Genomic DNA, 125,357 nt, shown 5'->3' on the forward strand with positions numbered 1-125,357 from the left:
AGGTGCTGGATGGGGTCTGGAGGTGCTGGATGGGGTCTGGAGGTGCTGGCTGGGGTCTGGAGGTGCTGGTTGGGGTCTGGAGGTGCTGGATGGGGTCTGGAGGTGCTGGATGGGGTCTGGAGGTGCTGGATGGGGTCTGGAGGTGCTGGATGGGGTCTGGAGGTGCTGGATGGGGTCTGGAGGTGCTGGATGGGGTCTGGAGGTGCTGGATGGGGTCTGGAGGTGCTGGATGGGGTGGGAGGTGCTGGATGGGGTCTGGAGATGCTGGATGGGGTCTGGAGGTGCTGGATGGGGTGGGAGGTGCTGGATGGGGTCTGGAGGTGCTGGATGGGGTCTGGAGGTGCTGGATGGGGTCTGGAGGTGCTGGATGGGGTCTGGAGGTGCTGGATGGGGTCTGGAGGTGCTGGATGGGGTGGGAGGTGCTGGATGGGGTCTGGAGGTGCTGGATGGGGTCTGGAGGTGCTGGATGGGGTCTGGAGGTGCTGGATGGGGTCTGGAGGTGCTGGATGGGGTCTGGAGGTGCTGGATGGGGTCTGGAGGTGCTGGATGGGGTCTGGAGGTGCAGGATAGGGTCCGGAGGTGCAGGATGGGGTGGGAATGACCACAATGCCCCCAGGATTACTCCTGGGGGAGAAGGGGGGCCCAGCACCCTTCCGAGCACCAACAGGGACCCCCAGCACCCAAAGGGCTCACCCAGGGGCAGACCCAGCACCCTTCTGAGCACCCATGAGGACCCCCAGCACCCAAAGGGCTCACCCAGGGGCAGACCCAGCACCCTTCCGAGCACCCATGGGGACCCCCAGCACCCAAAGGGCTCACCCAGGGGCAGACCCAGCACCCTTCCGAGCACCCACGGGGACCCCCAGCACCCAAAGGGCTCACCCAGGGGCAGACCCAGCACCCTTCCGAGCACCCACGGGGACCCCCAGCACCCAAAGGGCTCACCCAGGGGCAGACCCAGCACCCTTCCGAGCACCCATGGGGACCCCCAGCACCCAAAGGGCTCCCTTTCCCCCTCGCTGCCCTCCGGAAGCGCTGAGGACCGGGCAGGATGGGAGCGCGGGACTGGCTGGATGCCAGCAGGAGCCATGGAGGGGAGCGGATCCGTGCCTCGGGAACACCGGGAATGCCGGGATGGGCTCCCTGGGTGCCGGGGCGGGGGGGAGCACCCACCTTGAAGTCGGTGTTGTTGACGTGCTCGAAGACCAGGGCGGGCGTCCGGGACTGCGGGGATGGGGCCAGGCATGGGGGGAAGGAAAGAGAGGGGGTGAGATCCAACCCGCCCCAAAGGAACGGGGAGGCAGCAGCCGCACCCATAGAATCCATAGGGAAACCCGGGGGGAGAGGAGGTGGGAGATGGGAGAAGGGAGGAGGGGAAAGGGAGGAGGGGAAAGGGAGGAGGGAGGAGGGAAAAGGGAAAAGGGAGAAGGGAGAAGGGAGAAGGGAGGAGGGAGAAGGGAGAAGGGAGAAGGGAGAAGGGAAAAGGGAGGAGGGAAAAGGGAGAAGGGAGGGAGAAGAGGAGGGAAGGGAGAAGGGAGAAGGGAGAAAAGGGAGGGAAGGGAAAAGGGAGAAGGGAAAAGGGAGAAGGGAGGAGGGAGAAGGGAGAAGGGAAAAGGGAGAAGGGAAAAGGGAGAAGGGAGAAGGGAAAAGGGGAAGGGAAAAGGGAGAAGGGAAAAGGGAGAAGGGAAAAGGGAGAAGGGAAAAGGGAGGAGGGAGAAGGGAGGAGGGAGAAGGGAAAAGGGAGAAGGGAAAAGGGAGAAGGGAAAAGGGAGAAGGGAAAAGGGAGAAGGGAAAAGGGGGAGAAGGGAAAAGGGAGAAGGGAAAAGGGAGAAGGGAAAAGGGGAGAAGGGAGAAGGGAAAAGGGAGAAGGGAAAAGGGAGAATGGAAAAGGAGGGAGAAGGGAGAAGGGAGAAGGGAAAAGGGAGAAGGGAAAAGGAGAAGGGGAAAAGGGAGAAGGGAAAAGGGAGAGGGAGGGAAAAGGGAGAAGGGAGAAGGGAGAAAAGGGAGAAGGGAGAAGGGGAGAAGGGAGAAGGGAAAAGGGAGAAGGGAGAAGGGAAAAGGAGAGAGGAGGGAGAAGGAGAAGGGAAAAGGGAAAAGGGAGAAGGGAGAATGGAAAAGGGGAAGGGAGAAGGGAGAAGGGGAACGGAGATGGGAAAAGGGAGAAGGGAGAAGGGAGAAGGGGAACAGAGAAGGGAAAAGGGAGAAGGGAAAAGGGAAAAGGGAGAAGGGAGGAGGGAGAAGGGAAAAGGGAGGGAGAAGGGAAAAGGGAGAAGGGAAAAGGGAGAAGGGAAAAGGGAGAAGGGAAAAGGAGAAGGGAAAAGGGAGAAGGAAAAGGGAGAAGGGAAAAGGAAAAGTGAAAAGGGAGAAGGGAAAAGGGAGAAGGGAAAGGGGAGAAGGGAAAAGGGAAAAGGGAGAAGGGAAAAGGGAGAAGGGAGAAGGGAGAAGGAAAAAGGGAGAAGGGAAAAGGGAAAAGGGAGAAGGGAGAAGGGAGAAGGGATAAGGGAAAAGGGAAAAGGGAGAAGGGAAAAGGGAGAAGGGAAAAGGGAGAAGGGAAAAGGGGAAGGGAGAAAAGGGAGGAGGGAAAAGGGAGAACGGAAAAGGGGAGAAGGGAAAAGGGAGAAGGGAGAAGGGAGAAGGGAGAAGGGAGAAGGGAAAAGGGAGAAGGGAAAAGGGAGAAGGGAAAAGGGAGAAGGGAAAAGGGAGAAGGGAAAAGGGAGAAGGGAAAAGGGAGAAGGGAGAAGGGAAAAGGGAGAAGGGAAAAGGGAGAAGGGAAAAGGGAGAAGGGAGAAGGGAGAAGGGAGAAGGGAGAAGGGAAAAGGGAGAAGGGAGAAGGGAGAAGGGAGAAGGGAGAAGGGAGAAGGGAAAAGGGAGAAGGGAAAAGGGAGAAGGGAGAAGGGAGAAGGGAGAAGGGAGGAGGGAGAAGGGAGAAGGGAAAAGGGAGAAGGGAAAAGGGAAAATGGAAAAGGGAAAAGGGAGAAGGAAGAAGGGAGAAGGGAAAAGGGAGAAGGGCAAGGACCCATCCGGGCTCTGGAGCCACTGGGATGGGGCTGGGCTGAGGCAGGGAGGGGGGGGAAGGAACTCTCTGGCCAGGAATGCTCTGGGCTTGGCTTTCATGGAAGCAGGGAATGGTTTGGGATGAAGGGACCTGAACCCTCCTCCCCTTGGACCCTGTGGAGCAGGAGCCCTTCCCCTCAGCTGGGTGCTCCAAGCCCCCATGTCCAACCGGGCATGGGGCACCCCTGTCCGAGCCGTTCCCAAACCCCAACCCTCCGGATGGGGAAGAACTTCCCAAGATCCCACCCAACCCCTCCCTCATCCCCTTGGAGCCGTTCCTGTTCCTCCCCATCCCAACGCAGCCATTCATGGTCCTGGGCTCCCATTCCCAGCCTCTGGAGCAATCCCAGTGCTCCCAGGGGAGGGGGATTTCAGCTCCCAGATGGATGCCGAGCGGGGCAGGGAGCGGCCTGAGCCTCTTCCCAAGGATCCCAAGGGATTCCGGAGCCGTACCACGGGGTCCTTGACGATGTCCAAGAGGTTGATGATGTTGGGGCCGCCGCGGAGGTTCTCCAGGATCTTGATCTCCCGTTTGATCTTCTTCTTCTTGACGGGCTGAGGAGACACAAGGGGAGAGCTGGGAGAGAGGGAATGCTCTGCTCCGCATCCCTAGGGAATAACGCAGGGATGAGGAGGCTGGGAGATGGGGGCAGCCGGGAGGAGATCCAGGAGAGAGGCTGCAGGGAGCCTGGAGAGGGGCTTGGGATGAGGGATGGGAGCAGGAACGGCTCCAAAGGGATCTTGGGATGAGGGATGTGGGGATGGGAGCAGCAGGAACGGCTCCAAAGGGATCTTGGGATGAGGGATGAGGGGATGGGAGCAGGAACGGCTCCAAAGGGATCTTGGGATGAGGGATGTGGGGATGGGAGCAGGAACGGCTGCAAAGGGATCTTGGGATGAGGGATGAGGGGATGGGAACAGGAACGGCTCCAAAGGGATCTTGGGATGAGGGATGAGGGGATGGGAGCAGGAACGGCTCCAAAGGGATCTTGGGATGAGGGATGCGGGGATGGGAGCAGGAACGGCTCCAAAGGGATCTTGGGATGAGGGATGAGGGGATGGGAGCAGGAACGGCTCCAAAGGGATCTTGGGATGAGGGATGCGGGGATGGGAGCAGGAACGGCTCCAAAGGGATCTTGGGATGAGGGATGCGGGGATGGGAGCAGGAACGGCTCCAAAGGGATCTTGGGATGAGGGATGCGGGGATGGGAGCAGGAACGGCTCCAAAGGGATCTTGGGATGAGGGATGCGGGGATGGGAGCAGCAGGAACGGCTCCAAAGGGATCTTGGGATGAGGGATGCGGGGATGGGAGCAGCAGGAACGGCTCCAAAGGGATCTTGGGATGAGGGATGAGGGGATGGGAGCAGGAACGGCTCCAAAGGGATCTTGGGATGAGGGATGTGGGGATGGGAGCAGGAACGGCTGCAAAGGGATCTTGGGATGAGGGATGTGGGGATGGGAACAGGAACGGCTCCAAAGGGATCTTGGGATGAGGGATGCAGGGATGGGAGCAGGAAGAACAGCTCCAAAGGGATCTTGGGATCAGGGATGTGGGGATGGGAGCTGGAACGGCTCCAAAGGGATCTTGGGATGAGGGATGTGGGGATGGGAGCAGCAGGAACGGCTCCAAAGGGATCTTGGGATGAGGGATGTGGGGATGGGAGCAGCAGGAACGGCTCCAAAGGGATCTTGGGATGAGGGATGTGGGGATGGGAACAGGAACGGCTCCAAAGGGATCTTGGGATGAGGGATGCGGGGATGGGAGCAGCAGGAATGGCTCCAAAGGGATCTTGGGATGAGGGATGAGGGGATGGGAGCAGGAACGGCTCCAAAGGGATCTTGGGATGAGGGATGCGGGGATGGGAGCAGGAACGGCTCCAAAGGGATCTTGGGATGAGGGATGCGGGGATGGGAGCAGGAACGGCTCCAAAGGGATCTTGGGATGAGGGATGTGGGGATGGGAGCAGGAACGGCTCCAAAGGGATCTTGGGATGAGGGATGCAGGGATGGGAGCAGGAATGGCTCCAAAGGGATCTTGGGATGAGGGATGCGGGGATGGGAGCAGGAACGGCTCCAAAGGGATCTTGGGATGAGGGATGCAGGGATGGGAGCAGCAGGAACGGCTCCAAAGGGATCTTGGGATGAGGGATGCAGGGATGGGAGCAGGAACGGCTCCAATGGGATCCTGGGATGAAGCTCCTAGGGCACTGCTGGGGCTGCCCAGGGATGCCCCATCCCAAGGCTGGGCTGGAGCCATTCCAGGACAATCCCATCCAGTTTTGGGGTTCCCATTCCCAGTTTAGGGGGTTCTGGGTCCCACTTTTGTGGTTCCTGGTCCAAGTTTTGGGGCTCCCATTCCCAGTTTTCAGGCCCCCAATCCCAGGTTTAGGATTCCCATTCCCAGGTTTGGGTTTCCCATTCCCAGTTTTGTGGTTCCCATTCCCAGTTCCGGTTTCCCATTCCCAATTTTGGGGTTCCCATTCCCAGTTCTGGGGTTTCCATTCCCAGTTCTGGTTTCCCATTCCCAGTTCCAGGTTTCCCATTCCCAGTTCTGGATTTCCCATTCCCAGTTTTGTGGTTCCCATTCCCATTCCTGGTTTCCTGTTCCCATTCCCAGTTCCCATTCCCATTCCCGGTTTCCCATTCCCAGTTCCCACTCCCATTCCCGGTTTCCCACTCCCATTCCCAGTTCCGGTTTCCCATTCCCATTCCCGGTTTCCCATTCCTGGTTTCCCACTCCCATTTCCAGGTTCCCATTCCCAGGTTCCCACTCCCATTCCCGGTTTCCCATTCCCAGTTCCAACTCCCATTCCCAGTTTCCCATTCCCGGTTCCCATTCCCGGTTCCCCATTCCTGGTTCCCACTCCCGGTTTCCCATTCCCATTCCCGGTTTCCCATTCCCGGTTTCCCATTCCCATTCCCGGTTTCCCATTCCCAGTTCCCACTCCCATTCCCGGTTTCCCATTCCCGGTTCCCATTCCCGGTTCCCCATTCCTGGTTTCCCATTCCCAGTTCCCATTCCCGGTTCCCATTCCCGGTTCCCATTCCCGGTTTCCCGTTCCCGGTTCCCATTCCCGGTTCCCATTCCCAGTTCCCATTCCCGGTTTCCCATTCCCGGTTCCCATTCCCGGTTCCCCATTCCCAGTTCCCATTCCCGGTTCCCATTCCCGGTTCCCATTCCCGGTTTCCCGTTCCCGGTTCCCATTCCCGGTTCCCATTCCCAGTTCCCATTCCCAGTTCCCATTCCCGGTTCCCATTCCCGGTTCCCCATTCCCAGTTCCTATTCCCGGTTTCCCATTCCCAGTTCCCATTCCCGGTTCCCATTCCCGGTTTCCCATTCCTGGTTTCCCATTCCCGGTTCCCATTCCCGGTTCCCATTCCCGGTTCCCACTCCCGGTTCCCATTCCCGGTTCCCATTCCCGGTTCCCATTCCCAGTTCCTATTCCCGGTTTCCCATTCCCAGTTCCCATTCCCGGTTCCCATTCCCGGTTCCCATTCCCGGTTCCCATTCCCGGTTTGGGGAATGCCGCTCCCACCTTGAGGATCTTCACCACCACCTTCTCGTTGCTCGTGATGTTGATGGCCTCAAAGACCTCGCTGTACTTGCCCCGGCCCAGCTTCCGCACCAGCTGGAAGTCATCCTGGTTCCTGCGGGATAAGGGCCGGCAGCTCCCGATATCCCAAAGATCCCAATCCCAAAGATCCCGATCCCAGAGATCCCGACATCCCCAAGATCCTGATCCCACAGATCCCAATCCCAGAGATCCCGATCCCAAAGATCCTGATCCCACAGATCCCGATCCCAGAGATCCCGATCCCAGAGGTCCCGACATCCCCAAGATCCTGATCCCACAGATCCCAATCCCAGAGATCCCGAAGATCCTGATCCCAGAGATCCCGATCCCAAAGCTCCCGATCCCAGAGATCCCGATGATCCTGATCCCACAGATCCCGATTCCAGAGATCCCAAAGATCCCAATCCCAGAGATCCTGATCCCAGAGATCCCGATCCCAAAGATCCCGATCCCAGAGATCCCGATCCCAAAGATCCCGATCCCAAAGGTCCCAATTCTGAAGACCCTGATCCCAGAGATCCCGATCCCAGAGATCCTGATCCCAGAGATCCCGATCCCAGAGATCCCGAAGATCCTGATCCCACAGATCCCGATCCCAGAGATCCCAAAGATCCCAATCCCAGAGATCCTGATCCCAGAGATCCTGATCCCAAAGCTCCCAATCCCAAAGATCCCAATCCCAGAGATCCTCATCCCAAAGATCCTGATCCCAGAGATCCCGATCCCAGAGATCCCGATCCCAAAGGTCCCAATTCTGAAGACCCTGATCCCAGAGATCCCGATCCCAGAGATCCCGATCCCAAAGATCCTGATCCCACAGATCCCGATCCCAAAGGTCCCGATTCTGAAGACCCTGATCCCAGAGATCCCGATCCCAGAGCTCCCGACATCCCCAAGATCCCGATCCTCAAGATCCCAATCCCGAAGATCCCGATCCCAGAGATCCCGATCCCAGAGATCCCGATCCCAAAGATCCCAATTCCAAAGCTCCTGATCTCAAAGATCCTGATTCCAAAGATCCCGATCCCAAAGATCCTGATCCCAGAGAACCCGATCTCAAAGATCGTGATCCCAAACATCCTGATCCCAAAGACTCTGATCTCAAAGCTCCTGAGATCCCAATGCTCCTGATCCCAAAGATCCTGATCCCAAAGATCCCAATCCCAAAGATCTGGACCCCAAAGATCCCGATCCCAAATATCTCGATCCCAAATCTCCTGATCCCGAAGATCCTGATCCTGAAGATCCCAATCCTGAAGATCCCAATCCCGGAGATCCCGATCCTGAAGATCCTGATCCCAAAGCTCCCGATCCCGAAGATCCCGATCCCAAAGATCTCGATCCCAAAGATCCCGATCCCAAAGATCTCGATCCCAAAGATCTTGATCCCAAAGATCTCGATCCCAAAGATCCCAATCCAGAAGATCCCGATCCTGAAGATCCCGATCCCAGAGATCCCGATCCCAAAGATCCCATCCCAAATATCCCAATCCCAAATATCCTGATTCCAAAGATCCCGATCTCAAAGATCCCAACCCCAGAGATCCCAATCCCAAAGATCCCGGTCCCAAAGCTCCTGATCCCAAAGATCCTGATCCCAAAGATCCGATCCCAAAGATCCTGATCCCAAAGATCCCGATTCCAAAGATCCTAATCCCAAAGATCCCGATCCCAGAGATCCTGATCCCAAAGATCCAACCCCAGAGATCCCGATCCCAAACATCCCAATCTCAAAGATCCCAATCACAAAGATCTGGATCCCAGAGATCCTGATCCCAAAGATCCCGATCCCAAAGATCCTCATTCCAAAGATCCCGATCCCAAATATCCTGATCCCAAAGATCTCGATCCCAAAGATCTTAACCCTAGAGATCCCAATAACAAACATCCCAATCTGAAAGATCCTGATCCCAGAGATCCCAATCCCAAAGATCCTGATTCCAAAGATCCCAATCCCAAAGATCCTGATCCCAAAGATCCCGATCCCAGAGATCCCGATCCCAAAGATCCTGATCACAAAGATCCTGATCCTGGGATCTTGGGAATGGGATGGGATTTTGGGAATGAGATGGGAATTTGGGAATGGGATGGGATCCTGGAAATGGGATGGGATCTTGGGAATGGGATGGGAACTTGGGAATGGGATGGGAACTTAGTAATGAGATGTTATCTTGGGAATGAGATGGGATCTTGGGAACGGGATAGGATCTTGGGGATGGGATCTTGGGAATGGGATGGGAACTTGGAAACAGGATGGGATCTTGGGAACGGATGGGATCTTGGGGATGGGATCTTGGAACAGGATGGGATCTTGGGAAAGGGATGGGATCTTGGGGATGGGATCTTGTGAACAGGATGGGATCTTGGGATGGGACTTGGGGGAGATCTTGGGAACGGGATGGGATCTTGGGGATGGGATCTTGGGAAAGGGATGGGATCTTGGGGATGGGATCTTGGGAATGGGATGGGAACTTGGGAATGGGATGGGAACTTGGGAAAGGGATGGGAACTTGGGAACGGGATGGGATCTTGGGGATGGGATCTTGGGAATGGGATGGGAACTTGGAAACAGGATGGGATCTTGGGAACGGATGGGATCTTGGGGATGGGATCTTGTGAACAGGATGGGATCTTGGGAAAGGGATGGGATCTTGGGGATGGGATCTTGTGAACAGGATGGGATCTTGGGAAAGGGATGGGATCTTGGGGATGAGATCTTGAGAACGGGATGGGATCTTGGGGATGGGATCTTGGGAAAGGGATGGGATCTTGGGGATGGGATCTTGGGAACAGGATGGGATCTTGGGGATGGGACCTTGGGAACAGGATGGGATCTTGGGGATGGGATCTTGGGAACAGGATGGGATCTTGGGGATGGGATCTTGGGAATGGGATCTTGGGGATGGGATCTTGGGAACAGGATGGGATCTTGGGAATGGAATCTCGGGAAGTTCCTCCCCCTGAGGCTGCCGGGCCACTGGAAGTGTCCAAGGATGCCGGAGGGGACTGGGAGCCGCCGGCTCCATCGGGAAGCATCCAAGGGCTGGAAGCGGAGCAGCTTCCGGGGCCATCCCAAGCCACCCCATTGCACGCTTCCCAGGTGACATTCCCGAGCGACCCAAGGCTGCAGCTCCTTGGGAATCATCCCCCCACTTCTCCCATTGGAGCATCCCGAGGGATGGGCTGGGATCCCTCACCCCCACTCCACGACGTGGGCTTCGTAGTCCCAGTACTCGCGGGGCCGCTGCGTGTTGACGTCGGCATAGACCCGGGCCCGGCTCGGAACGGGCCCTGCCATGATCCCGTGGGAATGGCGAGCTCATCCTGCAACACAGACAGGAGCTGGGATCACACCTGGAACGGGAACGGGGATACAGGAGCTGGGATCACACCTGGAACAGGGATACAGGAGGGGGATCACACCTGGAACAGGGATACAGGAGGGGGATCAGGGCTGGAACAGGGATACAGGAGGGGGATCACACCTGGAACAGGGATACAGGAGGGGGATCACACCTGGAACAGGGATACAGGAGGGGGATCACACCTGGAACAGGGATACAGGAGGGGGATCACACCTGGAACAGGGATACAGGAGGGGGATCACACCTGGAACAGGGATACAGGAGGGGGATCACACCTGGAACAGGGAACAGGAGGGGGATCACACTGGAACAGGGATACAGGAGGGGGATCACACCTGGAACAGGGATACAGGAGGGGGATCACACCTGGAACAGGGAGGGGGATCACACCTGGAACAGGGATACAGGAGGGGGATCAGACCTGGAACAGGGATACAGGAGGGGGATCACACCTGGAACAGGGATACAGGAGGGGGATCACACCTGGAACAGGGATACAGGAGGGGGATCACACCTGGAACAGGGATACAGGAGGGGGATCACACCTGGAACAGGGATACAGGAGGGGGATCACACCTGGAACAGGGATACAGGAGGGGGATCAGGGCTGGAACAGGGATACAGGAGGGGGATCACACCTGGAACAGGGATACAGGAGGGGGATCACACCTGGAACAGGGATACAGGAGGGGGATCACACCTGGAACAGGGATACAGGAGGGGGATCACACCTGGAACAGGGATACAGGAGGGGGATCACACCTGGAACAGGGATACAGGAGGGGGATCACACCTGGAACAGGGATACAGGAGGGGGATCACACCTGGAACAGGGATACAGGAGGGGGATCACACCTGGAACAGGGATACAGGAGGGGGATCACACCTGGAACAGGGATACAGGAGGGGGATCACACCTGGAACAGGGATACAGGAGGGGGATCACACCTGGAACAGGGATACAGGAGGGGGATCACACCTGGAACAGGGATACAGGAGGGGGATCACACCTGGAACAGGGATACAGGAGGGGGATCACACCTGGAACAGGAGGGGGATCACACCTGGAACAGGGATACAGGAGGGGGATCACACCTGGAACAGGGATACAGGAGGGGGATCACACCTGGAACAGGGATACAGGAGGGGGATCACACCTGGAACAGGGATACAGGAGGGGGATCACACCTGGAACAGGGATACAGGAGGGGGATCACACCTGGAACAGGGATACAGGAGGGGGATCACACCTGGAACAGGGATACAGGAGGGGGATCACACCTGGAACAGGGATACAGGAGGGGGACCTGGGGGATCACACCTGGAACAGGGATACAGGAGGGGGATCACACCTGGAACAGGGATACAGGAGGGGGATCACACCTGGAACAGGGATACAGGAGGGGGATCACACCTGGAACAGGGATACAGGAGGGGGATCACACCTGGAACAGGGATACAGGAGGGGGATCACACCTGGAACAGGGATACAGGAGGGGGATCACACCTGGAACAGGGATACAGGAGGGGGATCACACTGGAACTGGAACAGGGATGGAACAGGGGAGGGGGATCACACCTGGAACAGGGATACAGGAGGGGGATCACACCTGGAACAGGGATACAGGAGGGGGATCACACCTGGAACAGGGATACAGGAGGGGGATCAGCGCTGGAACAGGGATACAGGAGGGGGATCACACCTGGAACAGGGATACAGGAGGGGGATCACACCTGGAACAGGGATACAGGAGGGGGATCACACTGGAACAGGGAACAGGAGGGGGATATCACATCCCCATCCCCAGAGGGGGATCACCCTGGAACAGGGACCTGGAACAGGGATACAGGAGGGGGATCAGGGCTGGAACAGGGATACAGGAGCGGGGATCACATCTGGAACAGGGATACAGGAGGGGGGATCACACCTGGAACAGGGATACAGGAGGGGGATCACACAGGAACAGGGAGGGGGATCACACCTGGAACAGGGATCCCATCCCAGCTCCATCCCATCCCATTCCAGATCCATCCCATCCCATTCCAGCCCCATCCCTTCCTATTCCAGCCCCATCCCATCCTATCCCATCCCATTCCCATCCCATCCCACCCCACCCCATTCCAGCTCCATCCCATCCATCCCATCCCATTCCATTCGAGCCCCATCCCATCCTATCCCATCCCATTGCCATCCAATCCCGTCCCACCCCATCCCATTCCAGCTCCATCCCATCCTATCCCATCCCATTCTAGTGCCATCCCATCCTATCCCATCTGTCGTGGTTTAAACTGAACCCAGGACACCATCCCAGCTCCATCCCATCCCATTCCAGCTCTATCCCATCCTATCTCATCCTATCCCATCCTATCTCATCCTATCCCATCCCATTCCAGCCCCATCCCATCCCATCCCATTCCCATCCCATCCCATCCCATCCCATCCTATCCCATCCCATCCCATTCCAGCCCCATCCCATCCCATCCCATCCTATCCCATCCCATCCCATCCCATTCCCATCCCAGCTCCATCCCCCCCCCATCCCATTCCCCCCCCGGTTCTCGCTGCCCTCATCCAGCTCCGGCTCCCCCCTTCACCCCGGGACCCCCCAACACCCCCCCCCAGCCCCCCAGGATCGGGCCCACTCCCATGGGGTGTGGCAGGGGCCGGGAGACCCCGTACCGGGGCTGGGGGGGTCCCCACAGCCCCTCAGGGCCCCGCGGTGGGGCCCGGACCGCGGCCCCCCCCCGCACCCCATAGATTCCACTCCCCCCCCCCAGCGCGGCCCCACACCCCCACCCCAGCCCCCCCCCCCCCCCCCCCCGCCCCTCACCGTGGCCCCGGTCGGGGCCGGCTCCGGTCCGGGGCCGCTTCCCCTCAGCGCGGCCAAGATGGCGGCGGCGGCGGCCGCGAGCGGGCCCGGATCCCGCCGGGCCGGCAGGGGGCGCCAGGAGACAGCGCGCTGACGTCATCACGCCGGGGTCATGACCCGGAGCTCAGCAGTGAGCGCGGTACTGGTTATACTGGGATGGGTCACTGGTACCTTACTGGTTATACTGGGATGGGTCACTGGTACCTTACTGGTTATACTGGGATGGGTCATTGGTGCTTACTGGTTATACTGGGATGGGTCATTGATACCTTACTGGTTATACTGGGATGGGTCATTGGTGCCTTACTGGTTATACTGGGATGGGTCATTGGTACCTTACTGGTTATACTGGGATGGGTCATTGGTGCCTTACTGGTTATACTGGGATGGGTCACTGGTACCTTACTGGTTATACTGGGATGGGTCACTGGTACCTTACTGGTTATACTGGGATGGGTCACTGGTACCTTACTGGTTATACTGGGATGGGTCACTGGTGCTTACTGGTTATACTGGGATGGGTCATTGGTACCTTACTGGTTATACTGGGATGGGTCATTGGTGCTTACTGGTTATACTGGGATGGGTCATTGGTCCTTACTGGTTATACTGGGATGGGTCACTGGTGCTTACTGGTTATACTGGGATGGGTCACTGGTACCTTACTGGTTATACTGGGATGGGTCATTGGTACCTTACTGGTTATACTGGGATGGGTCACTGGTGCCTTACTGGTTATACTGGGATGGGTCACTGGTACCTTACTGGTTATACTGGGATGGGTCATTGGTACCTTACTGGTTATACTGGGATGGGTCATTGGTACCTTACTGGTTATACTGGGATGGGTCACTGGTGCTTACTGGTTATACTGGGATGGGTCACTGGTCCTTACTGGTTATACTGGGATGGGTCACTGGTGCTTACTGGTTATACTGGGATGGGTCACTGGTGCTTACTGGTTATACTGGGATGGGTCATTGGTACCTTACTGGTTATACTGGGATGGGTCATTGGTACCTTACTGGTTATACTGGGATGGGTCACTGGTACCTTACTGGTTATACTGGGATGGGTCACTGGTGCCTTACTGGTTATACTGGGATGGGTCACTGGTACCTTACTGGTTATACTGGGATGGGTCACTGGTGCTTACTGGTTATACTGGGATGGGTCACTGGTGCTTACTGGTTATACTGGGATGGGTCATTGATACCTTACTGGTTATACTGGGATGGGTCATTGATACCTTACTGGTTATACTGGGATGGGTCATTGGTACCTTACTGGTTATACTGGGATGGGTCACTGGTGCCTTACTGGTTATACTGGGATGGGTCATTGATACCTTACTGGTTATACTGGGATGGGTCATTGGTACCTTACTGGTTATACTGGGATGGGTCACTGGTACCTTACTGGTTATACTGGGATGGGTCACTGGTGCCTTACTGGTTATACTGGGATGGGTCACTGGTACCTTACTGGTTATACTGGGATGGGTCACTGGTACCTTACTGGTTATACTGGGATGGGTCACTGGTGCTTACTGGTTATACTGGGATGGGTCACTGGTGCTTACTGGTTATACTGGGATGGGTCATTGATACCTTACTGGTTATACTGGGATGGGTCATTGGTCCTTACTGGTTATACTGGGATGGGTCACTGGTGCTTACTGGTTATACTGGGATGGGTCACTGGTGCCTTACTGGTTATACTGGGATGGGTCATTGGTGCTTACTGGTTATACTGGGATGGGTCATTGGTACCTTACCGGTTATACTGGGATGGGTCACTGGTGCTTACTGGTTATACTGGGATGGGTCATTGATACCTTACTGGTTATACTGGGATGGGTCATTGGTCCTTACTGGTTATACTGGGATGGGTCACTGGTACCTTACTGGTTATACTGGGATGGGTCACTGGTACCTTACTGGTTATACTGGGATGGGTCACTGGTACCTTACTGGTTATACTGGGATGGGTCACTGGTACCTTACTGGTTATACTGGGATGGGTCACTGGTACCTTACTGGTTATACTGGGATGGGTCATTGGTGCTTACTGGTTATACTGGGATGGGTCACTGGTGCTTACTGGTTATACTGGGATGGGTCACTGGTGCTTACTGGTTATACTGGGATGGGTCACTGGTACCTTACTGGTTATACTGGGATGGGTCACTGGTGCTTACTGGTTATACTGGGATGGGTCATTGGTACCTTACTGGTTATACTGGGATGGGTCACTGGTACCTTACTGGTTATACTGGGATGGGTCATTGGTACCTTACTGGTTATACTGGGATGGGTCATTGGTACCTTACTGGTTATACTGGGATGGGTCATTGGTACCTTACTGGTTATACTGGGATGGGTCACTGGTCCTTACTGGTTATACTGGGATGGGTCACTGGTACCTTACTGGTTATACTGGGATGGGTCACTGGTACCTTACTGGTTATACTGGGATGGGTCACTGGTACCTTACTGGTTATACTGGGATGGGTCACTGGTGCTTACTGGTTATACTGGGATGGGTCATTGATACCTTACTGGTTATACTGGGATGGGTCACTGGTGCTTACTGGTTATACTGGGATGGGTCATTGATACCTTACTGGTTATACTGGGATGGGTCACTGGTACCTTACTGGTTATACTGGGATGGGTCATTGATACCTTACTGGTTATACTGGGATGGGTCACTGGTCCTTACTGGTTATACTGGGATTGGTCAGGATCGATCCCTCCGCTCCCGGTGCGGAGCCGCAGCGCCGGGGCCGGTGCCAGCCCCGTTCCCGGTCCCGGATTGGCTGCCCCGCCCCCCGCCCCCCCCCATCCTCCGGCTCCTCCCCCCCCCCCTTCCCCCCCCCCCCCCCCCCCCCAAGGGTTTTAACGGCCCCGGGAGGCCCCGGCCCCAACCCCGCAGCCGCCAGCACCGGAACCGCAGCATGGGGGGGGGCCGGGGGTGAGCCCGCACCAGGGACAGCGGGGACGAAGGGACGGGGAACGGGAGCGGCGGGACCATTGGGACACCGGGACACCGGGACACAGGAACGGGAGCAGCGGGATGGGGAACGGGAGCGGCGGGATGGGGAACGGGAGCGGCGGGACACAGGAACGGGAGCTGCGGGATGGGGAACGGGAGCGGCGGGACCATTGGGACACCGGGACACAGGAACGGGAGCGGCGGGATGGGGAACGGGAGCGGCGGATGGGGAACGGGAGCGGCGGGATGGGGAACGGGAGCGGCGGATGGGGAACGGGAGCAGCGGGATGGGGAACGGGAGCAGCGGGATGGGGAACGGGAGCGGCGGATGGGGAACGGGAGCAGCGGGATGGGGAACGGGAGCAGCGGATGGGGAACGGGAGCGGCGGGATGGGGAACGGGAGCGGCGGGACACAGAAACGGGAGCAGCGGATGGGGAACGGCAGCAGCGGATGGGGAACGGGAGCGGCGGGACACAGAAACGGGAGCAGCGGATGGGGAACGGGAGCAGCGGATGGGGAACGGGAGCAGCGGATGGGGAACGGGAGCGGCGGGATGGGGAACGGGAGCAGCGGATGGGGAACGGGAGCAGCGGGACACAGGAACGGGAGCAGCGGATGGGGAACGGGAGCGGCGGGATGGGGAACGGGAGCAGCGGGACACAGGAACGGGAGCGGCGGATGGGGAACGGGAGCAGCGGATGGGGAACGGGAGCGGCGGGATGGGGAACGGGAGCAGCGGGACACAGGAACGGGAGCAGCGGGACCATTGGGACACCGGGATGCGGGGATGGGGACCGGGAGCACCGGGATGCGGGGACACCGGGATACAGGACCGGGAGCACCGGGATGCGGGGACACCGGGATGCGGGGACACCGGGATGCGGGGACACCGGGATACAGGAACGGGAGCCCCGGGACACGGGGATGGGGGAACGGCGACACCGGGGACAACGGGGACACGGGGGACAACGGGGATAGAGGGACACAGGAACGGGAGCCCCGGGACACCGGGATGCGGGGAAGGGGAACGGGGACACCGGGACACAGGGAACACCGGGATGCGGAGATGCAGGGACACAGGAACGGGGACAACGGGGGACAACGGGGATAGAGGGACACGGGGACACAGGAACGGGAGCACCGGGATGCGGGGGACAGGGACAGAGGGGTGCGGGCTGCATGGACACCGGGACACGGGGATGTGGGGACACAGGAACGGGAGCACCGGGATGCGGGGAACGGGGGCACCGGGATCGGGAGCCCCGGGATGCGGGGATGGGGACAGCGGGATCGGGAGCACCGGGATGCGGGGATGGGGACACCGGGATCGGGAACACCGGGATGCGGGGATGGGGACACCGGGATCGGGAACACCGGGATGCGGGGATGGGGACACCGGGATCGGGAGCCCCGGGATGCGGGGATGGGGACACCGGGATGCGGGGATGGGGACAGCGGGATCGGGAACACCGGGATGCGGGGATGGGGACACCGGGATGCGGGGATGGGGACAGCGGGATCGGGAACACCGGGATGCGGGGATGGGGACACCGGGATCGGTAGCACCGGGATGCGGGGATGGGGACACCGGGATCGGGAGCCCCGGGATGCGGGGATGGGGACAGCGGGACCGGGAGCCCCGGGATACGGGGATGAGTGGGGGGGGGGGGAAGGGGGGGGGGGGAAATTTGGGGGTCCCTTGGGGTGGGGGGGGGAAGCTCAGGGTCCCCCCCGTGTCCTCCGCAGGGCCCCGGCGCTGGCCATGGGCGTCCTCCTGCTCCTGGCTGCGGTGATGGGAGAGGGTAAGGGGGGGGGGGGGGCACCCATGGGTGCTGCGGCCCCAAGGCTGCGGGGGGGGGGGGGGGGGGGGGGTCGGGACCCCATCACCCCCTCCGTGGGTCTCCCCCTCCCCACAGAGCCCTCGAGCACCCTGGGAGCGGCGCTGTCGGCAGAGGGGCAGAGCCCAGGTATGGGGGGGGGGGGAGCTGCTATGGGGTGGGGGCAGAGGGGGGGTGCTGTGGGGCTCATGTGTGACCCCAACCCCCCCCCCAACCCCTTCTCTTCCAGAGCCCGTGAGCCCGGCCAAGATGGAAGCTTCCGGAGAGAGTGAGCAGCGGGATGTGGGGTGTGGGGTGTGGGGTGTGGGATGTGGGGTGTGGGATATGGGGTGTGGGATGTGGGGTGTGGGATGTGGGGTGTGGGGTATGCGCTGTGGGTGTGGGATGTGGGGTGTGGGGTGTGGGGTGTGGGGTGTGGGATATGGGATATGGGGTGTGGGATATGGGGTATGGGGTGTGGGGTGTGGGGTGTGGGATGTGGGATATGGGGTGTGGGGTGTGGGATGTGGGGTGTGGGGTATGGGGTGTGTGGGTGTGGGATGTGGGATGTGGGGGTGTGGGGTGTGGGGTGTGGGGTGTGGGGTGTGGGGTGTGGGATGTGGGGTATGGGGTGTATGGGGTGTGGGGTACAGGGTATGGGTTATGGGGTGTGGGGGGTGTGGGGTGGGTGTGGGGTGTAGGGGTGGGTGTGGGGTGGGGTGTGGGGTGGGTGTGGGTGTGGGATGTGGGGTGTGGGTGTGGGGTGTGGGGTGTGGGGTGTGGGGTGTGGGATGTGGGGTGTGGGGTGTGGGATGTGGGGTGTGGGGTGTGGGGTGTGGGATGTGGGATGCGGGATGCGGGATGCAGGATGCAGGATGTGGGATGAAGGATGAGGGATGCAGGACCGGGATGCAGGATGCTGGAGCGAGATGCAGGAGCAGGATGTGGTATTTGGAATGCGGGATGCAGAAGTGGGATGTGGGATGCAGGATACAGGATGCAGAAGTGGGATGTGGGATGGAGAAGTGGGATGTGGGATGCAGAAGTGGGATGTGGGACGCAGGATACAGGATGCAGAAGTGGGATGTGGGATGCAGGAGCTGGATGTGGGATGCAGGATGCAGGATGCTGGAGCAAGATACAGGAGCGGGATGTGGATATGGAATGCAGGATGCAGAAGTGGGATGCAGGATATGGGATGCAGGAGGGGGATGGGGAAGCATCCGGGGGGTGCTGGGTGGATGGGACCCAGCTTTGGGGGGGACATTGGGGTTTTGGCCCCTCCTGACCCCCCCGGTGTTGCCCCCCCCAGGTGATCTGACCACCTCGGCCCAGCGCCTGGGCACAGGTAGGGGTGGATGGGGTGGGATGGGATGGATGCAATGGGATGGATGCAATGGGATGGATGGGATGGGATGGATGGGATGGATGGGATGGGATGGGATGGATGCGATGGGGATGGGATGGGGATGGATGGGATGGGATGGATGGGATGGGATGGATGCAATGGGATGGATGGGATGGATGGGATGGGATGGGATGGATGCGATGGGGATGGGATGGGATGGGATGGGATGATGGATGCAATGGGATGGATGGGATGGATGGGATGGGATGGGATGGATGCGATGGGGATGGGATGGATGGGATGGGATGGGATGGGATGGGATGGGATGGGATGGGATGGATGGGATGGATGGGATGGGATGGATGGGATGGGATGGGATGGGATGGGATGGGATGGGATGGATGGGATGGATGGGATGGGATGGATGGGATGGGATGGATGGGATGGGATGGGATGGGATGGATGGGATGGATGGGATGGGATGGATGCGATGGGGATGGGATGGGATGGGATGGGATGGGATGGATGGGATGGGGATGGATGGGATGGGATGGATGGGATGGATGCGATGGGGATGGGATGGGATGGATGGGATGGGATGGATGGGATGGGATGGGATGGGATGGATGGGATGGATGCGATGGGATGGATGGGATGGGATGGATGGGATGGATGGGATGGGATGGATGGGATGGGATGGGATGGATGCAATGGGATGGAATGGGATGGATGGGGATGGGATGGGTGGGATGGGATGGATGGGATGCAGGCCCCCCCTGCACTGCACATAGGCCCACGCAGTGCCCGCAGTGCCCCATGGCCTGCACTGGGGTCCCCATCCCCGCATTCCCCCCCCCAGGAGTCACCTCCCTGCGCCTCGAGGACCCCCAGCGCTCGTCCTCCGCCCATTCCGGAGCTCGGGAATCCCACGGCAGCGACTCCTCCAGCCTGGACGCCCTCAACAGCGGCCCCTTCGTCGTGGACACCCTCGCCGGGGGGGGCCGCGGAGGTGGGTGCTGGGGTCCCCATTGGGTGCTGGGGTCCCCATTGGGTGCTGGGGTCCCCATTGGGTGCTGGTGCATGAACTGGGGTCCCCATTGGGTGCTGGGGTCCCCATTGGGTGCTGGTGCATGATCTGGGGGTCCCCATTGGGTGCTGGGGTCCCCATTGGGTGCTGGGGTCCCCATTGGGTGCTGGTGCATGAACTGGGGTCCCCATTGGGTGCTGGGGTCCCCATTGGGTGCTGGTGCATGATCTGGGGGTCCCCATTGGGTGCTGGGGTCCCCATTGGGTGCTGGGGTCCCCATTGGGTGCTGGTGCATGAACTGGGGTCCCCATTGGGTGCTGGGGTCCCCATTGGGTGCTGGTGCATGACCTGGGGGTCCCCATTGGGTGCTGGGGTCCCCATTGGGTGCTGGTGCATGAACTGGGGGTCCCCATTGGGTGCTGGGGTCCCCATTGGCACCCATTGGGTGCTGGGGTCCCCATTGGGTGCTGGTGCATGACCTGGGGGTCCCCCTTGGGTGCTGCATCCCCATTGGGTACTGGGGTCCCCACTGGCACCCATTGGGTACTGGGGTCTCCATTGGCACCCATTGGGTGCTGGTGCATGACCTGGGGGTCCCCATTGGGTGCTGGGGTCCCCATTGGCACCCATTGGGTGCTGGTGCATGACCTGCGGGTCCCCATTGGGTGCTGGGGTCCCCACTGGCACCCACTGGGTGCTGCATCCCCATTGGGTACTGGGGTCCCCACTGGCACCCATTGGGTGCTGCGTCCCCATTGTCACCCATTGGGTATTGGGGTCTCCATTGGCACCCATTGGGTGCTGGTGCATGACCTGGGGGTCCCCCTTGGGTGCTGCATCCCCATTGGGTACTGGGGTCCCCACTGGCACCCATTGGGTACTGGGGTCTCCATTGGCACCCATTGGGTGCTGGTGCATGACCTGGGGGTACCCATTGGGTGCTGGGGTCCCCATTGGCACCCATTGGGTGCTGGTGCATGAACTGGGGGTCCCCATTGGGTGCTGGGGTCCCCATTGGCACCCATTGGGTGCTGGTGCATGACCTGGGGGTCCCCATTGGGTGCTGGGGTCCCCATTGGGTGCTGGTGCATGACCTGGGGGTCCCCCTTGGGTGCTGCATCCCCATTGGGTACTGGGGTCCCCACTGGCACCCATTGGGTACTGGGGTCTCCATTGGCACCCATTGGGTGCTGGTGCATGACCTGGGGGTCCCCATTGGGTGCTGGGGTCCCCACTGGCACCCACTGGGTGCTGCATCCCCATTGGGTACTGGGGTCCCCACTGGCACCCATTGGGTGCTGCGTCCCCATTGTCACCCATTGGGTATTGGGGTCTCCATTGGCACCCATTGGGTGCTGCGTCCCTGTTGTCACCCATTGGGTACTGGGGTCTCCATTGGTACCCATTGGGTGCTGCATCCCCATTGGGTACTGCATCCCCATTGGCACCCATTGGGTACTGGGGTCTCCATTGGCACCCACTGGGTGCTGGGGTCCCCATTGGGTGCTGCATCCCCATTGGGTACTGGGGTCTCCATTGGCACCCATTAGGTACTGGGGTCCCCATAGTCACCCATTGGGTACTGGGGTCCCCATTGGCACCCATTGGGTGCTGGGTAACTACCGACAGCCATTGGGTGCTGCGTCCCCATTGTCACCCATTGGGTACTGGGGTCTCCATTGGCACCCATTGGGTACTGGGGTCTCCATTGGCACCCATTGGGTACTGGGGTCTCCATTGGGGTCCCCACTGGCACCCATTGGGTGCTGACCCCCATCTCTCGCCCTCCTGCAGGTCCCATCATGGATGTTCCAGCCCAATCCAATGAATCAGAGGAGGGTGAGGCCCCCCCCCCGGCACCCAGCACCCCCAAACTGGGGCTTGGGACCATCCTGAGCACCCCTGGGGGTGCCCCATTGTTGGGGGTACCCCATTACTTGGGGCTGCAGCATCATTGGGGGTGCCCCATTGCTGGGGGTGCAGCATCAGTGGGGTGCCCCATTGTTGGGGGTACCCCATTACTTGGGGCTGCAGCATCATTGGGGGTGCCCCATTGCTGGGGGTGCAGCATCATTGGGGGTGCAGCATCATTGGGGGTGCCCCATTGTTGGGGGTACCCCATTACTTGGGGCTGCAGCATCATTGGGGGTGCCCCATTGCTGGGGGTGCAGCATCATTGGGGGTGCCCCATTGCTGGGGGTGCAGCATCAGTGGGGGTGCCCCATTGGCCAGAGGTGCCCTATGAATTAGGGGTGCCCCATTACTTGGGGTGCAGCAGTAGCTGGGGGTATCCTATTGCCCCACAAGTGTGGGGTGCCCCATTGTTTGCAGGTGCCCCATTAGCTGCGGGTGCCGCATTACTTGGGGGTGCCCCATAAGTGGAGGGTGTCCAGGGTTGGGGGGGGGGCACCCCCAGTTCTTGCCCCCAGCCCCTCTTTGCCCCCCAGGACTGGAGCACGACGTGGACTCGGAGGAGGCGCTGACGTCCCAAGGTGGGAGCAGGGGGACACTGGGGGGGGGACATTGGGGGTGACATTGGGGTGACACAGATGGGGTGACATTGGGGTGACAAGGAAAGGGTAACACAGGGAGGTGACACGGGGGGGGGACATTGGGGGGTGACATTGGGGTGACACGGGGGGTGACATTGGGGTGACACAGATGGGGTGACATTGGGGGGTGACATTGGGGTGACACAGATGGGTGACACAGATGGGTGACACAGGGGGGTGACATTGGGGGGTGACACAGATGGGGTGACATGGGGATGGTGACACAGGGGGGTGACTTTGGGGGTGACACAGATGGGTGACACAGGGGGGTGACATTGGGGGTGACACAGGGGGGTGACACAGGGGGGTGACATTGGGGTGACACAGATGGGGTGACATGGGGATGGTGACACAGGGGGGTGACTTTGGGGGTGACACAGATCAGTGACAGGGGGGTGACATTGGGGTGACATTGGGGTGACACAGGGGGTGACACAGATGGGTGACACGGGGGGGTGACACAGATGGGGTGACATTGGGGGTGACATTGGGGTGACATTGGGGGTGACACAGATGGGGTGACATTGGGGTGACACAGATGGGGTGACATTGGGGAGTGACATTGGGGTGACATGGGGATGGTGACACAGGGGGGTGACTTTGGGGGTGACACGGGGGTGACAGAGGGGGGTGACATTGGGGTGACAAGGAAGGGGTAACACAGATGGGTGACACGGGGGGGGACATTGGGGTGACATGGGGATGGTGACACGGGGGTGACTTTGGGGGTGACACAGATGGGTGACGGGGGGGTGACATTGGGGTGACACAGATGGGGTGACACAGGGGGGTGACATTGGGGTGACACAGATGGGGTGACACAGGGGGGTGACATTGGGGGTGACAGGGGATGAGGGTGACATTGGGGGTGACATTGGGGTGACACTGGGGGGGTGACATGGGGAGGGTAACGGAGAGGTGATATTGGGGGTGACAGGGGAGGAGACACGGGGGGGTGACAAGGATGGGGTGACAAAAGGGGGTGACATTGGGGGTGACATTGGGGGGGTGACATTGGGGGTGACACTGGGGGGCTGACCCTGCTCCTCCCTCCCCAGGGCTCTGAGGTATCCGGATGTCTCTGCTGTCACCTCCTCGGCCTCCATCCCCTTCCTGCTGCCCCCCCCACCTTGCTCCCTGCCCCACATCCCCAAGCAGCCCCATAGCGGGGCTCACTTGGGGGGAGGGAGGGGGGCATGGGGGTGGCCGGACCCCCCCGTGTCCCCCTGTGGTTGCGGGTGGAGCATCCCCGAACCCCGTGGTACCCAATAAAGGTCCCTGCAGCAGCTCCTGGTCCCCAGTGGTATCGGGGGGGGGAGGGATGGGGCTGCCCCACAGCACGGGGCTGGGGGGCACCGGCGCGGCTCCATCACCACCACGGTCCCTTCTCATCCCTCCTTTGGCCATGGGGGGCTCCATGGCCTCCCCAGCCCCACTGCTGGGGGGTGCCACCATCCCCATGGCATCTCCCATCCATCGCCATTGCCCCAGCCCTTGGGTACCACAGCCCCACAGATGGGGGCACCGTCCCCATGGCATCTCCCAGCCATCCCCATTGCCCCAGCCCTTGGGTACCACAGCCCCACAGATGGGGGCACCGTCCCCATGGCATCTCCCATCCATCCCCATTGCCCCAGCCCTTGGGTACCACAGCCCCACAGATGGGGGCACCGTCCCCATGGCATCTCCCATCCATCCCCATTGCCCCAGCCCTTGGGTACCACAGCCCCACAGATGGGGGCACAGGCCCAGCCCCATTCCTGTGCATGCCACTGTCCCCATTGCATCTCCCATCCATCCCCATTGCCCCAGCCCTTGGGTACCACAGCCCCACTGATGGGGGCACCGTCCCCATGGCATCTCCCATCCATCCCCATCGCCCCAGCCCTTGGGTACCACAGCCCCACTGATGGGGGCACCGTCCCCATGGCATCTCCCATCCATCCCCATTGCCCCAGCCCTTGGGTACCACAGCCCCACTGATGGGGTCACCGTCCCCATGGCATCTCCCATCCATCCCCATTGCCCCAGCCCTTGGGTACCACAGCCCCACAGATGGGGGCACCGTCCCCATGGCATCTCCCATCCATTGCCATTAACCCATCCCTTGGGTACCACAGCCCCACTGATGGGGGCACCGTCCCCATGGCATCTCCCATCCATCCCCATTGCCCCAGCCCTTGGGTACCACAGCCCCACTGATGGGGGCACCGTCCCCATAGCATCTCCCATCCATCGCCATTAACCCAGCCCTTGGGTACCACAGCCCCACAGATGGGGGCACCGTCCCCATGGCATCTCCCATCCATCCCCATTGCCCCAGCCCTTGGGTACCACAGCCCCACTGCTGGGGGTGCCACCATCCCCATGGCATCTCCCATCCATCCCCATCGCCCCAGCCCTTGGGTACCACAGCCCCACTGATGGGGGCACCGTCCCCATGGCATCTCCCATCCATCCCCATTGCCCCAGCCCTTGGGTACCACAGCCCCACTGATGGGGTCACCGTCCCCATGGCATCTCCCATCCATCCCCATTGCCCCAGCCCTTGGGTACCACAGCCCCACAGATGGGGGCACCGTCCCCATGGCATCTCCCATCCATCCCCATTGCCCCAGCCCTTGGGTACCACAGCCCCACTGATGGGGGCACCGTCCCCATGGCATCTCCCATCCATCCCCATTGCCCCAGCCCTTGGGTACCACAGCCCCACAGATGGAGGCACCGTCCCCATGGCATCTCCCATCCATCCCCATCGCCCCAGCCCTTGGGTACCACCGATGGGGGCCCAGCACCATGATCCCAGCCCCGATCCAGCCCATTCCCATGGATCCCCTTGTTCATGGGATGCAGGAGCCGGGTCCTGCCCCTGTCGCATCCCCACATCCCCGGCCCCCCCCGGAAGCACCGGAGCCGTTCCATGGATGGGGTTGGTTGGAGGCTCCGTGAACCACCCAAGGCCTTTCATGGATCCATGGACTGGATCCCAGCGCCCCCAATGGGGAAGAACTCCCCAAGATCCCCTCAACTCTTCCCTCTTCCTCCTCTCCGGGCTCCCCTCGGGTACCGGAGCCGCTCGCGCCGCCGGACACCGGGAGGATGCCGGAGCTGATCCCGGTCCCTCGATCCCAAGGGAATCCAATCCCGTGCGGGCTGGGGCTGGGCTGTGCAGAGCTCTTTATATCCAGGTACAGGGCGAGGCCGCTCCGGCGCCAGCCCCACAGAGTCCGTGCTCGCGGCGGCACCGCGGCATTCCCGAGGCCGGGAACAGAACCCGAGCGGAGCCTTGGGCTGGGCCAGACGGGATCCAGCGCTGCTCCTTCCGGCCGCCACCCGCATCGCCGGGGGGCAGGAGACGGGAATGGGGGGGACGGGACCCCTTTCCTTAGGGAAAGCTCAGGATCCCTTTCCTTAAGGAAAGCTCAGGATCCCTTAAGGAAAGCTCAGCATCCCTTAGGGAAAGCTCAGGATCCCCTTTCCTTAGGGAAAGCTCAGGATCCCTTAGGGAAAGCTCAGGATCCCTTAAGGAAAGCTCAGGATCCCCTTTCCTTAAGGAAAGCTCAGGATCCCTTAGGGAAAGCTCAGGATCCCTTAAGGAAAGCTCAGGATCCCCATTCCCAAGGGAAAGCTCAGGATCCCCATTCCCAAGGGAAAGCTCAGGATCCCTTTCCTTAAGGAAAGCTCAGGATCCCCTTTCCCAAGGGAAAGCTCAGGATCCCTTAGGGAAAGCTCAGGATCCCTTAAGGAAAGCTCAGGATCCCCTTTCCTTAAGGAAAGCTCAGGATCCCTTAGGGAAAGCTCAGGATCCCTTAAGGAAAGCTCAGGATCCCCTTTCCTTAAGGAAAGCTCAGGATCCCTTAGGGAAAGCTCAGGATCCCTTAAGGAAAGCTCAGGATCCCCTTTCCTTAAGGAAAGCTCAGGATCCCTTAAGGAAAGCTCAGCATCCCTTAGGGAAAGCTCAGGATCCCCTTTCCCAAGGGAAAGCTCAGCATCCCTTAGGGAAAGCTCAGGATCCCTTTCCTTAAGGAAAGCTCAGGATCCCTTAAGGAAAGCTCAGCATCCCTTAGGGAAAGCTCAGGATCCCCTTTCCCAAGGGAAAGCTCAGCATCCCTTAGGGAAAGCTCAGGATCCCTTTCCTTAAGGAAAGCTCAGGATCCCCTTTCCTTAAGGAAAGCTCAGGATCCCTTAGGGAAAGCTCAGGATCCCTTTCCTTAGGGAAAGCTCAGCATCTGCTTTTCCTTAGGGAAAGCTCAGGATCCCTTTCCTTAAGGAAAGCTCAGGATCCCTTAGGGAAAGCTCAGGACCCCCATTCCCAAGGGAAAGCTCAGGATCCCTTAGGGAAAGCTCAGGACCCCCATTCCCAAGGGAAAGCTCCCCCATTCCTCACTCTCCCCCCCCCCAGCAGCCTTCCCCCGGCCGCATCCCGTTCCCCCCCCTTTCCACAGGCGCATCCCATGGGATGCTGCTGTCCGGCCGCCGCTGCGGGGTGTGGAGGGGGGGGAGATGTGCAGGGTCCAAAGCCGGTTCCGAGCCCTTCCCGGTGCCAGGATGAGGCCCCGCAGGCCGGGGCTGTGCAAAGCAAGGCCTGGGATTCCCTTTGGGGCCGAGGCGATTCCCTAGGAGACAGCGGGGTCCTTGGGCTTGGCCTCGGGCCCGGCCAGCAGGGAGAGGGCGGGATCCTCCGGGTACCCCTCGCCATCCGGGCCATAGGGACCCTCGCCCAGCTCGAAGAAGATGGGAAGGTCCCCGGAGCCCACGTCCACGGCGCTGGAATCCACCAGGAAAAGGGGCTGGGCGGTGTAGTGCACGAGCTGCTTCCCTATGGAGAGAGGGGAAGGATGGGATGGAGCATCCCGAAGGACTCCCTTCATCCCACACCAGCATCCTCAGGGGAACCATGGGATGGAGCATCCTGAAGGACTTCCTTCATCCCACACCAGCATCCTCAGGGGAAGGACGGGATGGAGCATCCCGAAGGACTTCCTTCATCCCGCACCAGCATCCTCAGGGGAAGGACGGGATGGAGCATCCCGAAGGACTCCCTTCATCCCGCACCAGCATCCTCAGGGGAAGGACGGGATGGAGCATCCCGAAGGACTCCCTTCATCCCGCACCAGCATCCTCAGGGGGAAGAAGTCCCAGGATCCCATCAATTCTTCCCACCCCATCAACTCTTCCCTCTTCCTCCTCCCATCCCATCGACTCTTCCCTCTTCCTCCTCATCCCATCCCATCAACTCTTCCCTCTTCCTCCTCCCATCCCATCAACTCTTCCCTCTTCCTCATCCCATCCCATCAACTCTTCCCTCTTCCTCATCCCATCCCATCAACTCTTCCCTCTTCCTCCTCCTCCCTTCCCATCAACTCTTCCCTCTTCCTCCTCCCATCCCATCAACTCTTCCCTCTTCCTCATCCCACCCCATCAACTCTTCCCTCTTCCTCCTCCCATCCCATCGACTCTTCCCTCTTCCTCCTCATCCCATCCCATCAACTCTTCCCTCTTCCTCCTCCTCCCTTCCCATCAACTCTTCCCTCTTCCTCCTCCCATCCCATCGACTCTTCCCTCTTCCCCCTCCTCCCTTCCCATCAACTCTTCCCTCTTCCTCCTCCTCCATCCCATCAACTCTTCCCTCTTCCTCCTCATCCCATCCCATCAACTCTTCCCTCTTCCTCCTCCTCCCATCCCATCAACTCTTCCCTCTTCCTCCTCCTCCCATCCCATCAACTCTTCCCTCTTCCTCCTCCTCCCATCCCATCAACTCTTCCCTCTTCCTCCTCCTCCCTTCCCATCAACTCTTCCCTCTTCCTCCTCCTCCCATCCCATCAACTCTTCCCTCTTCCTCCTCCTCCCATCCCATCAACTCTTCCCTCTTCCTCCTCATCCCATCCCATCAACTCTTCCCTCTTCCTCCTCCTCCCATCCCATCAACTCTTCCCTCTTCCTCCTCCTCCCATCCCATCAACTCTTCCCTCTTCCTCCTCCTCCCTCCCATCCTTCCCTCTTCCTCCTCCTCCCATCCCATCAACTCTTCCCTCTTCCTCCTTCATCCCATCAACTCTTCCCCTTCCTCCTCCTCCATCCCATCAACTCTTCCCTCTTCCTCCTCATCCCATCCCATCAACTCTTCCCTCTTCCTCCTCCTCCCATCCCATCAACTCTTCCCTCTTCCTCCTCCTCCCATCCGATATACTCTTCCCTCTTCCTCCTCCTCCCATCCCATCAACTCTTCCCTCTTCCTCCTCCTCCCTTCCCATCAACTCTTCCCTCTTCCTCCTCCTCCCATCCCATCAACTCTTCCCTCTTCCTCCTCATCCCATCCCATCAACTCTCCCCTCTTCCTCCTCCTCCCATCCCATCAACTCTTCCCTCTTCCTCCTCATCCCATCCCATCAACTCTTCCCTCTTCCTCCTCCTCCCATCCCATCAACTCTTCCCTCTTCCTCCTCCTCCCATCCCATCAACTCTTCCCTCTTCCTCCTCCTCCCTTCCCATCAACTCTTCCCTCTTCCTCCTCCTCCCATCCCATCAACTCTTCCCTCTTCCTCCTCATCACATCCCATCAACTCTTCCCTCTTCCTCCTCCTCCCACCCCTCCCTCCCTTGTCCCAGCCCCTCTCCAGGCTCCCTGCAGGACCCTTCAGGCTCTGGAGCTGCTCTCCTCCAGGCTTCATCCTGCTCCATCCCATCATCCCCACCGCAATTCCCACTGGACCCCGGGATGCTGCCGGTACCTGCGTCCGCTGCGCCGGCCTCGCTCTCCGTGGGTTTCTGCTGTTCCTGGGATGAAAGGAGATCCTGGATCTGTGGGGCAAGAGTGGGGATCTCAGCGCCCAGCCATGGACCCCAGGCACGCTCAGCACCCCCAGGTGTGCTCCGAGGAGATGCTGAGGTCCTCAGAGGTTGTGGGGAGCCCCGAGGGATGGGGATGCTCCCGCTCCCGGCGTGCTTCCATGGATCCCCTCAGGGAACCCTGGAATGCCTTGGGATGGAGGGAGCTTAAAGCTGGGGGTGCTCTGAGCCCCTGTGTCCAACCTGGGATGGAGCACCCCAAACCTCTCCCTTCAACCCATGCCAGCGCCCCAGCACCCTCATGGGGAAGAACTCCCCAAGATCCCATCGACTCTTCCCTCTTCTTCCTCCTCCCATCCCATCGACTCTTCCCTCTTCTTCCTCATCCCATCCCATCGACTCTTCCCTCTTCCTCCTCCTTCCATCCCATCAACTCTTCCCTCTTCTTCCTCATCCCATCCCATCAACTCTTCTTCCTCTTCTTCCTCTTCTTCCTCCTCCCATCCCATCCCATCAACTCTTCCCTCTTCTTCCTCATCCCATCCCATCAACTCTTCCCTCTTCTTCCTCATCCCATCCCATCAACTCTTCCCTCTTCTTCCTCATCCCATCCCATCGACTCTTCCCTCTTCTTCCTCCTCCCATCCCATCAACTCTTCCCTCTTCCTCCTCCTCCCATCCCATCGACTCTTCCCTCTTCTTCCTCATCCCATCCCATCAACTCTTCCCTCTTCCTCCTCATCCCATCCCATCGACTCTTCCCTCTTCTTCCTCATCCCATCCCATCAACTCTTCCCTCTTCTTCCTCATCCCATCCCATCGACTCTTCCCTCTTCTTCCTCATCCCATCCCATCAACTCTTCCCTCTTCCTCCTCATCCCATCCCATCAACTCTTCCCTCTTCTTCCTCATCCCATCCCATCGACTCTTCCCTCTTCTTCCTCATCCCATCCCATCGACTCTTCCCTCTTCATCCTCATCCCATCCCATCGACTCTTCCCTCTTCCTCCTCCTCCCATCCCATCAACTCTTCCCTCTTCCTCCTCCTCCCATCCCATCCCTCGTCCCAAGCCCCTCTCCAGGCTCCCTGCAGCCCCCTCCGGCCTCCCCTTCCGCAGCAGAGGGGCAGCCATGGGGCCAGCCCCATCACCCCACAGATCACGGCCTGCTCCGGCTCTTGGGAGGAGCATCCTTGGTCCGGCTGCTGATGCCCAAGGACCCAGCCCTACGGCTTCGGGAAGCCTCCCATCCGCATCCCTGCTCCATCCCATCACCCCCGGAGAACCTAAGCTCATCCACAGGCACCTTCCTGGGAAGTCCATGGAGCTCCCCAGAGCACTCAGCCCCCCCCGGCACGGCAATGAGCTATGGGGCAGCCCCGGTGTCCGTGGGCCGGGCTCCATCCCGCATCTCCTCCCGCGCACCACGGGGGGTGCTGAGCAGCTCAGGACCCCTGTGCTGTCCCCCCCCCCGGTACTCACGCTGGCCAAGCTGCTGTCCAGGTCGGGCAGGTTCATGTCCGTGACCGTCATGGAAGGGCTGAAGAGCTGCCGAGAGGGAAGAGGGCTCAGGGCCGGGAGAGGAAGGAACCGCGGTGGGACAGGGACATGGCCGGCTGGAGCCAGCGTGGGGGGGAAGCAGGGGAGGGAGGACCCAGCCGGAGATCCGGTTGGAGAGGTCCAACCCATCCATTGGAGATCCGGTTGGAGAGGTCCAACCCATCCATTGGAGAGGTCCAAACCATCCATTGGAGATGTCCAACCCATCCATTGGAGATCTGGTTGGAGATGTCCAACCCATCCATTGGAGATCCGGTTGGAGAGATCCAACCCATCCATTGGAGATGTCCAACCCATCCATTGGAGATCCGGTTGGAGAGGTCCAACCCATCCATTGGAGATCCGGTTGGAGAGATCCAACCCATCCATTGGAGATGTCCAACCCATCCATTGGAGAGATCCAACCCATCCATTGGAGATCCGGTTGGAGAGGTCCAACCCATCCATTGGAGATCCGGTTGGAGAGGTCCAACCCATCCATTGGAGATGTCCAACCCATCCATTGGAGATCCGGTTGGAGAGATCCAACCCATCCATTGGAGATCCGGTTGGAGAGGTCCAACCCATCCATTGGAGATCCAGTTGGAGAGGTCCAACCCATCCATTGGAGATCCAGTTGGAGATGTCCAACTGATCCATTGGAGATGTCCAACCCATCCATTGGAGATCTGGTTGGAGAGGTCCAACCCATCCATTGGAGATCCGGTTGGAGAGGTCCAACCCATCCACTGGAGATCTGGTTGGAGAGGTCCAACCACAGTCCAGTTGGAGATCCAGTTGGAGATGTCCAACTGATGCAGTTGGAGATCCAGTTGGAGATGTCCAACCAATCCATTGGAGATCCAGTTGGAGATGTCCAACCCATCCAGTTGGAGATGTCCAACCAATCCATTGGAGATCCAGTTGGAGAGGTCCAACCCATCCACTGGAGATCTGGTTGGAGAGGTCCAACCACAGTCCAGTTGGAGATCCAGTTGGAGATGTCCAACTGATCCATTGGAGATGGCCAACCAATCCATTGGAGATCTGGTTAGAGATGGCCAACCAGTCCAGTTGGAGATCTGGCTGGAGAGGTCCAACCCATCCACTGGAGATATGGTTGGAGAGGTCCAACCACAGTCCAGTTGGAGATCTGATTGGAGATGTCCAACTGATCCATTGGAGATAGCCAATCAATCCATTGGAGATCCAGTTGGAGATGTCCAACTGATCCATTGGATATCCAGTTGGAGATGTCCAACCCATCTGGTTGGTGATGTCCAACCCATGCAGTTGGAGATGTCCAACCCATCCGGTTGGAGATGTCCAACCCATCCATTGGTGATGCCCAACCCATCTGGTTGGAGATTCCAACCCATCCATTGGTGATGCCCAACCCATCTGGTTGGAGATGTCCAACCCATCCATTGGTGATGTCCAACCCATCCATTGGTGATGTCCAACCCATGCAGCTGGTGATGTCCAACCCATCCGGTTGGAGACGTCCAACCCATGCAGCTGGTGATGCCCAACCCATCTGGTTGGAGACGTCCAACCCATCCATTGGTGATGCCCAACCCATGCAGTTGGAGATGCCCAACCCATCCAGCTGGAGATGTCCAACCCATCCATTGGTGATGTCCAACCCATCCAGCTGGAGATGTCCAACCCATCCATTGGTGATGTCCAACCCATCCATTGGTGATGCCCAACCCATGCAGTTGGAGGTTTCCAACTGACCCAACTGGAGGAGCCCCTGGTCCCCGCGGGCCCGGACCGGAGGCGCTCTGGAGCTCCCGTGGGAGCAGGACTCACATCCAACAAGGCGCTCGTGTCCACGCTGAAGCCGTGCGTGCTCAGCATGGTCTGGAGGTTGTCCAGGTTGGAGTCGATGGTGTCCAGGTGGTCGTTGAGCTCATTCCTGGCCACAAGAGAGTGGGGCCGGGGGTCAGGGAGGAGGAGCCTTCCCCCCGGCCCCCAGCCCCAGCCCCAGCCCCTGCAGGCCTCCTCCCTCCCTCCATCTCCTCCGCAGGAGCCTTGGGACCCTTCCGCCCCGGAGCTCCATGGATGAGGAGCCCGAACGGATGAGACCCGGACGGCCTATGGGTTCCTATGGGTTCCTATGGATTCCTTATGGATTCCTTATGGATTCCCTATGGATTCCTATGGGTTCCTATGGGTTCCTATGGTTCCTATGGATTCCTATGGGTTCCTATGGATGGGTTCCTATGGGTTCCTATGGATTCCCCTATGGATTCCCTATGGATTCCTATGGATTCCTATGGGATTCCCTATGGATGGGTTCCTATGGATTCCTATGGGTTCCTATGGGGTGGATCCTATGGATTCCTATGGATTCCTATGGATTATGGGTTCCTATGGGGATTCCTATGGATCCCTATGGGTTCCTATGGATTCCTTATGGATTCCTATGGATTCCCTATGGATTCCTTATGGATCCCTATGGATTCCCTATGGGTTCCTATCGATTCCTATGGATTCCTTATGGATTCCCTATGCATTCCTTATGGATCCCTATGGATTCCCTATGGGTTCCTATGGGTTCCTATGGATCCCTATGGATTCCTTATGGATTCCTATGGGTTCCTATGGATTCCTATGGATCCCTATGGATCCCTATGGGTTCCTATGGATTCCCTATGGATTCCTATGGGTTCCTATGGATCCCTATGGATTCCCTATGGATTCCTATGGGTTCCCTATGGATTCCTATGGATCCCTACGGATTCCCTATGGGTTCCTATGGATTCCCTATGGATCCCTATGGATTCCCTATGGATCCCTATGGATTACCCCAGCTTTGGGTAAGCACCAAACCTCCTCCCCATCACCTCCTGGTTGTGGATCCAGGACAAAGGGAACAAACCCTCACCCCTAAAGCAACTTGGGGGGGGAAGTTCCACAGGGATCCCAGCTGGCCTGGAAAGCTCTTCCCATCGGGATGGGCAACAGGGACACGTTTGTTCCTCAGGAGATGGGGCTTCCGGGAAGGATGGAGAGCACCAAAGCTGCTGCCATGATGTATCCGGGGGGGGGGGGGGATAACGCTTCCCACTGCATCCCAACCTGGCCATGGCCCTGCCTGGATGCAGGCAGCTCCCAAACACGTGGTGGGACACGAGGGAAGAGGCACCGTGGTCCCATGGGAATCACCGCCCACTTGAAGGGCAGGATGAGGCCAGCGGGGAAAGACATCCCATAAACCCTTGTGTGGCCCCGAAGCCAGCAGCTCGGGGGGCTGCTGCTCCCGTTCCCCAACCCAGGAAGAGCGTGGAAAGGCAATGGGAATGTGGTCCCCCCCTCCCCTTCCCGGCCAGCATCACCTCAAGGGATGGGAAGAGCTTCAGGTCCCGTTGGCCACAGCTGCCTTGAGCGGGCCAAGGAGGGAGGGAGCTCTGGATCCGTAGGGATGGGGGTCAGGGAAGGTCCCTGCTGTGCTCCCTTCCCCTTGGGATGCTGACCCCCGCCGTGCTCCCCAATGGAGCGAGGAAGAGGAAGGAGCAGGAGCTGGTCCCAAGCTCGGGGGAAAAGCCAATGGCTCCGGGTCATGGGAGCATGGAATGGGATGGGTTGGGATGCAGTGGGGTGCTGCAGACCCCGAGCAGTGCCAGCAATGGGGCAGCCCCCTGGGGCCCACCATGGGGAAGGAGCTCATCCCGGGCTCGCTCCTCACACCCATGGCCCCAGCCCCACACATGGAGCTAGCAAGGAAACCCTTCAGCTCACAGCCCCCTTGGCTCCTGGCAAGGGCCCCCTGAGGCTCCTCAATGGGGGGGTTTGGGTCCCCCCGCTCAGGTATTCCCATCACAAAGAGCCCCTTTCATCCCCGGAGCCGGCGCTCCTCAAAGGCTGCTGCTCCCATGGGGCACAAAGGAGGCCTTGTGATGGGGTGGGAGGCTCACAAAGAGGCCATGCAAGCCCTCATGGAGGGGGGGTTTGGGGCTCCCCTTCTCTGATGAAGCAGGGAAGCACCGGAGCGTGGTACCCGGTGATGGAGAGCCAGGGAGGCTGGGCTGATGCCAACCTCATGTTTAACCAGGCCAAGGGCAAGGTCCTATAGCTGGGGGGTTGGGGGAGCCATCCCAGGGCCCAGCTCCAGGTTGGGAGCAGAAGAGATCCAGAGCAGCCCAAGGAGGTGCTGGTCCATGAGGAAATGAACAGGAGAAGGGTTCAGTGGGAGCTTGAGCCCAGAAAGCATCCGTATCCTGGGCTGCATCCGAAGGAGAGGGACCAGCAGGGCCAAGGAGGTGATCCTGCCCCTCTGCTCTGCTCGGGGACACCTCACCTGGAGCACTGGATGCAGTGCTGGGGTCCTCAGGACGTGGGGCTGGTGGAACAAGGCCAGAGGAGGCCACGAGGATGCTCAGGGGTGGGAGCAGCTCCTGTATGGAGCCAGGCTGAGAACGTTGGGGCTGTTGAGGTTGGAGAAGAGGAGCTGGGGGAGACCTCAGAGCAGCTTCCAGTGCCTGAAGGGGGCTATAGGGATGCTGGGGAGGGACTCTTCATTAGGGACTGCAGGGACAGGACAAGGGGTAACGGGTTCAAACTGAAACAGGGGAGTTTAGATTGGATCTAAGGAGGAAATTCGTTCCTGTGAGGGTGCTGAGGCACTGGAATGGGTTGCCCAGGGAGGTTGGGAATGCTCCATCCCTGGCAGTGTTCAAGGCCAGGTTGGACAGAGCCTTGGGTGCCATGGTTTAGGGTGAGGTGTCCCTGCCCATGGCACGGGATTGGAACTGGCTGAGCTTCAGGTCCTTTCCAACCCAAACTGTTCCATGGTTCTATGCACTGGGAGCACTTCCCGCCCCCCCCCCCCATGTCCCAGGGAAGCAGGAAACCCCTGGGAATTCCAAGAGAATTCCAGGTCTGGTGTCCCAGGATCCGGGCACGGGGCTCCTGTGGCTCCCACAGGGAGCAAGGGATGCTTGGGGAGCTCCGAGCTCACTGAGGCCTCGTTCCCTAGCAGGGAGCTGGGACCATGGGAGGGGTTCTCCTCCAGCTCCAACCCCTGCCAGGGCAGGGACCCCTTCCCCTGGAGCAGGGTGCTCCGAGCCCCTGGGTCCAACCTCCCAAAGAGCAGTTGGGATCCCAAGCTCCCTCCCATGGGAATGTGGAGGGCAGCTGGGATGGGCAATGCAGAGGCCAGGGAGGGACAGGGCACGCTCGGGGCAGTGATTCCAAGGCACCTCCACCTGAGCCCCATTGAGCTGAGCCGTGGGTCAGAGGAGGGGTTCTGCCCCTCTGCTGTGGGGGGACCCCACTGGGACACTGAGGGCAGCCCTGGAGGATGCTGCGAGGGCTGGAGCAGCTCTGCCCTGGAGCCAGGCTGGGAGCAGAGAAGGGGAGAGCTGAGAGCAGCTCCAGGGCCTGAAGGGGCTGCAGGGAGCCTTGGGACAAGGGAGGCAGGGATGGGAGGAGGAGGAAGAGGGAAGAGTTGATGGGAGCTTGGGGAGTTCTTCCCCATGGCAGGGGTTGAAGGGAGAGGTTTGGGATGCTCCATCCCTGGCAGTGCTCGAGGGCAGCTTGGACACAGGGGCTCGGAGCACCCTGCTCCAGGGGAAGGGGATGGGCTTGGAGCTGGAGGAGCCTCAGCCCTGGGGCCTGGCCTGGTCCATAGCCCCCCCCCGGGCCCCACAGGCACTCACTTGTCGAGGCAGGCGACGCTGAGGCACTTGGGCTGCGGCTGCGTGGGGCTGGCGCTGGCGGCAGCCGCGGCGCTGGGCTCGGGCTCCTGCAGGAAGGAGTCGATGAAGGTGGAGGGGAAGAGCGGGGTCTCCAGGGCAGGAGGCTGCCCGGGGCTGGCCTCCTCTACCTGGGGGCTGCGGCTGGGGCTGGGGGCTCCTCCTTGATCCGCACCACGGGGCTGCTCCTGCAACACAGGGGTAACGGTGAGCAAGGGAAGCCTCATGGAGCTATAGAACATCCCCTAACCCCCCCCAGGAACCAGCTGTGAAGGAGCATCCCTGCTCTGAGCCTGAGCCCATGCAGCATCATCACCAAGGGTGCCAGGACATCGTCAGCACCAAGGGTACCAGGACATCATCACCACCAAGTGTATCAGGACATCATCACCAACAAGGGTACCAGGACATCATCATCACCAAGGGTACCAGGACATCATCACCAACAAGGGTACCAGGACATCATCACCACCAAGTGTATCAGGACATCATCACCAACAAGGGTACCAGGACATCATCATCACCAAGGGTACCAGGACATCATCACCAACAAGGGTACCAGGACATCATCACCAACAAGGGTGCCAGGACATCATCACCACCAAGGGTGGGTACCAGGACATCATCACCACCAAGGGTACCAGGACATCATCACCATCAAGGTATGTACCAGGACATCATCATCACCAAGGGTGGGTACCAGGACATCATCATCACCAAGGGTGCCAGGACATCGTCAGCACCAAGGGTACCAGGACATCATCACCACCAAGTGTATCAGGACATCATCACCAACAAGGGTACCAGGACATCATCATCACCAAGGGTACCAGGACATCATCACCAACAAGGGTACCAGGACATCATCACCAACAAGTGTATCAGGACATCATCACCAACAAGGGTACCAGGACATCATCATCACCAAGGGTACCAGGACATCATCACCAACAAGGGTACCAGGACATCATCACCAACAAGGGTGCCAGGACATCATCACCAACAAGGGTGGGTACCAGGACATCATCATCACCAAGGGTACCAGGACATCATCACCACCAAGGGTACCAGGACATCATCACCATCAAGGTATGTACCAGGACATCATCATCACCAAGGGTGGGTACCAGGACATCATCATCACCAAGGGTGCCAGGACATCGTCAGCACCAAGGGTGCCAGGACATCATCACCACCAAGGGTGCCAGGACATCATCACCACCAAGGGTGCCAGGACATCATCACCACCAAGGGTACCAGGACATCATCACCACCAAGGGTGCCAGGACATCATCACCACCAAGGGTGGGTACCAGGACATCATCACCATCAAGGGTACCAGGACATCATCACCACCAAGGGTGGGTATGAGTGACCACATGGGCTATGTTGGGGTGAGTGTTCCTGGCACGGCAGGCAGTAAATGGCTTCTGTGGGTGATTCAGCCCCACAGGGGAAGGGCCAATGCCAGGAACAAGCCAGAAAGAGGAGGCAAAAAGGAGCTGGGAGACCCCAGGGAGCCTGGAGAGGGGCTTGGGACAAGGGAGGCAGGGATGGGATGAAGGCAATGGCTTTAACCTGACAGAGGGGAGATGGGGATGAGCTCCTGGGGAAGGATCAGAGAACCATGGGATCAGCTGCGTTGGAAAAGCCCTTTAAGCTCACCCAGTCCAACCATTCCCAGCCCTGCCAAGGCCATCGCTGCCCCATGGCACTGAGGGGGTGTGAGCACTCGCAGGGATGGTGCCTGCAGCCCTGCCCCGGGCAGCCTCTTCCAATGCCTGAGCACCCTCTGGGGCAGGAATTGTTCCTCAGCTCCATCTAAACCTGCCCTGGGGCAGCTTGAGGCCGGTTCCTCTTGTCCCATCCCTTGTTCCTTGGGAGCAGAGCCCAGCCCCTCCTGGCTCCATCCTCCTGGCAGGCACTTGGAGGGAGCCATCAGGTCCCCCCTGAGCCTTCTCCACACTAAACCCCCCAGGTCCCATCCCACCCATCCCATCCCATCCCATCCCATCCCATCCCATCCCATCCCATCCCATCCCATCCCATCCCATCCCATCCCATCCCATCCCATCCCATCCCATCCCATCCCATCCCATCCCAACCCATCCCATCCCATCCATCCCATCCCACCCCATCCCATCCCCGCAGCTCCCAAGCGATGCAAGAGGAAGGTACCTGCCGTCGAGGCTGCCGCTGGGGGATGCTGAGGGGCTGGACTGGGCGAGCTCGGTCACGTCGGAGATGATGGGACCGGAGTTGGCTGAAGAATCCGGGGAATAGAGGTTGGAGCCACTGTATGCTGGGGAAGAAGCCTGCAATGACAATCACAGCAGTCCCAGCGTGAAGCACCGGGCACAGACCGGGCACTGCCCCAGGCTGGGAGGTGGAGCAGGAGGAAGCACATCACAACAGCCCCAAACCCCATGGGAGAAGGCATCCAGGGGGCCAAGGGGATTCCAGGTTAAAGGATGCACCCTGGGAAAACAGGGGGGGGAAAGTAGGGAATATCATGGTCCATCCTTGAAGTGAGTGCGGGTCTCCCATTCCCTGCTGTGCTGGATTAAAGGAGCTTTGGGATCGCAGGGAGACCATGGGGCCCTCAGCTCCCTCCTTCTTGAATTCCTAAGGGATAACCCCAAGGGATTGCATCTCATGCACAGCAGGAACACGGGGGATGCTCTGCAGGCTCTGTGCTGCAGGGTGGAACATCCCGCTCTGCTCCTGCCCCACCAGTGGCAGCGGAATTCCTGCCCAGATAAACCAGGGAGCACCGGTGGGAGCCACTCCAGACACAGCTCTGGGTGGTGGCTTTTGGGACACCAATGGCTTCTGCGTGTCCAAGGGTGGATTCGGGAGCACAGAAAGGGGAACCAGGAGGTGGCAGGAGCTGCATGGATGTGATGGCAGGAGCTGTATGGATGTGGTGGCAGGAGCTGCATGGATGTGATGGCAGGAGCTGCATGGATGTGATGGCAGGAGCTGTATGGATGTGAGGGCAGGAGCTGTATGGATGTGGTGGCAGGAGCTGTATGGATGTGATGGCAGGAGCTGGAGGGATGTGATGGCAGGAGCTGTATGGATGTGATGGCAGGAGCTGTATGGATGTGATGGCAGGAGCTGGCAGGAGCTGCATGGATGTGATGGCAGGAGCTGTATGGATGTGATGGCAGGAGCTGGAGGGATGTGATGGCAGGAGCTGTATGGATGTGGTGGCAGGAGCTGCATGGATGTGATGGCAGGAGCTGTATGGATGTGATGGCAGGAGCTCAGGGATGTGATGGCATCAGGGATGTGATGGCAGGAGCTGCATGGATGTGATGGCAGGAGCTCATGGATGTGATGGCAGGAGCTGCATGGATGTGATGGCAGGAGCTGCATGGATGTGATGGCAGGAGCTGCATGGATGTGAGGGCAGGAGCTGCATGGATGTGTGGGCAGCTGCTTTGATGTGTTGTCACGGATGTGATGGCAGGAGCTGCATGGATGTGATGGCAGGAGCTGTATGGATGTGATGGCAGGAGCTGTATGGATGTGAGGGCAGGAGCTGTATGGATGTGAGGGCAGGAGCTGTATGGATGTGAGGGCAGGAGCTGTATGGATGTGAGGGCAGGAGCTGTATGGATGTGAGGGCAGGAGCTGTATGGATGTGAGGGCAGGAGCTGTATGGATGTGAGGGCAGGAGCTGTATGGATGTGAGGGCAGGAGCTGTATGGGTGTGATGGCAGGAGCTGTATGGATGTGATGGCAGGAGCTGTATGGATGTGAGGGCAGGAGCTGTATGGGTGTGATGGCATCAGGGATGGGATGGCAGGAGCTGGAGGGATGTGATGGCAGGAGCTGCATGGAGGCAGTGCCAGGAGCTGGAGGGATGTGATGGCAGGAGCTGCATGGAGGCAGTGCCAGGAGCTGCAGGGATGTGGTGCCAGGAGCTGCATGGATGTGGTGGCAGGAGCTGCATGGAGGCAGTGCCAGGAGCTGCAGGGATGTGATGGCAGGAGCTGCATGGAGGCAGTGCCAGGAGCTGCAGGGATGTGGTGGCAGGAGCTGCATGGAGGCAGTGCCAGGAGCTGCAGGGATGTGGTGGCAGGAGCTGCAGGGATGTGGTGGCAGGTGCTGCATGGAGGCAGTGCCAGGAGCTGTAGGGATGTGATGGCAGGAGCTGCATGGAGGCAGTGCCAGGAGCTGCAGGGATGTGATGGCAGGAGCTGCATGGAGGCAGTGACAGGAGCTGCAGGGATGTGATGGCAGGAGCTGCAGGGATGTGATGGCAGGAGCTGCATGGAGGCAGTGCCAGGAGCTGCATGGAGGCAGTGCCAGGAGCTGCAGGGATGTGATGGCAGGAGCTGCATGGAGGCAGTGCCAGGAGCTGCATGGAGGCAGTGCCAGGAGCTGCAGGGATGTGATGGCAGGAGCTGCATGGAGGCAGTGCCAGGAGCTGCATGGAGGCAGTGCCAGGAGCTGCAGGGATGTGATGGCAGGAGCTGGAATCAGGCAGCCTCAGCAGGAGCGAGCCGGAGCACCTGCTCTTCCCATCCCTGGGACAATGCAGCAGGAGCTGGAATTGCTCCCGGGGTGGCTGCGGATGCAGTTGAGGATCAAAGGCCCTTTGAAGGAAGAGATCAGAGGAGGGGAACACAGAGCTCCCAGCCAGGGTGGTCCGAGGGCAGCGGGGAGCCAGGAGAGCCCTCATCCCTCCAAGGGCTCCGGCTGCTGCCCACAGCCGGCCAGGGAATGGCCTGGATCCACCTGCGTGGCTCCTCAGGGCACGCACGGACATGGACCAGGTCCAAGAGAGCCTCTAAAATGGGACCAAGGCCACCACAGGGCGGGATGTGGGGGGCTGAAGTGAGGGGAGCAGGAGGGACCAGCGCCCAGCGCCTCCCTCCTCCCCATCAGCTCCAAGCGATGGGGATGCTGCGGGGCACGGGATGAGGCTTCGCAGACCGTGTGGTACCCAGAGGACACAGCCCTGGGCTCCCTGGGGGGCAGTTTGGGGCACCCAAAGCATCGTGTGGTGTCCCAGCAGGGTTTAGGGGGAGCCTGGTGAGGGCTCGGGGCCTGTGTGAAGGGGTTTGTGCCTCAAGAGGATGGGAGGGCCCAGACTTGTGGGATCACGGGATGGGTTGGGATGAAGGGAGCTGAAAGCTCCTCCAGCTCCAACCACGGGCAGGGACCCCTTCCCCTGGAGCAGGGTGCTCCGAGCCCGTGTCCAACCTGGCCTTGAGCACTGCCAGCAATGGGGCAGCCCCAGCTCCCATGGGCAGCCCTCAGCATCCATTGGGAAGGATGCTCCGGAGCATCCATCTCCAGAGATGCGGGAAGAGCCGAGAGCAGCTCCAGAGCCTGAAGGGGCTGCAGGGAACCCGGAGAGGGGCTTGGGGCAAGGGATGGAAGGGATGGGATGAGGGGAATGGCTCCAACGGCTCTTGGGCAGCAGCAATTCCCATGAGGATGGGGGGGGGAAGCCTGGCATGGGTCGAAGGGCTTGATCCGCGGGTCCCTCCCCATGGATCCCTGGGTCCGTGGCCCCCCTGCAGGGGCAGGGTACTCACTGTGTACGGGGAGGAGCCGTGGACGTGCTCCAGGGAATACTGGCGGCTGTACTTCGGCATGGAATGTGCTGAGCTGCCGTCGTTGAGCATCAGGGGGCTGCAAAGACATCGCCAAGGCCCGGGCTCACCGCGCCGCCGGGGCACGGCTCCTGCACCCACCTAAGGTGGGACACAGGGCACGGGAGGCATGGAGCGGGTCAGGATGAGGCCGTCCCATGGAGGAGCAGGATGAGCCCCTGGCTGAGCTGTGCAATTCAATGGAGCACCAATGGGAAAGGCGCTGGCAGCACCATCCAGCCCCACGGGACGCAGGGGATGAGGAACGGGCACAGGAGCTGCCACTTCCCACATGGACGAGGGGAGAAACATCATGGAATGAGGCTGGGAACGACCTTCGAAGCTCATCCAGTCCAACCATTCCCAGCCCTACCAAGGCCACCACTGGGCCAGGGCACTGAGGGCCTCGTCTCCATGGGATGGAGGCAGGGATGGGGCAACCCCATCTTCCTGCTCCGGTGCCTCACCCAAGGAGCCCATCTCATGGGATGGATGGGATGGGATGGGGTGAGCAGGACCTGCTCAGCTCAGTGGATTTGAGGTGAGGGACAACAGGAGAACCACCCCTAACCACGAGGAGAGCAAAGGAATTGTGCTACTGGGATAAACCCACGTCACTGGGATCGGCTCCAAGCAAATGAAGCCGGGGCTGCCCTTAACCTCTGAGGGCATTGGGATGGTGATGAGCAAGGGGCAACCCAACCACAGCAGGTCCGGGGCTGCTCTGGATGCTCCAATGCTGCCCCTTTAGGGTAACACCAGAAGTAAGAGGGAATCTCCCTGGGGAGCTGGACCGTCACACTTACATCTTCCTCTTCACTCCGAGGATGCGGTTGGATTGAACCAAGGAGATCAGGAACTGGATGAGCTGTGGGGAGGAGAAAGGGCAACAGCCTGTGATGGGGGGCACAGAACTGGGGCAGGAAATGCTCTGGGACCATTTGCAGAGCTGAGCTGGGCATGGGGAGTGCACAAAGGTGGGTGCTGCCAGCCAAATCCAGCCTTTTCCCACTCCTGGCAAAGGGAAGGCTCAAAATGATGCTTTAAACAGGATTAATGCCACTGCATCCCACTGATGCTGAGCTGGGCACGGGGAGTGCATAAAGGTGGGTGCTGCCAGACCAAATCCAGCCTTTTCCCACTGCATTCCCATCATCTGCTGGCAAAGGGAAGGCTCAAAATGAGGCTTTAAACAGGATTAATGCCACCCCATCCCATTGATGCTGAGCTGGGCACGGGGGACATGGGGAGTGCATAAAGGTGGACGCTGCCAGCCCAAATCCAGCCTTTTCCCACTGCATTCCCACCACCTCCTGGCAAAGGGAAGGCTCAAAATGATGCTTTAAACAGGATTAATGCCACTGCATCCCATTGATGCTGAGCTGGGCATGGGGAGTGCATAAAGGTGGGTGCTGCCAGCCCAAATCCAGCCTTTTCCCACTCCTGGCAATGGGAAGGCTCAAAATGATGCTTTAAACTGGATTAATGCCACTGCATCCCATTGATGCTGAGCTGGGCACGGGGGACATGGGGAGTGCATAAAGGTGGACGCTGCCAGCCCAAATCCAGCCTTTTCCCACTGCATTCCCATCACCTCCTGGCGAGGGGAAGGAAACACAGCGCTCAAAGTGATTCTGAAAGAGGATTAAGGCCGTGGCATCCCATTGAGGCACCCCTCACCCCCTCCCCACCACCAGAGGGTCCCGATCCATGGGGAAAAGCGGGATTTACCTTATTGACCACCTTCTGCTGCTGAGCGTGCTTCTGCCTCAGGCTGGCCACCTCCCTCCACAGCGCCTCGTTCTCACTGCAAGGGAAGCAGCAGGCACCTGAGAACCCCAGCAGGGATGCGGGCACTTCCCAGCTCCAGCATCATTCCCAGTCTCCACGCTCGGGAAGGCTTCCTTGCCATCGATTCCCACACGGGTAAGGGGATGGAGCCCAGCTCCAAAGCCACCCCATGGCCCTGTGGGGTGATCCCTGACCTGGCTCGTGTGCTCCCGGTGTGGTTCCATAGATCCTCCCTCCTGTATCATGGATTCATGGGATGGGTTGGGATGAAGGGAGCTTCAAGCTGCTCCAGCTCCAACCATAGGCAGGGACCCCTTCCACTGGAGCAGGGTGCTCCGAGCCCCTGTGTCCAAGCTGCCAGGGATGGAGCATCCTGAAGCTCTCCATTCCACCCACCCCAGTGTCCCAGCACCCTCATGGGGAAGAACCTCATCCCGATATCCAAGCTAAATCCCCTCTGTTTCACTGTGAACCCATCACTTCACCCCACAGGCTCTAATACAGTATTAAACCCATCAAGGGCCACCAGTGGGAGGTGCCCATGGAACTGGAGCAGCCTTAAGGTCCCTTCCAAACACAAACCATTCCATGGATCCGTGATTATCCGGATGGAGCAGCGCCGGGTACGGGGTTGGGGGGGGAACCAGGACCAGGTAGCACTTGGCTGGCCCCACAGCCCCACAGCCTCTGCTCCGAAGGGACAAGTCCCTGCTGCAGCTCATCCCCAGCTCCGGGATGATCCCAGAGGAGCAGCCGCTGATGAGGGGCAGGTGCAGAGCCGGGTCCTGGGATCATGGCAACGCTTCGGAGCTCCCTTTAATCACCCCCCATAGCCAATGGCTCCTCACCCACCACAAACCAGTATAAAGGGGCTGGGGCTGCTCCCGGCCCAGTTTAACCCAGTGGGAGCTGGTGTCCAGCTGCTCCCATCCCGCTGCCTAATGAGCAGTGACCACGTCGGCCCCGGCTCAGGTGGGACGGAGCAGCCGGGCCAGCTCCGTTCCCATTCCCATTCCCACCCTTGGGAATGCTGCAGCTCTGCTCCACGGGCTCGGATGTCCCGGAGCCGTGGTCAGCTGGCGAGGGCTGCGGAGAGCCGGGATAATTTCCATGCATCCCAAAATCCCTGCTGGGGCCCGCAGCCTCCGCGCGTGTAATTGGCAGCTGGTGCATGGTGGAGCGGAGCTGCTTGCAGCTGCAGCCCCCGACACGAGGCAGCCCTTTAGGAATGCCTTGGGAATGCTGCGGGAGCACCGAGGGCTCCTTGGCTGGCAGCTCCGCTCCCTCCCCACCTCGCAGTGGGGCACGGGAGGGGGGGGAACGCTTGTTTGGTTGGATGTATCCGCAAGCGGGAGCCTGGCTCGGGAGGGATTCCTGATGGGGATGCTGCGAGGGCTGGAGCAGCTCTGCCCTGGAGCCAGGCTGGGAGAAGAGAAGGGGAGAGCTGAGAGCAGCTCCAGGGCCTGAAGGGGCTGCAGGGAGCCTTGGGACAAGGGAGGCAGGGATGGGAGGAGGAGGAAGAGGGAAGAGTTGATGGGAGCTTGGGGAGCTCTTCCCCATGGCAGGGGTTGAAGGGAGAGGTTTGGGATGCTCCATCCCTGGCAGTGCTCAAGGGCAGCTTGGACACAGGGCTCGGAGCACCCTGCTCCAGGGGAAGGGGATGGAATTCATCCCAACCCATCCCCGTGCTCTACCTGATGACACACGTCCGAGCTGTGCCAGCTGCAGGGTGGCACAAACAATGGGTCACGGTCGTCACACTGGGAATCATGGAATAGCCAGGGATGGGAAGGAGCAAAGGAAGCCAGCTCCTGGGGGTTAGCAGCGTGGCCCCGAGGAGGGCAGGAGCTCACCCCCTCCCCATGGCAGAGCAGCAGCTGGGACGGAGCCATCCATCTCCAGCCAAGCGTGGCTTCCCCCCTCCCCTGCAGTGCGGGGAGCAGGGATGCTCCCACCTCCTTCCCGGGAATGGGGAGGCTGGTTGTGAGCAGCACACACGCTGCTCCCCTCCCAGCACCGTGATGGATGAGCACCGCCTGCCTGAGGGAGATAAGGGATGCCTGGCACCAGCTCTCCCCCCCCCCCACCTTTTCCAGCCAAGAACCACCTGGATCAAACTGGGAGCACTGGGATGAGTGGGGGGGGGCAAAGCATGGGTGTAAATGGGGGCACCACAGGGGATCCTGCCCCTGTGCTGCGGGAAGGGGAGAGCTGAGAGCAGCTCCAGAGCCTGAGGGGAACCCGGAGAGGGACGAAGGATGCAGGGATGGGCCAAGGGGAATGGCTTTAACCTGCCCGAGGGGAGGCTGAGCTGAGCTCTGAGGCAGGAGCTCTTCCCTGGGAGGGTGCTGAGGTGCTGGCACAGGGTGCCCAGAGGAGCTGGGGCTGCCCCATCCCTGGCAGTGCTCAAGGGCAGGATTGGGACTGCTCAAGCTGCAACCTCCCCTTTAGGTCTTAACCCAGAGAGCTTCTGCCCCTGGGTCGGGGGTACTGATGGTGATGGAGAGGGCCAAGAGCTTCCCTTGGGTACCAGGGAGCAGGAAGATGCTGGTGCTTGGCAAAGCACCATCAGGCCCCCGCTTGCACTTGGTTACGGCACCGAGCCCTTGGCAGAGCAAAAGTGGGGGGGAACAAGATCCGAGAGGGAAAACTCACCGGGAATAACGGGATCATTGAGTGGTTTGGCTGAACTCAACACAGAACAGTTCGGGTTGGAAAGGACCCTGAGCTCACGGAGGTCCAAGCCCCCAGAGGATGTCCTGGTATCTCAGACAAGAGCACACTGGAAAGGAACTTGGGTTGGTTTGGATAACATTTGCTCTCCTGTCCAAGCACTTCTTGCTCCAGGCTCTTGATTCCCTACTTGCACCCAGTCAAATTCCCTGTGGCTTTTGGCACTGGCACAGGGTGCCCAGAGAAGCTGTGGCTGCCCCATCCCTGGCAGTGCTCAAGGCCAGGTTGGACACAGGGGCTGGGAGAGGAAAAGGGGTTGGGGGCGGATGAGACTCGGGTCCTCTCCATCCCAAACGCTTCCATGTGACCCTGGAAGCACCCAGGACAACAGGAAGCGGCTCCTGGGGACGGGGACGCCGGTGACAGGGAAGGGAATGGCTCCACAAAGCACGGCTCAAAGGACAAAGGGGAAGGAACAGGCAGCAACTGTTCCCTGTGCCTCCTGCTCCGAGGCCGGAGCCATCAGCTGCCAGAGCCCCCCAAACAAAGGGATGCGTTCTCCAGCCGCGGCATCATTAGGATGCGGAGCCCGGCTCCTGCATCCCAGGAGCCAGCGGGTGCAGCACACAAAGAGGCAGAGCTCTACTGAGGACCATCAGGGTCGAGCATCCCCTGGAGCTCGGGAAGCCCCAGCAGCAGGGACACAGCCCTGCCGGGCCCTTCGCCGTCAGAGCACCGTGGAATGAGCCGGGATGGAAGGGAAGGGCAAGCGTTTGGGTCCAAGCCCCTCCTGGCAGGAGCAGAGCTGGAGGATGAGCAGCTTCCATTCAACACCTTGTAATTGTAGAGGCCTCACTGCACACCTCAGTAATTCCTGGGTTGAATCCCGACTCTTTCCTGCAGTGCCTGTAAATGATCCCTTTCAGAACCCCAGACTGGGTTGGGTTGGAAAGGAGCTTAAAGCTCATCCGCTCCCAACCCCTGCCAAGGGACCCTGTGCCACCAGAGCAGGGTGCTCCGAGCTCCATCCAACCTGGCCTCGGGCACTGCCAGGGATGGGGCAGCCCCAGCTCCTCTGGGCACCCCATGCCAGCTCCCCAGCAGCCTCCCAGGGAAGCAGATTCCCAAGAGCTCATCCCAGTCTCCCCAGTTCGCTGCTCCCCAAGTCAATGGAAGGATGCTGACAGGGAAGGGGCCTCCCCCCTCCTGCCCTGGGTAGGGTTTGAGGCTCAGCCCCACAGAACCCCTCTTCCCAGAGCCCTCTGAGGAGCCAAGCAGTGCAGATGAGGCCTCAACAGGGCAGGACCATGCAAGAGTGATGCAGGCATGGACCACAGGCTCTGCAGGGATGTAAATCACTGCATCCCAACTGCCCCATCCAGGGCTGATCCCTGCATGGACCACAGGCACTGCAGGGATGTAAATCACTGCATCCCAACTGCCCCATCCAGGGCTGATCCCTGCATGGACCACAGGCTCTGACAGAGATGTAAATCACTGCATCCCAACTGCCCCATCCAGGGCTGATCCCTGCATGGACCACAGGCCATGGGATGAGCCTGAAGCTGCTCCGTCCTCAGAGCCACATCCACACCTGCAGGAGCCCTCTCCTGAAGGGCAATGGGAGCGATTTCATTGCCCAGGGAATCCTGGGATGGGTTGGGATGAAGGGAGCTTAAAGCTCCTCCAGCTCCAACCCCTTCCCCTGGAGCAGGGTGCTCCAAGCCCCTGGGTCCAACCTGGCCTCGAGCACTGCCAGGGATGGGGCAGCCCCAGCTTCTCCCTTCAAACCCATCCCAGTGTCCAGTCAACCCCAGCAGGAAGAACTTCCCAAGACCCCATCTCCATCCCTTCCTTCCAGCTTAAAGCCCGGCTCCTGCAGCACACGGGGAGCCGGGACAATGGAAACCCTCAGCACGGATTCAGGCTGCTGGAGGAGCCCACTCCAGGCACAGACATTCCACGCTCCCGGAATCCCACCCCGAGCATTCCCATCTATTTTAGGAGGGAATTGAGCCCCAGAGCCAGACCATTTGTTATTTCCAGATGGGAAGCAGTGAACTGAGAAGCACAACCCCCCCCTTGAACCTGCCTGATGGAGGCTGTGGGGAGCAGCACCGCAATCAATCCCGATCCCGCTGCTTCCAGTGGGAACAGGCAGTTAATGACAGCGGGAGAGCAGGGAGAAGGGGCAGCACAAGGCAGATGCTGCCCCACGGCCCAGAGGGAAAAGGCTCTTTCCGTGCTCCGACATCAGGTGGCAGTGGCACGGGATGAGGCCCCCGAGGACAGGATTCCAGGGGCAGCGGAGCGTGGAGCATGGAGCATGGAGCACGACTGCCTCCAGGAGAGCGTGCTGGGAACGGGCCTGGCCCGCTCAGCATCAGCATCATCAGTCCCAGTGCTCAGAGCCGAGGATCCCATCCGGTCCCATCTCCCCATGGGAAGCACCCGAGCTGCCCGGAGCGGCACAAGGAAGGCTTTGAGCAGGGACCAACCATGCAGGGGTGCAGGAAGCCGCTGCCTGGAATGCTTTCCTAGTGTTCCATAGGGTTTATGGGCAGGCTGGACCACGAGCTGCCCCCTTTGCCTGTGTCCTGCACGGGATCCATTGGGATCTTCCCTGTCGGCTTCTGAGCTGCTCTGCCCTGGAGCCAGGCTGGGAGCAGAGAAGGGGAGAGCTGAGAGCAGCTCCAGTGCCTGAAGGGGCTGCAGGGAGCCTTGGGACAAGGGAGGCAGGGATGGGAGGAGGAGGAAGAGGGAAGAGTTGATGGGAGCTTGGGGAGTTCTTCCCCATGGCAGGGGTTGAAGGGAGAGGTTTGGGATGCTCCATCCCTGGCAGTGCTCAAGGGCAGCTTGGACACAGGGGATCGGAGCACCCTGCTCCAGGGGAAGGGGTCCCTGCCCTGCTCCTTCCCACCCAAGGCATTCCATGGCTCCATGAAGCTTTGCTATCCCAATGCCAAGCAGCACAAAGCGCTGGGATGGAGCCACCGGGGCGCTGAGCTCCTCGGGATGAGGAGGAAGGGCTCACATCTGACCATAAACTGCCCCATGGATGAGGAAGGGCTCACATCTGCCCATAAACTGCCCCATAGATGAGGAAGGGCTCACATCTGCCCCTAAACTGCCCCATGGATGAGGAAGGGCTCACATCTGCCCATAAACTGCCCCATAGATGAGGAAGGGCTCACATCTGCCCATAAACTGCCCCATGGATGAGGAAGGGCTCACATCTGCCCATAAACTGCCCCATAGATGAGGAAGGGCTCACATCTGCCCCTAAACTGCCCCATGGATGAGGAAGGGCTCACGTCTGCCCATAAACTGCCCCATGGATGAGGAGGAAGGGCTCACGTCTGCCCATAAACTGCCCCATGGATGAGGAAGGGCTCACATCTGCCCATAAACTGCCCCATGGATGAGGAGGAAGGGCTCACGTCTGCCCATAAACTGCCCCATGGATGAGGAAGGGCTCACGTCTGCCCATAAACTGCCCCATGGATGAGGAAGGGCTCACGTCTGCCCATAAACTGCCCCATGGATGAGGAAGGGCTCACATCTGCCCATAAACTGCCCCATGGATGAGGAAGGGCTCACGTCTGACCATAAACTGCCCCATGGATGAAGGCCTGGAGTCAAAGGTAGGGTGGGATGTGCAGGGCAGGGCAGGGCACGCTGCGGGCCTGGCTCAGCAGCAGCCCCTTGCACGTCCCCATTGCACGTCCCCATTGCACGTCCCCATTGCACGTCCCCATTGCACGTCCCCCATTGCATGCACATCCCCATTGCACATCCCCATTGCACATCCCCATTGCACGTCCCCATTGCACGTCCCCATTGCACGTCCCCATTGCACGTCCCCCCGTCCCCATTGCACGTCCCCATTGCACGTCCCCATTGCAAGTCCCCATTGCACATCCCCATTGCACGTCCCCATTGCACGTCCCCATTGCACGTCCCCATTGCACGTCCCCCATTGCACGTCCCCATTGCACGTCCCCATTGCACGTCCCCCATTGCACGTCCCCCGCAAGTCCCCATTGCACCCCATTGCACGTCCCCATCCCCATTGTCCCCATTGCACGCCCCCATTGTCCCCATTGCACGTCCCCATTGCACATCCCCCATTGCAAGTCCCCATTGCACGTCCCCATTGCACGTCCCCATTGCACGTCCCCATTGCACGTCCCCTTTGCACGTCCCCATTGCACGTCCCCATTGCACGTCCCCATTGCACGTCCCCATTGCACGTCCCCATTGCACGTCCCCATTGCACGTCCCCATTGCACGTCCCCATTGCACGTCCCTGCCCGTGGCTGGGGCTGGAGGAGCTTCAAGCTCCCTTCATCCCAACCCATCCCATGGCTCCGTGACTCTCAACCCGTGCGGTACCACGCAAGGGATGGGGACTTAACAGCAAGACCCTGCTGGAGCTGGAGCTGGAGCTGGAGCTGGGCAAGAGGCTTCTGTTGGGTGCCTGCCAGGGCCGGCTCCGAGCGGGATCCTCAGCTGGAAACCCAGCCCCTTCCATGTGGGAAAAGCACGAGGAAACGTTTGGCTTGGCCGAGGCCCTGCTCCAGGAGCGAGGAAGCAGAACGGGAGCCAAGAGCAACCGGGGCTCAAAGCCGAGCGCAAGGAGCGACTGCTCCCTGCTGGGTGATGGAGGGAGGGAGGGATGGAGCTGAATCCGATCCCGATCCCGAGCGCTGGGACCGGGCTTTCCAAGCTGGGTCCCAATGACTGCTCCCTGCTGGGTGATGGAGGGAGGGATGGAGCCGAAGCTGATCCCGATCCCGAGCGCTGGGGCTGGGCTTTCCAAGCTGGGTCCCAATGCTCCCTGCTGGGTGATGGAGGGAGGGATGGAGCCGAAGCCGATCCCGATCCCGAGCGCTGGGGCCGGGCTTTCCAAGCTGGGTCCCAATGCTCCCTGCTGGGTGATGGAGGGAGGGATGGAGCCGAAGCCGATCCCGATCCCGAGCGCTGGGGCTGGGCTTTCCAAGCTGGGTCCCAATGACTGCTCCCTGCTGGGTGATGGAGGGAGGGATGGAGCCGAAGCCGATCCCGAGCGCTGGGGCCGGGCTTTCCAAGCTGGGTCCCAATGACTGCTCCCTGCTGGGTGATGGAGGGAGGGATGGAGCTGAAGCCGATCCCGCTCCCGAGCGCTGGGGCTGGGCTTTCCAAGCTGGGTCCCAATGACTGCTCCCTGCTGGGTGATGGAGGGAGGGATGGAGCTGAAGCCGATCCCGATCCCGAGCGCTGGGGCTGGGCTTTCCAAGCTGGGTCCCAATGCTCCCTGCTGGGTGATGGAGGGAGGGATGGAGCCGAAGCTGATCCCGCTCCCGAGTGCTGGGACCGGGCTTTCCAAGCGTGCTTCCGGGTGGAATTCCAATAATTGGAAAGAAACGAGGAGGGAAAAGCACTGGGAGGGAGGCAGCAGCGATGCCTGGAACGCAAACCCGCGCTGGGAGCGGGATCAGGCGGCTGGAGGCCATGGAATCACGGAACGGGGTGGGATGAAGGGAGCTTAAAGCTGCTCCGAGCTCCATCCAACCGCGCCTTGGGCACGGGCAGGGATGGGGTCGTGTTGAGCTCATCCTCCCCCAGCACCCCGGGTCCTGCTCCGCAGGCTCCAGCCTGGATCCGTGCTGGGGTTGCCTGGGAAGCCCAAAGGGATGGGCTGGAAGGAGGCGTCCGGAGCAGGTCCGAACCCGCACTCGGGGCCTCGATGCTCGCCCCATCCCCGCTGCTCGCCTGCACAAGGGGGTTTGGTCCTGGTGTGCTGCAAGGGATTTCACCTGGGGGGAACGAGGTGAAAAAAAACAGGCAAAATAGGGAAAAACAGGGCAAAAAAAAGGTAAAATAGGCAAAAAAAAGGAAAAAAAAGGGTAAAAAAGGGTAAAAAAAGCAAAAAAAGGCAAAAGAGGGCAAAAAAGGCAAAATAAAACAAAAAAAGGCAAAAAAAGGGAAAAAAAGTAAAAAAAAAAGGCAAAAAAAAGAAGGCAAAAAAAAAAGGCAAAAGAAGGCAAAAGAAGGCAAAAAAAAAGGTAAAAAAGGTGAAACAAGGGCAAAAAAAGCCATTTTCAGACAGTGAAATATCCACAGAGGCAGCTGAGGAGAACACAGGAGCCAAACCAAGCCCAGGGCCACAATCCCAGCACCAATCCTGGTTCTCCATTGGGATGTGCAGCAGCAGGGCCACAATCCCAGCACCAATCCTGGTTCTCCATTGGGATGTGCAGCAGCAGGGACACAATCCCAGCACCAATCCTGGGTCTCCATTGGGATGTGGAGCAGCAGGGACACAATCCCAGCACCAATCCTGGGTCTCCATTGGGATGTGCAGCAGCAGGGACACAATCCCAGCACCAATCCTGGTTCTCCATTGGGATGTGCAGCAGCAGGGACACAATCCCAGCACCAATCCTGTGTCTTGGGATGTGCAGCAGCAGGGACACAATCCCAGCACCAATCCTGGTTCTCCATTGGGATGTGAGCAGCAGGGACACAATCCCAGCACCAATCCATTGGGATGTGGAGCAGCAGGGACACAATCCCAGCACCAATCCTGGGTCTCCATTGGGATGTGCAGCAGCAGGGACACAATCCCAGCACCAATCCTGGGTCTCCATTGGGATGTGCAGCAGAAGGGACACAATCCCAGCACCAATCCTGGGTCTCCATTGGGATGTGCAGCAGCAGGGACACAATCCCAGCACCAATCCTGGGTCTCCATTGGGATGTGCAGCAGCAGGGACACAATCCCAGCACCAATCTGGGTCTCCATTGGGATGTGCAGCAGCAGGGACACAATCCCAGCACCAATCCTGGGTCTCCATTGGGATGTGCAGCAGCAGGGACACAATCCCAGCACCAATCCTGGTTCTCCATTGGGATGTGGAGCAGCAGGGACACAATCCCAGCACCAATCCTGGGTCTCCATTGGGATGTGCAGCAGCAGGGACACAATCCCAGCACCAATCCTGGGTCTCCATTGGAGCAGCAGGGACACAATCCCAGCACCAATCCTGGGTCTCCATTGCAGCAGCAGGGACACAATCCCAGCACCAATCCTGGGTCTCCATTGGGATGTGCAGCAGCAGGGACACAATCCCAGCACCAATCCTGGCTCTCCATTGGGATGTGCAGCAGCAGGGACACAATCCCAGCACCAATCCAGGCTCTCCATTGGGATGAGCTTTGCTCTTCCCACACCATCACGGAACCATGGGATCAAGCATGCTGGAAAAGCCCTTCAGGATCATCCAGCCCAACCCTTACCCCAGCACTGCCAAGGCCACCCCCGACCCATGGCACGGAGAGCCTCAAAGGGAAAAACCTCCTCATATCCAGCCCAAATCTCTCCCCTGTTCCCCTTTGAGCCCACATTTCAGTGTGAACCCTAAAGCTATGGAGAGCCCACACAAGACCCAAGTTCCTCCTGGCTGTGCTGGATGGGGAAGCAGGAAGAATGAAGCACCCCCAGGCATCCTCCTCGGGATGAAGGCTGCCCAAAGGCAGGCTCGCAGCACCCAATGGGCTCCCAGCAGTGCAAACCCAGTGAAGGGGTCAAGAGGAGCTTTGGGAGGCTGGTACCCAGCGAGTACCATCAGTGGTGCCCATGCATGCTCCATGCCAAAGGAGCAGCCCGAAGGCACTCGGGAGCCCTGGGATGCTCTGCTGGGTGCTCTCATCCTCACAGAGGGACACGAGCCTGGGTGCTTCACCTCAAACCTGCCACAGGGCTGCCAAAGGCACAGAAAGCAGGGAAGCAGGGAATGGGTTGGGTTGGAGGGAGCTCCTCCAGCTCCAATCCGTGCCGTGGGCAAGGACCCCTTCCATTGGAGCAGGGTGCTCCAAGCCCCTGTGCCTTGAGCAGGGATGGGGCAGCCACAGCTGTGCCAGTGCCAAAATCCATCGGGAATTTGCCTGGCTGCAAGCAGGGAATCAAGAGCCCGGAGCAAGAAGCACCAGGACAGGAGAGCAAATGTTATCCAAACCAACCCAAAGACCCTGCTGCGGTACGGGACGAGAGCCAGGTGTGCCCCAAGGCAGGAAAACCCAAAGGCCGTGCCAGGGAGCTCCCAGCACCACGCACTGACACTGCAGATCCATCCCTATGGAAGGACAGGAAGGTCCTGAAGCCTTCCCTCAAGGCAGAGCTGTTCTCCAAAGCATCTTTACCCCGTGGCTGGGGTCACCGGCCTGCCTGCTCTCACACCAGGTCCCTCCACCACCCCTTCCTAAGCAGAAAGCACCCTAAATCCCAGGCTGTACCCTGGGACAAGCAGAGGTTGGGATGGAGAAGAAGCCTTCTCTCAGAGAAGGAGAGAAAGCACTGGGCAAACTGGTCTGCACTGGTCCAACCCCCCCACCTCCACACATACATACTGCTTCATGGCGATCAGCTTGGAGTCCATGCTCTCCTGCTTCCCCTTCATCACCTGGATGTCAGTCAGCAGCTTGGTTACGTTGTCCTGCTGGACCTTTATGTCCTCGTTCTTGATGCTGGATACCTGGAGGCAGAGGAGAGGGCGCTGATGCTGAGCCCCCGGGAGCTCAGGGATGCTTCAGCCCGACACTGAGCCGCATCCATCACCCCCAGCTGCGCCCACCCCAGGAGCCTGGGCCGAGGCTGAACCCAGCCACCTGCAGAGCAAGCTCATTCCTGCTCCAAAACAGGGAATTCTCTCCCAGCCTGAACAAACCCAGGTGCTCCTGGCCCAGGAATGCAGCGTCCAGGTCAGAGCTGTGCGCTTACACAGACCTTGCGACAGGGAGCAGACCCAGATGCTCTCAGGCAGGGCAATGCCGCAGCCCAGGGAGAGCATCGGCGCTTGAGAGGCTTCTCCCACCCTCTGAAGGCCTCTGCTGGGTGCACTGAAGGGAATTCTCATGAGCAGCAATGCAGGAAGAGCTGCTCCAAGGAGGAAAACGGGGAGCACAAACACCAAGAGCCCCCTTGCAGAGGTCCCCCATCACCTCCGCTGCAAGCGTGGAAGCAGGCGAGGAGAAGGCTCCGAGCAGAGGGGTTTCATTGCTCTCATAAAAGGAGCACTGAATCCCAGCCTAGTTTGGCTGGAGGGACCTTACAAGTCCAGGGGAAAGGACTGAGTGTGAAAGGAGCTCAGTCACTTGTGCTCATGGGGGAATGCCCTCGAGAAGTCCAAAGCTCAGCAGTGGCTGGGAAGAGCCCCCATGCGCCCAGGTCTGGTGGGATGTGTGTGAGGAACACGGCACTGACCCCAAGGGATGGGGAAGCTGACACGGAAATGAAAGGCAGGGAGGATGGAGGAGCTCTGCCTCAGTCCCAGCACCCGGAGGCTGCACCTTGGATCCTGTGCTCGGCTCCGGGCCCCTCACTGCAAGAGAGACCTTGAGGTGCTGGAGCGGGGCCGGAGAAGGGAATGGAGCTGGAGCAGGGCCTGGAGCACAGGGGTGATGGGGAAGGGCTGAGGGACCTGGGGGGTTCAGATGGGGAAGGGAAGGCTCAGGGGGGACCTGATGGCTCCCTCCAAGTGCCTGCCAGGAGGATGGAGCCAGGAGGGGCTGGGCTCTGCTCCCAAGGAACAAGGGATGGGACAAGAGGAACCGGCCTCAAGCTGCCCCAGGGCAGGTTTAGATGGAGCTGAGGAACAATTCCTGCCCCAGAGGGTGCTCAGGCATTGGAAGAGGCTGCCCGGGGCAGGGCTGCAGGCACCATCCCTGCGAGTGCTCACACCCCCTCAGTGCCATGGGGCAGCGATGGCCTTGGCAGGGCTGGGAATGGTTGGACTGGGTGAGCTTAAAGGGCTTTTCCAACGCAGCTGATGCCATGGTTGTACGTCAGCCTTGGAGCACACCAAGGCTTTTTGGAGCAGTTCAGCTGAAGCTCATCCCAAAGGATCTACAGCAGTAACTTACGCTGGTTACTTTCCTCTTGATGTTCTCCAGGAGGTGCTCCTGCCCTCGGATGAAGTAGGGATGCTGGAACTCCGTGTCGTCTTTCTCTGGCTTCACCAGTCCTCCCTGCTCAATGTGGACAACCTTGCGAAAGCCATCTGAAAAGCAAAGGGGAGGCAAGTGAAGCAAAGCTTAACGGGCTGAGTCTGAACTCGAGGAAGCAGAAGCAGGCAGAGGTCACCCTTGGGCTCCATCCCCGTGCCACTGCCTTCTAAGAAAGCCCATCCTGAAAGGGGATATGGAATGAGAAACCCTTCCTGAGGCTGATGGAGCTGAGGCAGAGGCTTCTGCTGAGCCTGCTGCAAGGTCCAGCTCTGGGGCAGCAGCACCAGAGGGACCTGGAGATGCTGGGGTGAGTCTGGATGAGGCCATGGGGCTGGAGCCAGGCTGGGAGAAGGCTCCTGAAGGGGAGAGCCGAGAGCAGCTCCAGTGCCTGAAGGGGCTGCAGGGAGCCTTGGGACAAGGGAGGCAGGGATGGGAGGAGGAGGAAGAGGGAAGAGTTGATGGGAGCTTGGGGAGTTCTTCCCCATGGCAGGGGTTGAAGGGAGAGGTTTGGGATGCTCCATCCCTGGCAGTGCCCGAGGGCAGCTTGGACACAGGGGCTCGGAGCACCCTGCTCCAGGGGAAGGGGTCCCTGCCCTGGCAGGGGTTGGAGCTGGAGGAGCTTTAAGGTCCCTTTGCACCCAAGCCATCCCCTGATGTTGAGGTTCTCGATGCCCTCACCCTCACGCCAAGGCCCTAAACTGTGTTTGTAACCACTCTACAGCACCCAAAGAATCCCATCCCGCAGGGTTTTCCCCATTGCACCCCACAATAAATCCCATCCCGGTTCCAAGCAGCTCCCTGAGCTGCGGGCACAGGCACCGCTCCCTGCTATGCCCACTGCTGGTCAGCGGGACAGCCTCCTGGCTGGGTGATGGTGCAGTCCTCTGCTGCACACGGGGGGAAGGGGCAGAATTCCACAGGCTGGGAATTCCAGCCTCGGGAGCGGAGGGAGAAGCTCTGCACTGAAGCCTTGAGCCGGGATCATCCCTAAGAACTGAACGCCCCGTTCCGGAGGCTCTTCACGAGAGCTGGTGTTGAAAGGCAATGAAACCCTCATCCCTCCTAATCCCATTGGAATGCCCTCTGCAGCCCACATCTGGAGCATTCCCGTTAATCCCTCCACGTGGGAGGGGGTGAGAGGCGTCCTCCTCGTCCCTGTTATCCCTGGATGCACGGGAGGAAGCAGCGGCTCTGGGTTAATCCCACAGCATTCCCAAGAGCTGCAGGGAGGAGCTGCTGCGAGTGCGGGCTCCCATCAGGCAGCCCTCGAATTCCTCCGGGGTTAGAAGGGGAAAAGGGGATGGAGCAGCCTGGAAACACGGGGAAAGAGGGGGGAGGAACCGGCAGGGGGGAGAGGAGAGGAAGATGCTGGGGGGGGAACACACTGGAGGGAAGGGATCCAGAGGGAATGCAGAGGTGGGAACCTCCTGGGGCTCAACAAGGGCAAGGTCCTGGCCCTGGCTTGGGGCCATGGACCCAGGCTGGGGAGAAAGGGGGGAAACTGAAGGGAGGGATCACGGCTCCAGGGATACAGTCCTGATGTTTGCAAAGGAACAAATCCTCCCCCGGCACCCCCAGGGGCAGGATGTGAGTGGGGGATTCCAGCTGCAGGCAACAGCTCCGGGTCAGACACCCGCAACCAACTCCTGCTTCCCCATCCTTCCCTGGGGAGCACAGGGATGCCAGTGCCTGGAGCCTTGGCAAAGAGCTGCGCAGGATGAGGCCCAGCACCGAGGTGCTCCTCCAGCCCCACAGCAGAGCACTGAGGGTGCTGGGGCACTGGAAGGGCTTGAAGGGAGAAGCTGGGGCTGCCCCATCGCTGGCGGTGCTCAAGGGCAGGTTGGACACAGGGGCTCGGAGCACCCTGCTCCAGGGGAAGGGGAAGGGGTTGGAGCTGGAGCAGCTTGAAGCCTCTGTTTGGTAGAGTTCAAGCAGGGCTGGCTCCACACCTCCAGCACTGATGTCCCCTCGAGGACACGAGCAGAAGACAAACAAGGTGTCCCATGTGGGGGGGCTGTCCCCAGGAAGCAGCCCCCAGGAGCCAGCATGGCAAAAGGACTGATGGATCCCCTGTGGTAACCAGGGAGTGTCAGAGGAACCCAAGAGCCTCAAGTGCCCTGGATGCAGGAGGAGATCCCAGGTCTGGATGCTGTTATTGCCCCCCCATCCCCTGTGATAATCAGGGAATGCCAGAGGAACCCAAGAGCCTCAAGTGCCCTGGATGCAGGAGGAGATTCCAGGTCTGGATGCTGTTATTGCCCCCCACATCCCAGATCCCTTGTGATAATCAGGGAATGCCAGAACCGAAGAGCCTCAAGTGCCCTGGATGCAGGAGGAGATTCCAGGGCTGGATGCTGTTATTGCCCCCCACATCCCCTGTGGTAATCAGGGAATGCCAGAACCCAAGAGCCTCAAGTGCCCTGGATGCAGGAGGAGATTCCAGGTCTGGATGCTGTTATTGCCCCCCACATCCCAGATCCCCTGTGATAATCAGGGAATGCCAGAGGAACCCAAGAGCCTCAAGTGCCCTGGATGCAGGAGGAGATTCCAGGGCTGGATGCTGTTATTGCCCCCCACATCCCCTGTGGTAATCAGGGAATGCCAGAACCCAAGAGCCTCAAGTGCCCTGGATGCAGGAGGAGATTCCAGGTCTGGATGCTGTTATTGTCCCCCCATCCCCTGTGATAATCAGGGAATGCCAGAGGAACCCAAGAGCCTCAAGTGCCCTGGATGCAGGAGGAGATTCCAGGTCTGGATGCTGTTATTGCCCCCCACATCCCAGATCCCCTGTGGTAATCAGGGAATGCCAGAACCCAAGAGCCTCAAGTGCCCTGGAGGCAGGAGGAGATTCCAGGTCTGGATGCTGTTATTGCCCCCCCCATCCCCTGTGGTAATCAGGGAATGCCAGAACCCAAGAGCCTCAAGTGCCCTGGATGCAGCAGGAGATTCCAGGTCTGGATGCCACCACTTGGTCCCCCCCCAGAAGGGGAGTGGGATGCAAATGGAACTCCCAGAGCATTGGAACACTCGGAGCCATGGAGCACGCAGCAGGAGGAAGCCCAGCCTCGGCCCAGGAGCTACTTACACATGTTGAGCTGCCGCACGAAGCTGGCCATGTTGTTGTGTTTGAAGTACTTTGGGAGCACCTCCTTGGCAAACTGGCCCTGGTCAAACACATGGAAGCTGCTTCCACTCTGCCGGAGAAAGAGGGGAAAGGGAAGGGGATCAAGCTCTGGTACACAGACAGGGAGAAGCACCCCCCCCACCCCACGTCGTGGGGGCATGGAATGGGTTGGGTTGGAGCTTAAGGAGCAGGGTGCTCGGAGCCCCTGGGTCCAACCTGGCCTTGAGCACTGCCAGGGCTGGGGCAGCCCCAGCTCCTCCTTTTAGCCCATTCCAGTGCCCCAGCACTCGTGGAACCTCAGCTGGTCACAGCCCAGTGAGGCCAAATGAAGCCAGGGGAGCCAGGCTGAGGTCAAACACCAACAGCCACCAGTAACCGTCCTGCTTTCACTGGGGTAGGGTTGAACCACAACACAAACCAAGGCAATCCCGTATCCTTGAGAGGAGGGTCAGACCAAGACGTGCCTTGCTGTGGAAGGGAAGAGGCTCCATCCGGCCTGTTAAGTGCCTGCTATGGGTTGATGGAGGAAGCAGGACAAGGGAGGGGGAACCATGGAAGCCTGAGGTGCTTTGGGTCCTGGGGGCTGAGCTTGAGCGGGGCCTGGCAAGCACTGAGTGCTGGAGCAGGGTGGGGATCCACGGGAGCCACTTCCCCATCAGCTCCTGGCAGGCAGAGCATCCACACCACAGCAACCAGAGGGGATTTTCCCTCCTGGCAAAGAATTCCAGCGGCGTTTTCCCAACCTGGATTTCCTGCTGTGACCCAGTCCTGCTCCGGAGCCAGCCCCTGCTCAGCTCCCCCCTTGTATGAGCACCACGCAGGGCGCTGGAGGAGGACCAGGGAGTGCAAGGGAAGAGCAGCAGGGCCAGGCCAGGCCGGGTGGGATGGGGCCTCCAGAGCTCCCCTTTAACATGGGGGGAGATGGCTCTGCTCCTGGCAGGGGCTGGACTGGATGAGCTGCGAAGGCCCCTCCTAACCCAAAGTATTCCATGATTCTGATCCAGTTCCCAATGGGTGCTCCGAGCCCCCGTGTCCAGGCATGGGGCAGCCCCAGCTTCCGTGGGCACCCTCACAGGGAAGAGCTTCCCAAGATCCCACCCAACTCCTCTCCCTCTTTAAGGTCCCTTCCAGCACCCCCATTCCATGGATCTCTGGACTCCAGGGATGAAATTCCCCTTCCCCACGGGCTCCCTTCAGTCCCTGCCCCGTTCCAGCTGCAGGGTGATGGAAGGAGCATCCCGCTCCAGCCCAAACCTCCCCCATGGCAGCTCAGTCCCTGGGGCCCAGCACGGGGCTCTCTGAGGATGGACCCTCGGGGAGCTCCCCCGCAGCCCGTGGGGCCCGGCCGCATCCTGCGTGCGCGCCATGGGGGGAAGAGATGAGCTTTAGCACGGGGGGAAGGCTCCAGGGTGAAGCTGCAGCAGCAGGGGAGGAGGCAGGGAGGCTCCCACCCCCTCAGAGGCACATCCCTAAAGCCCCAGCAGAGCCAAGGTCAACGCTGCTGAGCTAAGGCCAGGAGCTGCTCCAGCAGCCAGGGACCAGCCCCTGCACCCGAGAGCATCCCCCTCACCTGGGCCTCGGCGCTGGGAAGGGAATGGGCCCTTCAGGGCAGGCTCCACGGTGCTGAACCCCATGGAAGTACAAGGAGGAGGCATAGAATCATAGAATGGTTGGGGTTGGAAAGGACCTGAAGCTCAGCCAGTTCCAACCCCGTGCCACGGGCAGGGACACCTCACCCTAAACCATGGCACCCAAGGCTCTGTCCAACCTGGCCTTGGACACCGCCAGGGATGGAGCATTCCCAACCTCCCTGGGCAACCCATTCCAGTGCCTCAGCACCCTCACAGGAACGAATTCCCTCCTTAGATCCAATCTAAACTCCCCCTGTTTCAGTTTGAACCCGTTACCCCTTGTCCTGTCCCTGCAGTCCCTAATGAAGAGTCCCTCCCCAGCATCCCTATAGCCCCCTTCACGCACTGGGAGCTGCTCTGAGGTCTCCCTGCAGCTTCTCTTCTCCAGGCTCAACGGCCCCAACGTCCTCAGTCCAGGTCCCAGCAGGGCTCCGCTGTGCTGATAAACCCCTCTGGTGTGGGGGGGCCATGGGGTGCAGCAGGTCCGGGAGCTCAGCTCACAGGGTGTAAAAGCAGCACACAAGTGTGGCTGTGGATCTGAAGCAGCTTGGAGCAGGGCATGGAATGGTCCTTGAAGCTGATCCAATTCCATTCCCTGCCAGGGCAGGGACTCCTTGCACCGGAGCAGGGTGCTCCAAGCCCCTGTGTCCAACCTGCCCTTGAGCACTGCCAGGGATGGGGCAGCCACAGCTTCTCTGGGCACCCTGTGCCAGCGCCTCAGCACCCTCACAGGGAAGAGCTTCTGCCTCAGAGCTCAGCTCAGCCTCCCCTCGGGCAGGTTCAGGCCATTCCCAACGTCCCCTCAAGTCTCCTGCTCACGGCTGGAAACACGGCACAGAGCTGGGGGGTTCAGATGGGGAAGGGAAGGGAAGGCTCAGGGGGGACCTGATGGCTCCCTCCAAGTGCCTGCCAGGAGGATGGAGCCAGGAGGGGCTGGGCTCTGCTCCCAAGGAACAAGGGATGGGACAAGAGGAACCGGCCTCAAGCTGCCCCAGGGCAGGGTTAGATGGAGCTGAGGAACAATTCCTGCCCCAGAGGGTGCTCAGGCATTGGAAGAGGCTGCCCGGGGCAGGGCTGCAGGCACCGGCCCTGGAGGTACCCAAAGGATGTGCAGATGGGGCAGGGGTGGCCTTGGCAGGGCTGGGGAAGAGCTGGACTTAGAACCACGGAATGGGCTGGGCTGAAGGGACCTCAAAGCTCCTCCAGCTCCAACCCCAACCCCTTCCCCCGGAGCTGGGTGCTCCGAGCGCCTGTGTCCAACCTGGCCCTGAGCACTGAAGCTTTTAAAGCTTTGGCTGCCGGGGAAGAGCGGCTGCAAACACGGCACAGGGCTGGGGGTGCCGAGTGACGGAGCCGGCGCCCACGGCAGCCGCATCCCGGCTGGAGCGGCCCCAGGGCGGCAGCGGGGGTTGAGCCCCTGCACCGGGCACCGGGGAGGCCGCACCTGGGATCCTGTGCTCGGCTCCGGGCCCCTCACTGCAAGAGAGACCTTGAGGTGCTGGAGTGGGGCCGGAGAAGGGAATGGAGCTGGAGCAGGGCCTGGAGCACAGGGGTGATGGGGAAGGGCTGAGGGACCTGGGGGGGTCAGATGGGGAAGGGAAGGCTCAGGGGGGACCTGATGGCTCCCTCCAAGTGCCTGAGAGGAGGATGGAGCCAGGAGGGGCTGGGCTCTGCTCCCGGCCGCCCTCCTCGTGCCCCCAGCGCAGGGGAGGCCCCGGTGCAGGCGCGGCTTTACCCGGTCCCTCCGGGGCACTCACCGGGCTCCAGCAAATCAACGCGTCCGTGTCCGGGTCCTCCACGAGCGTCCAGAGCTTGGTGAGGAAGGCGGGCACGTTCCCCCCGCCGGGGGCCGCGGCCCCGGGGCCTTCCATGGCGGCGGCGGAGGCCTCAGAGCGCCCGGGAGCCGCCGCGGAGCCGGGCCGCGGCCTGCGTACGGAGCGCACCGGAGCCCAGCATGGCCGCCGCCATCTTGGGACGCCCCTCTGCCGCCACGGCGCATGCGCGGCACCGCCCACCCGGCGCGCCGGTGGGAGGGGACACGCGCGCGTAGACGCTGTCCTGCGGGAGCCCGCTTTGCGCATGCGCGGCAGCACAGGCGCCTGCGCACGGCTGCGGCGAGGGGGTGACCTCTGACCCGCGCGCACGTGGTGCTTCGGTCGGCGGCGGAGGGGCCATGGCGGAGGTAGGGGCGCGTTGCCATGGGGACGGGGCCTGGCCGAGGCCTGGGGGGCTGGCTGTGAGGTTGGTTGTGGGGCTGGCTGTGGGACTCGGTGTGGGGCTGCCTGTGGGGCTGGCTGTGGGGTTGGTTGTGGGGCTGGCTGTGGGACTCGCTGTGGGGTTGGCTGTGGGCCTCGCTGTGGGGCTCGCTGTGGGGCTCGCTGTGGGGCTGGCTGTGGGACTCGCTGTGGGGCTGGCTGTGGGGTTGGCTGTGGGGCTGGCTGTGGGACTCGCTGTGGGGCTGGCTGTGGGGCTGGCTGTGGGGCTCGCTGTGGGGCTCGCTGTGGGGTTGGTTGTGGGGCTGGCTGTGGGACTCGCTGTGGGGCTGGCTGTGGGGTTGGTTGTGGGGCTGGCTGTGGGGGTTGGTTGTGGGGCTGGCTGTGGGGCTCGCTGTGGGACTCGGTGTGGGGCTGGCTGTGGGGCTCGCTGTGGGACTCGGTGTGGGGCTGGCTGTGGGGCTGGCTGTGGGGCTGCCTGTGGAGCTGGCTGTGGGGCTGCCTGTGGAGCTGGCTGTGGGGCTGGCTGTGGGGCTCCCTGTGTGGCTCGCTGTGGGGCTGGCTGTGGGGCTGGCTGTGGGGCTAGCTGTGGGGCTCGCTGTGTGGCTCGCTGTGGGGCTGGCTGTGGGGTTGGTTGTGGGGCTGGCTGTGGGGCTGCCTGTGGAGCTGGCTGTGGGGCTCTCTGTGGGGCTGCCTGTGGAGCTGGCTGTGGAGCTGGCTGTGGGGCTGCCTGTGGAGCTGGCTGTGGGGCTCTCTGTGGGGCTGGCTGTGGGGCTGGTTGTGGGGCTGGCTGTGGAGCTGGCTGTGGGGCTGGTTGTGGGGCTGGCTGTGGGGCTGGCTGTGGGGCTGGCTGTGGGGCTGGCTGTGGGGCTGGTTGTGGGGCTGGCTGTGGGGCTGGCTGTGGGGCTGGCTGTGGGGCTGGTTGTGGGGCTGGCTGTGGGGCTGGCTGTGGGGCTGGCTGTGGGGCTGGGAGCCGGCCCCCACGGCCCCGCCGGGCCCTGACCCCGCTCCGGCCCCGTCCGTTCCAGCCGCGTCCATCGGCGGGCAGCGAGGAGCTCACGGAGAGCGAGGAGAGCGAGTACTCAGGGCTGGAGGACTCCGGCTCCGACAGCACCGGCTCCGAGGAGGAGGAGGAGGAGCGGGAGGAAGGCCCCGGCGGCGGCTCCCTCCCCCGGACACTGGTAACGGCCTCAGAGCGGCGGGGAAGGGGGGGAGGCTCCGGTTTGTGCCTGGAGGAGGAGGAGGAGGAGGAGCGGGAGGAAGGCTCCGTGCCCATTCCCAGCCCTCCTGTCCCCCCTCCCCACGGCCCCGTCCCTCCTCCCTCCCGTGCTGATCCCCCCCCCGTTCTCCTCCCCCCATATCCTGTGTCCATTCCCCCCCCCCCCCATGTCTCCATCCCCTCTCTTGTGTTCATCCCCGCACTCCTGGCCTTGGGAATGCCCCAGGCAGGTCCCAGGCAGATCCCTGCGTGCTCCCGGCCATTGGGATCCATCAGATCCCTGCGTGCTCCCGGCCATTGGGATCCATCAGATCCCTGCGTGCTCCCGGCTGTCAGGATCCATCAGATCCCTGCGTGCTCCCGGCTGTTGGGATCCATCAGATCCCTGCGTGCTCCCGGCCGTTGGTATCCATCCGATCCCTGCGTGCTCCCAGCTATCTGGATCCATCAGATCCCAGCGTGCTCCCAGCTATCCGGATCCATCAGATCCCAGCGTGCTCCCAGCTATCCGGATCCATCAGATCCCTGCATGCTTCCGGCTGTTGGTATCCATCAGATCCCTGCGTGCTCCCAGCCATTGGGATCCATCAGATCCCTGCGTGCTCCCGGCTCTCTGGGTCCATCAGATCCCTGCGTGCTCCCAGCTGTCAGGATCCATCAGATCCCTGCGTGCTCCCGGCTGTTGGGATCCATCAGATCCCTGCGTGCTCCTGGCTGTCGGGATCCATCAGATCCCTGCGTGCTCCCGGCCATTGGGATCCATCAGATCCCTGCGTGCTCCCAGCCATTGGGATCCATCAGATCCCTGCGTGCTCCCAGCTCTCAGGATCCATCAGATCCCTGCGTGCTCCCGGCCATTGGGATCCATCAGATCCCTGCGTGCTCCCAGCTGTCAGGATCCATCAGATCCCTGCGTGCTCCCGGCTGTTGGGATCCATCAGATCCCTGCGTGCTCCCAGCTCTCTGGATCCATCAGATCCCTGCGTGCTCCTGGCTGTTGGGATCCATCAGATCCCTGCGTGCTCCTGGCTGTTGGGATCCATCAGATCCCAGCGTGCTCCCAGCTATCCGGATCCATCAGATCCCTGCATGCTTCCGGCTGTTGGTATCCATCAGATCCCTGCGTGCTCCCAGCCATTGGGATCCATCAGATCCCTGCGTGCTCCCGGCTGTCAGGATCCATCAGATCCCTGTGTGCTCCCAGCCATTGGGATCCATCAGATCCCTGCGTGCTCCCGGCTGTCAGGATCCATCAGATCCCTGTGTGCTCCCAGCCATTGGGATCCATCAGATCCCTGCGTGCTCCCAGCTCTCTGGGTCCATCAGATCCCTGCGTGCTCCCAGCTGTCAGGATCCATCAGATCCCTGTGTGCTCCCGGCCATTGGGATCCATCAGATCCCTGTGTGCTCCCGGCTCTCTGGATCCATCAGATCCCTGCGTGCTCCCAGCTGTCAGGATCCATCAGATCCCTGTGTGCTCCTGGCCATTGGGATCCATCAGATACCTGCGTGCTCCCAGCTATCCGGATCCATCAGATCCCAGCGTGCTCCCGGCTCTCTGGATCCATCAGATCCCTGCGTGCTCCCAGCTATCCGGATCCATCAGATCCCTGTGTGCTCCCATCTCTCTGGATCCATCAGATCCCTGCGTGCTCCCAGCTATCCGGATCCATCAGATCCCTGCGTGCTCCCATCTCTCTGGATCCATCAGATCCCTGCGTGCTCCCAGCCATTGGGATCCATCAGATCCCTGCGTGCTCCCAGCCATTGGGATCCATCAGATCCCTGCGTGCTCCCAGCCATTGGGATCCATCAGATCCCTGCGTGCTCCCAGCTGTCAGGATCCATCAGATCCCTGCGTGCTCCCAGCCATTGGGATCCATCAGATCCCTGCGTGCTCCCAGCTGTCAGGATCCATCAGATCCCTGCGTGCTCCCAGCCATTGGGATCCATCAGATCCCTGCGTGCTCCCAGCTCTCCGGATCCATCAGATCCCAGCATGCTCCCAGCCATTGGGATCCATCAGATCCCTGCGTGCTCCCAGCTCTCCGGATCCATCAGATCCCAGCGTGCTCCCAGCCATTGGGATCCATCAGATCCCTGCGTGCTCCCAGCCATTGGGATCCATCAGATCCCTGCGTGCTCCCAGCTATCCGGATCCATCAGATCCCTGCATGCTCCAGGCTGTCGGGATCCATCAGATCCCTGCGTGCTCCCAGCTCTCCGGCTCCATCAGATCCCTGCGTGCTCCCGGCTGTTGGGATCCATTGGATGTGTTTGGATGACGGGCAGCAGCTTTCCCAGCTCGGGAGTGGGAATTCAGTGGGAAGCTCCTCGTGTGCCTGGGCAGGAGCCCCCGGAGCACCTCGGGCCCATGGGCTGTCTCCATTGGGATGCCTCCGGTGCCATCCATGTATCCCACCATGGGATGCTTCCTGCTTCCCCTGCTTCCTGCTTCCCTTGCTTCCTGCTTCCCTTGCTTCCTGCTTCCTGCTTCCCTTGCTTCCTGCTTCCCCTGCTTCCTGCTTCCCTTGCTTCCTGCTTCCCTTGCTTCCTGCTTCCTGCTTCCCTTGCTTCCTGCTTCCCTTGCTTCCTGCTTCCTGCTTCCCTTGCTTCCTGCTTCCCTTGCTTCCTGCATCCTGCTGCCCTTGCTACCTGCTTCCCTTGCTTCCTGCTTCCTGCTTCCCTTGCTTCCTGCTTCCCTTGCTTCCTGCTTCCTGCTTCCCTTGCTTCCTGCTTCCCTTGCTTCCTGCTTCCCCTGCTTCCTGCTTCCCCTGCTTCCTGCTTCCTGCTTCCCCTGCTTCCTGCTTCCTCCTTCCCCTGCTTCCCTTGCTTCCTGCTTCCCTTGCTTCCTGCTTCCCTTGCTTCCTTCTTCCCTTGCTTCCTGCTTCCTGCTTCCCTTCCTGCTTCCCTTGCTTCCTGCTTCCCCTGCTTCCCTTGCTTCCTGCTTCCCCTGCTTCTTGCTTCCCTTGCTCCCTGCTTCCCTTGCTTCCTGCTTCCTGCTTCCCTTGCTTCCTGCTTGCCCTTGCTTCCTGCTTCCTCTACCCTTGCTTCCTGCTTCCCCTGCTTCCTGCTTCCCTTGCTTCCTGCTTCCCTTGCTTCCTGCTTCCCCTGCTTCCTGCTTCCCTTGCTTCCTGCTTCCCTTGCTTCCTGCTTCCTGCTTCCCTTGCTTCCTGCTTCCCCTGCTTCCTGCTTCCCTTGCTTCCTGCTTCCCTTGCTTCCTGCTTCCTGCTTCCCTTGCTTCCTGCTTCCTGCTTCCCCTGCTTCCTGCTTCCCTTGCTTCCTGCTTCCCTTGCTTCCTGCTTCCTGCTTCCCTTGCTTCCTGCTTTGCTTCCTGCTTCCCTTGCTTCCTGCTTCCCCTGCTTCCTGCTTCCCTTGCTTCCTGCTTCCTGCTTCCCTTGCTTCCTGCTTCCTGCTTCCTGCTTCCCTTGCTTCCTGCTTCCCCTGCTTCCTGCTTCCCTTGCTTCCTGCTTCCTCCTTCCCCTGCTTCCTGCTTCCCTTGCTTCCTGCTTCCTCCTTCCCCTGCTTCCTGCTTCCTGCTTCCCTTGCTTCCTGCTTCCTGCTTCCCCTGCTTCCTGCTTCCCCTGCTTCCTCCTTCCCCTGCTTCCTTCCCTGCTCCCTGCCGAGTCCCCGGTGCCACCGGAGCAGCCCTGACGGGTTCCTGGCATCACCCTTCGAGCTCAGCCTCCCGGTGCAGGGCCCCGGCATTCCCGTTGGGAGCAGCTGGGCCGTGGCTCTGCTCGGCCCCGGCGCTGCCGTGGAGGGAAGCAGAGCTCCTGGGATGCTGGAGGTCACCAAGAGGAAACGGGATGGGACAAGGACGGGGTCTGCCATAGAGAGGGCTGAGCTCCTGCTGGCAGGCAGCTGGTGCTGGAGCCTCCGCCCGTGCCCGCTCCTGCATCCCAGAGGCAGCTGGGATGGAGCCGCTCAGTTCAGCACCTCCTTGTTCCGCCTGGATTGAGGCTTTGCAGCGCTGGCTGACAGCGCTGCCCTCGGGAGACGCTGCCCCTGCCGCTCTGTGGCCCCACGGACAGCGCTTGTGGCACTCCGGCTCCATAAAGCGCCTTCGTGGCTGGGGGATGTGGAGCATCATCCTGGCGGGGAGCAGGAGCAGGAGCACGGCTCTGGAGAGCTGCCTCAGCATCCCATCGCCACCATGGAGCTGCTGCGAGGGCTGGGGCAGCCTGCGGAAGGGGAGGCTCCTGAAGGGGAGAGCTGAGAGCAGCTCCAGGGCCTGAAGGGGCTGCAGGGAGCCTTGGGACAAGGGAGGCAGGGATGGGAGGAGGAGGAAGAGGGAAGAGTTGATGGGAGCTTGGGGAGTTCTTCCCCATGGCAGGGGTTGAAGGGAGAGGTTTGGGATGCTCCATCCCTGGCAGTGCTCGAGGGCAGCTTGGACACAGGGGCTCGGAGCACCCTGCTCCAGGGGAAGGGGATGGGGTTGGAGCTGGAGCAGCTTTAAGCTCCCTTCATCCCAACCCATCCCATGGTTGTCCAGGCTTTAGCAGAGGGAGAGATGAGTGTGGCTTTGCCGGTGCCTTTCCCCACCTTGTCCTCTGGATCCCAGCTGAGCACCGGCAGTGGCCGCTTTGGCCCACGCCGGATGCACCCCATGGCCGCAGCTCCCACACCGGGGCTGGGACCCCTTCCCTCCGGCTCCCCTGCTCCTGCTGCAGGCTCCCCGAGGCCGCGTCCCCCCCTTTCCACCCAGGAGCTCGGGACAGCGGGAATCTTCTCCCTTCCTCCTGGAAGCTGCAGGCCGGGGGCTGCTGCTGCTCTCTGCACAGCAGGAGGAGCTGCGTGGGAGCGCTTGGAGGAGCAGCAGGTTTGGGAGGTGAAGGGCAGCCAAAGGAGCTGCATCCAAGGAGTCCTGGATGCAGAGGAAAAGGCTGGGGTTGGACTCCCCTCGCTGCGGGACGTGGAAGGGCTCTGCACAAACCGCTGCTGCTCCCTGCGCACCTGAGGGGCCCGAGCTCCTGCAAGGGTTCCCTTTCCCTGCTTCCCTTCTGCTTCTCCGTGTGATGCTGCCCCTGCTTTTGGGGCTTTACTGGGGAGGGTGAGTGAGGTCTGGCCGTGCTGGAGAGCTCTGGGCAAGGAGGCCTGGAATGGGCTGGGTTTGGGCACTGGAGCTGCTCTCAGGTCTCCCCTTTAGGAGCCTGCTCTTCTCCAGGCTGTTCACCCCCAGCTCCGTGTGGGTTTGTGGCTCCAACCCTCCTTCCTTTGCACCTGAACCTGTTCTTGCATCCCCATCAGTGCGGTTTGAGCCCGTCCCTTGGCTCCAGTCTGCCCTCAGCCACCAGAGCTGCCTGAACGGGGGTGTTGGTGCTGCCAGCTCCCGCATCCCCGCCACCCATGGGTGCTGAGGGGTTCCAGGGGTGCTCTGAGGGCAGGTTTGGGGGTCCTGGGTGGGTTTTGCACTGCGGCCCCCTTCCCTGCTGCCCTCTTGTGGAAGGAGCCTCCTGGCTCCGGGCAGCAGAGGGGAGCTCCGGCGGCATTCCCAGCCCTGAGCCCAGCGCCAGAGGGACCTCAGCAGGGCAGCCCCCGCATTCCTGCCGGTGGGAATGCTGCTGGGAGGCACGGGCAGCGCAGGGCTGCGCATCCCTCTGCTCCTGGGGGGGAATTTCCTCATCCTGCAGGCTTGTCCCCCATGGAGAACCTGCGGCCGCCCCATCGCCGGCAGGGCTCAAGGCTCGGGGCACCCTGCTCCAGTGGAAGGGGTCCCTGCCCGTGGTTGGAGCTGCAGGAGCTTTCAGCTCCGTTCCAACCCATTCCCTGGTTCCTTGACTCTGCCTTGCTTTCCCCCTCCTAAAGGCTTTGGAGCTGCCAGCACACAGGGATGGGGGGCACGGGGAAGGGATCCTGGCTTGTGCCAGCCCCTGCGCAGCCCTCGGCGCTCCGGTTTCAGCCCTGCCTGTTGAGCTGGGAGCTTGGGCAGCGCGGGGAAGAGCAGGGATGCTGGAGCCTCGGCAGCCGGGATGTGGGGCGCTCCGGGCTCCTTGTGGAGGGGAGCCAGGGGGAAGGTGGAACCTCGGGAGCCCGGGCCGAAGCCTCCGGGCGCGCTGCCTCCTCCCAGCCCTGCCGAGGAAGCCGCTGTTCGCAGCCTTGCCCGGGGCTGCTTTCCCCATCAGTTCCTTGAGTCGTCCCTTAAAGCGGATCCAGGCAGGGTCCTCATCCCCCTCCCTGGAATCTCTTTTCCAGGGATGGATCTGCAGCGCGCTCGGCACCCACCCAGGCCAGCGAGTGGGCGCAGGCGCGCGCGTGATCCCGGTCTGAGGGGCGAAGTCCTGGTCTGGGGGTTCAGCTGCGGTGCAGGGGTGTCCTGCCGTTATCCCAAGCCTTTGGGGTAACCCAAGCAAGGGAAGCCGCAGCTTTGGGGTAACCCAAGTAAGAGAAGTCACATCTTTGGGGTAACCCAAGCAAGGGAAGCCACAGCTTTAGGGTAACCCAAGCAAGGGAAGCCACATCTTTGGGGTAACCCAAGTAAGAGAAGCCACATCTTTGGGGTAACCCAAGTAAGAGAAGCCACATCTTTGGGGTAACCCAAGTAAGAGAAGCCACAGCTTTGGGGTAACCCAAGTAAGAGAAGTCACATCTTTGGGGTAACCCAAGCAAGGGAAGCCACATCTTTGGGATATCCCAAGCAAGAGAAGCCACAGCTTTGGAGTAACCCAAGCAAGGGAAGCCGCAGCTTTGGGGTAACCCAAGCAAGGGAAGCCACAGCTTTGGGGTAACCCAGCTTTGGGGTAACCCAAGTAAGAGAAGCCACATCTTTGGGGTAACCCAAGCAAGGGAAGCCACATCTTTGGGATAACCCAAGCAAGAGAAGCCAAATAGAATCACAGAATGGTTTGGGTTGGAAAAGACCCTGAAGCTCAGCCAGTTCCAACCCCTGCCACGGGCAGGGACACCTCACCCTAAACCATGGCACCCAAGGCTCTGTCCAACCTGTCCTTGAACACTGCCAGGGATGGAGCATTCCCAACCTCCCTGGGCAACCCATTCCAGTGCCTCAGCACCCTCACAGGAACGAATTTCCTCCTTAGATCCAATCTAAACTCCCCCTGTTTCAGTTTGAACCCGTTACCCCTTGTCCTGTCCCTGCAGTCCCTAATGAAGAGTCCCTCCCCAGCATCCCTATAGCCCCCTTCACACACTGGGAGCTGCTCTGAGGTCTCCACGCAGCCTTTGGGATGATCCAAGCAGGAGAAGCCAAACGTTTGGGATAACACCAGCAGAGAAGCCAGGCATTTGGAATAACCCAAACCAGAGAAGCCAAAGTCCCAGAGGATGGATGGAGGAGCAGGAGGTTGCAGTGCTCAGCTTGGGGCACAAGTGCTTTGTGGTGATGCTGGGGATGGTGGTGGCGGGTCCCTGCTGGGGCCAACACGAGCAGGCACAGGTTGGGGTGATGGCATCTCCCTGAGCTGCCTTCTTTCTGTCTTTCAGGCCGAAGGAGCTCCCCGGAAGAGCAAAACCCTGGAGGATGATTCCTCACTGGAGGAAAACACGGCTCTGCTTGCTCAGGATGAGTACGAAGAGGACAGCTCCGACGAGGAGGTAGGACCCGGTGCAAGTTCTGTGCTCTTAGTACGTGGATATGAGCTGGAGGTGCTGGGTTAGGAGTTGGGCTTTGTGATCTCAAAGGACCTTCCCACCCTGGTTGATGGGATGATTCCATGCCCTTCCCTCTCCGTGCTGGCTTCTGCAGGAGCAGGAGGGAGGGGATGTGGTGTCCCTGGATGGGCATAGCCCAGAGGCCCCAGGTCAGGGCTCTTGAGGGGGCTCTCGGTGATGGTCCAGCGCTCGAGTGCGTCGCTTGGGGTGTTCGGGGCAAGGAATGCCACATCCACCCTGGGAAGGGCACTGGGAAGAGCCTCCCTTGCACCCAACCGGGTGTCAATGGGGTTCTTCACCCTTCAGAAGGTGCCTGACACCCCCCCATAGCTCCTGAGGTCCCGTTTGCTGCGTTGGGCTCTTGTGGTGGTGGGGGGGGAGCTTCTCTGGGGTTTGTGCCTTGGGCAAGCTCCTGTGTGGATGTGGAGCAGGGTTGGATCTCGGCAGCCGCATGCCCCCAGGGCTTGGTTGTTCCAGACAAACCTCGTGGCCTCGCTTCATCGCCTGCTAAATCAATCGGTGGCGTTGGCGTCCAGCGGGGCGGGATGTGGGGATTGCCAAGGGCTGGGGGGGGGTTTGGATGTGACCCTCGGTGCTGGGCTCTCCGCTCACCTCACAGGGGAAAAGGCTTGGAGCAGCCTCCGGGGCGCAGGTTGGGTGGAAGGGTGCAGGCTCTGCGTCTCCTCCTCCTCCACCAGTGGGGAGCTCTGCCTGCGCCCCGGCATGGGGAGGGGGGGACTGGAATGCCATGGATGCAGCAGGGAGCATCGGGAATAACGGCACCGGCGCTTGGGAAGCCGAGATCCGAGCAGGGTTTTGGCTGCACCCCCGGCCTCTTGGGCTCTAAGCTTGTGGTGCTCTGAGGGACGGGGATGATCCCAGCGCAGGGTGGGAGGAGGAGGAGGAGGAGGGCTTGGATGCTTCTGGTGTCAGACGTTTGAGGCCCACCTGGGTTAAGGCAGGAGCTGCCTCAATCCCTGCCCCCAGCTCTGGAATAGAGATTACAGAGCGAGGGGAAATAGATGGCTGTAGAAACCCTCCACTTGTGTAATGTCTCCTGCGTCTCACGCGGGAGCTGGGGGCTCAGTCTGAACCTGCTGACATCCGAGCAGCTTCCAGTGGCTTTGTTCCTTGTTCTTCCCCCCCCCGCCCCATCCCATTCGCAGCCCCCTGCCCTCCCTCTGTAACTGTCGTTATCTCCTTCCCATAAGAACCCTGAGGCTTGAGCTTCCTGCGGCCGGGATGCGCACACTGCGGGCTTTGTGCTGGCTTCCACGAGGAGCAGCGCCCACCACGGTGCTTTGGGGTGGGCAAGGGAGGGGGGAACCCCCCTGTTGGGGCCGTGGGCAGGAAGGAGGCCGGGAAACCACAGGGGGGATCCCTTCCTTTCGGATGCTCGTCCCCTCTTCTCTTTGTTGAGACCCAGCTTGCGCCGCAGCCTCGTCCCAAGGTGATGCCTGAGGACGGTCCCGGACCGGCACCGCTGCGGCAGCGGGGCCAGGGCAGGGGTTGAGCCCCTGCACCGGGCACCGGGGAGGCCGCACCTGGGATCCTGTGCTCGGCTCCGGGCCCCTCACTGCAAGAGAGACCTTGAGGTGCTGGAGTGGGGCCGGAGAAGGGAATGGAGCTGGAGCAGGGCCTGGAGCACAGGGGTGATGGGGAAGGGCTGAGGGAGCTGGGGGGTTCAGATGGGGAAGGGAAGGCTCAGGGGGGACCTGATGGCTCCCTCCAAGTGCCTGCCAGGAGGATGGAGCCAGGAGGGGCTGGGCTCTGCTCCCAAGGAACAAGGGATGGGACAAGAGGAACCGGCCTCAAGCTGCCCCAGGGCAGGTTTAGATGGAGCTGAGGAACAATTCCTGCCCCAGAGGGTGCTCAGGCATTGGAAGAGGCTGCCCGGGGCAGGGCTGCAGGCACCATCCCTGCGAGTGCTCACACCCCCTCAGTGCCATGGGGCAGGGGTGGCCTTGGCAGGGCTGGGATCGGTTGGCCTGGGTGAGCTGAGAGGTGTTTTCCACCCAGCTGATGCTGGATTACCCATCCTGAGCCTTGGTGGGGGCCAGTCCTGATCCACTGGGCTGCAGAAGGCAACGGGATTCCTTTGGAATGCTCAGGGATCAGCTGCGTGGTGCGGAACCAGCACGTCCAGGGTGCTGTGGGGTGGCTCTGACCTGATGGCTGCAGCTCCAGATGCTGCCCTGTGCCTGGAGAGCCCCAGCTGGGTGCTCCCTATCCCCTAACTGGGGCTGGGACCGAGCCGGCCCTATCGTCACGGATAACCGGTGTCACCACTGACACGCGGTGCTGCCGCTGACACCCCATGGGACCACTGACACCCAGTGTCACCAATGACACCCAGTGCCGCCGCTGACACCCAATGTAACCACTGACACCCCATGGGACCACTGACACCCAGTGTCACCAATGACACCCAGTGTCACCACTGACACCCAGTGCCGCCACTAGCACCCAGTGCCGCCGCTGACACCCAGTGTCACCACACTAACACCCAATGTAACCACTGACACCCAGTGTCATCACTGACACCCAGTGTCACCACACTAACACCCAATGTAACCACTGACACCCAGTGCCGCCGCTGACACCCAGTGCCGTCGCTGACACTCAGTGTCATCACTAACACCCAATGTAACCACTGACACCCAGTGCCGCCACTGACACCCAGTGTCATCACTAACACCCAATGTAACCACTGACACCCAGTGCCGCCACTGACACCCAGTGTCATCACTAACACCCAATGTAACCACTGACACCCAGTGCCGCCACTGACACCCAGTGTCATCACTAACACCCAGTGCTGCCGCTGAAACCCAGTGTCACTACTGACACCCAGTGTAACCATTGTCACCCTATGTAACCACTGACACCCAGTGTCACCACTAACAGGGGAGCTCCGGGTGCGCTCAGTGCAGTGCCCATGGGGAGCTCTGTGTGCACTCAGTGCTGTGCCCATGGGGAGCTCTGTGTGCGCTCAGTGCAGTGCCCATGGGATGCTCTGTGTGCGCTCAGTGCAGTGCCCATGGGATGCTCTGGGTGCGCTGCAGTGCAGTGCCCATGGGATGCTCCGGGTGCAGTGCAGTGCCCATCCCCGTGCCCATGGGGAGCTCCGGGTGCGCTCAGTGCAGTGCCCATGGGGAGCTCCGGGTGCGCTCAGTGCAGTGCCCATGGGATGCTCCGGGTGCGCTCAGTGCAGTGCCCATCCGGGTGCGGGAGTGCCCATGCTCCGGGTGCGCTCAGTGCAGTGCCCATGGGGATGCGGGATGCAGTGCAGTGCCCATGGGATGGGTGCGCTCAGTGCAGTGCCCATGGGATGCTCAGTGCAGGTGCGCTCAGTGCAGTGCCCATGGGATGCTCCGGGTGCGCTCAGTGCAGTGCCCATGGGATGCTCCGGGTGCGCTCAGTGCAGTGCCCATGGGATGCTCCGGGTGCGCTCAGTGCAGTGCCCATGGGATGCTCCGGGTGCGCTCAGTGCAGTGCCCATGGGATGCTCCGGGTGCGCTCCATCCCCGTGCCCATGGGGAGCTCCGGGTGCGCTCAGTGCAGTGCCCATGGGATGCTCCGGGTGCGCTCAGTGCAGTGCCCATGGGATGCTCCTGGTGCGCTCAGTGCAGTGCCCATGGGATGCTCCGGGTGCGCTCAGTGCAGTGCCCATGGGATGCTCCGGGTGCGCTCAGTGCAGTGCCCATGGGATGCTCCGGGTGCGCTCCAGTCCCCGTGCCCATGGGGAGTGCTCCATGGGTGCGCTCAGTGCAGTGCCCATGGGATGCTCCGGGTGTGCTCAGTGCAGTGCCCATGGGGAGCTCCGGGTGCGCTCAGTGCAGTGCCCAGTGCCCATGGGATGCTCCGGGTGTGCTCAGTGCAGTGCCCATGGGATGCCCCGGGTGCGCTCAGTGCAGTGCCCATGGGATGCTCCGGGTGCGCTCAGTGCAGTGCGCTCACTGCAGTGCCCATGGGATGCTCCGGGTGTGCTCAGTGCAGTGCCCATGGGGAGCTCCGGGTGCGCTCAGTGCAGTGCCCATGGGATGCTCCGGGTGCGCTCAGTGCAGTGCCCATGGGGAGCTCCGGGTGCGCTCAGTGCAGTGCCCATGGGATGCTCAGTGCAGTGCCCATGGGGAGCTCCGGGTGCGCTCAGTGCAGTGCCCATGGGATGCTCCGGGTGCGCTCAGTGCAGTGCCCATGGGATGCTCTGGGTGCGCTCCATCCCCGTGCCCATGGGATGCTCTGGGTGCGCTCCATCCCCGTGCCCATGGGATGCTCCGGGTGCGCTCCATCCCCGTGCCCATGGGGAGCTCCAGGCCGGTTCCCCCCCCTCTCCGTGTCCGCCCGGGGCTGCCCGGGGGCTGTGTGGAAGGAAGCGGCTCGGGGCCGCGGCTCCGGTTCCCCCCGCAATGACTATTCCAGGTGTCGGCGGTGATGGATGGGGCCGCGCTGAGCGCTCCAAGCTCCAAGCTCGCTTCCCTCCTCCGCAGCGCAGCCGGGGCCGGGAGCGGGGGGGGGGCCGTCGGCTGCCGGGCTGAAGGAGCTCTTCTTTCAGTAGCTGATGAGCCAGGAGGGGCCGGGAGCCGCGGAGCACGATGTGCTGCTGGCAGGCAGCGCCTTGCACTCATCGCTCCCTGCGTGAGGGAGGGAGGGAGAGCGGCTCCGCGTGTGCGCTTCCCGACCCGCCTGGCTCCGCGTCCCGCTCCCGCCTGGCCCCCGGGAGCCTCGAGGGATGAGCTGAGGTGTGAAGGGCTCGCAGCAGGGATGGGGTTGGGTTGGGACGGAGCTGAAAGCTCCATCCCGGCTCCAACAGGAGCAGGGGCTGTGTCCAAGCGCTCCTTGGGCACTGCCAGCGATGGGGCAGGCACAGATAGGGTGGGCTGGGTGATGCCTCCGCCTGCATGTGGAGCTCCCTGCCCTTCTCTGTGTATGGAGCAACCACATTCCCCAAGAGCTGGGGGAGACCTCAGAGCAGCTTCCAGTGTGTGAAGGGGGCTATAGGGATGCTGGGGAGGGACTCTTCATTGGGGACTGCAGGGACAGGACAAGGGGTAACGGGTTCAAACTGAAACAGGGGGGGTTAGATTGGATCTAAGGAGGAAATTCGTTCCTGTGAGGGTGCTGAGGCACTGGAATGGGTTGCCCAGGGAGGTTGGGAATGCTCCATCCCTGGCGGTGTTCAAGGCCAGGCTGGACAGAGCCTTGGGTGCCATGGTTTAGGGTGAGGTGTCCCTGCCCGTGGCACAGGGTTGGAACTGGATGAGCTCCCAAGTGCTTCCCTGGCAGCATCACCCCCACCCCACCCCAGCTCTGCCCTGGGGTACCATGAGCCCTGACATCACTGCAGCATCACCCGAGAGAGGCCAGGGCACCGGGGCTGGGTGCACAGCACCCATCGGGTCCCTCCTCTCCTGGATGAGGGGGGTTGGATGAGGCTCTGATGTAGTTTTACGGGTGCCACGGGCTCTTTGTGCCTTCCCAAAGGACTCAGTCCCACACACAGGGCTAAAACCTCTTGGAAAGCCCTTGGTGAAGGTGTCAGCGTTGGGAAGAAGCTGGAGATGGGAGGCGAGAAGGAAAGGCCGAGAGCTCCGTTCCAGCCCGGCACGGGGGTCCTGCAGCCGTGGTGCTGTGCCCCAGCCCCACGGTTCCCTATGAAGAAGAGGTAGGGAGAGAAAAGGCAGCTCCAGGGATGATGGTTCAGGGAGAGCCTAGAGCTGAAGAGACGTGGAAGGGCAGGAGCTGAGCAGCGTGGAGGCCAAGCGGAGCCTGCAGGACACAATAACAGGATGTAGAAGGTGGTGCAAGGAAGGAGGGGGGGAAACGTGGACAAGAGGAAAAGGCATCGGGCTTGAAACGGCCCTGGCAGGAGGAGGAGGACACAGCCCGAGCGCGGGGATTGTCTTACACAGCGCTTGGCTGTGCAAGGGGCCGGCGCTGCCAGAGGCTTTGCAGACACCAGCGCTGCGGATCCTGATGGGAATAACACGAGCAGCTGGAGCTACGGGAGCTGAAAGGAAAAGCGATGCTCCCCAGCCCGTGTGCAGGCATCAAAGCGCGGTCCCCAGGCCAGGCGCCCCGGAGTGGGAGGTTGGGATGGAGATGGCAGATGGGGAGGGATAGAGGGGGTCCAGGAGCTGTTTCAGCCCCAGCACAGGAGCTGAGGGAGGTCTCTGCAGTGCTGGTGGTGCAGAGCTCTGCAGCCAGACCCAAACAGGCTCTGGGCAAGGGCTTGGGCTGGCCCCGTGGCAGAGGGACGGGGAATGGCCTGGACCTGCCCGAGGGGGGACTGAGCTGAGCTCTGAGGCAGAAGCTCTGCGCTGGGAGGGTGCTGAGGCGCTGGCACAGGGTGCCCAGAGAAGCTGTGGCTGCCCCATCCCTGGCAGTGCTCAGGGCCAGGTTGGACACAGGGGCTCGGAGCACCCTGCTCCAGTGGAAGGGGTTGGGGTTGGAGCTGGAGGAGCTTTAAGGTCCCTTCCAGCCCAAACCATTCCCTGGTCCCCGTGGCTTCCCCAGTAAGAGGCATCACAGGGGCTGGTGCGGAGCCCTGGGCTGCTGCACGTTGTGCTTTCGGTGCCAGCTGGATGGAGGAGGAGGCCTGAGCCTCGCGCCAGCCCCTGCATTCCATCCTCCCCTGCTCCCCGCTGCAGAGCTGGGAGGTTTTGGGTCCGACCCCGCTCCCCACGGCGCTGCCAGCCATGGATCAGCGCCGCGCATCCCTCGGCCGCGTCCTGGCCCCGCGCACGGAACGGGGGCTGCATCCAGGAGAGGGATTCATGGAGGCCGGGATGACGAAGGGCTCGAGGCTGGTGGGGAGCAGGGGGGGAAGCCGCGGTTGGTGAAAGCAGAGCAGGAGCTCAATGACTCTGCCTTTTGGCTGCCCCACACTTGATATTTCAGGCGGCCGCGGCGCAGCTCAGTTGGGGCAGGAAAGGCTTTTTCCTTCTGGAAGGAATGACATCACCCGATGGATGCGCTGAAACCATCAGGTCCCCGGCGAAAGCCACAACAGGAGTGGAAACTTTTCCTCTCTTCCCTTTCTCCCCCCCCCCTTTCTTTTTCCATTTGCTTCCCCCCTCTGCGTGCCGCAGCTCAGGGCTCAGCTTACGGCTGCGAGCCGGCTCCAGCCACCCCGCTGACCCGCTCCGTCGGCTCCGGGATCCCGCTGGGAGCCCGAAGGCCGTGGCCCGGCACCCGGTGCCTTTGGCATCCAGGCTCCCTCGGTTGGCAGCGCAGGCTCCTGCCGGGTGCCCTCGGCTCCCCGGAGCCAGCCTCCGGGGTGGATGAGGCTGAGGATTCCCTAGCGCCAGGCTGTGCAGGGCTGCAGCTCCTCCCTGGCTCTGGCAGCATCCCAGCCTCTTAAGGCTGCGTTATCCCGGTGGGATTTGCACCGCTGATCCCCCTAATCCAAGCCCGGGTTGTCTGTGCCACGCTCCTGATGCCGTGGCAGCTAAAGGCACCCCAGCCCCTTCGCCCTGGTCCCCAGGCCACTCGCGCCCCTCCGCAGACCCCGATTCCCTCCGGGAAGGCAGGGATGCGCTCGGGGTCCATCAGCAGGCTGCCTGCGTGCCTGGCCCGGGAGCGTGGGCAGGGATCAGTGCCGGGTCCCTGCTGCGCTCCCTGCGCCCCAGGCTCAGGGACCGGGCTCAGCCTCCTCCTCTTCCTCCTCCCGGAGCAGATGGGGCCTGGGGACGTGAGCATCTCCAGGCCCGGCTCCTGGCCGCTGTTCCAATGTCCCACTTCATCAGGCTCGGCTCAGCTCCGGGTACGAGGGAACGTGCGGAGGAAGCCGGAGGCTGCCAGGCCGGGCCAGGGGCTGCAATGGGACGGGGTTGTTCCGGGTTTGGCGCTTCTCCTCGAGCCGGGACGCTCCAGCACCCATGGGTGCTTGGGGTCGGGGCTCACACAGCCCGGCAGGGGGGGTTCCCAAATGGCTTTTCCACTCCTGGCCGCAGTGCCTGCTGCTTCCCTGCACCTCCGGCTCGCCGGCTCCCATGGGTGCTGCCTGCACAGGGCCGGGGTGGGGGGTGCTCTGCCGGCGCCGTGGAGGGATGCAGGAGAGAGCGATGGAGAGCGTGGGATGGAGACGGGCACCCTCCGTGCGGCTCCTGCACAGGGAGTCATGGCATGGGTTGGGATGAAGGGAGCTTAAAGCCAGGGACCCCTTCCCCTGGAGCAGGGTGCTCCGAGCCCCTGTGTCCAAGCTGCCCTTGAGCACTGCCAGGGATGGAGCATCCCAAACCTCTCCCTTCGACCCCTTCCATGGGGAAGAACTCTCCAAGCTCCCATCAACTCTTCCCTCTTCCTCCTCATCCCTTGTCCCAACCCCTCTCCAGGCTCCCCGCAGCCCCTTCAGGCACCGGAGCTGCTCTCAGCTCCCCCCTTCAGGACCCTTCTCATCCCCATGGCCACGCTCCTGCATCGCCCTCACCCAGGGCTGCCTTTGCCCCTCACTGCCCCAGCGGTGCCGGTGCTGGCAGGGGGCTGCAGCCTCAGGTAACCCTCGGCTGCGTTTCCTGTCCCTATGGAACGCTGTCCTCCCCGGTCGCTGTGCCCATGCGGATTCCTGGGAGCACACGTCAGCTGGGTGGATCTGGAAGCTCGGAGCGGAGCTGAGGCCAGGAAGGAGATGCTTTGGAGCTGGCAGGAGAGGGAGAAGCGTCCAGCCAGGGAGGGCTGTTGGGAAGCGCTGCGCTGCGTGACTCAAGTGAAAAACAGCCCCCGGCACCTTTGTTTTCCTCGGCTCTGGAATTCAACCTGGGGGCGAGCAGGGCACGGGAACGGCTCCGGGGGAGCCGTGGATGCCTGGAGTAATGGGAATAAAACTGCGGAGAAGCTGGAAAATCGCTCGTAATTCCATGGAAAACCCTCAAACCAAAGCAAGCCCCCAGTGCTGCCCGGCCTGGGCACGGCTTTTCCCCAGTGCCACCTAAAGGGAGTGCAGGGCCCCTGGTGGCAGCACCCACATTGAGTTTAACCTGGGTGCTTTGGGGGTTCAGGCTCCTGCGCTGCCGGAGCAGGGGAAGGGATGTGGGAATCCTCCGGCTCTCCATGGGACAATCCATGGGATTTGCAGCTCCGGCAGCGCTGCTTTGGGAGGGGGGGGAAATCCACCCTCAAAGGCAGGGAAGCTGAGGAATTCCTGTTGCTCTCCCGAGGGGAAAAGGCAGGGCTGGGCTCGGAGCAGAGCTTGGGGTGAGGAGGAGGAAGGAGGAGGAAGGCCCCCTCGGGAGGAGCTGCCCGGGGTTTGGCTGATGGTGTTGGTCTGCCCATGGCTTCCATAGGGAAAAGGCTTTCCCATGCCACGGCTCCTTTCCTCGTGGCTGCCTCTCCCAAGCCAGGCCCTTCCCACCTGCGGTCCCCGGGTGCTGTTGGCATCCCAGCAGTGGGTGATGCAGGAAGAGCCGGGGACCGGGATGCTCCGCCACTGATGGCCGGGGTCCCTCGTGGCCCGTCCTCAGTGGGTTGATGGAGGGGCTGCTTCTCCTCCCCGTGCCCTTGGAATGCGGCTCCTGGAAAACCTTGGGAATGAAACAGGGAGCGCCGGCACCTTCTGCAGCGGGGGGGTGCCAGGGTGAGGCTTTCAGTGTGGGTGCCCAGTGAGCACCCGTGGGGCAGCAGCACCCAGGGTTTGTGAGGAGCGTGGAGGGATGCGTTCAATGGGTCCTCAGGGACCTGCGTTATGGAGTCATGGAATGGTTGGGGTGGGAAGGGACCATCACGGAGCTCAACCAGGCCAAGGGCAAGGTCCTGCCCGGGGATCGGGGCAAGCCCAGCACTGAGCCAGGCTGGGGGAGAGGGGCTGGAGCCTGAGGAGCAGGACTTGGGGGGCTGGGGGGGGAGAACCCCCCCGTGAGTGGGAGCAGCAGCGCAGGGGGGGGATCCTGCCCCTCTGCTGCGGGAAGGGGGGAGCTGAGAGCAGCCCCAGAGCCTGAAGGGGCTGCAGGGAGCATGGAGAGGGGTTGGGATGAGGGATGGAAGGGCAGGACGAGGGGCAGGGGCTTTCCCAAGCCTTGGCTGCCATTCCCAGGCGTTCCGAGCCGCTGCCGACCCCATCCGTGTGCCGGGGATGCTGCATCCCTTTGCTCTGCAGCCAAGCAGCACCGCTGGCCTGTGCCAGCTCCCAGAGCCTCCGCATCCCGCCCCACTGCAGGGCTCTTCCTTGTGGTTCCAGAGACCAGAAGCAGCCCCGAGCCCCCTTTCCCTGCGCTGCCCCCCGTGTCTTGTCCCATCACATTCCTCTCCCGACGTCGGTTTTCCCGGTGCAGGGGGGACGCGCAGGGGCTCGGTTCACAGCGGTGTGGGTCCATCTGCTCCAGGAGGAGAGGGTCCTGCCCCTCCAGGGAGCTGCCACCGTGGTCCGAGCTCCTTCCGGAGCAGGGGACGGGTGGCAGGAGCAGGGGGAGATGCACCAAGAGGTGCATCAACAGGGATGTCAGACAAGGAAGGATGGGAAGGATGGATGGGGAGGTTGGACAAGGATGGGCAGGGATGTCAGATAAAGATGGATGTGAAGGTCGGATGAGGATGGATGGGGAGGTTGGACCAGGATGGACAGGGCGGTTGGACAAGGATGGATGGGAAGGTTGAATGAGGATGGATGGGGATGTTGGACGAGGATGGACAGGGAGGTTGGACGAGGATGGACAGGGAGGTCGGATGAGGATGGGCAGGGACATTGGACAAGGATGGATGGGAAGTTCAGATGAGGATGGATGGGGACGTTGGACAAGGATGGATGGTGGTCCAAGGAAGGGCCAGATCCCACAGGCACTGCAGGAAGTTCTTCCCCATGAGGGTTCTGGGACCCTGAAGGGGTCGAATGGAGAAGCTGTGGCTGCCCCATCCCTGACAGTGCTGGAGGCCAGGCTGGACACAGGGCCTTGGAGCACCCTGCTCCAGTGTCAGGGCTTGGAACTGGAGCAGCTTTAAGCTCCTTTCCAACCCAACCCATTCCATGCCTCCATGACCGTGAGCAGCCTCCAAAGGGGGCTGAGATCTAACGTTGGCACCGCATCTCCTGTGCGATACAGCCCTGGGGAAAGCATCCCATGGGACGGGAGGAGAGCGGAGCTGGGGGCTCCTGTGGGGAAAGCATCCCATGGGACGGGGGGAGAGCGGAGCTGGGGGCTCCTGTGCTTGGCAGACGTGTGGGGCAGGGAGCTGCCGCCCCATGGACCACGGAACCCTCCGCTCGCTCCCAGCCCCGAGCGCATCACGTCGGGATGCGGAGGAGCCCCCGGCTGTGTCACTCAGCTGCCTCCCGCAGGCTCGCTCCCGGCAGGAAATCTCTCTTTAATGGGCTATGGAGGGGAGCGGGGCCGTGTTTTCCTAAGCACGAGGAATGCTGACATGGAAGCCTCCGCGTCTGGCAGGTCCCGGGCGCAGCGGGGCTGGAGCGCGCTGGCTCCTGCCGCGCCGCTTAATCCTTCCTCGGGCTGCGAGGAGGGAGAGAGGGGGGGACCGGGGGATGCAGGTGTCTGAGGCCATGGAGGGGAGCTTGGGGGGGACCCCCCCGCCCGCCGCGCTGCAGGGAGGGCTCCTCAGCCCTGCCTTTCATCCCTGCTCCCACCCGGCCGCCGGAGGAGGTCCTGGGAGAGCTTTATGGGCATGATGGAAACCAGCTGGGGCCAGAGCCCGCCGGGGGGGGGGGTCCCTGCTCCTCCGGAGAGGGGGAACGTGGTGAGAGGGAGCACGGGGACATCGCCGAGGGGATGGAGGGGGGGAGCCGGTGCTGATCTCTGGGCTCCCCATCCCGGTTCTCTCTCCATCCCCATCTCCGTTCTCCCTCCATCCCCATCCCTCTTCTCACTCCATCCCCATCCCCGTTCTCTCTCCATCCCCATCCCAGTTCTCTCTCCATCCCCATCCCAGTTCTCTCTCCATCCCCATCCCTGCTCTCCCTCCATCCGCATCCCTGCTCTCCCTCTATCCCCATCCCAGTTCCCTCTCCATCCCCATCCCAGTTCTCCCTCCATCCCCATCCCCGTTCTCCCTCCATCCCCATCCCAGTTCTCTGTCCATCCCTATCCCTCTCTCCCTCCATCCCCATCCCAGCTTCTCCATCCCCATCCCAGTTCTCTCTCCATCCCCATCCCAGTTCTCCCTCCATCACCATCCCCGTTCTCCCTCCATCCCCATCCCAGTTCTCTGTCCATCCCTATCCCTCTTCTCCCTCCATCCCCATCCCAGTTCTCCATCCTCATCCCGGTTCTCCCTCCATCCCCATCCCAGTTCTCTCTCCATCCCCATCCCTGCTCTCCCTCCATCCCCATCCCAGTTCTCTGTCCATCCCCATCCCCGCTCTCCCTCCATCCCCATCCCCGTTCTCTCTCCATCTCCATCCCCATCCTTCTTCTCCCTCCATCCCCATCCCAGTTCTCTCTCCATCCCCATCCCAGTTCTCCCTCCATCCCCATCCCAGTTCTCCGTCCATCCCCATCCCCGCTCTCCCTCCATCCCCATCCCCGTTCTCTCTCCATCTCCATCCCCATCCTTCTTCTCCCTCCATCCCCATCCCAGTTCTCCCTCCATCTCCATCCCCGTTCTCTCTCCATCCCCATCCCCGTTCTCCCTCCATCTCCATCCCAGTTCTCCCTCCATCCCCATCCTTCTTCTCCCTCCATCCCCATCTCTCTTCTCCCTCCATCCCCATCCCCGCTCTCCCTCCATCCCCATCCTTCTTCTCCCTCCATCCCCATCCCAGTTCTCCCTCCATCCCCATCCCAGTTCTCCCTCCATCCCCATCCCAGTTCTCCCTCCATCCCCATCCCCGCTCTCTCTCCATCTCCATCCCCATCCCCGTTCTCTCTCCATCCCCATCCCCATCCCCGTTCCCCCTCCATCTCCATCCCCATCCCTGTTCTCTCTCCATCTCCATCCCCATCCCCATCCCCGTTCCCCCTCCATCTCCATCCCCATCCCCACCCCCCTGCCCTGCTTGTGCAGGCGCCGAGCCCGGGGGCCTGTGCTCTGCTCCTGCCTCTCGTAATCTTTAATGAGCTGGGGCTGCTCGCACAGAAGCGAGAGGAGGGCGGGCGGCTGCTGCGCCGGCAGCGGGACGGGGGGGTCTGTGCGCGGGCCAGCCCCGGGCCTTGGCATCCAGGCAGGATCTGGCATCCCAGAAGGAAGAGGCAGCACCTCCCTGGTGCCTGCGGCAAGGGGGGGTCCAGCGGCTGCTTCATTCCCCCCCCCCCCAGTTGGTGCTGGATGTGTTCGTGGCAGCTCACAGATGTGCTTGAGCCCAAGTTCCCCTGCGATGCGAGTGCGTGCGGTGGTTTTGCTTTTCCATAGCTCAGGAATGCCGGCTGGATGTGGGAATGGGGATAGGAAAAGGGGAAATGGCTTCAAACTGGGGCTGCTGGGACCCTGGCGGGGCTTGAAGGGAGAAGCTGGGGCTGCCCCATCCCTGGCAGTTGCTCAAGGCCCCGTTGGATGGGGCTCGGAGCACCCTGCTCCGGTGGAAGGGGTCCCTGGCCGTGGCACCCCATGAGCTTCCAGGTCCCTTCCAACCCACCCCATTCCATGATCCTCCCCTGCCAGGACCTGCTCCTCTTGGCAGTGCTGGGTGCTCCTGAGCTCCACCAGCGCCGTGCCGGTACCCACCAGCATGGCGCAGGCCGTGCCGTGCCGGCCCCCATCCTCGCCGTGCCCGCTGCCCCGCTTTGGGATGGGCTCCCAAGGGGGGGTGAGGATGGAAAAGTCCAAGCCCGGCCCGAGCCAAGCGGAGCGGTTGAGCCGGGTTTGCGGGAGCAGGAGCCAACACGCCAGGAATCTTGGATTCCGAGAGGGAAACTTTGTCCTGCGGGCAGTAAATCAGCACGGAAAGATGGGAGGTGGGGGGGGGGAACGGTCCCGCAGGCACAACGGGATCCTCATTCCCATTGGGACCGGGCACCGTGGTCTCTGCCTCCAGGGATGGAGCTGGAGGAGCCCAGTGGGGTGCAGGGGGTGCCGGGATGAGGAAGCGCTGAGGGAGCCTCCAGCAGGGAGGGAACTCCTGGGGCTGCAGCACCGGAGGGGTCTGGAGGTGCTGGGGAGAGTCTGGATGAGGCCATGGGGCTGGGGCAGCCTGGGGAAGAGAAGGGTCCTGAAGGGGAGAGCTGAGAGCAGCTCCAGGGCCTGCAGGGAGCCTTGGGACAAGGGAGGCAGGGATGGGAGGAGGAGGAAGAGGGAAGAGTTGAGGGGAGCTTGGGGAGTTCTTCCCCATGGAAGGGGTTGAAGGGAGAGGTTTGGGATGCTCCATCCCTGGCAGTGCTCGAGGGCAGCTTGGACACAGGGGCTCCACGTGGCTGTGGGGGTCCTGGACTGTCCCTGGGGAGGACACAGGGGAGGGCATGGGGACACGGGACATAGGGTGAGGACATGGGGTGAAAACACAGGGTGAGGACACAGTGAGGACATGGGACATAGGGTGAGGATATGGGGTGAAGACACAGGGTGAGGACACAGTGAGGACATGGGACATAGGGTTAGGATATGGGGTGAAGATACGGGGTGAGGACACAGTGAGGACATGGGACATAGGGTGAGGATATGGGGTGAAGACACAGGGTGAGGACACAGTGAGGACATGGGACATAGGGTTAGGATATGGGGTGAAGATACGGGGTGAGGACACAGTGAGGACATGGGACATAGGGTTAGGATATGGGGTGAAAACACAGGGTGAGGACATGGGGACATGGGGACATAGGGTGAGGATATGGGGTGAAGACACAGGGTGAGGACACAGTGAGGACATGGGACGTAGGGTTAGGATATGGGGTGAAAACACAGGGTGAGGACATGGGGACATGGGGACATAGGGTGAGGATATGGGGTGAAGACACAGGGTGAGGACACAGTGAGGACATGGGACGTAGGGTTAGGATATGGGGTGAAGACACAGGGTGAGGACACAGTGAGGACATGGGATGTAGGGTTAGGATATGGGGTGAAAACACAGGGTGAGGACATGGGGACATGGGGACATAGGGTGAGGATATGGGGTGAAGACACAGGGTGAGGACACAGTGAGGACATGGGACAGGGTTAGGATATGGGGTGAAGACACAGGGTGAGGACATGGGGACATGGGGACATAGGGTGAGGACATGGGGTGAAGACACGGGGTGAGGACACAGTGACGGCATAGGGACATAGGGTGAGGACATGGGGTGAAGAAATGGGGTGAGGCCATGGGGACATGGGACATAGGGTTAGGATATGGGGTGAAGGCACAGGGCGAGGACATGGGATGGAGGACATAGGGTTAGGATATGGGTTAGGACACAGGGTGAAGAAATGGGGTGAGGCCATGGGGACATGGGACATAGGGTTAGGACATGGGGTGAAGACACAGGGCGAGGCCATGGGGTAAGGAAACTGGGTGAGGACGTGGGATGAAGGCCATGGGGTTAGGACACAGGGTGAAGACACTGGGTGAGGACATGGGATGGAGGACATGGATGAGGACAGAGGGTGAGGCCATGGCGTTAGGACACTGGGTGAGGCCATGGGCTGAAGGCCATGGATGAGGACCCATGGTGGGACATGGGGTGCTCCGTGTCTCTGCTCCTCCCTGGGAGCAGAGCCGCTGTGCTGCGGGCATGGAGCTCCCGGGGCCCTGCCTCCCTCTGGAGGAGCAGACCCAGAGCCATCCCTCTGCCCATCAGGTGGGGCTGGAGGTCTCCATGTCCCGGGGACCCACCATGGCCACGGGCTCACCCTCTGCTCCTTAAAGCCCCTCCAGCTCCAAGCCCATCCCCTTCCCCTGGAGCAGGGTGCTCCGAGCCCCTGTGTCCAAGCTGCCCTCGAGCACTGCCAGGGATGGAGCATCCCAAACCTCTCCCTTCAACCTCTGCCATGGGGAAGAACTCCCCAGGATCCCATCAACTCTTCCCTCTTCCTCCTCCTCCCATCCCTGCCTCCCTTGTCCCAAGTCAGGCATGGGGCAGCCTCAGCACCCTCCCGGCGAGCCGTGTCCCATGGCAGCGCTGGGGTTGACCGGGCTTGGGGCAGCCGGGCCCCCTCAGCGCCGCATCCGTATCCCTGTGTCCCGGGCTCCCATCCCCGTCCCGCTCACCCCGATTGGAGCTGACGGGCTGGATTTGTCAGAGATAAAGAATCGCGGCGGAGGAGTGGGAAGACAGGAGGCACAGGAAAGCGTTTGGTAGTTAGAGACAGAGGAGCAGGATTAACGTGCGGTGGGGGATTTGGAAGGAACACTGCCTGCATTGTAATCCGAGAGGAGCCGGGAAGAAAGAGAGACCGGGAGAGCCAGCCTGACCCCGGAATTCCCTCGGGAGCAGCAACGAGGAGAGAGTGAAGGATTCCAGAGGTGGATTGGCTTCCTCTTTCACCAGACAGACACAGGGGAGACGGGCAGGGAGCCAGCGCCGTACCTGCACTTCCCATCTGAGCCGGGACAGCTGGAGCTGCTTTGGGATGGGGATGGAGAGGCAAAGAGGAGGCGGGGAGCAGGGGGGGGGAAGCAGCAGTGGAGATGGAGGCATGGAAGGGAGGGAGGGGGGGGTCCCGGGAGCTCACAGCGAGTAAATCAGGGGAAGAAAGCGGGGCCGCGGGCGCGGGGTCACACGTGTTTCCTGGCGGGAGCGCAGGTGCTGAGCAGGGATGCGGGCGGGAGCGCGGGGTGATGGAGCATGTGGCAGCTCGCCGCCGCCCGGCACAGGTAGCGAGCGCCGGCGGAGCCAAGGGGCTGCGGTGGGGATGGGGAGACCCGAAACGGCTCCGGCGCCGACCCCTGGCATCGGAGCGGGGTGCTCCGAGCCGCCCCCCCCGTGGCCAGGGATGGAGCATCCCAAACCTCTCCCTTCAACCCCTGCCGTGGGGAAGAGATCCCCGAGATCCCATCAGCTCTGCCCTCTTCCTCCCGTCCCTGCCTCCCTCGTCCCTGCAGTCCCTGCTCTCAGCTCTCCCCTTGAGGAGCCTTCTCCAGCCCCATGGCCTCATCCGGACTCCCCCCCGCCCCCCAGCATCCCCACGTCCCTCCGGTGCTGCTGCCCCCGAGCAGGATCAGGACCGCGGGGGGCAGCTTCCAAGCCAAACCATTCCATGGCTCCCATCAGTGAAGGGCACCGGCGGTCGCCGTTCCCTATGGGATGACCCCACAGCGGAGCACCCCGTGTCCCGCGCTGCTCCGGGGGGAGCTCCTGTCCCTGCAGCTTCCACGGGCTGGGGAGCACGGGAATGGCAGCATCGGCACGTCCCCTCCCCCAGGCATCTGCGGGTTCCTGCCGGATTAAGCAGAGGAAATCTGGAATTGGGTTACTCCGCATTGAACCTGCCATGAGGATGGTTTTTATTGTGCTGTTCCGATCGGATTGGATGCAGTCTCCCCTTTTTAGCCCTTAATGGCTTGGCTTTGGGAATTTCCTTCCAAATTACACCGCCAGCTTCCTGTTGTTAGAGCTCCCCCGAGCCCCGCAGCCGTGTGGAATGGTTGGGAATGGATCCCAGGAGCCGGGCTGCAGTTTGGGGCCTGCGGGGGTGCTGGGGGCTGCAGCGTTCCGGGCGAACCCCAGGGCCGGGACTCGCAACTGGGAGCAGAGGAGGAGGAGCTGGGGATGGGGAGCGTGGATGGGGAGCTCGGATGAGGAGGGACAGGGAGGTTGGACAAGGATGGATGTGGAGGTCAGATGAGGATGGATGGGGAGGTTGGATGAGGAGGGACAGGGAGGTTGGACAAGGATGGATGTGGAGGTCGGATGAGGATGGATGGGGAGGTTGTACAAGGGTGGATGTGGAGGTTGGACAAGGGTGGATGTGGAGGTTGGATGAAGATGGATGAGGATGGATGTGGAGGTTGGACAAGGATGGATGTGGAGGTTGGACAAGGATGGATGTGGAGGTTGGACAAGGATGGATGTGGAGGTTGGATGGAGGTTGGACAAGGGTGGATGGGAAGGTCAGATGAGGATGGACAAGGATGGATGATGGAGGATGTGGATGGACAAGGATGGATGTGGAGGTTGGCTGAGGAGGGACAGGGAGGTTGGACAAGGGTGGATGGGAAGGTCAGATGAGGATGGACAAGGATGGATGTGGAGGTTGGACAAGGATGGATGTGGAAGTTGGACAAGGATGGATGTGGAGGTTGGACAAGGATGGATGTGGAGGTTGGACAAGGATGGATGTGGAGGTTGGATGAGGAGGGACAGGGAGGTTGGACAAGGGTGGATGGGAAGGTCAGATGAGGATGGACAAGGATGGATGTGGAGGTTGGATAAGGATGGATGTGGAGGTTGGACAAGGATGGATGTGGAGGTTGGATGAGGATGGATAAGGATGGATGTGGAGGTTGGACAAGGATGGATATGGAGGTTGGATGAGGAGGGACAGGGAGGTTGGACAAGGGTGGATGGGAAGGTCGGATGAGGATGGACAAGGATGGATGTGGAAGTTGGACAAGGATGGATGTGGAGGTTGGATAAGGATGGATGTGGAAGTTGGACAAGGATGGATGTGGAGGTTGGATAAGGATGGATGTGGAGGTTGGACAAGGATGGATGTGGAGGTTGGATGAGGATGGATAAGGGTGGGTGTGGAGGTTGGACAAGGATGGACAGGGATGTCAGACAAGAATGGATGGGAAGTTCAGATGAGGATGGATGAGGAGGTTGGACAAGGATGGATAAGGATGGATGTGGAAGTTGGACAAGGATGGACAGGGAGGCTGGACAAGGGTGGATGGGAAGTTCGGATGAGGATGGAGGGGAAGGTTGGAGAAGGATGGGTGGGAAGTTTGAGGATGGATGGGAAGGTGGACAAGGATGGATGAGGATGGATGGGGACGTTGGACAAGGATGGACAGGGAGGTCAAGGATGAGGATGGATGGGGATGTTGGACAGGGAGGTTGGACAAGGATGGACAGGGAGGTTGGACAAGGATGGACAGGGATGTCAGACAAGGATGGACAGGGAGGTTGGACAAGGATGGACAGGGAGGTTGGACAAGGATGGACAGGGACGTTGGACAAGGATGGATGGGGACGTCGGACAAGGATGGACAGGGAGGTTGGACAAGGATGGACAGGGACGTTGGACAAGGATGGACAGGGAGGTTGGACAAGGATGGACAGGGAGGTTGGACAAGGATGGACAGGGAGGTTGGACAAGGATGGACAGGGAGGTTGGACAAGGATGGACAGGGAGGTTGGACAAGGATGGACAGGGATGTCGGACAAGGATGGACAGGGATGTCGGACAAGGATGGATGGTGGTCCAAGGAAGGGCCAGATCCCACAGGCACTGCAGGAAGTTCTTCCCCACGAGGGTGCTGAGACCCTGAAGGGGTTAAAGGGAGAAGCTGTGGCTGCCCCATCCCTGCAGTGCTCGAGGCCAGGCTGGACACAGGGCCTTGGAGCACCCTGCTCCAGTGTCAGGGCTTGGAACTGGATCGGCTTCAAGCTCCCTTCAACCCAACCCCTTCCATGGCTCCCCGCTGCAGAGCAGAGCCGCGGTGCTCGGGGTGCACCGGAGCCTTCCCAAGTTTGCTGCCGATCCCTCGGGCTGTGGTTGCTGATGCCCGCGGGCGGATGTGGGGATGCTGGAGCTGCCCGCTCTGCGCCCAGCCCCGGGCCGAGCAGCCCCAAAGGAGCTTCCCAAGGTGGGGATGCCGCTGCCGGCGCTTCCCCTCCCGGCCTCCGTGGAGCTTCTTCCCTGCTCCAGCCTCCTGGAGCAGCATCTGCGGGGTGGCAGCGCCAGCGCTGAGGAGCCGGGAGAGGAATGCGAGGCTGGAGCGGATCCCGGCGGGATGCGGTGGCAGCAACAGAGCCGCTGCTGCCCAGGAATGTGCGGAGGGAGCCAGGCACGGCGGCTGCTCAGAGCCGGCCGGGGCCTCCTGCACCTCGTGGTGCCCGAGCAGGATGGATCCTGTGGGTGCTGGGTGCAGGATGGATCCTGTGGGTGCCCGAGCAGGATGGATCCTGTGGGTGCTGGGTGCAGGATGGATCCTGTGGGTGCCCGAGCAGGATGGATCCTGTGGGTGCCCGAGCAGGATGGATCCTGTGGGTGCCCGAGCAGGATGGATCCTGTGGGTGCTGGGTGCAGGAGGGACCCTGTGGGTGCTCAGTGCAGGAGGGACCCTGTGGGTGCTCGGTGCAGGATGGACCCTGTGGGTGCTCGGTGCAGGAGGGACCCTGTGGGTGCTCAGTGCAGGAGGGAACCTGTGGGTGCCCGAGCAGGATGGATCCTGTGGGTGCTGGGTGCAGGAGGGACCCTGTGGGTGCTGGGTGCAGGATGGACCCTGTGGGTGCCCCGGGCAGGAGGGACCCTGTGGGTGCTCGGTGCAGGATGGACCCTGTGGGTGCCCGGGGCAGGAGGGACCCTGTGGGTGCTCGGTGCAGGATGGACCCTGCAGGTGCCCAATGCAGGAGGGACCCTGTGGGTGCCCAATGCAGGACGGACCCTGTGGGTGCTCGGTGCAGGAGGGACCCTGTGGGTGCTCAGTGCAGGAGGGACCCTGTGGGTGCCCAATGCAGGACGGACCCTGTGGGTGCTCGGTGCAGGTTGGACCCTGTGGGTGCTCGGTGCAGGATGGACCCTGCAGGTGCTCGGTGCAGGATGGACCCTGTGGGTGCCCAATGCAGGATGGACCCTGTGGGTGCTTGGTGCAGGATGGATCCTGTGGGTGCTCAGGGCAGGATGGATCCTGTGGGTGCCCAATGCAGGATGGACCCTGTGGGTGCTCAGTGCAAGAGGGACCCTGCTGGTACCCAATGCAGGATGGACCCTGTGGGTGCTCAGGGCAGGAGGGAACCTGTGGGTGCCCAATGCAGGACGGACCCTGCGACTGCCCAGCACCATCCTGCGTGGCCGGGTTGGGTTTTGAGCCCCTGTCCCTGTGTGACCGGATGGGACCGCACGTGCAGGGCTCTGAGCCCTCAGCCCCACAGTTCCCCCCCCCCGGTGCCTCCCAGTCCCGTGGGGCCGCATCCAGCCCCACCTGCGCCCCTTGTCACAGCCACGGGCATGGGATGGGTTGGGATGAAGGGAGCTTAAAGGTCCCCAGCTCCAACCACGGGCAGGACCCCTGCTCCATCCCTGGGTGACCGAACCAGGGTTGGTTATGGGGTGGGGGGGGGGGGGCTAAGGAAGGAATCTGCTGCCGTGGGTCTGAACCATGCGCCTTTAATTCTGCACCTCGCTCAGGCTCCAGCATCACCTCAAGGACACGGAACAGGAGCGCGCAGGGGCCGGGCCGCGCAGGGGCAGCAGCGCACCGGGAGCTGCTCTGGCACCCGCAGGGACCAAGGCAGGGCTTGGCTTTGCGAGGAGCGTCCCTGGGGCCGGGCTCCTGTCCCTTTGGTGCCCCAGGCATCGCAGAGCCACGGAGTCCTGCCATGGCCATGTCCGTGTCCATGGCCACATCCATGTCCATATCCATGGCCATGTCCATATCTATGGCCACATCCTTGTCCATATCCATGGCCATGTCCATCTCTGTATCTGTGGCCACATCCATGTCCATATCCATGGCCATGTCCATATCTGTATCCATATCCATGGCCATGTCCATCTCTGTATCCATACCCATGGCCACGTCCATCTCTGTATCCATGGCCTTGGCCATGTCTGTGTCTACGGCCACATCCATGTCCATATCCATGGCCATGGCCATATCCATATCCATGGCCATGTCCATATCCATATCCATGGCCATGTCCATCTCTCTGTCTGTGGCCACATCCATGTCCATATCCATGGCCACGTCCATCTCTGTATCCATATCCATGGCCACGTCCATCTCTGTATCCATGGCCTTGGCCATGTCTGTATCTATGGCCACGTCCATCTCTGTATCCATATCCATGGCCATGTCCATCTCTCTGTCTGTGGCCACATCCATGTCCATATCCATGGCCACGTCCATCTCTGTATCCATATCCATGGCCACGTCCATCTCTGTATCCATGGCCTTGGCCATGTCTGTATCTATGGCCACATCCATGTCCATATCCATGGCCATGTCCATATCCATGGCCACATCCATGGCCATATCCATGGCCATGTCCATATCCATATCCATATCCATGGCCACGTCCATCTCTGTATCCATATCCATGGCCACGTCCATCTCTGTATCCATGGCCTTGGCCATGTCTGTATCTATGGCCACATCCATGTCCATATCCATGGCCATGTCCATATCTATGGCCACATCCATATCTATGGCCACATCCATGTCCATATCCATGGCCATGTCCATATCCATATCCATATCCGTGGCCATGTCTGTATCTATGGCCACATCCATGGCCATATCCATGGCCATGTCCATATCTGTATCTGTGGCCACATCCATGTCCCTATCCATGGCTGTGTCCGTGTCCCTATCCATGGCTGTGTCCGTGTCCGTATCCATGGCTGTGTCCGTGTCCCTATCCATGGCTGTGTCCGTGTCCCTATCCATGGCTGTGTCCGTGTCCCTATCCATGGCTGTGTCCGTGTCCCTATCCATGGCTGTGTCCGTGTCCCTATCCATGGCTGTGTCCGTGTCCCTATCCATGGCTGTGTCCATGTCCCTATCCATGGCTGTGTCCGTGTCCCTATCCATGGCTGTGTCCGTGTCCGTATCCATGGCCACGGCCATGGCCATGTTCTGTTGCGGTCACCCCTGGAGCCGGGAGGACGCCTGTGGGTCGGGGCAGGCTGGGCTGCGGCTCTGCCGGCAGCAGGGTGCAGGCAGCAGTGTCCGTGGCTGTGGGGCTGGGCTGCGCGGCTTTGCCATCCTTGCCCCTCGTGCTCCGTCGCCGGGATCTAGCTCCGGATCGCCGTCTTCCTGTCGCGGTCTTTGCTCTGCGGGCAACGGGGGAAGCACAAGTTAGAGCAGCGCTGGGGCAGCTTTTCCTCATCATCCCGTGGTGGTGGGGATGATGGTGATGGTGGTGATGGGGATGGGGATGGTGATGGTGATGATGGTGATGGTGATGGTGATGGTGGTGATGGTGATGGTGATGGTGATGGTGATGGTGGTGATGGTGATGGTGATGATGGTGATGGTGATGGTGATGGTGATGGTGGTGATGATGGTGATGGTGATGATGGTGATGATCCACCAGCACCATCACTGATGTTAGCATCACACCACCATCGTTAATGTCAGCATCACAGCACCACCAGCACCATCACTGATATCAGCATCACAACACCACCAGCACCCTCACCCATGTCAGCATCACAGCACCATCACTGATGTCAGCATCACAGCACCATCGTTAATGTCAGCATCACAGCACCCCCAGCACCATCACTGATATCACCATCACAGCACCACCAGCACCATCACTGATATCAGCATCACAACACCACCAGCACCCTCACCCATGTCAGCATCACAGCACCACCAGCACCCTCACTGATATCAGCATCACAGCACCATCACTGATGTCAGCATCACAGCACCCCCAGCACCATCACTGATATCAGCATCACAGCACCACCAGCACCATCACTGATATCAGCATCACAGCACCATCACTGATATCAGCATCACAACACCACCAGCACCCTCACCCATGTCAGCATCACAGCACCACCAGCACCCTCACTGATATCAGCATCACAGCACCACCAGCACCCTCACTGATATCAGCATCACAACACCACCAGCACCCTCACCCATGTCAGCATCACAGCACCACCAGCACCCTCACTGATATCAGCATCACAGCACCCCCAGCACCCTCACTGATATCAGCATCACAGCACCACCAGCACCCTCACTGATATCAGCATCACAGCACCATCACTGATGTCAGCATCACAGCACCCCCAGCACCCTCACTGATATCAGCATCACAGCACCCCCAGCACCCTCACTGATATCAGCATCACAGCACCACAGCCTGATGTGCGCAGGCAGAACCTGGTGCTTCCCACCTGCCCTTTGTGCTCATCTGGGGCTTGCTGGGGTTGTGGGGCCAAGTGTTGCACTGACGGAGGGGGGAGTCCCATGGGATACCGAGTGCGGGCGCGGGGTGCCCGGAGGAGCCGTGGCTGCCCCATCCCTGGCAGGGCTTGGCACTGGAGCAGCGCTCAGCTCCCTCCCCACCCATCCCCATGACGTGTCCCCTCTCCTGGCCTGCCCGCTGCCAGCGTGGCCCTGGCACATCCCCGTGTGCTCCGGCCGCACGTGCGGCTCCGGCGCTGCCTCCTCCTTTGTTCCCGGGGTGGGAATGGGATGGGATTGAGGGGGGGGGGGGGAAGGGGAGCTCCGTGCAGAAATGGGAAAATCCAATTTCCCAGATGTTCGGGCCCCAGGAGCTCTGCGCTGTCTGGAGAGGAAATGGGGATTCGGAAAATCCCGCCTCATATTTTTCCCCTATCACCTTGCCTTTCCGCTGCCATTAAGTGCAGCAGCAACAGTAAATTAGAGCCCCGTGCAGCCGCCCCACTGCGGGGCGGGGGGGCATGGCTGGGGCACCGAGCTCCCGGCTCCGTGCCTGGGGGTGCTCTCTGCTCCCCGGCATCACAGCCCCGGGGCAGCCGGGCCCCCGTTGTGGCTCTTTTGGCACAGGAGCTGCAGGTGGGCGCAGGGTCCGGGGCATCGGTGCTGGTGACTGCGCTGCTGGTGCTGAGGGATGCGGTGCTGAGGGGTGTGGTGAGGGATGCAGTGCTGAGGGATGTGGTGCTGAGGGATGCGGTGCTGAGGGATGTGGTGCTGAGGGATGCGGTGCTGAGGGATGCGGTGCTGAGGGATGCGGTGCTGAGGGATGCGGTGCTGAGGGATGCGGTGCTGAGGGATGTGGTGCTGAGGGATGTGGTGCTGAGGGATGTGGTGCTGAGGGATGCGGTGCTGAGGGATGTGGTGCTGAGGGATGCGGTGCTGAGGGATGCAGTGAGGGATGCGGTGCTGAGAGATGCGGTGCTGAGGGATGTGGTGCTGAGGGATGCAGTGCTGAGGGATGTGGTGCTGAGGGATGCTGTGCTGAGGGATGTGGTGAGGGATGCGGTGCTGAGGGATGTGGTGAGGGATGCGGTGCTGAGGGATGTGGTGAGGGATGCGGTGCTGAGGGATGCAGTGAGGGATGCGGTGCTGAGGGATGTGGTGAGGGATGCGGTGCTGAGGGATGTGATGCTGAGGGATGTGGTGCTGAGGGATGCAGTGAGAGATGCAGTGAGGGATGCGGTGCTGAGGGATGCAGTGCTGAGGGATGCAGTGAGGGATGTGGTGCTGAGGGATGCAGTGAGAGATGCAGTGAGGGATGTGGTGTTGAGGGATGCAGTGCTGAGGGATGCAGTGAGGGATGTGGTGCTGAGGGATGCATTGAGGGATGCAGTGCTGAGGGATGCAGTGAGGGATGCAGTGAGGGATGCGGTGCTGAGGGATGCAGTGAGAGATGCAGTGAGGGATGCGGTGCTGAGGGATGCAGTGAGGGATGTGGTGCTGAGGGATGCAGTGAGGAATGCAGTGCTGAGGGATGCGGTGCCTGCATCGCGGTGCTCGGTGCCGCAGGGGAGCTGCTGCCAGAGGTTTACAGGGTGCAGGCACTGCTGGTTCTGCCCAAAGCCCCCATCCTGCTCCTTCCTCCTCTCCCTAGGCCTTTGATCCTTCTCTTCCTCCTCCTGTCCTTCCTCCTCTCCTTCCTTTCCTTCCCTGTTCCTCCTCCTCTAACTCCTCTCTTCCTCCTCTCCTTCCTCCTCCTCTCCTCCTCCCAGCCGCTCTTATCCCTGATGCGGCTGCAATTCCCCACTCCGTGTGGAACCGCGAGGTTGATTCCTGCTCTCTGGCCTATCCCTGCCCCTTCCCGTGCTCCTCTCATTGCTCTGCCCCATCCCTGCTGCTACCGCCTCTGCTCCTCTTCCAGTGGAGCCGGTTTGGGAGATGCTCTGGGATGCCCCACACTCGCCCCATGGGCCCCCGGCCATTGTGTGGGAGCGGGGGGGTGCACACAACCACCCTCCTCCTCCTCCTCCAGCCCCTTCCCTCCACATCCCCATTCCCCTCCGGGAGCGTGGATCCTGGCGCAGGATGCTCAGCCCCTGCTATGGCTTGGGACGGGACGCGGCACCCGCTGGCCCCCCTGTTCCTACGGCAGGGATGCGGGGCCGGGGCAGCCCTTGGGCGCGCAGAGGATGCTGCGAGGTTCCTCAGCTCTGGAATGGTCCCATCCTCGCTTGGATTCGGGCTTGGGGGGGTTTAAACAAACCCAAATCCATCCCGAGCAGCTCTCCCAGCCCCAAAGGAGGAGCTGGAGCAGCACAAACCCTTCACGGGCTCAAAAAGGGGCGTCCGGGCACCCCGCTGACGGGAACGCCGCGAGCCTGCTCCCGAGGGATGCCGGGACCATCCCAGGCATCCCGGCAGCACAAGAGTCACGGTGCCACCAGCGCAGCGCCCATCTCCCTGCTGCTGCTGCTGCTCCTGCCCTGCTCCGGGCCCACGGCCCCATCAGCTTGGGTTGGAGCTGGGGGACACGGCCCCAGCCCCTCAGCACCAGCTCAGCCTTTGCCGTCGGCTGAGCACGGTGAAGCCGGATCGGTGCAGGGGGATGGGGTTGGGATCAGCCCCAAGATGGGGCAGTCCCTCGGACACAGCCCGGGGGGGTGAGGCTGAATCGTGCCCCAGGAACCTGGGCAAGCGCTGCTTCCCAATGGGAATCACGGGGCAGGAGGCTTGGAGGCCCCGTGCGCCCGGCCCCGGTGGGACTGGGGCAGGATCACGGCTCTTGAGGCCTCATGGGTTGGAACGGCAGCGTGGAGGCATGGAATGGGTTGGGATGAAGGGAGCTTAAGGCTCCTCCAGTCCAACCCCTGCCATAGGCAGGGACCCCTTCCATAGAGCAGGGTGCTCAGAGCCCCTGCATCCAGGCTGGGATGGAGCATCCCAAACCTCTCCCTTCAACCCCTTCCATGGGGAAGAACTCCCCAAGCTCCCATCAACTCTTCCCTCTTCCTCCTCCTCCCATCCCTGCCTCCCTTGTCCCAAGGCTCCCTGCAGCCCCTTCAGGCACTGGAGCTGCTCTCAGCTCTCCCCTTCAGGACCCTTCCCTTCTCCAGGCTGCCCCCCGGCTCTCATCCTGCCCAAGTGTGTGTGGGGCAGCAGGGGCAGCTCGGCCTCCTTCCCATGGACACCTCATTGGGAATGGGCTCCCCAGGCAGCTCCAGAGCCTGGCGCCGGGGCAGGGCAGGGACCTGATAGGGGTTGATGGGAACTGATGGAAAAGTGGTGATGGGATTGATGGGATTGATGGAAAAGTGGTGATGGGATTGATGGGGATTGATGGGAATTGATGGAAAAGTGGTGATGGGATTGATGGGAATTGATGGAAAAGTGGTGATGGGATTGATGGGATTGATGGAAAAGTGGTGATGGGATTGATGGGGATTGATGGAAAAGTGGTGATGGGATTGATGGGAATTGATGGAAAAGTGGCGATGGGAAGTGATGGAATTGATGGAAAAGTGGCGATGGGAAGTGATGGGAATTGATGAAAAATTGATGATGGGATTGATGGGAATTGATGGCAAATTGGTGATGGGATTGATGGAATTGATGGCAAATTGGTGATGGGATTGATGGGAATTGATGGAAAAGTGGTGATAGGGATTGATGGGATTGATGGAAAAGTGGTGATGGGATTGATGGGAATTGATTGAGAACTGGTGATGGGATTGATGGGAATTGATGGAAAAGTGGCAATGGGAATTGATGGAAAAGTGGTGATGGGAAGTGATGGGAATTGATGGAAAATTGGTGATGGGATTGATGGGGATTGATGGAAAAGTGGTGATGGGAAGTGATGGAATTGATGGAGAAGTGGTGATGGGAAGTGATGGGATTGATGGAAAAGTGGTGATGGGGATTGATGGAAAAGTGGTGATGGGATTGATGGAAAAGTGGTGATGGGATTGATGGAAAAGTGGTGATAGAGATTGATGGGAATTGATGGAAAAGTGGTGATGGGATTGATGGGAATCGATGGAAAAGTGGTGATGGGAAGTGATGGAATTGATGGAGAAGTGGTGATGGGATTGATGGGAATCGATGGAAAAGTGGTGATGGGATTGATGGAAAAGTGGTGATGGGATTGATGGGAATTGATGGAAAAGTGGTGATTGGGATTGATGGAAAAGTGGTGATGGGATTGATGGGAACTGATGGAAAAGTGGTGATTGGGATTGATGGAAAAGTGGTGATGGGATTGATGGGAACTGATGGAAAAGTGGTGATAGGGATTGATGGAAAAGTAGCGATGGGGATTGATGGGAATTGATGGAAAAGTGGCAACGGGATTGATGGGAGTTGGTGCAGAAAAGGCACTGGGAGTTGATTGTAATGGCTGACAAAGTGGGAATTGGTAGCAATAGATGGAAAAGCGGCGATGGGAATTCATTGGAATTGGAGCCCAAGAGGGGATGGATTCGATCGGAACTGGTGCAAAAGCAACAGGGGGAGTTCATCGGAATTGATGGAAAAGTGGGGGTGGGAACTGATGGGAATTGGTGCGGGAACAGCGATGGGGATTGATGGGGATCGATGTAAAAGTGGCCATGGAATTGATGGGAATTGGTGCGGGGACAGCGATGGGGATTGATGGGGATCGATGGAAAAGTGGCCATGGAATTGATGGGAATTGGTGCGGGAACAGCGATGGGGATTAATGGGGATCGATGGAAAAGTGGCCATGGAATTGATGGGAATTGGTGTGGGAACAGCGATGGGGATTGATGGGGATCGATGGAAAAGTGGCCATGGAATTGATGGGAATTGGTGCGGGAACAGCGATGGGGATTAATGGGGATCGATGGAAAAGTGGCCATGGAATTGATGGGAATTGGTGCGGGAACAGCAATGGGGATTAATGGGGATCGATGGAAAAGTGGCCATGGAATTGGTGGGAATTGGTGTGGGAACAGCAATGGGGATTGATGGGGATCGATGGAAAAGTGGCCATGGAATTGATGGGAATTGGTGCGGGAACAGCGATGGGGATCGATGTAAAAGTGGCCATGGAATTGATGGGAATTGGTGCGGGAACAGCGATGGGGATTAATGGGGATCGATGGAAAAGTGGCCATGGAATTGATGGGAATTGGTGCGGGAACAGCGATGGGGATTAATGGGGATCGATGGAAAAGTGGCCATGGAATTGGTGGGAATTGTGGGAACAGCGATGGGGATTGATGGGGATCGATGGAAAAGTGGCCATGGAATTGATGGGAATTGGTGCGGGAACAGCGATGGGGATTGATGGGGATCGATGGAAAAGTGGCCATGGAATTGATGGGAATTGGTGCGGGAACAGCGATGGGGATTGATGGGGATCGATGGAAAAGTGGCCATGGAATTGGTGGGAATTGGTGCGGGAACAGCGATGGGGATTAATGGGGATCGATGGAAAAGTGGCCATGGAATTGGTGGGAATTGGTGTGGGAACAGCGATGGGGATTGATGGGGATCGATGGAAAAGTGGCCATGGAATTGGTGGGAATTGGTGTGGGAACAGCGATGGGGATTGATGGGGATCGATGGAAAAGTGGCCATGGAATTGGTGGGAATTGGTGCGGGAACAGCGATGGGGATTGATGGGGATCGATGGAAAAGTGGCCATGGAATTGGTGGGAATTGGTGCGGGAACAGCGATGGGGATTAATGGGGATCGATGGAAAAGTGGCCATGGAATTGATGGGAATTGTGGGAACAGCGATGGGGATTGATGGGGATCGATGGAAAAGTGGCCATGGAATTGGTGCGGGAACAGCGATGGGGATCGATGGGGATCGATGGAAAAGTGGCCATGGAATTGATGGGAATTGGTGCGGGAACAGCGATGGGGATTGATGGGGATCGATGGAAAAGTGGCCATGGAATTGGTGGGAATTGGTGCGGGAACAGCGATGGGGATTAATGGGGATCGATGGAAAAGTGGCCATGGAATTGATGGGAATTGGTGTGGGAGCAGCGATGGGGATTGATGGGGATCGATGGAAAAGTGGCCATGGAATTGGTGCGGGAACAGCGATGGGGATCGATGGGGATCGATGGAAAAGTGGCCATGGAATTGATGGGAATTGGTGCGGGAACAGCGATGGGGATTGATGGGGATCGATGGAAAAGTGGCCATGGAATTGATGGGAATTGGTGTGGGAGCAGCGATGGGGATTGATGGGGATCGATGGAAAAGTGGCCATGGAATTGGTGCGGGAACAGCGATGGGGATCGATGGAAAAGTGGCCATGGAATTGATGGGAATTGGTGCGGGAACAGCGATGGGGATTGATGGGGATCGATGGAAAAGTGGCCATGGAATTGATGGGAATTGGTGTGGGAACAGCGATGGGGATTGATGGGGATCGATGGAAAAGTGGCCATGGAATTGATGGGAATTGGTGCGGGAACAGCAATGGGGATTGATGGGGATCGATGGAAAAGTGGCCATGGAATTGATGGGAATTGGTGCGGGAACAGCAATGGGGATTAATGGGGATCGATGGAAAAGTGGCCATGGAATTGATGGGAATTGGTGCGGGGACAGCGATGGGGATTAATGGGGATCGATGGATCCATCTCCCCCTCCATGGCAGCGGTCGCCCACCCCAGCATGGCCATGGGCCTGTTGGCTGGTGCTGGCTGGGCACTGAGGTGGTGCAGAGCACGGAATTGGGAGCACTGGGTGAACTGGGCCGGACACTGCAGCTCCTGTGGGTCCCAGTGGAGCCCTTGGCCAGCTCTGCCCCCAAGTCCCTCTCAGCCCTCTGGTGCCTGCCCTCTGCGAGCCGGAGCCGCAGCCTCTTCCCAAACCCCTGCTTTCCCTTTGCCTCTTCATTTCCAGCTCCTCAAATCCATCCCTTGCCCTCGGAGCGTCTCCCTTCCTCTCCTCCTTTGCCTTTTGCTGAGCGCAGGCGGGGTTTGGAGCAGGGCCTGGGGGTTTGGGTGGCAGATACGGACATGGTGAAGGAAGCGCCGTGTTTGCCATGCCTCTGTGGGGCTCACTGATGGGATCTGGGGTGCGTTCCCAATGGGAGTCATCCCACCTCGGCTCACACCGTACCGATGGCTGCAGAGGCATTGCCAGCATCCAGCGCTCCCTGTCCCCTCCTCACAGCACCCAATGACCACGGAGCCATCCCCATCACCCATCACTCCCTGTCCCCTCCTCACAGCACCCAATGACCACGGAGCCATCCCCATCACCCATCACTCCCTGTCCCCTCCTCACAGCACCCAATGACCACGGAGCCATCCCCATCACCCATCACTCCCTGTCCCCTCCTCACAGCACCCAATGACCACGGAGCCATCCCCATCACCCATCACTCCCTGTCCCCTCCTCACAGCACCCAATGACCACGGAGCCATCCCCATCACCCATCACTCACTGTCCCCTCCTCACAGCACCCAATGACCATGGAGCCATCACCCAGTGCTCCCTGTCCCCTCCTCACAGCACCCAATGACCACGGAGCCATCACCCAGTGCTCCCTGTCCCCTCCTCACAGCACCCAATGACCACGGAGCCATCACCCAGTGCTCCCTGTCCCCTCCTCACAGCACCCAATGACCGTGGAGCCATCACCCATCACTCACTGTCCCCTCCTCACAGCACCCAATGACCACGGAGCCATCCCCGTCTCCATCACTCACTGTCCCACCCTCAGCACCCAATGACCGCAGACCCATCTCCATCCCCATCTCCATCACTCCCTATCCCCTCACAGCACCCAATGACCGCAGACCCATCTCCATCACTCCCTATCCCCTCACAGCACCCAATGACCGCAGACCCATCTCCATCCCCATCTCCATCACTCCCTATCCCCTCACAGCACCCAATGACCAGACCCAGACCCATCTCCATCACTCCCTATCCCCTCACAGCACCCAATGACCGCAGACCCATCTCCATCCCCATCTCCATCACTCCCCCCCTCAGCACCCAATGACCGCAGACCCATCTCCATCCCCATCTCCATCACTCCCTATCCCCCCTCAGCACCCAATGACCGCAGACCCATCTCCATCCCCATCTCCATCCCCACAATCAGACCCATCTCCATCCCCATCCCTATCCCCCCTCAGCACCCAATGACCACAGACCCATCTCCATCCCCATCTCCATCACTCCCTATCCCCTCACAGCACCCAATGACCGCAGACCCATCTCCATCCCCAACTCCATCACTCCCGATCCCCTCACACCACCCAAAGACCACAGACCCATCTCCATCCCCATCTCCATCACTCCCTATCCCCCCCTCAGCACCCAATGACCGCAGACCCATCTCCATCACTCCCTATCCCCCCCTCAGCACCCAATGACCGCAGACCCATCTCCATCCCCACCGCCCGCCTCTCCCTGTGGTCCCCCCCCGTTTCTCACCAGCTTCCTCTGGTTGCTGAGGCAGAAAGTGCAGATCTGCTTGGGCTGGGAGGCATCGGGGTCCCTGCCCGCGGGGCTGCCGGCTCCGTGGTGGTAGAAGGCGGGCGAGGTGAGGCAGGGCTGGCCGTCGCCGCCCGCCTCGCCCAGCAGGAGCACGTTGCCGAGGTGCGAGATGTAACTGGAGGCCAGGCGGAGGGTCTCGATCTTGGAGAGCTTCCTGTCGGCCGGCTCGGTGGGGATGAGGGTGCGCAGCGCCGTGAAGGCCGTGTTCACGCTGTTGGTGCGGTCCCGCTCCCGAGCGTTCGCCGTGTGGCGCTGCCGGGGCTCCCGGTGCAGCCGCCCCGTTTTCTTGCCGTGCCGGCGCTTGGCGGCGGTCAGGCCGTAGCCGTCGGTGCCCAGGCGGTAGGGCTTCTCCTCCGAGCCCGAGCTCTCGCTGCCGTTCTCCTCGTCCTCCGACAGCATGATCTCCGGGTATAGGAAGCGGCCGGGAGCCGAGCGCAGCATCGCAAAGGACATGGTGCGGGACGGGGCAGCGCCGAGCCTCAGCTCCGGGCGCTCATGCTGCTGACCTGGGGATGATCGGGGATGGAGGTGCTGATGCCCCGGGGATGGAGGTACCGGTGCCCCGGGGATGGAGGTGCTGATGCCACGGGGATGGAGGTGCTGCTGCCCCGGGGATGGAGGTGCTGCTGCCCCGGGGATGGAGGTGCTGCTGCCCCGGGGATGGAGGGTATGGCCGGATGGAGGTGCTGATGGCCCGGGGATGGAGGTGCTGATGCCCCGGGGATGGAGGTGCTGATGGCCCGGGGATGGAGGTGCTGATGCCCCGGGGATGGAGGTGCTGATGCCACGGGGATGGAGGTACCGGTGCCCCGGGGATGGAGGTGCTGATGCCACGGGGATGGAGGTGCTGATGCCACGGGGATGGAGGTGCTGCTGTCCCGGGGATGGAGGTGCTGCTGCCACGGGGATGGAGGTACCGGTGCCCCGGGGATGGAGGTGCTGATGCCACGGGGATGGAGGTGCTGCTGCCCCGGGGATGGAGGTGCTGCTGCCCCGGGGATGGAGGTGCTGATGGCCTGAGGATGGAGGTGCTGATGGCCCGGGGATGGAGGTGCTGCTGCCCCGGGGATGGAGGTGCTGATGGCCCGGGGATGGAGGTGCTGATGGCCCGGGGATGGAGGTGCTGATGGCCCGGGGATGGGGATGCCGCTGCTCCGGGGATGGAGGTGCCGGTGCCCCGGGGCTGGAGGTGCTGATGCCCCGGGGATTGAGGTGCTGCTGCCCCGGGGATGGGGATGCCGCTGCTCCGGGGATGGAGGTACCGGTGCCTCGGGGATGGAGGTGCCGCTGTCCCGGGGATGCTCAGGGATGAAGGTACCGGTGCCCGGGGATGCTCAGGGATGGAGGTACCGGTGCCCGGGGATGCTCAGGGATGCCGCTGCCCCGGGGATGCTCGGGGATGAAGGTACCGGTGCCCGGGGATGGAGGTGCCGCTGCCCCGGGGATGCTCAGGGATGGAGGTACCGGTGCCCGGGGATGCTCGGGGATGAAGGTACCGGTGCCCGGGGATGGAGGTGCCGCTGCCCCGGGGATGCTCGGGGATGGAGGTACCGGTGCCAGGGGATGGGGATGCCGCTGTCCCGGGGATGCTCGGGGATGGAGGTACCGGTGCCAGGGGATGGGGATGCCGCTGTCCCGGGGATGCTCGGGGATGGAGGTACCGGTGCCTCGGGTTTGAAGGTACCGATGTCCCGGGGATGGAGCTGCCGTTGCCGCCGCCGGGGTCCCCGCTCCCCGGCTCCTGCGGGCTGTCTGCGCGCAGAAGGGGTTAAGGGCCGCTCGCAGGCTCCTTCCTCTCCCCACACGTGTGCATCGTAAGACGCGGAGTGTGGCAGGAGCTGGGTTTTATAGCGCAGCAGCGGTCAGCCAGGCCCCTCCTCCGGCTGCTCCGGAGCTCTGGAAGCCGGAGCCCGCAGGCTCCCGCCTACCTGAGCTCACCCTCCAGCCCCGGAGGGGATTTAACCCTTCCGGGCTCAGCCAAGCTGGGGGGGGAACCGAGGGGCTGCAGCCTCGCGGTGAGGATGAGGAGGGCTGCAGCCACCGGCCATGGGCCTCGGCACGCAGCGGCGCGGGCAGCATCCGCATCCATCACCTGCACGGGCAGGGTGTGACGGGCGCTGGGGCACCCGGAGGACCCCACACAGTGTGGGTGGGGGGGGAAGGAAGGGTCCCCCAGCCCCACATTGCAGCCCGTGGCTGGGGCAGGGATGGGGACAGGGCTGCGGCAGCCCCGGGTTGGGGCTGTGGACTCAGGCTCCTGCTCAGGATTGGTGCCGGGCAAAGGGAGCCCCTGAGAGCCCCCTCCCCTCCCCGCAGCAAGACCAAATCCATCCTCGTGCTGCTGCTGCTGCCAATGGGGCAGAGAGGGAGCATTAACCCTTGAGGAGCTGCCCGCCTCCACCACAGCTCCTGCCTGGAGCGCGCCGGTTCCCCCCCCGAGAGCAGCACAAGGGTTTCTGCAGCTCCAGAGGAGTGCGAGGGTGCAGAGCCCGCTCCTGCCCCCGTGACTGCCCCACAACCCATCCTAATGTCCCATCCCCATAACCCATCCTAACGTCCCATCCCCATAACCCATCCTAATGAACCACCCCATAACCCATCCTAGTGACCCAACCCCATAACCCATCCTAATGAACCACCCCATCACCCGTCCTAATGTCCCATCCCCATAACCCATCCTAATGAACCACCCCATAACCTGTCCTAGTGACCCATCCCCATAACCCATCCTAGTGACCCATCCCCATAACCTGTCCTAGTGACCCATCCCCATAACCCATCCTAATGAACCACCCCATAACCCGTCCTAGTGACCCATCCCCATAACCCATCCTAATGTCCCATCCCCATAACCCATCCTAATGACCCATCCCCATAACCCATCCTAATGACCAACCCCATAACCCATCCTAGTGACCCATCCCCATAACCCATCTTAATGTCCCATCCCCATAACCCATCCTAATGACCCACCCCATAACCCATCCTAATGACCCATCCCCATAACCCATCCTAATGACTCACCCCATAACCCACCCCAAAACCCACCCCAGAACCCATCCTAATGACCCCCCCCATAACCCATCCTAATGACGCACCCCATAACCCACTCACCCCCCATAACCCACCCCACCCATCCTAATGACCCACCCCATAACCCATCCTAATGACCCATCCCCTAATGACCCATCCCCATAACCCATCCTAATGACTCACCCCATAACCCACCCCATAACCCACCCCATAACCCATCCTAATGACCCACCCCATAACCCATCCTAATGACGCACCCCATAGCGCATCCCCACGCCATGCCAAGCCCAGCCCCACTGCAGGGTTAACTTCCCCACCTGCCCCAGCCTGGAGGTGCTGCGGGCGGTGCTCAGGACCCTGGTCCAGGGCAGGCACCGAGCTTTGATCCCGATGAAGGCCACCGGCCTCCTCCTCAGGACCCCGGTGGGGCTGCGCCGGCCGCGTTCTCCCCTCCACGTGGACCGGATATTTTCAAGGGAAGGCTCCGGCTGCCAGGAATGTGGGGCCAGGAATGCCCAGGGCCCATCCAAGAGCAACTTCCAGGCGGGGAGGCCGAGGGAGTGACGGCAGCGCCGCGCTCCCGGCCCCACGGGCACCTGGAGGGGATTGGGGCTGCCCTGGACCAAGCCTGGCTGGGGGAAGGGGGGGGACAGGGCACGGACATGGGGGTCCCGCTGTGGGGAGTACCCCCAGGCGCGTGCATCCCGATGGGAGCTGTCAGAGCCGAGCCCACGGGCTCAGCTCCAGCAGGGCTATGGGGTTTGCTCCCTGCCCCAGCAGCCGGAGCTGGGCACTGGGGTCTCTGTGCTATGGGACGAGGGCATGGAGCCCGTCCTGCCCCGATCCCGATGGGGTGCTCGCATCCTGCGCTGACGGCGTGGGGGTGATGGATGGGTCCAGGCCCGGCCTTCCCGGGGCTCCTGCTGCTTCCCCTCCTGGTGTGCAGGGTGTTTATGGGGACCAGATGGAGCCGGGGGGGGGGTGTGGGGCACAGGTCGCTTCACACCTCCGTCCCATGGGGTGCAACTGGGGATGGGGTCTCTGCTTCCCGAGGGCAGCGGGGCAGGACCCCACCATCAGGTCCCGTCTGCCCTCATGTAGCTGCTCAGAGCCATGGGGCTGTGGGACCCATGGCCATGTGTGGTGACCAAAGCCATGGGGCTGTGGGACCCATTGCCATGTGTGGAACCCAAAGCCATGGAGCTGTGGGTCCCATGGCCATGTGTGGTACCAAAGCCATGGAGCTGTGGGTCCTGTGGCCATGTGTGGGTCCTGTGGCCATGTGTGGTACCCAAAGCCATGGAGCTGTGGGTCCCATGGCCATGTGTGGTACCAAAGCCATGGAGCTGTGGGTCCCGTGGCCATGTGTGGGTCCCATGGCCATGTGTGGTACCAAAGCCATGGAGCTGTGGGTCCCGTGGCCATGTGTGGGTCCCGTGGCCATGTGTGGGTCCCATGGCCATGTGCAGAGCCCCATCCTGGCGCTCCCATCTCCAGCCCTGTGTGGTACCAGGGCATCGGGGGGGTGCTTGGGGCATCCTCGCTGCCCTGCAGATGGGCACCGAGGATGCAGAAGGGAGGACATCACCTTCCCCAAGTGCGTCTGACCCCCCCCCGGCGCGCAGTGGGGTGCGTCCGCCTGCAGTGCTGCCCCCCAGCCCTCCCCTCACGCCCTTGCCCCTCTGCTTCCCCCGCAGGACATCCGCAACACGGTGGGCAACATCCCCATGGAGTGGTACCAGGACTTCCCCCACATCGGCTACGACCTGGAGGGCAGGAAGATCTACAAACCCCTCCGGAGCAAGGACGAGCTGGACCTGTTCCTGGAGAAGATGGAGAACCCCGACTACTGGTGAGCGCCTCGGGAACGGGGCCCATGTGGGGTGGAGAGCTCCGGGTGCCCCCCGGTGCGGGCTGGGTGGGAGCCCCGCTGGCTGCCGCGCAGGAGGACGGTGCAGGACGGGAGGACGGGCGCAGACCTGAGGCTGAGCGACGAGGAGGTGGCGTTGGTGCAGCGGCTGCAGAAGGGGCACTTCGGGGACGTCCGCTTCGACCCCTACGAGGTGGGGCCGGGGCCGTGCTGTCGCTGCGGCCACGGGGCTGCCCCACGGCGGGCAGCGGCCGCAGCGTCCCTCTGCCTCCGTCTGTGTCCTCCCCAGCCCGCCGTGGACTTCTTCACGCACGAGGTGATGCTGCACCCGGTCACCAACCGCCCCGCCGACAAGAGGAGCTTCATCCCCTCGCTCGTCGAGAAGGAGAAGGTGATGGACACGGCCGTGTCCTCTCCTCCCACCCCTGGGCCGTGCTGCGGGCCCCAGCGGGCCGCAGGAGCCTCCGGTTCCTCCCCGCCCCACCTCCTCCCCTGCCCCACAGGTCTCCAAGCTGGTCCATGCCATCAAGATGGGCTGGATCAAGCCTCGGAAGCCCAAGGACGAGACGCCCGCCTACTACGACCTCTGGGCGCACGAGGATCCCAACTCCATCCTGGGCCGCCACAAGATGCACGTCCCGGCCCCGAAGATGAAGCTGCCGGGGCACGAGGAGTCCTACAACCCCCCTCCCGAGTACCTGCTCAGCGAGGAGGAGGTGAGGGGGCCCCAGGAGCCGTGGGGCAGCGCGGTGATGCTGGGATGCAGGGGGGGGGGGGTTTGGGATGCGCTTTGGAAGGGCACCCAAGGGACCAGATCCGGCGGAGACCTCGCGAGGGGAGCAAAGGGTGCTCAGCCTTGAGGAGTGGGGGGAGCTCCCGGGGGGCAACAGCAGGGAACGGGGTCCAGGGTGAAGGCGCTGCCGCGGCGGGCCCCATCCTGCACCCAGAGGGAGGCGGCGCATCCCCATGGGGCTGAGGTTTGGGGCGGGGGGGCTGGAAGCAGGGCAGGGCGGCCCCGGGGGTGCCTCTGTCCCCACTGACGGGGCCCCCCCGCCCCACAGAGGCTGGCGTGGGAGCAGCAGGAGCCGGCGGAGCGGAGGCTGAGCCTCGTGCCGCAGCAGCACCGCAGCCTGCGGGCAGTGCCCGCGTTCCCCCGCTTCATCCACGAGCGCTTCGAGCGCTGCCTCGACCTCTACCTCTGCCCGCGCCAGAGGAGGATGAGGGTGAGGGGCCTGGGGGGCGAGGGGGGGCTCCGGGATCGGCTCCAGCCCCTGGGTGCCCCAAGGGGGCAGCCACAGATCCGGGTGCCCAGCACCCAGCACCCAACCCCTGCTCCTGGTGCCCAGCACCCAGCACCCAACCCCTGCTCCTGGTGCCCATCACCTGCACCCAACCCCTGCTCCTGGTGCCCTGCACCGAGCACCCAACCCCTGCTCCTGGTGCCCATCACCTGCACCCAACCCCTGCTCCTGGTGCCCAGCACCCAGCCCCTGCTCCTGGTGCCCTGCACCCAACCCCTGCTCCTGGTGCCCTGCACCCAGCACCCAACCCCTGCTCCTGGTGCCCATCACCTGCACCCAACCCCTGCTCCTGGTGCCCAGCACCCAGCCCCTGCTCCTGGTGCCCTGCACCCAACCCCTGCTCCTGGTGCCCTGCACCTGCACCCAACCCCTGCTCCTGGTGCCCTGCACCCAGCACCCAACCCCTGCTCCTGGTGCCCAGCACCCAGCACCCAACCCCTGCTCCTGGTGCCCAGCACCTGCACCCTGCACCCAACCCCTGCTCCTGGTGCCCATCTCCTGCACCCAACCCCTGCTCCTGGTGCCCTGCACCCAACCCCTGCTCCTTGTGCCCATCTCCTGCACCCAACCCCTGCTCCTGGTGCCCTGCACCCAGCACCCAACCCCTGCTCCTGGTGCCCAGCACCTGCACCCAACCCCTGCTCCTGGTGCCCAGCACCTGCACCCAAACCCTGCTCCTGGTGCCCAGCACCTGCACCCAACCCCTGCTCCTGGTGCCCATCTCCTGCACCCAACCCCTGCTCCTGGTGCCCATCTCCTGCACCCAACCCCTGCTCCTGGTGCCCATCACCTGCACCCAACCCCTGCTCCTGGTGCCCATCACCTGCACCCAACCCCTGCTCCTGGTGCCCTGCACCCAACCCCTGCTCCTGCTCCTGGTGCCCATCTCCTGCACCCAACCCCTGCTCCTGGTGCCCATCTCCTGCACCCAAACCCTGCTCCTGGTGCCCAGCACCCAGCACCCAACCCCTGCTCCTGGTGCCCATCACCTGCACCCAACCCCTGCTCCTGGTGCCCTGCACCCAGCACCCAACCCCTGCTCCTGGTGCCCATCACCTGCACCCAATCCCTGCTCCTGGTGCCCATCACCTGCACCCAGCCCCTGCTCCTGGTGCCCAGCACCCAACCCCTGCTCCTGGTGCCCATCACCTGCACCCAAACCCTGCTCCTGGTGCCCATCTCCTGCACCCAACCCCTGCTCCTGGTGCCCTGCACCCAACCCCTGCTCCTGGTGCCCAGCACCTGCACCCAAACCCTGCTCCTGGTGCCCATCTCCTGCACCCAACCCCTGCTCCTGGTGCCCAGCACCTGCACCCAACCCCTGCTCCTGGTGCCCATCTCCTGCACCCAATCCCTGCTCCTGGTGCCCATCTCCTGCACCCAAACCCTGCTCCTGGTGCCCAGCACCCAGCACCCAACCCCTGCTCCTGGTGCCCATCACCTGCACCCAACCCCTGCTCCTGGTGCCCATCTCCTGCACCCAACCCCTGCTCCTGGCGCCCATCACCTGCATCCAACCCCTGCTCCTGGTGCCCATCTCCTGCACCCAACCCCTGCTCCTGGCGCCCATCACCTGCACCCAACCCCTGCTCCTGGTGCCCATCACCTGCACCCAACCCCTGCTCCTGGTGCCCATCTCCTGCACCCAACCCCTGCTCCTGGCGCCCATCACCTGCACCCAACCCCTGCTCCTGGTGCCCATCTCCTGCACCCATCCCCTGCTCCTGGCGCCCATCACCCCTGCTCCTGGCGCCCAGCACCTCCCCTCAGCACCGGTCCCAGCCCAGCTCCTGAGCTGGGATCCGGGACGTGCCCACCCTTCCATGAGCCCTCTCCTGTGCTCCCTTCCTGCTCCAAGCCCTGAGCTTGGGCTCTCGAGCCCGAGCCTGCCCGTGGCGCGCAGGGCACCCACCCCGGGGTGCTGAGCTGCGGCCTGGGTGCCTCTCCCACTCCCAGGTCAACGTGGATCCGGAGGATCTCATCCCCAAGCTGCCCAAACCCCGGGATCTGCAGCCCTTCCCCACCACCCAGGCCCTGGTGAGTGGGTGCACGGGGCTGGGGCTCGCTCCGGGGGCCCATGGGTGCCCTCGCCCACGTCCTGCTCCTGCCTCCATCCCCAGGTGTACCGCGGGCACACGAGCCTGGTGCGCTGCCTCAGCATCAGCCCCAGCGGGCAGTGGCTGGTGTCGGGTAAGGATGTGACCCCCACACTGGGCCGGGTGCTCCCAGGGCTGGGGCTGCTCCAGGGCCTGAAGGGGCTGCGGGGAGCCTTGGGACAAGGGAGGCAGGGATGGGAGGAGGAGGAAGAGGGAAGAGTTGATGGGAGCTTGGGGAGTTCTTCCCATGGGAGAGGTTTGGGATGCTCCATCCCTGGCAGTGCTCGAGGGCAGCTTGGACACAGGGGCTCGGAGCACCCTGCTCCAGGGGAAGGGGTCCCTGGGGGGGTTCCTGCTCCGGTGCTGCCCGAGCAAGGCGCAGATCCCGGTGTGGGGCTGGCAGTGGGGCTGAGCTCAGGCGTTCAAAGTAACCCCGTGGGAGAAGCCAGGGATGGGAGCGGCTGCAGACGGGGCGGTGGAGCCAGCACGGGAGCTGCAGGCACCGCGGGATGGAGATGCAGGATGGGGCCCGTGCCCTGGCGCCAGCCTCCCCCCACCCCGGGTTGCATCGTGACTGGGGTGGAGGAGCTGCTGTGTGGGGCAGAGCCGTGGGGCGCGGAGCTGCTCTGCCTCAGGGCCTGGAGCTCCGTGCTCATGGAGCCGTGGGATGGGTTGGGATGAACGGAGCTTAAAGCTCCTGCAGGGAGCAGGGACCCCTTCCCCTGGAGCAGGGTGCTCCGAGCCCCTGTGTCCAAGCTGCCCTCGAGCACTGCCAGGGATGGAGCATCCCAAACCTCTCCCATGGGGAAGAACTCCCCAAGCTCCCATCAACTCTTCCCTCTTCCTCCTCCTCCCATCCCTCATCCCAACCCCTCTCCATGCTCCCTGCAGCCCCTTCATGCCCTGGAGCTGCTCTCTGCTTCCCGCAGCCCCGGGGCAGGATCCCCCCCCCATTGCATCGCTGCTCCCGCTCTGGGTGCCCCCAGCACACGGGGGGGGGGGGGGGGTTGGTTCTGGGCTGGGTCCTGGGGTCCCCCCCCTCACCCAGCCCCCATCCATCCGTGTCGTCCCCCCCCCCCCCCTTCCTCCCTGCCCTGCCCCGGTGCCCCCCAGGCTCCGACGACGGCTCCGTGCGGTTCTGGGAGGTGAGCACCGCCCGCTGCGTGCGGACCCTGCCCGTCGGGGGCGTGGTGAAGAGCCTCGCATGGAACCCCAACCCCTCCATCTGCTTGGTGGCCATCGCCGTGTGAGTGTCCCCGCAGCGCCCACAGCACCCACAGCACCCACAGCATCAACAGCATCCACAGCACCCACAGCATCAACAGCATCCACAGCACCCACAGCATCAACAGCACCCACAGCACCCACAGCATCAACAGCATCCACAGCACCCACAGCATCAACAGCATCCACAGCACCCACAGCATCCACAGCGCCCACAGCACCCACAGCACCCACAGCATCCACAGCACCCACAGCATCCACAGCACCCACAGCACCCACAGCATCCACAGCACCCACAGCACCCACAGCATCAACAGCATCCACAGCACCCACAGCATCCACAGCACCCACAGCATCCACAGCACCCACAGCATCAACAGCATCCACAGCACCCACAGCATCCACAGCATCCACAGCACCCACAGCACCCACAGCAGCCACAGCGCCCACAGCGCCCACAACACCCACCGCCCCCGCAGCCCCGCAGCACCCACAGCACCCACAGGAGCACCCACAGGCACCCACAGCATCCACAGCATCCACAGCACCCACAGCATCCACAGCATCCACAGCCCCCACAGCACCCACAGCCCCCACAGCATCCACAGCACCCACAGCATCCACAGCATCAACAGCACCCACAGCTGGAGGGGGGGGGTGTTCCCTGTGCCGGAGCCTGCCCAAGGGGCACCTCCAGGCTGGTGCCGCCCCACAGCATCAATGGGGATCGCTGGGACCCTGCCTTTGGTGGCCCCATCGCCCTGGGGGTGATGGCTCCGGGGCATCTGTGTGGGGGTGGCACCCGGGGACGTGGGTTTGATGCTTCTCCCACCTCAGGGGTTCCATCAGTCCCTGCCCCGGGCACTGCCCCCCATCCCCAGTGCCCCACAGGGCGTTCGGGCTATGGAAGGAGCTGACTCCTTGCAGAGCCCCACATCCCCCCCATTGCCCGTGGGGCCATCCCACGGCTTGCAGAGGGGTTTCCATCTCCTCACCCGCATCCTTCCCCCCCTCGCCCCGGCTCCGCAGGGAGCAGTCGGTGCTGCTGGTGAACCCCTGCCTGGGGGACAAGCTCCTCTATGGGGCCACGGACCAGGTCCTGGCCTCCTTCGTGCCCCCCGAGGAGGAGCGGCTCCAGCCGGTGCAGTGGGTGACGGCCAGCGCGGAGGAGCAGAGCCGAGGCGTCCGCCTGCTCGTGCAGCACGCCAAGGTGGGCGCGGGGGCACGGCGGCGGGCGGCGGGCGCTATGGGGCAGCCCCACTGAGAGCCCTGCCCCGCAGGCCGTGAAGCAGCTCACGTGGCACGGCAAAGGGGATTACTTCGCCAGCGTCGTGGCGGACAACGGCAGCATGCAGGTGCTCATCCACCAGAGCAGCAAGCGTTGGAGCCAGAGCCCCTTCCGCCGCGGCAAGGGGCTGGTGCAGTGCGTGCTCTTCCACCCCGTCCGGCCCTATTTCTTCGTGGCCACGCAGCGTTACGTCCGCGTCTACAACCTGCTCAAGCAGGAGCTCACCAAGAAGCTCATGAGCAACTGCAAGTGGGTGTCCAGCATGGCCATCCACCCCGGGGGTAGGTGCCGGGGCAGCGTGGGGTGCAGGCAGGACAATGGGGGGGGGTTCGGGTCCCTGCTAAGCCCCAGTTGCCTCGTACAGGTGACAACATCATCTGTGGCAGCTACGACAGCAAACTGGCCTGGTTCGACCTGGACCTCTCCACCAGACCCTACCAGATGCTGAGGTGAGCCCGTGGCTCCCCATTGACGCCCCCCCCCCCTCCCCAGCACCCTGAGGCCTCTTCCCTCTCCTTGGGGGGGATGGAGCAGGATGGAGCCCATCGGGGCGCTGCCCTGGTGCTGGTGCCTCCTGTGCTGGGCTGGGGACGGGGACCAGAGGTCAGCGGGGCTTGGAGATGTCTGGGAAGCGGCAGCATCCAGCACCCTGCACTCAACATCTAGCACCATGCACCCAGCACCCTGCACCCAGCACCCTGCATCCAGCACCCAGCTCCCAGCACCATGCACCCAGCTCCCAGCACCATGCACCCAGCACCCTGCACCCAGCACCCTGCACCCAGCACCCTGCACCCAGCACCCTGCATCCAGCACCCAGCTCCCAGCACCCTGCACCCAGCACCCTGCACCCAGCACCCTGCACTCAACACCTAGCACCATGCACCCAGCACCCTGCACCCAGCACCCTGCACCCTGCACCCAGCACCCTGCACCCAGCACCCTGCACCCTGCACCCAGCTCTCTGCACCCAGCACCCAGCACCTGCACCCAGCACACAGCTCCCAGCACCCAACACCCAGCACCCTGCACCCTGCACCCAGCACCCTAGACCCAGCACCCTGCACCCAGCACCCTAGACCCAGCACCCTGCATCCAGCACCCAGCTCCCAGCTCCCAGCACCCTGCACCCAGCACTCTGCACCCATCACCCTGCACCCAGCTCCCAGCATCCAGCTCCCAGCACCCAGCTCCCAGCACCCTGCACCCAGCACCCAGCTCCCAGCACCCAGCACCCAGCACCCAGGCTGCAGCAGCAGCAGCAGAAACGTCGCTGTCAATGGGGAGGCTGGAGCAGAGAAGGGTCCTGAAGGGGAGAGCTGAGAGCAGCTCCAGGGCCTGAAGGGGCTGCAGGGAGCCTTGGGACAAGGGAGGCAGGGATGGGAGGAGGAGGAAGAGGGAAGAGTTGATGGGAGCTTGGGGAGTTCTTCCCCATGGAAGGGGTTGAAGGGAGAGGTTTGGGATGCTCCATCCCTGGCAGTGCTCAAGGGCAGCTTGGACACAGGGGCTCGGAGCACCCTGCTCCAGGGGAAGGGGTCCCTGCTCCCTGGAGGAGCCTCAAGGTCCCTTTGCACCCAAGCCATTCCCTGATCGAGAGCAGAGCCGGGTCCACGGGCGCAGGGGCAGATCCTCCATCCCCTGCCCTCCTTGTCCCCATGCCCTGGCCCTGCAGGCACCACAAGCGAGCCCTGCGGAGCGTGGCCTTCCACAAGCGGTACCCGCTCTTCGCCTCGGCCTCGGACGACGGCACCGTCATCGTGTGCCACGGGATGGTCTACAAGTACGTGTGGGGCTGGGGCTGGGGATGGGCTCGGAAGCGGGGGATGAACCCCAAACCCCGCAGCCGTGGGTCAGGGGTGGCCTTGGCAGTGCTGGGGTTAGACCTGAGGAGCCTAAAGGGCTTTTCCGCCCCGGTTCGTGCTCCATCCCTGAGCATCCTCCTCCTCCTCCTCCTCCTCCTCCGCAGCGACCTCCTGCAGAACCCATTGCTGGTGCCCGTCAAGGTGCTCAAGGGCCACGCACCAACGCTGGACCTGGGGGTCCTGGACGTGCTCTTCCACCCCACACAGCCCTGGGTCTTCTCCTCCGGCGCCGACGGCACCATCCGGCTCTACACGTAGCTGCTGCCCGGCGCCAGCATCTCGGCGCGGTGCCGGGATCCACAGCCCCTTCCCCATTAAATCCTTTGGGGTACATCCCCGTGCTGCTTCCTGCAGGGCTGGAATAGGGACACGTGGAGCCCCCCCCCCCCCGAAAACCCTTCTCAGTGCTGGTGCCTCCGGTGGTGCCCTGCAGGTGATGGGGTGAACCCCCCAGAGCAAATAGGGTCACCCGGGGGGGGGAGCAGTCCCAATGGACCCAGAGGAGGACCCCCATGTGCTGCCCTGTGGTCCCATTGGTAGTGCCAGGGCCAAGAGCTCTTGGGGGGCGCTGAGGAGGAGGAGGATGGAGCCGGGCTGTGCGCCGGGACCCCCCCATAGCTCCCTCAGTGCTGCTGGTTTGTGGTGGAAGCACCCTCAGAGCGGGTGAGCTCCCAGCCCAGGGAGCAGGGATGGGAACAGGAGACAAAGACCCAGAGCGGGGGGAGATGGGGCAGCACCAGCACCACTCACATGGGGCAGGACCAGCACTGGGGCACCCCTTGGGTAGAGCCCGCACTGCCCCTTTGGGTGACCGAGCATCTTCCTCCATAGGGGATCCTGCACAGGCACATCCCACGCTGCTCCCTCCCCATAGACCCCCCCCATGGCCACCTCAGGGGGCAGCAGTGGGGGGGTCCCCACCGGCCCCTTCACCCCCAAAGCTTGAGGAGCAAAGAGCTTTATTTAAAAATACACTTATGTACAAGTACCTGGGGAGGGGGGGGTTCAGCCACCAACAGCACCCAGCGATGGGGACCCAGGATCAGCAGCAGCAGCGGGTTTGGGGGCTCCATCCTGAGCAGGGGTGCTGCCAACCCATGGCCCCAACAGCCCCTTCCCACCCACCGAGGACCCCCCATAACCCATCCCATTGAACAACCAATGCCCACCGTGGTCCGGGGCCGGCGGGAGCAGGGGGTGAGGATGGAGCTGCCGATGGGGCGGATGCAGCAGTGCCCTGGGGTTGGCCACGGCGAGGACCCGGCCCTGGATCCCTGCTCACAGGATCCGCACCAGGCGGCCCAGGGTCTCGGCCACCTTCACACGGACCGAGGGGACGGGGTCCTTCAGGAGCAGGTTCAGAGCTGGGAGGAGCAGAGCACAGAGAGGTTGGAGGGGGGCAGGACCCAAACCCGGCCCCAGAGGGGATCCTGCGGGACCTGAGAGCAGCCCCAGAGCCTGAAGGGGCTGCGGGGAGCCTGGAGAGGGGTTGGGATGGGATAAGAGGGAAGAGTTGATGGGAGCTTGGGGAGTTCTTCCCCATGGCAGGGGTTGAAGGGAGAGGTTTGGGATGCTCCATCCCTGGCAGTGCTCAGGGGCAGCTTGGACACAGGGGCTCGGAGCACCCTGCTCCGGTGGAAGGGGTTGGAGCTGGAGCAGCTTTCAGCTCCCTTCATCCCAACCCGTCCCATGACTCCATGACCATGAATCGAACCCAGGGGTACCGGACCCTCTGCTGGCTCCATCCCCATCCCCATCACACCCCAAGGGCTGGACCCCCCCTCACCCCAGCACCCTTTACTCTGCTGCGATGCCCCCCGACGCTGGGGGCGGGGGTCCAGGGGATGTGGGGCAGGAGCTGGGGCTCCCCCGGCCCTGCCAAGGGGGGGTGCAGACAGCACCGTCCCCACGCTCCCCTCAACCCCAGCGCCTGGAGCGGCTCCCGGTGCTTCCCCATCGGCTCCCAGCCCCACCGGCGGGGGGGGGGGGGGGGCACCTGCAGCCAGCCCGGCCCCCCTGGAGCCGGCTCAACACGGGAAGCTCTCGCAACCCAATCCGCGCTGCCGGCTCCAGGCATTACTCACCGGCGGGCGGATCGCCTTTCACTCGGAGCGCACAGAAAAGGCCCCTTTTCTTCTGGCCCGGGCTCGGCGGGCCAACGGAAAGATGGTTTTTCCTTTTTTAGTGCTTTTTAAGCCGCCTCTGGCACGCTCCGGCGCTTTCCGAGCATGACTGCATGCGATGAGGTCACCGCGACGGGGAAAAAGCCCGGAGATCCAGGAAAATCGCTTAACGCCGCTCCAAAAGGGCACCGGCGGCAAGGGGGCTGCGCGGAGCCCAGCGCGGGGAGACCGCGAGCGGCTGCGGGCACGGCAAAGGATGCCCGAGCCCTTCCTGAGCATCCAAACCTGCTGCGAACACCCCTGAGCCCTTCCTGGGCATCCAAACCTGCTGTGAACACCCCTGAGCATCCAAACCTGCTGTGAACACCCCTGAGCCCTTCCTGAGCATCCAAACCTGCTGCAAACACCCCTGAGCCCTCCCTGAGCATCCAAACCTGCTGCGAACACCCCTGAGCCCTCCCTGAGCATCCAAACCTGCTGTGAACACCCCTGAGCATCCAAACCTGCTGCGAACACCCCTGAGCCCTTCCTGGGCATCCAAACCTGCTGCGAACACCCCTGAGCCCTTCCTGAGCATCCAAACCTGCTGTGAACACCCCTGAGCCCTTCCTGGGCATCCAAACCTGCTGCGAACACCCCTGAGCCCTTCCTGAGCATCCAAACCTGCTGCAAACACCCCTGAGCCCTTCCTGGGCATCCAAACCTTCCTGAGCATCCAAACCTGCTGTGAACACCCCTGAGCCCTTCCTGAGCATCCAAACCTGCTGTGAACACCCCTGAGCCCTTCCTGAGCATCCAAACCTGCTGTGAACACCCCTGAGCCCTTCCTGGGCATCCAAACCTGCTGCGAACACCCCTGAGCATCCAAACCTGCTGCGAACACCCCTGAGCCCTCCCTGAGCATCCAAACCTGCTGCGAACACCCCTGAGCCCTTCCTGAGCATCCAAACCTGCTGTGAACACCCCTGAGCCCTCCCTGAGCATCCAAACCTGCTGTGAACACCCCTGAGCCCTCCCTGAGCATCCAAACCTGCTGCAAACACCCCTGAGCCCTCCCTGAGCATCCAAACCTGCTGTGAACACCCCTGAGCATCCATCCAAACCTGCTGCGAACACCCCTGAGCCCTCCCTGAGCATCCAAACCTGCTGCGAACACCCCTGAGCATCCAAACCTGCTGCAAACACCCCTGAGCCCTTCCTGAGCATCCAAACCTGCTGTGAACACCCCTGAGCCCTTCCTGGGCATCCAAACCTGCTGTGAACACCCCTGGGCATCCAAACCTGCTGCGAACACCCCTGAGCCCTTCCTGGGCATCCAAACCTGCTGCAAACACCCCTGAGCCCTTCCTGGGCATCCAAACCTGCTGCGAACACCCCTGAGCCCTTCCTGAGCATCCAAACCTGCTGCGAACACCCCTGAGCCCTTCCTGAGCATCCAAACCTGCTGCAAACACCCCTGAGCCCTCCCTGAGCATCCAAACCTGCTGCGAACACCCCTGAGCCCTTCCTGAGCATCCAAACCTGCTGCGAACACCCCTGAGCCCTTCCTGGGCATCCAAACCTGCTGCAAACACCCCTGAGCATCCAAACCTGCAGCAAACACCCCCAAGCCTCAGCCACGGAGCTGAGCTCATGAGGGGCCCATGCCTGGCTCTGGGGGTCCCACTGTACCCCACTGAGCCCACCCTGCAGCCCCAGCCCCTGTGCCACACGAAGGCTGTTGCAGCATCCCCGCAGCACCAGCAGCATCCCCGCAGGACCCCCCCATTGCTGCTGGTGCCGGGGTCACCCATTGGCTGCTCGGGAGGTGAAGGATGCTCCCGGCGTGCCCTGGGTCTCACAGGGATGCAGCCGGCGCTGCCGGGATCCCACTGCACCTGCACATCACGGAGTCATGGAATGGGTTGGGATCAGGGGACCTTAAAGAGCATCCAGTTCGTGCCCCCTGCCATGGGCAGGGACACCATGGGACGTGGAACGTGAGGCTGTGACGGCCTTAAAGAGCTGCTGGTCCTCGGGCCCCATCCCAAAGAGCAGGAGCCCCATCCCACGGGTCTGAACCCCAGCTCTGGTGCTCGTGACTCACCCGAAATGAGCTGGTCAAGATCCACTTGCTGACAGTGATCCTCATCCACGTGCAGCACCAGGAAGCCTGAGGAGAGAGTCCAGGGGCAGGGCTTGGTCCGGATCCCACCGAGGAGCCTCACATGGATCCATGGAAGGTTTGGGTGGGAAGGGACCTTAAAGCTCCTCCAGTTCCAGCCACGGGCAGGGACCCCTTCCCCTGGAGCAGGGTGCTCCGAGCCCCTGTGTCCAAGCTGCCCTCGAGCACTGCCAGGGATGGAGCATCCCAAACCTCTCCCTTCAACCTCTGCCATGGGGAAGAACTCCCCAAGCTCCCATCAACTCTTCCCTCTTCCTCCTCCTCCCATCCCTGCCTCCCTTGTCCCAAGGCTCCCTGCAGCCCCTTCAGGCACTGGAGCTGCTCTCAGCTCTCCCCTTCTCCCACCTCTCCCAGAGCAGAGACGGGCTTGGGGTCCTTGGAGCATCTCCCAGGCTGCTCCAGGCCGCATTAAGGGCATCACCCATGCATCCCCGCGCTGCAGCCCCGGCCCTCACCCACCGATGAACATGGGCGCTGCCGCTCGGATGTCAGCCCAGGTGCTCTTGAAGTAGAAGAGGTTGGTGAGGAGCAGGCGGTTCAGCATCTCCGGGTAGCTCTGCATCTAGGGCAGGGGCAGCAGGGATGCGGCACAGCGCAGGCACGGGGCCGAGCAGGGGAAGGGGGGACACGGGAGCGCCGCACTCACCAGGTGCTTGCAGACGTTGTTGATGAACTCCCCGTAGTGCAGGCTCCTGCCCTCCTGCAGGTGGTTGCGGAACATGGCCCGCAGCCCCTCGCAGCCCATGCTGGGGCCGCACATGCGGAGGGCGAACTTGCAGGCCTGGGTGCAGAGCAGGGGATGCAGCGCGCTGCGGCGGCGGGGGGGGGGGGGGGTCCCCGTTCGCGTCGCGCAGCGGTGCAGGGGGTACTCACGTTGACCACGTCCGGCTGCGGGTCCTGCGGGTCCTGCAGGTGCAGCAGCAGCGGCACGAGGCCGTTGAGGATCTGCTCCAGGAAGAGCTCGCAGTGGCCGCGGCTGAAGCGGCTCAGGTGGCCGAAGAGGACGATGGAGGAGAGCCGGAGCTCGGGCTGCTCCTGGGCACAGGGCAGGGGGGGATCAGAGGGAAAGAGCTGCAACCGGAACGTCCTGCCCGGGACAACAGCACCCGGCACCCTGCAACCGGCATCCTGCAACCAGCACCCAGCACCCTGCACCCTGTGCTCAGCGCTCAGCGCTCAGCACCCTGCACCCGGCACCCTGCACCCAGCAACCAGCACCCGGCACCCTGCAACCGGCATCCTGCAACCAGCACCCAGCACCCTGCACCCTGCATCCTGCAACCAGCACCCAGCACCCTGCACTCTGCACTCCGCACCCAGCACTCAGCACCCTGCAACCGGCACCCAGCACCCTGCACCCGGCACCCTGCACCCTGTGCTCAGCACCCTGCACTCTGCACTGTGCACCCTGCACCCTGCACCCAGCACCCGGCACCCTGTGCTCAGCACCCTGCACTCTGCACCCTGCACCCAGCACCCTGCAATCTGCACCCTGCAATCTGCACCCTGCACTAAGCACCCAGCACCCTGCACTCTGCACCCAGCACCCTGCGCTAAGCACCCTGCACCCAGCACCCTGCACCCTGCACTCTGCACCCTGCACCCAGCACCCTGCACCCAGCACTCAGCACCCGGCACCCTGCACTCAGCACCCTGTACCCAGCACTCAGCACCCAGCACTCAGCACCCGGCACCCTGCACTCAGCACCCTGCACCCAGCACTCAGCACCCGGCACCCTGCACTCAGCACTCTGTACCCAGCACTCAGCACTCAGCACCCGGCACTCAGCACTCAGCACCCTGCACCCAGCTCACTGCTCTCAGCATCAGCACCCGGCACTCAGCACTCAGCACCCGGCACCCAGCACTCAGCACCCTGCACCCTGCACTCAGCACCCTGCACCAAGCACTCAGCACCCGGCACTCAGCACTCAGCACCCAGCTCCCAGCACTCAGCACCCAGGCTGCAGCAGTAGCAGCAGAAACGCTGCTGTCAGTGGGGAGGCTGGAGCAGAGAAGGCTCCTGAAGGGGAGAGCTGAGAGCAGCTCCAGTGCCTGAAGGGGCTGCAGGGAGCCTGGAGAGGGGTTGGGACAAGGGAGGCAGGGATGGGAGGAGGAGGAAGAGGGAAGAGTTGATGGGAGCTTGGGGAGTTCTTCCCCATGGCAGGGGTTGAAGGGAGAGGTTTGGGATGCTCCATCCCTGGCAGTGCCCAAGGGCACCTTGGACACAGGGGCTCGGAGCACCCTGCTCCAGGGGAAGGGGTCCCTGCCCTGCCCGTGGTTGGAGCTGGAGGAGCCTGAAGCTCCCTTCCCACCCCAGCTCCATGATCCCCTGACCCAGCTCATCCGGACAGCCCGGCAGTGGCCCTGGCCCAGCCTTACGCTGTCGAAGAAGGGCCGGATCCTGATGGCGATGTGCAGCAGCATGGACTGGATGTCTCGCTCCTCCACGTGATCCAGAAGCTTGGAGAGGCTGGACATGGCCTCCAGCGCAACCAGGTTGTGGGGGTCATCCTTGTCATCCATGCCACTGACCATGGAGGCCAGCAGCTTGGCTCCGTGCTTCCTCACCTGCAAGGGCAGAGGCAGCAAGAGCGGTCCCCATGGGGGTGAAGATGCCTGGGGGGGGGTTCTCCTGCCCCACACGCGGCTCCCAGATGGAAGGAGCTGGAAGATAACTTGAACTGCGACCAGCACAGCAAAGCATCTCCAGGTGGGGACAGGCCCTGCGGTCACCGAGGGGCTGCAGAGCAGGGTGGGAGAGCCTCAACCCCATGGGCTCGTTCCTACCCTCCTTGCAAAGCCACAGCCCTACCTCCAACCCACGGGCAGGGGATGGCTTTGCTTTATGGGATCCATTCGGCTATAGGAAACCTGGAGAGGGGCTTGGGGCCGTGTAAGGATGGGATCATAGAATCATAGAAGCGTTAGGGTCGGAAAGGCCCTAAGGATCATCTGGTTGCGACCCCCCTGCCGTGGGCAGGGACACCTTGCGCTAAATCATCAAAATCAAGGATGCCCAAGGCATTTTCAACAGGCGTTTTCAGAGGGAACGCACCGCAGCGCGCCCGAGACACCGCTTAAAGCCCTACAAACGGGGCCAGGGTGCTGCAATGCTTGCACTAACAAGCGAGGACATCCCAGAAGTACAGGCGCAGACAGCGTGCGCTTCAGCAGAGGCACAGAGATGAGCAATGCAAAAAGGACACTGAAAAGACCTGAAAAGGATCGGGGTTACGGTGGACTCCAGGCTGAATAAGAGCCACCAGCACACGTGCCCTGTGCATACAGAAAAGGATGAGGAGGAAGGGCTCACGCTGGAAGAGGGAAGAGTCGATGGGATCTTGGGAAGTTCTTCCCCATGAGGGCGCTGGGACATGGAAGGGGTTGAAGGGAGAGGTTTGGGATGCTCCATCCCCGGCAGTGCTCAAGGGCAGGTTGGACACAGGGGCTCCGAGCACCCTGCTCCGGTGTGAGCCCATGGCAAGGGCTGGGAACGGAGGAGCTT

General features: G+C 61.6%; 5 protein-coding genes across 5 annotated transcripts; 1 reads left to right on the forward strand and 4 right to left on the reverse strand.

Moving 5' to 3' along the window:
* Positions 1-1,173: 1,173 nt before the first annotated feature.
* LOC130611307 (casein kinase II subunit alpha-like) lies at positions 1,174-12,896 on the reverse strand (the record flags this gene model as incomplete). The annotated part of the gene is made up of 5 exons (XM_057431932.1): positions 12,827-12,896; positions 9,828-9,954; positions 6,592-6,703; positions 3,508-3,609; positions 1,174-1,224 (listed from the first exon to the last, which is right to left on the reverse strand). Coding segments are annotated over exons 2-5 (366 nt in total), but the record flags the coding sequence as incomplete, so codon positions are not given.
* A 14,328-nt stretch (positions 12,897-27,224) lies between these two features.
* HSF1 (heat shock transcription factor 1) lies at positions 27,225-63,331 on the reverse strand. Its single transcript, XM_057431935.1, is given in 14 exon segments — positions 27,225-27,427; positions 29,340-29,409; positions 30,879-30,944; positions 32,751-32,856; positions 36,602-36,791; positions 36,794-36,825; positions 38,816-38,952; positions 42,193-42,289; positions 43,056-43,117; positions 43,981-44,056; positions 55,105-55,229; positions 56,617-56,753; positions 59,786-59,894; positions 63,213-63,331. Coding segments are annotated over 14 exon segments (1,524 nt in total). The 5' UTR covers positions 63,327-63,331.
* A 31,921-nt stretch (positions 63,332-95,252) lies between these two features.
* On the reverse strand, positions 95,253-105,343 carry SCX (scleraxis bHLH transcription factor). Its single transcript, XM_057431936.1, has 2 exons — positions 104,826-105,343; positions 95,253-95,298 (listed from the first exon to the last, which is right to left on the reverse strand). The coding sequence occupies exons 1-2, from the start codon at positions 105,339-105,341 to the stop codon at positions 95,260-95,262; spliced, it is 555 nt and encodes a 184-aa protein (XP_057287919.1). The 5' UTR covers positions 105,342-105,343; the 3' UTR covers positions 95,253-95,259.
* A 2,968-nt stretch (positions 105,344-108,311) lies between these two features.
* BOP1 (BOP1 ribosomal biogenesis factor) lies at positions 108,312-117,820 on the forward strand. Its single transcript, XM_057431933.1, has 14 exons — positions 108,312-108,464; positions 109,619-109,773; positions 109,867-109,984; positions 110,081-110,182; positions 110,295-110,507; positions 110,853-111,014; positions 113,049-113,129; positions 113,213-113,282; positions 114,302-114,434; positions 115,442-115,622; positions 115,693-115,981; positions 116,065-116,149; positions 117,373-117,480; positions 117,667-117,820. Exons 1-14 carry the CDS (start codon positions 108,312-108,314, stop codon positions 117,818-117,820), a joined length of 2,004 nt encoding a protein of 667 aa, XP_057287916.1.
* Positions 117,821-118,840: 1,020 nt separating this feature from the next.
* LOC130611309 (maestro heat-like repeat-containing protein family member 1) lies at positions 118,841-124,452 on the reverse strand. Its single transcript, XM_057431934.1, has 6 exons — positions 124,232-124,452; positions 122,723-122,884; positions 122,496-122,630; positions 122,309-122,411; positions 121,772-121,837; positions 118,841-118,926 (listed from the first exon to the last, which is right to left on the reverse strand). The coding sequence occupies exons 1-6, from the start codon at positions 124,385-124,387 to the stop codon at positions 118,841-118,843; spliced, it is 708 nt and encodes a 235-aa protein (XP_057287917.1). The 5' UTR covers positions 124,388-124,452.
* Between the last annotated feature and the right edge of the window lie 905 nt (positions 124,453-125,357).

Source organism: Pezoporus wallicus, unplaced genomic scaffold (genome assembly GCF_028554395.1).
Source record: "Pezoporus wallicus isolate ANWC-B61680 ecotype Strahan unplaced genomic scaffold, APGP_CSIRO_Pwel_v1 contig_9608, whole genome shotgun sequence".
In the NCBI taxonomy this organism is placed as follows: Eukaryota; Metazoa; Chordata; class Aves; order Psittaciformes; family Psittacidae; genus Pezoporus; species Pezoporus wallicus.

Coding starts and splice junctions, on each gene's coding strand:
- LOC130611309 (XM_057431934.1), bottom strand. CDS start 124,387: ATGGTCAGTGGCATGGATGACAAGGATGACCCCCACAACCTGGTTGCG. Junction 122,412..122,495: donor ACAACGTCTGCAAGCACCTG/GTGAGTGCGGCG, acceptor CCCCTGCCCTAG/ATGCAGAGCTACCCGGAGAT. Junction 121,838..122,308: donor GGCAGCGCCCATGTTCATCG/GTGGGTGAGGGC, acceptor CTCTCTCCTCAG/GCTTCCTGGTGCTGCACGTG.
- SCX (XM_057431936.1), bottom strand. CDS start 105,341: ATGTCCTTTGCGATGCTGCGCTCGGCTCCCGGCCGCTTCCTATACCCG. Junction 95,299..104,825: donor TCAGCAACCAGAGGAAGCTG/GTGAGAAACGGG, acceptor CGTTGCCCGCAG/AGCAAAGACCGCGACAGGAA.
- BOP1 (XM_057431933.1), top strand. CDS start 108,312: ATGAAGGCCACCGGCCTCCTCCTCAGGACCCCGGTGGGGCTGCGCCGG. Junction 109,774..109,866: donor ATGGAGAACCCCGACTACTG/GTGAGCGCCTCG, acceptor GCTGCCGCGCAG/GAGGACGGTGCAGGACGGGA. Junction 111,015..113,048: donor CGCGCCAGAGGAGGATGAGG/GTGAGGGGCCTG, acceptor TCCCACTCCCAG/GTCAACGTGGATCCGGAGGA.